We start from the raw sequence: 137287 nt of genomic DNA, 5'->3' as shown, positions 1-137287 counted from the left end.
CTATAAAAAAATCAATAAAATGTATTTTAAAAAAAGAAAAGAAAAAAGAAAATGTCTACCTCTATTTCATACCCAAACACCCTCAAAATCAAGGATCATCGCAGCTTAGATCCCGACACATCCTCTCCTCTAGGTTTGCCCTTCACAACCTTCAAATTATAGTCTCATGAGAGAAGGCGAGTGGTCTGACTTCCTTAACTCGTCATGTACATGGATGAATAGAAGGGATTTCTCCCAGTTCTCACTGAGGATTCAAGTGCAGGGCAGCACCCCTGTTATTTCTGCCCCCACAGCACCACATGCTGGCCACAGCTCACACCAAAGGAGAAGGGACCCACTATTCAGTGCTGGTGCCCCAAGATGGTGTAGCATCTTCAGGGACCAAAGCAGCTTGAAGTGCAGGCCCTGCTCACAGAGGTTAAGGGCTCAGGCCCGTAATCTGTCAGGCCCGGTTCGGAACCCAGCTCCACCACTTGTCCTCTGGGCCAGTGCTTACCCTTGTCAAGCCTCACCTTCCCGGCTCTGAACAGGGGACAGGAAGCGTGCCCAGCTCACCCTGCAGTTAGACTCAAGGAGACGGATTAGGCGGGTCACCTACAGAAAGGCCGCTGAGCCCAGAAAGCACCATCGCGCGGCTGCTGTTACTAACATCAACCACAGACCTGCTCACTCATGGATCCAACCACAGCTGGATCTGTCAAGCAGTTCTTTCTCAGAAAGTGTTGCTAACTCAATTAGGCTGATTATAGCTTACTAATCAACTTAGCCAATCACAGGAGTTGACGTGATACATGTCAAAGAGTTTGAAGGGCCAGTATGAAAACCTGAGGCTACTGAACCCTCTAGTTAAAACAATGTCAATAAGTCAATAAGCTTCATGATCATTTACCTGCACGTGGGCGTTTCACCTGATTCGCCTCCAGAGAGGCTGGGAATGCAAGCACCAGTCCCCAGACAGTGGGTCCGGGAACGAACACTTCATTGCTGCATCTCGAGCCACACGGCAGGACCTGAAGTGGTGACAGCCCCTCAGAACGGCTGGTGCACCAGTCACGCTCACAGGGCGGCTTGTCCCCGGCCCTGGGTCCTGTCGGGTCCTGTAACGCCAGCCCCTGGGAGCGCACGAGTCTCAGGCCTGGCCCCGTCTTCAGAAAGTCCTAGTGTCCTTCAGCAAATTGCACTTTCCCAGGGCGCACGTTTGGCGGGTTTACAGGTGAACTAGAGGCCCGCTGCAGAAAATTCGTGCACAGGGGGCGGGGTGTCCCCCAGCCCAGCCTGCACCCTCTCCAATCTGAAGATGTTCAACTGCCTATCGGGATCAGGCCTAAATGGGCAGTTGGACATCCTTCTCACAATCCAGGATTGCTGGCTCCCAACTGCTTGCCTGCCTTCCTTCCTGATTGCCCCCAACTGCTTCTGCCTGCCAGCCTGATGACCCCCTAACCACTCCCCTGTGAGCCGGATTGATGCCTAACACTCACAACTGCTTTCCCCTGCAGGCTTCGGTCCCCCCCAACTGCCCTTTCCTGCAGGCCCAGTCACCCCCCAACTTCCCTCCTCTGCTGGCCTGGTCACGCCTAACTTCCCTCCCCTACAGTCTTCATTGCCCCCAACTGCCCTCCCTTGCAGACATGGTCGGTCCCTGCTACCGTCCCCTGCTGGCCTGATTGCCCACAACTGCCCTCCCTTGCAGACCTGGTCCCTCCCAACTGCCCTCCCCTGCTGGCCATCTTGTGGTGGCCATCTTGTGTCCACATGGGATCAGTCATCTTTGACTACAATGGGGCAGTCATTTTGAATGTTGGCATGAAGATCAATTTTCATATTATTCATTTATTAGATGAGAGGATTAGACAGGATGGAGGCCTGGTGAATGGGTGGGGGCCGGCTGGTTTTCCCTGAAGGGTGCCTCGGACCAGGGTGGTGGTTCCCTTGAGGTGTGAGGTGGCCTGGGCCAGGGGCCTTTTGTGGTTTGCATGCAGGCCACGACCCCTATCAACCCAAGAAGAGGTCCTAGTATCTGCTATTCATTTATCCTCTATAATGGAAACTTTGTAGCCTTGAGCAGAGCCAAGCCTCCTGCTCACTCTGTGGCTGCAACCATTTTTGCTGGGATTTATGCATCTTCTATAATTGAAACTTTGTAGGCATTAGCAGAAGCCAAGACCATGGCAGGCAGAAAGCTTGGTTTCCTCCATTGCCGGAGAAACCCAAGCCTTCTGCTCTCTCTGTGGCCGCAGCCACCTTGGTTGGGTTAATTTGCATACTCGATCCTGATAGGATGGTGGGCATGGCTTGTTGGTGTGGCAGAGATACAGACAATTTGCATATTACTCTTTAATTAGATAGAACAACCAATAAAATGATATTTCCAAGTGAATTTGAAAACAACCACATTTAATGTGATGGCTCTCTTCAGTAAGATGAACACCCCCCCCTCCACCACACCGCACCTCTATGAAACCAGGATGCAGTCGGGGCACTCTCCCAGTCACTGTCAGCACGTTAACAATGCTGACAAAACCGTCATTGCCACCACCCATTCATTTTCTTTTTATGAGCACGAAATGGGGCAGCTCACAGCTGCCAGCCTCTTAGGTTCCAGGAAACGCAAGCAGCACATGCAGTTAGAAAACCCCTGGCACCTCTGGCTCATGCCCGCCACAGTCCTAAATGCGCGCCCCCTGGTGGGAGGACTCAGGGCTGGGTCGGGGGGAGAGGAGAACCACACCTGCTTTTAGAGGCCCGGGAAGAGCAGAGCCCGAGCCTTGCCAAAGACCAGGCAGATGTCCATGACGTGTTACATGCGTGGGATCTCCCTGCAGAAATGGCTAGTCCAAGGCCTGGCAGAGACCAGGAACCCCACAAACATACTCTCCTGAGCTTGTCTCTGCGGTAACTGTCGGGAAATCCGCTCTGGATACTCGAGGACCCACCACAGTGTCCGTGATGGGGAGGCTTCTTATGCTGAAGGTACTAAATGGCTCTGGGACGAAACCACCACAACAGAGACGGGGGTTCACATTCTCTACCTGGGTGTCCACACACGTAAGGGGCCTGGCGTGGGTGGGTGTGTGCGGAGCACCTCTTTCAGCCTCCAAGCACACGTGTGCACACCCAGCTGGCTTCTCGATGCTTCTGCCCTGCCCACGAGGGAGGCCTGCCATCCTCCCCTTCACTGCCCTCCTGCAGCCAGGCCAGCGCCTCCTACCTTTTGGCAGGGGCTCACTGCCGGTGTCTCTGTCTTCCAGCCGGCCCGAGCCGGCTGGGGTGGCCTCCGGGGACCCGGGAGCGCTCTCTGCGGGTGACGTGGCTTGTCCTCTTGAGCCGTGTCTCTGGCGTTGGAAGAATCTGAGCATGGTTCTTAATCGACTTCTGTGCTTTCTCCTATTAGAAGCAGAGGTTCAGGACATGCCAACCCTCACTGCCCCTCCAGCCGGGAAAGTGGCCGTTAACTGGGGCTTCAGCACCAGGTTCCCACGAATGTGTGTCACCAGCACCATGACCATCGCATGTGGCCACAGGGCATGGGACACATTTGCAGTCATTCGCACAGACCCAGGGAGGGGAGAAGCGTTCCCGGTGGCAGAAACCCACACTAGCCTCTCGGGAACCAGGACTTCACATGCAGCCTCCACTCTGGGTCCCTGGGAGGCACCGGAACAGGTGCCCGGCTCATCTAGCTGTGCTGGCAATTGTGCATCCAAAGGCCATTTCCATAAGAGCAGGACCTCCTCATTTCCAGCTAGAGCTAATGGTACGTGGGACAGGCGGGCAGACTTTGCCCCTTCCCGGCACGGAGGAATTGGGGTGAGGGGGCAGGAGGGCAGGCCCAGTGGGCCATTTGGATGAAAAGGAGTGAACACTGGCCGGCGTGCCTCAGGGGTTAGAGCACTGGCGCGAACACCCAAGGGTCAAGGGTTTGATTCTGGGTCCAGGGCATGGACCTGGGTTACAGATTTATCCCTGGGCCCAGTGGGGGGTGTGGGCTGGCAACCTTCAATGTGTCTCTCTCATATTGAGGTCTCTCTCTCTCTCTTTCCCACCCCCAAGTGATGTTTAAAATAAATTAAAATAGCCCTAGCCAGTTGGGCTCAGTGGATAGAGTGATGGTCTCTGGACTGAAGGGTCCTGGGTTCCATTCTTGTCAAGGGCACATGCCCAGGTTGCAGGCTTAATTCCCCATATGGGATGTACAGGAGGCAGCCAATTAATGATTCTCTCTCACCATTGATGTTTCTCTCTCTCCCTTCCCCTCTGAAAACAATAAAAACGTTTTTCCAAATATATAGACTAGAGGCTCAGTGCACGAATTGGTGCATGGGTGGGTTTGGCCGGCCCAATCCGATACTGGGTCCCATCTGGCCTGGCCTGCCCGGAGGAGGGAATGCAGGCCGTTGGCTGGCTGTCCGCGTTTCCTGGTCAAAGTCCCGGTGAGGGCACAAGTTGCATATTAGCCTTTTATTATAGGGAATAAATAAAATGAAATAAAAATAAATGGAAGCAGTGAACTTAAAGGGTAATCATTGCAGCTAACTGCGAATAGCATTCTCTTGTCACAAGAAGAACCGCATCTGGTTCAATCCCCTGGCTCTGCAGCGGAGCAGCACTGTGCTTCCTCAGCTCCCTCCCTTTCCCCACTGATGCCTTGATGTGCTATCCACTCCAGGGCCGGGCAGAGGCTGAAAAATGCTGAGCTTCTGGGATGTCCACAGGAGGCCTTGCGGGATTCATGGTGATTTGACCTCAAGGCTGGGCTGGGGTAGGGGAAGGCCTGCTGGATTGAGCCTGGCAGTCTCAGGGACCAAGCTGGCCCCCCGCTGGGCTGCTGCTCTGCAGAAGGGTACGTGATGGTGAGCCACCCTGAGGCCCAGAGACTCCAGAGGAATGTAGGGAAGCCCAAGAGGGAAGCCTGAAAACCATGGGTGCTGGCCCGGGTATCCGGGCCACGCTTCCTTCCCCAAACAGAAACATGGCGTTCCAGGTCCTGAAACCTGGAGACACAGCCTGACAGTCCCACTTCACTGGCTCTAAACCACAGACTCCAGGCCCCTCCCACAGGCTCATGGCCAGCTGCATTCCCCATCCCTCCGAGGATGCCCCCGAGGGCGGGACAGAAAGAAACTCCATTCTTTCAGAGCTGGGAGGGACATACGCACAGGGGACCTGCCACAGAAGGGAAGGTGGGGGCCCACCGAACAGGCCCCTGCTCCATTTGGCTTTCCCCACTCCTGACAGAGCAGCTCTGTATTCTGAGTATAAGTTACCGCCACTGAGAACAACTCACATCCCGGCAGCAGGACTCTGAGCCTCTTTTGTTTGTGTCATTAGGTGGTCATCCTCCTCCTCCTCCGCATTTCCTGTAGGCTCAGTCATCAATGAGCCTCTGTAAAGAGCAGAGAAAGAGAAAACGATCTGGTTTTACATAAAATGTGTAAACTGACTTATCGGCCCGGGCTGGGACCTGGCCCACAAGGGCCGGCATTTCCCTGGGACTCAGGCATCACGGAGCTCATGACCGTCATGCTCGCCACGTGAAAATACAGGGATGAAGCAAGTGGCGTGGGCCCACCGAACTGGCCCCTGCTCCAGGTGGCTTTCCCCACTCGTGACAGAGCAGCTCTGTATTCTGAGTATAAGTTACCGCCACTGAGAACAACTCACATCCCGGCAGCAGGACTCTGGGCCTCTTTTGTTTGTGTCATTAGGTGGTCATCCTCCTCCTCCTCCGCATTTCCTGTAGGCTCAGTCATCAATGAGCCTCTGTAAAGAGCAGAGAAAGAGAAAACGATCTGGTTTTACATAAAATGTGTAAACTGACTTATCGGCCTGGGCTGGGACCTGGCCCACAAGGGCCGGCATTTCCCTGGGACTCAGGCATCACGGAGCTCATGACCGTCATGCTCGCCACGTGAAAATACAGGGATGAAGCAAGTGGCGTGGGCCCACCAAACAGGCCCCTGCTCCATTTGGCTTTGCCCACTCGTGACAGAGCAGCTCTGTATTCTGAGTATAAGTTACCGCCACTGAGAACAACTCACATCCCGGCAGCAGGACTCTGGGCCTCTTTTGTTTGTGTCATTAGGTGGTCATCCTCCTCCTCCTCCGCATTTCCTGTAGGTTCTGTCATCAATGAGCCTCTGTAAAGAGCAGAGAAAGAGAAAACGATCTGGTTTTACATAAAATGTGTAAACTGACTTATCGGCCCGGGCTGGGACCTGGCCCACAAGGGCCGGCATTTCCCTGGGACCAGACATCACGGAGCTCATGACCGTCATGCTCGCCACGTGGGAATATGGGGATGGAAGTACATGGTGTGGGCCTGGGAACCTAACACTTGAGGAGACCTGCTAAAGCCCCAAGGATCAGGCTGTACCTCATCTCATGAGAGCAAGGCCCGAACCATGTGAAACTCAGGATCACAAATCCGTGGGCTTTGATAGCTCACACCCCGGTTTCCTTCCTGGAAAATGAGTCCCCGGGTTTGAGGCAGCAGCTAAGGCTCATTTGGCCAAAAGGCTGCTCAGGTCCCTCCTAATTCTGGGCTTTTCTGAGAGCTCACCGTAAAGTATCAGAGTGAAAAGTGATGACTCACAAACCGCTGGGCCTAGGCCCACAGAACCCCTGGGTTCCCAGCGCCCTTGGCTCAGCATCTGCTCTTTCAGTCTGTATTCTTCTCCTCCCACAGTCGTGCTCCTCGGCCTTATGCTAGAGTGCTTCCCTGTCTGCTTTGACCGACCCCTACCATGAGGCGCACAATCTCACGGAGCGCAGGCCCCGCAACCCTCCCTGGGCTGGGAGGACTCCCCTCGGAGAAGCTCAGGAAGCCAGCCAACTCCCTGGCCTCCTGCAGACACTGTCTAATGCAAACCATCACCACATCATCCCCTGGGTACCAAAGCCCGACGCTTCCAGTTGGCACCTGCCCAACCTCCGCTGGTCATTTGTACCCACTGCGTTACAGAGAGCCAACTCAGGCCACAGTCATTTCTACCCCAAACTACAATGTGGCTTTCCAGGTAAGCCATCCTGAGTGGATGGCGAGCCGGCTGGAGCTGAGCTGAAGAATCCGGGAGAACGGTGAAGCAGCACCCTGACCCCGGGGGGCTGGGACAGGACCCCGTGGTCACTGTGACCTTGTCCCTGTCCCTCAGGGCCAGCCATACCCCACCACAAGGAAGGACAGTCCAGCAGCACTAGGACCGAGGGGTGAAGGTCACCCTGGGCCCACCAGATGCCTCTCCGGTTACTTGACTTCCAACCACAAGGTTCCCAGCACCAAGCCTCTCCCTCCTGTCTCATTTCAGGCAGCTCCCTTGGCCTCTAGACCATAAACACTCACTCCTAGTAAATCCCACTCCTTAGCGAGGCATGGACGCCTTCCACATCTCATTGCCCCCTGCTCCAGCCTTCCTTCCTGCCACTGCGTGCGCCTTTCCTGCACCCAGACCACTCCTGCTCCATCTTCACGCCCCGCCCCCCATCCCGCCCCACTGGCTGGCCCTGGCTCTATCTGGGTCAGCAGCAGAACCCCGATGCTCACCACCATGCTTCTTTCTACACCTCCATGGAGCTCCTCACCATCTGTCTGCTGTGCACACACTCTGCTCATATCCCATCACCCCTGCTGGTGCGTGGCCACCGGGTCACAGGTCCTGTGCCCCTCGCAGGGCCTACGCCACAGTCAGGTCCGTGTCATGTCAGCAGAGGGAGGACAATCACGGCGCACCCACAACTCCCTCTCCAGTTCTTTCGGGGGAAGTCAGACACAGAAAGAGCTCATCCCGTGATCCTGGATCTCTCCCCTAGGTGCCTCTCTTCACCTCTCATTTTTTAAATGGAGCTTAACTCAAAAGCAGAGGAAGAAGGAGATGGCAGTGGGCCATGTCTTGGAAGCCAGCAAAATGCAACCACCCCTCCTTGCAGAAATCTAGTCCCATTCCTGGGAAAGGAGAGGCGGGGGCGCTGGGAAGATGGTCTGTCCCCTTGCCCTGCCCTGGGGACGCCAGTACACCAGAGGGCTCTCTGCCTTGAATGTGGAGGCTGTGTGTGGAGCGGGAAGCCAGGAGCCGTGGAGACAGGCGTCGGTCACCCCACCCCCTTACTTATTCTGAGGCCAGGTGCCAGCATGCTCTTCCAGGAGAGTCTTGTTCAGCTGTTTCAGTGTGTTAGTTTGACTCTGGGCTTGACTTCTTTCCTCCTCCAACTCCTTAGTCAAGAGGGTGAGCGACTGAAACAGAGATCAACAATGTGTCCTCCACCAAGGCCCCTGTGGCTCCACTGCTGGGAAACTGCTCCCAGAGAAGAAAGGCCACGTGCACAAGAGGGCCTTTTCGGTAGGAGCCACACCTGTCCTCAGGACCAACACAGCCAGTGACATGGGGAGGACAAGTGCACTGGCCCATCGGGCGGCCACTGCCCACGTGTGGCCGCTCAGCACTGAAACGCAGCCAGTCTGAGGTGAGAGGCGCCTAAGTGCAAAATGTACAGCACGTTCTGGGGACTTCACAGCCAATTTCAAAAGAAATGTAAACGATCTCATTAATAAGCTGCCCGGCAGGTGTGGGTCAGTGGGTGGAGCGGCCTCCCAGGCAGCAGCAGTTCACTGGTGAGATGCCTATTCAAGCAACACGCCCAGGAGGAGCGGTCGATCCCCAGGAGGGGGCGTGCAGGAGGAAGCCATCACAGATTCTCTCTCATCCCTGATGTTTCCATCCCTCTCGCCCTCTCCCTTCCTCTCTCTGACATCAATAAAACAAATGACGGGCTGGATAGGAATTTCAGGCTGAGGTGGTTCAACTCCTGATCCCGAATAACACCCAGTGGGAGGGGCAGGAAAGCCCAAGCTTTGGCTTCAATCAAATGGAGTCCAGACCCACTGCCTCCGAGGTCTGAGGACGGGCCCCCCAGGTCACAAAGGCATCTCGAGAATTCAATGTGATGACACGGGAGCACAGAGCACAGAGCTCAGCCCAGAGGACAGAGAAAACGGCACTTGGCTATTTCCATGCATGGCCCCGACCCTGCAAAAGCAAAGGTCAAGCCCTAACCAGTTTAGTGCAGTGGATAGAGCATCGGACCTCAGACTAAAGGGCCCTGGGTTCCTTTCCGGTTAAGGGCATATGCCAAGGGGGTGGGAGGTATCCCCCACTGGGGTGGTGTAGAAGGCAGCTGAATGATGCTTCCCTGTCATCATTGATGTTTCTATCTCTTTCTCCCTCTCCCTTGTTCTCTCTCAAATCAATAAAAATGTGCTTAAAAAAAGAAAACAGCAAAGGTCCGCTGAAAGGTCTTTTCTGACACATCCCCACCAGCCAAGGTGCTTGTGCACGTTAAATGCCTCTGGCTGCCTCCCGGCCTCTGGGTGACATTCACACACAGTGTTTGGGCACAGACGCCAATGAGGACCCATGCGGACCTGGCTGAGCCCCCGGCTGTCAGCGCAGGGCTCAGGCCTGGTGTCCTGAGGCCCACCAGCCCCGGGTCTCACCTGGCACTGGGCACTGAGCTTTGGTAAATTGATTTCTTTGGATCGTTGCTCCAACATCATCTTGTGGTACAAGTTATGAAAGCTCTGGATACTCTGCTGCTCGTTCTCTATGGAAGCCTGCAGTTCCTGGTTCTTGGTGAGCAGCTCCTCCTGCTCTGCCTGCAGCTGCTCAGTCCAGGAGGTCAGTCTGTGGGTGGAGAGCCACAGGGCCCAGGGCTGAGGAGCACTCCCAGCCTTGGTCCCAGGTGTGCGCCTCCATCACACCCACCGCCTCTCTGGGCCTCAGGGTGTCCCCTGTAAATGAGTGCTGAGCACAGTCAGTGCTTCTCCAACTGTGTCCGCTGGGGTTCTATGTGGCCACCCACTTGCCCCCTGTGGGCTGGGGACACAGGACAGGCAGGCTCGGACACTTCAACAGAGCAGCCTGTGACAGCCCTTCCTATGGAAGGCTCTGCAGAGCCGCCTCCTTAGAAAACGGTTCTTGCACTGAAACACTTTTGGAAAACATGGAATCAGTACATCTTTGCTCTGAAACTGTCTTTGCCCAGGCCAAGTCCCTTTCTGATTTCAACTCCTGACACAAATAAACTGTGAGATTCTGGAGCATTATGTAAAGCCACTGACATTAGCATTATCATCATCATCGTCATAATTACCCGACTAGCTTTCTGGGGCAAAAGGTTATACCTGAAATCTCAATGCCCAGAGGCTCACAGACTCAATGTGAACACAGAGGGCCCCTGTTCAGCCCACACAGCTTTGTTATTTAATTTGAATTAAGTAGTTATTCAATGTATTTTTTTATTTTTTAAATATATTTTATTGAGTTTTCACAGAGAGGAAAGGAGAGGGATAGAGGGTTAGAAACATCGATGAGAGAGAATCATCGATCAGCTGCCTCTTGCACACCTCCTACTGGGGATGTGCCCGCAACCCAGGTACATGCCCTTGACAGGAATCGAACCCGGGACCTTTCAGTCCACAGGGTACGCTCTATCCACTGAGCCAAACCCGTTTTGGCAGTAATTCAACATTTTAAAATGTCAAGTTTCACGTCAACTCTCAGCTATCGCCCTTCTCGGAGGGTGGGAGAAAGCATAAAGCAAAGGCCCCGGCAGGTGTGGCTCCGCAGAGACAGCGTCCGCCTGTGTTCGGAACCGCCTCGGGTTGGATTCCCAGTCAGGGCCATGCACCTGGCGGTGGGATTGCTCTGTGGCATAGAGGGGTGTGTGCAGTAGGCATCCAGGAGAAGTGTCTCTCGCATCGCTGTTTCTCTCTCGCCCGCTCCCGTCCTTCCTTTCACTCTCTCTGAAGGGCAGTGCAAAATTATCCTGAGATGAGGATTAATTTTTTGTTAAAAAGCAGAAACAAAAGGATGACCCGGCAGCGCGGGTCTGCCTCTAGCTGACAGCCTTCAGAGGGTGTGCATTCTCCAGGAGGCCTGCCTCCGGCTGACACTTCTCCCCCACCTGCTGGACCGCCCCCCCCCCCCCCCAGGCACCTGAGTTTGTAGCCCCAACATCTATTCAAACAAGGCTGCGCAAAGGAAGGCTTCCTGTGGTCACGCCTCTGGGTTGAGATAAGACCTGGATTTGAATCCTGACTGGCCACTACCCCCAGGATTGACCCAAACATCTTAGTTACTCTCTCAGAGCCCCTTTCCTTATCTTTATGGGGAAAAAAGGATAATAGAGCAGTCAATTCTCACGATTCACAGGATAATGTCCTATGAAGCCACTGTGAGCACTGAGTCAGTGTAATTGCAACTGTCCCAACTATTCCTGGAGTCTCTGGCCACGTTTTTGTCAACCAATCAAGACCTAACGACGCTTTGGTTACTATGCTCACAGCCAACAGCACCATACCTCGGGCCTGAAGGACACTCAGGTGCCACTCGGATATTTTCCCGAAAGGCCCAGCGCAGCTTGCTCTTGGGGACACTAGACAGCCCTCAGCACTCCATTCGGGGCCATTTCACACGGCGACATCGCCACCGTAAAGCACGAAAATAGAGCACACGGTCCTCAATGGAGCGCGGAAGGGACGCTCGTTTGCAGTGTGAGAGCTGAAACAGGCAGGAGTCAGAGGCCTGTTCAACCGCAGCTGCAAATGTGCACGTCAGGCAACCCCCGTGTCTCCCCCTCTGGACAGGCCCCTGAGAGGCCACGGGGACCGATGTGGGGGCGACAACGCATGTCAGCCAGGAGGTGAATTCACCCACAGGGAACGCGAGAATGACGCGGAGCGAGCACACGTCCTTCCCGGGATCGCAGGTGTGAGAGGATGAAGGTGCCCATGCCCGACACCATCATCACCATCGTCATGTGGGATGGGCGGCCCTCCAACCCTGGACCACGCTCCATCCCAGTTGTCACTAGACCTTCCATCCCAGCCACCAGCTGGAGGCCCTTCCCCCGAGACCATCAGCTGTGACCCTAACGGGGTGGGAAGGGGTGGGGGGGTGCAGGGATAAGAGTGCACCTTAATCAGGGGCCTCACTGGAGCTGGGCTCAGGGGGCGCTCAGAGAGCTGGTGGGAATGAAACCCAGCAGATGCCGCTGCAGGGCAGAGGCAGTTACCTGGCCACCTCCTGCTGCAGCCTCTCATTTTCCAGGGTGACCAGGACATTGTTCTCCTGCTCCCGCAGCAGGGCCTCCTGGACTTCAGTCAGCTGCTTCTGCTCTCCCAGCTCCTCAAGCTGCTTCTCCACGGTCCCCTGCTGGTTCAGGGGGAAAAGGTGAGGATGCCTCCCTGGGTGCAGGCCCCGGGAAGCCACTCACTCCCCATCCCTGCACCCCAACACCCAGTGAGGGGCCAAGAGCAGGGCAAGTGCAGACCCCAAAGGAGCAGGGACCCTCGGGGCAGGCAGCACCCAGCCGTGCTGAGTGCGGTTCTCCCAGCGCTTAAGGAACTCTGCTGGGACGGCCCAGGACATGAAGGGACCATCACATGGGGCTACGTGAGTCCCGTGTGCTCTCCACACATGGGAACTTTAGGGCAAATGGATCAGCTCCTTGGCTGCCCTCTTTGACCACATTTAAAACCCTATTTTTTTAAAGCACATGGAACCTCAGTAAGGATGCAGAATACCTGGACAACACTAACATCTAATTTTCCCTGATATGGACAGAACAACCATCCACCCTGCACAGCCAGCAGCACCTCCTTCTCGGGCCCCCAGTCCTGTCCATCAACAGCAAGATGGCCAGTGTCCCGGGGAGGCAATACCTGCCCCGGGGCCCTGCCGTGGCTGAGAATTGCTGTTCTGAGCTGCAGCTGAGCGAGGAAACTGGTCACTAGGAATCACTGATCAATGACCAGGACACGGTTGTGATCCTGGACCCTCCCTCTGGCAGGCAGGGGCGCCAGGGGCCTGCGCTCTGAGTGCCTACCTGCAGGGACCTGGGCAGCATCTGCTTTTCTACGAGTTTGAACAGCTTTTCTTTGAGGCTGCTCAAGCGATGGTTGGTGGCCTTCTCATTCTGTAGTTGGATCCCCAACTCTGCCACCTATAAGACAAAGACCCAGCCCGTGCCAGTCAGGTCACAAAGTGAACTTGGCTTTAAAGCAAACCGCACACCTGTCACCCCCTGACACACCCGGCCTCCAGCTGGCCCATATGTTCCGGACACACACACACACATACACACTCCGTTACCTGCCCCCGGAGCTGCAAGTTCTCCTTCATCAGCTCCTCATACTTGCTGTTGCTCTCCTGCAGGGCCTGGGTATCGCCCTGCAGCTCCAGGACTGTGTCCTGAGGGGCCTGGGAATTTTGCCCCAGTGCCAGGGTCGCGCTGGAGGCTGAAGAACAAAGTGGAGTGAGAGCCCCGATTCCAGGGCCTCCGCTCCCCTCTTGACTCCGCCTCGAGACGGTCATTCCTCAGAGAGGGCCATCCCCCTGAAGCCTAGGTCTGAAGACCGGAGACGGCCAGCCAGATGCCCTCTGTTGTTCACAGGGTGCTGACGCTGTGGGTTGTGGCCCATCTGCTGGCTCCTCTTGGGTCCATTGGGGAGCCACCCAGAGTTTAAGAAGAAAGCAGGTGACCGTGGACAGGCCAATACAAAAGTTCAAGATGCTGGAAATGCTGGAACCACTTTTTGCCAAGTTCCAACCTGACCGTCAAGTCAGGATTTCAGACACTCACAGAGAAGGCAAACACATGCTTGGTCTCTGCCAACCCTCAGAGTGGGGTGTTGGGTAGCTCAGCTGGGAGTGTGGGGGGCACGAAAATTGACCAGTATGTCTGTGGGAGGTAGAGCCTCTGGGCCATGTGTGCCCAGAACTTACCACCCCTGGGTAAGGCCCTTGAAGAGGAGGGGTCCCTGAGCAGCAAGCCCCTGCCCAGGGAGACAGAGCAGACTGTACCCATCTGCCCGATGAGGAAAGGAACGAAGGAAATCAGCCCAGGCTTCTGTGATAGTGCAGGTTAGTGACCGCTCGGGAAGGTGCCTGCCATCCAGAGCGCTCAGTCCCCCACACACAGCTGTAAGACAGCCGCCGGGGGTCAGCGTGCTGTCCTCTGAAGGTTCCTGGGACTGTCTGCATGGGAGCTGAGAAAACTGGCAGCACTGACTTTATAGTTTATGTCCTGACTTCAAGGCTGCCAGACCCTTCATGTTCTCCTTGGGGAGAAGGCAGTTGACAGTTCCAAACAGCCCTTGAATCAAACCCCATGGACTTGGGCTGAGGATGGGCTGACCCAGGAGGTTCAGAGCCAAGGGCTCAGCTCCCTGGCTGAGGGAGAAGCTGCAACCAGGCCGGCTCCCCAGTGCCAGGGGCTGCTGCCTACCTTCTGACTCCTGGCCCAGGTCCGCGCTCCAGTGGTCGGACTCGTTGATACTTAGGCCCTGCTCCGCCTCCAGGGCCATGTTGTCCCCCAGCAGCTCCTCAAGGAACTGCTGGGGGCTCTGTCCAGGCTCCTAATGCAAGAAGAGGGGTGGGTGAGGATGCGCACCAGGGCACCCTCTGGGCAGGCCCTGCCCCGTGCAGCTGCCCTCCTTCCCGCCGGATGCAGGGCCTCCATGCCCCTGCTCACTTCCTAAAGCACAGCTACACAGAAGTGACTCCAACACAGGGCCCAGCTGGGACACCTACAGCCACTAAGACATGCTGCCCCAGTGGTAGGTGATGAAGACACCCGAGGTCAGTGATGTCTGAACAAAGTAACACACAGCACAGGGCTGTAAAGCAAGGATAGGAGGACGGGCAGCTATGAGGCCCTTAGCCGGTTTAACATGTCTTGGAAAGGCCATGGGGACCGAAAATCACAGCTTAACGCACATCCTAGATGCCAGCAGAGACCCTTTGTGCCACATCAGCCACCTACATCCATCCTTTCAGAAAAGCAACACAGCAGCCAGGCCTTATCCGTGCGTTTTTTTTTGTTGTTGTTGTTTTTTTGTTTGTTTGTTTGTTTTTAATATCTATACTAATAAAAGGGTAATATGCTAAATAGACCAGTAGTATTCTGGACATCCTTCTAGATAGAGCCAAGGTGGTGGGAACTAAAGCACAGGTGTTAGGGGTATCAGGCTGGAAGGGGAGAGAAGGTAGGAGTGATCAAACCGGCAGCAGGGGAGAGGAGTAAGGGAGGGATTAGGCTGGCAGAGGAGCAGTTAAGGGGTAGTCAGGCAGGCAGGCAGGCAGGCAGGGGAGCAGTTAGGAGCCAGCAGTCCTAGATTGAGAGAGGGATGGCTGACTGCCATACTAGGCCTGATCCCTACAGATCAGGGAGCCCCAGATTGGAAAGGTGCAGTCCCAGATTGGACAGGTGCAGGAGGCCAGGTTGAGGGCCCCCAACCCGAAGCATGGATTTCATGCACTTTCATTTCTTTTAAATATATTTTTATTGATCACAGAGAGCAAAGGAAATGGAGAGATAGACATATCAATGATGAGCGAGAATCATTGACTGCCTGTCTCCCACAGGACACCCCTCGTCATGGAGCCACAACCTGGGCATCATCCCTTCAGCAGGCCCTGTCTGCTTTGAGGGCCTCTGTGGTGCCCATTTAAGCCGCTATGCTTAGCCGATGACTCTTGGTTGGCAGCAGGCCCCTGTGTCCGCAGGAGCAGAAAATCAGGGAAGCACACCACATAAACCTAACACTGCCCCATCTCTGGTACCCTGATGCGAGAGTGTCTGACGTGTACAGCCTCGCCTGCTTGGATGAGTGACCTGCTGATAGGTATGGGACTTCACTGAGCCCATTTCCTTAACCAGGAAGGGGTGGGGCTAAGCCTAGGTTTGAGGGCTGAGCCTAGGCCTCTCAATTCCACAGTCATTCCACTCATCTGGGCACTGGAAATAAATGGCTATTCGGGTGAGTTGTTGTTAAATACACAGTTCCCTTCTGAACAGGTCACACATGTCGTCTCGGAAAACCAACAGCTCTGGACAGTGTCCCGGAAATGAGGGCTGAGACACAACAGACAGGACTGTGGGCCTCCAGGGGTCAGGCACATCTGGTGTGGGACGCCAAGGCTGGCCCCTCACAGGCCCCCTCACGGGAGGAGTCCGTGGGGCCTATTCCTGTCCCAGGGCCCAGCACACAGGGGGGAGCTGATCAGCTCTTTCCCTCATCTCTCCTCCCGCCAGATCCCTCCCGGAACCACCGGGTGTCCTTGGGGGCTGAGTCTCCCCAGTCTGCCTTCTCAGTTTGGGAACACGCATACACGGGATGTGTCCGTTGCTCTCGGTGGACAGCTTTCCAAGCCTGGCCCCATGCACAGTTCTAACAACTGGGAGTGGGCAGTAGCTCCTGCTTTTCCATCTCGTGTTCATTTTACCCCCATGATCCAGCACCCAAGTTTCTTGGTGGAAGGGAAGCCGTGGACCTACTGCCAGTAGGCACAGTTCTGATCAATGCCTGGCAGTGGGAAGGGTTAGCTCACAGACTCTGGAGTCACCTGGGCCCCGTCTCTCTGCCCATCCCCAGCCCAGGGCTCGGTGCCCTCGGTCCTTGCTCATTCAATCTTCACAAGAGCCCCGAGTGGGAGACAGGGAGAGTCCCTTCTTACCCAGGAAGAGGCTCTGCACTCACCGACTGTATGTCCACCGGCTCTTCTCACACCGACTTTTCACACCTGCTCTCCACAAACTGACAGTTCACCAAACTACTCCACACGCTCCAACTCCACACAAACCCTCTCCGCTCCCACCAACTCCTCACCTACCGACTCCTAACCCTCCAACTCCACGCCTACCCACTCCTCAACCACCAACTCTGCACCTAACATTCCACTGTCTCCATGCCCACCATGCCAAACGGCTCTAGGCCCCGCATTCTAAACGGCTCTGCCAGCGGCTCAGACCCCTCTCCCTACAAAACTTCAGACTTAGCTGGGCATATAAAACATAAATAAACATAAAGGTTAATTTATACACCCTATATCATTATAAATGGAAACTAACCACTTCATTCTAATATGTCTACCCACGTTTTGAAAAATTTTTTCCCATCAGCCAAATTACAAAGATTTGACCCATTCCTATAAGGGAACATCATTCACTTTATTTTGTCAAGTCTTACCTAGAGAGCTCAGCTCGGGAATTCTCCCCATCCACTGGGAAGAGTTCAGACATAGAACCCTGAAGTCCACCAGTAACTGCCTAAAAAACAAATTGACAGACCACTAACCAATATGTATTTTATAAGAAAAATGACCAAAGTAATGCTGTATATTTGGAAAATACTTTATTTATTTAAAAATATATCTTTAGCTGAATCCGGTTTGGCTCAGGTGATAGAGCATAGGCCTGCGGACTGAAAGGTTCCAGGTTCGATTCAGGTGAAGGGCATGTACCTTGGTTGCAGGCACATCCCCAATAGGTGTGAAAGAGGCAGCTGATCAATTATTCACTCTAATCGATATTTCTAACTCTCCCTCTCTTTTCCTCTCTATAAAAAAATCAATAAAATATATTTTTATCTTTGCCCATAGCTGGGGAAAGAAGTCCCTATGGGCCGGGCCATAAGAACAAGTATTGTAAAATCCAGTGTGGATTGGGGCTGAATGACACACAGGCTGCTGGAGACCCAGCTGCTCCTCTTAAAAGGCCACCACCACAACTGAATTTACAAGCTCCCATTTGTGCCGAGTCCAGTGCCTCACAAGGCTCTGGGGACCCAGACAAATACGGGGAGAAACTGGACTGCGTGGCATCGGGGCAGGAATACGAGGGCAGCTTTCTTTCAGATGGAGATGCTAGTAGTGGTCATTATTCCTGTCCTGGAAGCTCCCTGGTGCAGGGCTGACTGGCAGCCATTTCTGTTTGCTCTACCCTGAATATTCCCTCAGACCTCTCCTCACCCAATTTACAACCCCAACCAAGCTGTGAGCAACGGCTATTATATATAAATGGCCTGTCCTTGTTCAGCCTAAAACTTGTCTACCAAGCTGCAGCTGGAACAGGAAACTGTAAAGCTATCAATAATAATCCCAAGGCTGACACCAGCACCAGCCTGCCTTGCTTCACAGCTGGGCCTCATCTTGGCACCTCCAAAGCCCAAACAAAGAGGAGGAATCTGCAGATATCTCTGTAGTTTCTGCTGTGTGGCCTCAAGCAGTGGCTGACTTGGCACCTCCTTGGAGATCTAAGAGTCAGTGTACCCAGTTGTCAGTGTGAGACCAGACCAGATTACAGCCCTTCACATGCATAATTGACATCTTTAAGGGGCAGACTCAGTGAGCACCAACACCCCACCGAAGTAAGTCCTGCCCCATAAGGATGTCTCCTGCACAGCAGCTCTTCCACTGTAGACGCAGCTAGTCCGCACAGTCAATTGGCCTGGAACGTAGTTCCTCCCATTGATACCAACAGCAATCAAGGCTTAACTACAACAATACTGTGCACATAGCTCACAAAGGAGTACACCAAGAGTGTCCCATCTCAGGTGATTGGGGAAGCCTATAGGAAACCTACCAACCAAGGGCACTCTATCAATTCAAAGAGATTTAGCAGCTACCCAATACAAAGAAACAAACACAGGATAGCAACCAAAATGCAGAGACAAAGAAACATGTCACAAAGGAAAGAAATTGAAGAAAGCCAAATAGTGGATATAGAGTTCAAAACCACACTTATAATGTTATTCAAAAATCTTCTAGAAACGGCTGAGGAACTTATTGAGACCTTCAAAGAACTTAGTGAGAATGAAAAAAAAAAAAAAAAAAAAAGGAAAAGGACCAATCAGAAATTATGTATACATGGACTAAAATAAAGAATATATGGAGATTCGACAGTAGACTAGAGGATCCCAAGAATCAAATCAAAGATCTGAAATACGAGAAAGCAACAAACACCAACCAGAAAAACAAAAAGAAAAAAGAATCCAAAAATATAAAGATAGTGTAAGGAGTGTCTGGGACAACCTCGAGCACACAACTATCCGAATTATGAGGGTGCCAGAAGAAGAGAGAGAGAGCAAGATATTGAAAACATATTTGCAGCAAACCAGCATAAAGCCGGAGAGGCGGGCTGCGGACCCAGCCGGGGATGCCCTCGTCCCGCCAGATCCTAAGAGAGAAACCAAGATGGTGGCGTAGGTGAACAGCTGGTCTGCTGCTCGCACAACAATTTAAAAAAATAAAACTAATACAAAGGACATCTATCATCCAAAACCATGGGAAGGCTGGCTGAAGGAGAGGGGAGTGCAAGCGCTGAAAAGCTGAGGAGCCTAGGAGAGAAGATGGCAGCTGAACAGACGGACTTGTTCTGACCCTGGTCCCAGAACAGATAAAAGCAGCGTCTGAGTCACTCAGAGAATCTTGATTGGCAGCTAAGGGGCAGAAGAACTCTAAAGGAAGGTAAGGAAGGGTCCGCTGGACAGGATTTCCTGACCAAGCAGCCAGCCCTGTGGCAGCGGCGGCGGCAACCTCTCCTGGAGCTACGGGCTCGGAGGGAAGGCTGTGCCATCTTACCAGGAAAGGAGGATCTTCTCTGAGGCCTGGAAAACCCACAGCAGAGGAGACCTTCGAGTAGCTGTGACGCCCCAAGTGGCGCAAATACGTGGATTCAAGGGAGTTCTTCAATCACCCACGGAAAGGAGAAGGAATACCACATAGCCAGACATCCTGAAAAGAGAGACCATGGGGAGACAAATAGCCCGCACATGAAAGAAAAACAGGCATCACCAAAAAAGGAAGTAAATGAGTTAGAGGCAAGCTACCTACCAGAGCAAGAATTCAGAGTGATGATCATAGGATGGCTAAAAAGAATGGAAGAGAAATTTGATGATATGAATAAGAAACAAGAGGAAATGAAGAAGAACCAAGAGGAATTGAAGAAGAACCAAGAGGAAATAAAGATGAACCAAGAAGAAATGAAAAATGATATCGCTACTATGAAGAACTCAATAGAAAGCAACAAGAGTAGACTAGAAGAAGCAGAGGACCGCATCAGTGAGCTAGAAGACAGGATGGAAAAAAATACCCAATTAGAGCAGCTTCTGGGAAAAAAAATTAAAAAGCAGGAGGAGAGCCTAATGGAACTTTGGGACAATACAAAACAAAACAATATTCAAATAATAGGGGTTCCAGAAGAAAAGCAAACTGAGGAAGACATGGAAAACGTATTTCAAGAAATAATGACAGAAAACTTTCCTGAGATAGAGAAGAAAAAACCCACACAAATCCAAGATGCTTGCAGAGTCCCAAGCAAAATGAATCCCAGAAGACCACACCAAGGCACATTATACAATAGTTAAATTGGCAAACACCAACGACAAAGTAAGAATCTTAAAAGCAGCCAGAGAGAGACAGAAAGTTACATATAAAGGAACCCCCATCAGACTAGCAACTGACTTCTCAACAGAAACTCATCAGACCAGAAGGGAAGGGGATGAAATATACAAAGTCATGCAAAGGAAGGGTCTGAATCCAAGAATACTATACCCAGCAAGGCTATCAATCAAAATTGAAGGTGTAATCAGGAGCTTCACAGAAAAAAAAAAATCTAAAGGAATTTATCTCCACCAAACCAGCAATGCAAGAAATGCTAAAGGGTCTACTGTAAAAATAAAGAAATAGGAAGTGAAGAAGGAACACAGGGGTATAGAATAAAAATGGCATCAACTGAGTACCTATCAATAATATCTTTAAATGTAAATGGATTAAATACTCCAATCAAAATACAAAGGGTAACAGATTGGATAAGAAAACAAGACCCATATATCTGTTGTCTACAAGAAACCAACTTCAAAAAAAAGACGCACACAGACTGAGGGTGAAGGGATGGAAAAAGGTTTTCCAGGCGAATGGAAATGAAAAAAAAGCTGGGGTAGCAATTCTTATATCTGACAAATTAGATTTCAGAGTGAAGGACATAACAAGAGATAATGAAGGCCACTTCAAAATATAAAGGGAGCAATCCAACAAGAAGAAATAACCCTGGTAAATATATATGCACCCAATACGGGAGCACCCAAATACATTAAAAAAAAAAAAAAAAAAAAAAAAACTGCTGGAGGACATTAAGGGAGAGATTAATAGCAATACAATCATAGTAGGAGATTTTAATACCCCACTGTCACCCTTGGACAAATCATCTAAACAAAAAATCAGCAAAGAAATATCAATCCTAAATGACTCACTAGACCAGATGGAATTAATCGACATCTTCAGAACATTCCACCCCAAAGAAGATGTCTGACATGATCACAGCATTCCAGCGTAAGCTTCAACTATGGAAGTCCCAACTGGAACAGGACAATCTTGCCCACTTTCCCGTTTGTTTGAGTATCTCAACCACTATTTCTGGTACTTTTCCTTGCAGTCAGCTGGCTACCAAAGTTAGCCGTTTACTAAGTGAATTTGAGCGGCGCTTCTCTGACTTTAGAACACAGCACTCAGGCTTTGACATCTTTGCCAATCCTTTTACAGTTGATGTCAACAATGTGCCCCATCACCTTCAGATGGAGATAATCGAGCTTCAGTCTGACAGTGGCCTGAAATCAAGGTTTCAGGATGTTGAAATTGAGGACTTCTACCCTCTACTGCCCCCTGACTCAATGCCAGAGCTCCGACTTCATGCTGCCCGTATTCTATCCATGTTCGGGAGCACCTATCTTTGTGAACAGATGTTTTCAATAATGAATCTGAACAAAAACAAGCACAGATCACGCATTACCGATGACAACCTCCATGCTGTTTTGCGGGTTGCTACAGCCCAAGAAATAAAACCGAACATTGACTCATTGATCCGGGGAAAACGGTGTCAGACATCTAGCCAGAAAACAAAACAATGAGCATTTTAGGTACATTCCAATATTACTGTTTTGCTTGATACCAATATTACTGTTTTGCTTGATAGCATGTGAGTTGGTTAACAGCACTGTTAAGGAAAAGATTGTTCCACTCATTTTAAATTCACATTTCTGGTTAACATTGTCAGTTTATGACTGTTCAGTAAACCATTCGGCCCGCGATTTAGGCTGGATTTTAGATTTTGGCCCCTTCTCTGATTGAGTTCGACACCCCTACTCTAAGATAACATATCTGTGAGATGTCTGGGTAACTTGTAACTTCCCTTTTTCCGGAGCCCCTGGGGAACAACCAAATGTGGTGGGCACCAGGACAGATGCCTCAAATTCCTTCTTTATCATGTTAATTGTTCCTGCACTCACCTGAGTACACCTCCATCATTTTACTTTTTATCCAATCCCAGGAGTTTCCCACAACTTTGCTTTCTCCCGCCTCCTTACTCCATCACCAATGAATTTCATGTAACCCACCTATGTCCCTCCTTTGATTTCGGTGTATAAATAGAGAAATGTAACTCGCCATTCTTCGGAGCATTATCTCAATCCGTTGAGGTTTTGCTTCCCGGCAATTGTCGACAGTTTTGGCTCAATGGTTTTTTTCGTTAATATATATTCATTTTTTACAGAGAGGAAGGAAGAGGGATAGAAAGCTAGAAACATCGATGAATGAATGAGAAACATCGACCATTCGCCTCCTGCACAACCCTTACCGGGGATGTGCCCAAAACCAAGGTACGTGCCCGAAACCAAGGTACATGCCCTTGACCAGAATCCAACCTGGAACCCTTCAGTCTGCAGACCAATGCTCTATCCACTAAGCCAAACTGGTTTCCGTCAAAATGGCACTTTTTAACAACTAATTTTAGACATTTTAACTCAAACAAGAAAATTGACATTTGTTGTGGGGTGGAACCCTGGGTTCAAAATAAGACCACCGGAGGCTGATTAATTAATTTTAAAAAAAAGAAGGCAAGGATTTATGGAACTGGCCAGGACAGCCGCGAGAGCACCACACAGAGGTGGTCTCACACGACTGCACCATTTCAGGGGTAGGCAATTCCTTTTAAAGGTTTAAACTGCAAGAATTTTCCTGTTGTAATCCTAAAGATTAAATTCTAAAGACTGGGGACAGCCCGCAGGGTAGATTCTCAGTCACATCCTGCTGGGCATTGGAATGTGGCCCTATCTTGCCAGAGCGATAACACAGAAGCAGAGCTCAGTCTCTAAAGGTTATCTACAGTTTCTATCCCTGAAGCTATTGAGTCAGTGGGAATCAATCTCCTGTGGTCCTGGTCCCAGTCAAGGGAAAATTACCTTAGCCTCCAGGTCTTCACCTGGAAGCTGAGGTAAGTACCCCATGTTTTAATCAGATGCAAGAGCCAGACTTAGCAGGGTTAAAATTCAAACAACAGTTTTTACCAAAGTATGGTTGCCACTATATTTCACAAAGGGGAGGTGGGACAAAGCAAAGCACAGAAACTTCTGGGGCGGGTGGGCTAAAAACAAACAAAAATAAAGCACTTAGGTTGCTGCAGAGGACTTAACAGTCACCATTGACAGGATCACAAGAACAATACACCAGTTAGGATCCGAGACAGGGGGCTGGAAACAACAGAACTTCAAAGTGAATAGGACATTTCACAACTAGGTCCTCTCAGATCCAAAAGGACAATAGGCCCGATAAACATGCAAATGGCTCATCCTCAGAGAAAAGATTGCCCGAAGACATGGCTACCCAGTAGCAACTCCTTGGCATTTCAACGTTTGCATTCAAAGGACAGCCTTGGGGGTGACTTTAGGTCTCTTCAGTTGAGGAGGATGCCAAGTAGCACTGCCCTCACTGACTCAGGGAAACGTGCCTGCCTGGAAACAAGACAGGAAACACATCCCCGAGTCACCACACTACACACACCCCATCTGCGTTCTCCTAATGAAAAATGGTCAGCGCACTGCCATGGCATCAGGGACTGAGCAAGAATCAGCACTCAATCCTCGCATTCAAACAACATCCTGTAGGAAGTGCAAAACACATCCCGGAGAAAGTGGGGTGTTGGCGATGGGGGATGCTAGCAAGCCAAATGTGAGCGAGCACTTCATTGTGCAAACCTTACATACACCACACACCCCAGGAGAGGTACTCAACACGGATACTGAAACACCTGCGAATGGGTGGGTTTACAACAGGAAGCCTGAGGGGGGAGGGACACACGGATCCACAGTGAGTGGGTGGGAACAGGAAACATAAGACTCCTCACATGGCTCAAGGACATCACTTCCCAACCCCAACATTCATTCCAGCTTAAGATTAGTCACATGGCAATGCAATGATGTTCTCAAGGAATCGCACACTTGGACTAGGCCTCTTCCGCCTCACAGGTCATCCAATTTCATTTCCAATTAAAATAATAATAATAATAATAAACCTCCACACAAGCGGCTCCTGACATTAGGGATACTCAGCTCGGTTCCAACACACTTGGGAGGGGGCAACCATAACCTACACAAAAAAATGCACAAGGTCATCACGTGAATCAGGGGAGTGACAAATACAAACACACCTTTCCCTTTAGCAGCACCCCACCTTGGGGTACTTCAAAGGATACCCCCTTTCGCACACCCGCTACAAAGGGACACGTCTGCCCTCACTGTTCCGTCAGGATCCTCACATCAGAGATCACACGGAAATGCTTCCAGCAAAAAAAAAAAAAAATTCATATTTATCGTCGACGAGGACTTGGCGCCACCTGCTGGCGAACACGGGCAAGGGCTTTACAACTGGAGTCCTCTCAGAACCATGGACAGAGACATAACGGCTAGCACCAAGATTCCTGGGAGCAAGGTGGCAAGAGTACAGTGTTCTCCTCCTAGATCATTCAATTACAAGAAACGTATTTTCAATACAAATAGATGTTTGCTTTTAAAAAAATACAAAAATCTTATTTTGGTAACAAAATATTCACACACGGAGTGCAACAAAATAAACTGCCATGCAAACCTTTACGTTTCAAAAAACATCACTTTCATCAATTTATTTCACACACGTACTGACTTTGGCCTTTCAATTGCACAGGATTCAGAAAAATCTTCAACGATGACGTTTTCACATTTAACATAAGGAAAATGATTGCAATTTCACATCTTTAACAGTCAACACCACCACTATCCCGCTGGTGATCACTGGTTACAGCATCAACTTACAATTTACACAGCTCAACACTCTCTACTTCACTTTATTTTATTTTTTTAATACATTTTTATTGATTTTGTACAGAGAGGGAGAGAGAGAGTTAGAAACATGAGAGAGAGTCTTCGATCAGCTGCCTCCTGCACACCCCCTACTGGGGATATGCCCGCAACCAAGGTACATGCCCCTGACCGGAATCGAACCCGGGACCTTTCAGTCCCCAAGCCGACGCTCTATCCATTGAGCCAAACCGGTTTCGGCTCTCTACTTCACTTTAAGGGGAGGGGGGGGGGGGGAGCAGACAGAATCTTGGTCAGGATGGAAGTCAGTCACCTCACAGGGAACTTCCATACAACAGTCTCTGGGACATCCCTTTCAGCGATGGGAGGGGAGAGGTGCACAACCCACAGCAGGAACACTGACTTATGGGAATTCTCCCCCATCATGGATTCGATCGCACCAGGAAGATTTCTCCCTCCTCTCTCTTCCTTTAGCAAATAATAAGATACCTTTTTAATAAGAAAAAAATTTAAAATATGTTTCAACAACCTAATCTACAGAATCTTTTGCTCCAGGCAATAGCACCTTCAAATGATAAAAATTGCGTGAGTCTATCAACCACAACCCTCACGAATGACAGGCTCCCCACTACTGACTGCCCCTGCATTGGGGGTCTCCATGGTACAGACGGCCTTATCAGGGACAGCCTTGTGTGAAAGAAAAAAGCCACATGCTAACCTGACAAGCTCAGGGAAGTCTTGCAAACCCAGAGACCTAAGATAACCACAAAAGATGGTTTGAAAATTAAATATAGGTTATAGTAGGTAGTCATGTCCCAGATATTCTCCCAGACAAAGATCAACTTTGATCTTTTTACTGAGCCTTTTTGCCTTTTTGCCTCTAAGATAACATATCTGTGAGATGTCTGGGTAACTTGTAACTTCCCTTTTTCCGGAGCCCCTGGGGAACAACCAAATGTGGTGGGTGCCAGGACAGATGCCTCAAATTCCTTCTTTATCATGTTAATTGTTCCTGCACTCACCTGAGTACACCTCCATCATTTTACTTTTTATCCAATCCCAGGAGTTTCCCACCACTTTGCTTTCTCCTGCCTCCTTACTCCATCACCAATGAATTTCATGTAACCCACCTATGTCCCTCCTTTGATTTCGGTGTATAAATAGAGAAATGTAACCCGCCATTCTTCGGAGCATTATCTCAATCCCTTGAGGTTCTGCTTCCCGGCAATTGTCGACAGTGAGGCTCAAATAAACTCTTTAAAAAATTCTTTACAGGTTTCAATGGTTTTTTCATTAACACTTGCATCCTTGGGACGAAATAACTACATAAATAAATAACTGCATCCACAATAGTGGCCTCCAGCACCATGGATGACTATTTAGGTCAGGACCGCCTACAAGGGACTGGCTGCTTCAATCAATAGGGAAGATACGTTCTTGTGACTTATTAGTTGTGCTTATAAATTACTGGGCCCTGTTAGAGTCTCAGATTTCCCATTCCACCTGCTAAAGACTTTTCCTAGCTTTTTAATATCCTGTCTGCCTCAACTCTATAAACTTGGGGACTCTTATTAGTGTTGAATTCAACACAATGACCATCACTGGGCAGACAGTAGATGCCAGAGACAATCAGGACCCCAGACACACCCTGGACTCCAGATCCTAGACCACATGTGTCAAACACAAGGCCCGCGGGCCAAATCCGTCCCGCCAGGCCTTGCAATGTGGCCCGCACCGCGCTGTCATCACTGCACTCCGCTGCGTTTCCATCACAATGACAGTTTATGACTGTTCAGTAAACCATTCGGCCCGCGATTTAGGCTGGATTTTAGATTTTGGCCCCTTCTCTGATTGAGTTCGACACCCCTATCCTAGACCATACAACAGATCTCAAACCCTAACCTGGACCCACGGCTCTGGGACTCAAACTCAAACCAATTCCCCAGACTCAACCGTACTATGTAACACAAAAAACAGAAACCAGATACCACAGACTGTCAGTGCACACTTAAGACCAGATTCCAGCTGAAACCAGTTTGGCTCAATGGACAGAGCATCGATCCCAGGTTCGATTCCGTTCAAGGGCATGTACCTTGGTTACAGGCACATCCCCAGTAGGGAGTGTGCAAGAGGCAGTTGATCGATGACTCTCTCTCATCGATGTTTCTAACTCTCTATCCCTCTCTCTTCCTCTCTGTAAAATAAATAAATAAATAATAAAAATTCAATAAAATATATTATTAAAAAAAAAAAAAAGACCAGATTCCAGAATCTGAATCTATACCTGAACTCACATCCCACGCAGAAACCAGGACACAAAGCAATGCCCAAAGAGACCCAAACATCAGACACACAACAAATACATTTTTGACGTGAAACATAGACCCTGGACATATAGCAGGGATCAATAATTAAGATGCCACAGCCACAATGTGGAGATGGAGACAGACCAGACCTCAATTGCCAGATGCCAGATGCATGAACTGAACCAGATCCTCACATCGCACACAAACCCGTGATTCAATAAAGAGAACCCACGTCACTCCAAGTCCAAGCAGCTACTTTCACAAACACTGTTTTTCATGCCAATAAAAATGTATAAGAGAAGAAAATAATTACAGAACTTCAAAATTCTACCAAACCCTGCAGTGTCACACACGAAAGGCTAACAGAATAAAATAGCAATAATAACACTTACCTTTTCTGGCAGGTGTCCATGATTTCTCGGCTGCTGCAGCAGTGTGAAAAGTTGGCTGTGTCCCAGCCAATAATTTCACAAGGCTGGCTCTTCAAATCTGTGGGAGGTTTAAAAAGTAATTATTTGACACATACCTTGTAAATTCTAACAGCTGGGATAATAACCAAATAAACATGATCAAATTAACAAGAGATGTACTATATTAAATACATGCACACGGAAAACTCACATATCAATGAATACCAAAGACAAGAAGGAAATGTTAGAAATAGAAACGGGAAATGTTGGAAAATGGGGAACCAGGGAGGGTCTTAGATTGTGGAGGTAAAAAGGGTGATATTTAGGAAAATGAAGGATATATGGAATGTTAAGTTTTATTAGGTAATTTCAAAAATTATAGGATGGGGAGAAGGGGTAAGATGTGAATATCAAGAAACTCCTGCCGGGACCGGTTTGGTTCAGTGGATAGAGCGTTGGCCTGCGGACTGAAAGGTCCCGGGTTCAATTCCGGTCAAGGGCATGTACCTTGGTTGCAGGCACATCCCCTGTGGGGGGTGTGCAAGAGGCGGCTGGTCGATGTTTCTAACTCTCTGTCCCTCTCAATTCCTCTCTGTGTAAAATCAATAAAATATATTTAAAAAAAAAAAAAAAAGAAAAAAAAGAAAGAAAGAAAGAAAGAAACTCCTGGGAGCCTGGACAGTGTGACTCAGTGGTTGAGCATTGACCCATGAGGCAGGAAGACATGTTCGATTTCATCAGGGCACATGCACAGATTGTGGGCTTGATCCCCACAGTAGGGGGCATGCAGGAGGCAGCTGATCCATGATTATCTCTCATCATTGATGTTTCTCTCTCTCTCTCTCTCTCTCTCTCTCTCTCTGTCTCTCTCTCTCCCCCTCCCTCCCTCCCTCCCTCCATCCCTCCCTCCTCCCCTCTCCCTTCCTCTCTAGAAATCAATAAAAATATATTTGAAAAGGGGAGAATCCAAGATGGCGGCATAGGTAGCACCTAACTGCAGCCTCACACAACAATTTCAATAAAATACAACTAAAATAAAAAATGGTCATTACCCAAAACTACAGGAAAGTCGACTGACTGAAAATTCTACAACGAGAAGGAAAAAGAAAACCAGAAGGAAAATCAGAGGAGCTGTAAAAGCCTAAGGTACGAAGACATGTTACACGCATGCGGAGAGGACGGAGCTGGAGAGGAGGGGGAGGCTGAGTGCCTGGCTGGCATTCCCTAGAAGAAAGGAGATAAAAGCTCCAGACTGTGCTGAACCCAAGTTCCGACAGCACTGAACCCCAGTTCTAGGCCAGACCCTGGAGACCCAGGCTCATACAGAGGGAGCCTGGGCTGTGAGGCGGAATCTCAGGGGAGAGGCGGAATCTCAGGGGAGCAGCGAAAGGCAGAGCCCCCGGAGGCACACATATTGCGCTCAGAGAACAGGCGGTTGACTGTGCCACTGGATTGCCCTAGCAGAAGGACACAAAGGCTCCAGACTGCTCTGAATCCCACTTCCAACCACATTTCCAACTGAACTGAACCCCAGTTCCAGGCTCATTGGGGGAGAGCCTAGACTGTTTGGTAGCAGGTGAAACTCGAGGGCACCTTTCTCTCAGAGGTGCTTGCAATGAGTACTGTAGGACCCTGAGGAATACTGAGACTCAGGACCCTCATAGGGTGTGGCTGATGGAAGCGAAGGCTGTAGGCTCCACCCTGAAACTCCGCCCCATCCAAGCTGAACACAGAGACTTTTAAGGCTACCAACTCAGGGAAGCTGCGAAAATGCCGAGGCAAGAAAACAGATCACAAATGAAAGAAATGAAGGACAAAAAGCGTCTGGATATAGAGTGCAAAACCACGCTTATAAGGTTTTTCAAGAATTTCCTAGAAAAGGTCAATAAGACCTATGAGGATATGAAAAGGGATCAACTAGAAATAATACGGGATCAACAAGAAATAATAAGGGATCAACAAGAAACAAAGAATACATTGTCTGAAATAAAAAATATTATACAGAGTCCTAAAAACAGAATGGAAGATCACAAGAATCAAGTCAAAGATTTGGAACATAAAGAGCCAGAAGATACTCCTCCACAGAAGCAAGAAGACAAGAGAATCCAGAAAGTTGAAGATAATGTAAGAAACCTCTGGGACAACTTCAAGCGAACCAACATCAGAATTATGGGGGTCCCAGAAGAAGAGAGAGAGCAAGATACCAAAAACATACTGAAAGAAATAGTGACAGAAAACTTCCCCCACCTGGGGAAAGATTTAGACCTACAAGTCCAGGAAGCGCACAGAACCCCAAACCAAAGAAATCCAAAGAGGACAACACCAAGACACATCATAATTATTGGGTCGGCAACTAAGTAATTGCGGATTTTAAAAAGAAAATCAAAGACAATTTTTTTATGGAACTAAATAACTTTATTCTGTAATGTATTGCCCATTTTGATCAATGACCTTTTGCCATCTTTCAGGCAGCATCATAATCCCACGTTCAAAAAACTTCTGGTTTTTATTAGCAAAAAACTGAATCAGGTACGATTTGACATCATCATCATTATTGAAATTTTTACCATTCAAGGAGTTTTGTAAAGATCGAAACAAAAAGTAATCAGATGGTGCAAGGTCAGGACTATATGGTGGATGTGGCAAAACATCCCAACCAAGCTCCATTAATTTTTGCCGAGTGACCAAAGATGTGTGTGGCCTTGCATTGTCATGATGGAATACAACACCTTTTCGATTTGTCAATTCGGACCACTTTTCTTTAACTGCATTGTTTAATTTCGTTAGTTGTTCAATGTAGACATCAGAATTGATCGTTTGGGTGGGTGGTAAGAGTTCAAAGTAGACAATTCCTTTGTAATTCCACCAAACTGATAACAAAACCTTCTTTTGATGAATATCAGCTTTTGATGTTGTTTGAGTTGGTTCACCTGGCCTGCTCCACGATCTTTTCCGCTTGATATTGTTGTAAACAACCCATTTTTCATCGCCAGTTATCAGTCGTTTTAAAAATGGATCATTTTCATTATGTTTCTTTAGCAAATCGCAGCTGCTAATGAGTTGCGTTAACTGTGATTCTTTCAGTTCGTGAGGAACCCATGTATCGAGTTCTTGAACATAGCCAAGTTGTTTTAAGTGATTTTCAATGCATGTATGTGATACATGAAGCTTCTCTGCAATCTCACGTGTTGTACTGTGACAGTCCGAATTGATTATTGCTTTGATTAGGGTGTCATCAACTTCAACTGGACGACCAGAGCGTTTTTCATCTTTGAGTGAAAAATCACCAGAACGAAATTTGGCAAACCAATTTTGACACTGCCGTTCTTTTAAGGCTTCGTCACCATAAACAGCACATAACTTTTTATGAGCTTGCGATGCGTTTTTCCCTTTGCGGAAATAAAAAAGCAAAATATGACGAAAATGTTCCTTTTGATTTTCCATTTTTCAACGAACGCCAAACAAAAACTACAAAACAGATCAAAAAACTTTTTTTACTGATTAACAGCTGAATAGCCAACTATCAAATAACAAAATGTGTTTTACATTTGTACTACGTCTGCAAACCTAAAAATTCAACTGAAGCCATATATGTGTGAAACCCGCAATTACTTAGCTGCCGACCCAATAAAATTCCAAGAGCAAAAGACAAAGAGAGAATATTAAAAGCAGCTAGACTGAAGGGACCCGGGTTCGATTCCGGTCAAGGGCATGTACCTTGGTTGCGGGCATATCCCCAGTGGGGGGTGTGCAAGAGGAAGCTGATCGATGACTCTCTCTCATCAATGTTTCTAACTCTCTATCTCTCTCCCTTCCTCTCTGTACAAAATCAATAAAATATTAATATATAAAAATAAATAAATAAATAAATAAAAATAAATAAAAAGGAATTACTTGAATTTAAAAAATAAATAAATAAAAAATAAAAAAATAAAAGCAGCTAGAGAGAAACTGGTAGTTACCTATAAAGGAACACCCATACGATTGTCAGCTGATTTCTCAACAGAAACCATGCAGGTCAGACGGGAATAGCAAGAAATATTCATGGTGATGAATAGCAAGAACCTACAGCCAAAAATAATCTACCCAGCAAAGCTATCACTCAGAATCGAAGGCCAGATAAAGAGCTTCACTAATAAAAAAAAGCTAAAAGAGTTCATCACCACCAAACCAGAATTACATGAATTGCTGAAGGGGGTTCTTTTGGAAGAGAAAGAAAATAAAGATAAAAATTATGAACAACAAATACATAACTATCAACAAGTGAATCTAAAAACCAAGGGAATTAGCTGAAACCGGTTTGGTTCAGTGGTAGAGCGTTGGTCTGCAGACTGAAAGGTCCCAGGTTCGATTCCGGTCAAGGGCATGTTCCTTAGTTGCAGGCACATGATCGGTGATTTTCTCTCATCAATGTTTCTAACTCTCTGTCTCTCTCCCTTCCTCTCTGTAAAAAATCAATAAAAATATATTTTAAATAAATAAATAAATAAATAAATAAATAAATAAATACCAAGGGAATTAAAAAACCTGATGAACAATATTAACTATTGAATATAATAGAATCAGAGGTATGGAGAGGAGTGGACTGATGATTCTCAGGGAAAAGAGGAGTGGGGGGTGCGGGAAGAGACTGAACATAAACTGTGCACCTATGGATGAGGACAATGGGAGGTGGGGAAAGGGCAGAGGGTGGGGTGGAGGGGGAAAAAAATGAGGAACTTTTGTAATAATATGAACAATAAAGGTTTATTTTTTAAAAAAATTTATATGCATATATACATAACCCATGGACACAGACAACAGTATGGTGAAGGCCTGGGGGATAGAGGGTGGGAGCTGGGTAGAGAGGATCAAAAAAGGGAACATTTGTAATAGACTCAAAAATAAAGATAAATTAAAATATATATATTTGAAAAGAAAAAAGAAAACGTCTGAAAAAGCAAATGAATGAATAAAGGCTATCCCGATCAGATAGAATAATGTATTGTGTTATAAAGCTATAGTAATCTAAAAATTTAGGTAATAGCTGGCTTGGCTCAGTGGATAGAGCTTCGGCCTGCAGACTGAAGGGTCCCGGGTTCAATTCTAGCCGAAGGCACAGGCCCGGGTTGTGGGTTTGATGCACAAGGCAGCCCATCAATGATTCTCTCTCATCATTGATGTTTCTATCTCTCTATCCCTCTCCATTCCTCTCTGAAATCAATAAAGAAATATATTTTTAAAAATAAATAAATAAATAAATAAATAAATAAATAAATAAAAACTTTGGTAATATCCTGTGAATGGAAAAGTTGGTGGAACGCAATACAAAGTTGAGTAATAGACTAAAATACATATGAAAGTTTCGTATAATAAAAATATCCTCTTAAACCAGTGGGAAAACATGCATTATATAATAAACTAGGGGCCCAGTGCACAAAGTTCATGGATTGGGGAGGGGTCTCTCAGACCAGCCTGCCTCCTCTCACATACTATGAGCCCTCAGGGGATGTCCTATGGATGACTTAGGCCTGTTCTCCATTGGGAGTGGACCTAAGTCACAGTCTGGCTTCCCTTTGCGGAAGGCAAGGCAACAGGGCTGATTAGGGGAAGGTGCCAACACCATCACCCCGATGCTGCAGACACTACACTGCCAGTCACTGCAGCTACCAAGGTATTTTCATCAACACAGACTCCAGTAATTTCACCATGAAAAAAATGACAACTTTCTTTAGGAATTTTCAAGATGTGTCTTTCATAGGATATGGCATTTATCTCTATTTTTTTTTTTTTATCCTCACCTAAGGATATGTTTCCATGGATTTTCCCCCCTTCCATCCAATCGCAGGCTTCGCCCCTCCACCCCCTCACCCCTCAACCCTCACACCTCCAAACACAGGCTTGGCCCATTCCCAAGCCTAATGCCTCCACCCTATGACCGCTGGGAGTGATCTGGGTGTCAAGGAGGTTCCCAGGACCCAGGTATGTATGCAAATTAGCACCCATCTTTGTTGTGGTAATTTGCATGCTTACTCTGATTGGCTGTGGGCATAGCGGAGTTATGGTAAATTTACATGTTTCTCTATTATTAGGTAAGGTGGTGTTGGAAACAACGGAATGGGGAAAAAATATTGAATGGAAAACTATTCATTTCACTCATAACTAGTATATAATCTGGAAGCTAACAAAAATATAAGGATACAGCTGAAACTGGTTTGGCTCAGTAGATAGAGTGTCAGTCTGTGGACCGGGTTCGATTCCGGTCAAGGGCATGTACCTTGGTTGCGGGCACATCCCCAGTGGGGGGTGTGCAAGAGGCAGCTGATTGATGACTCTCTCTCATCGATGTTTCTAACTATCTCTCTCCCTTCCTCTCTGTACAAAATCAATAAAATATATTTTTAAATATACATATAAGGATACAAAGATATAAAAGTGAGTCGAAAAAGATATATTAAGCAAACACAAGCCAAATAAAAATTACATGATAATGCAAAGACTTAAAGGCAAAAAGCATTACTGTAAATAAAGAGCACTTCATATCAATAACTTCATTTTAACAGAAAGAGCCACATTCGCAATCACTTCATTACATGAAATCAAAGTACACAGAACTGACTGAGCTACAAAGGGAAACTAAACAATTTTATCATCATAACTAGGGGCCCAGTGCACAAATCCATGCACCTTAAAAGGAAATGTGGGCTGTGAGGCCCATCCTCCATGCCCGTACCTGGCCACTCCCACCACAGCCCCCCAGTCCCATCTGCCAGCAGCCCCACTTCTGCTACCACCGCTCCCACACACTGACAGCACCGTCCCACTCACACCCGCTGACAGTGTGGAACCATTGAGGCCAGTGCCAGCAGTGGGTGCGAGGGGGGGTCACCATCAGCAGGTGGGAGAGGCGGTTGAAGCCCTGATCGCCCCTCAGGAGCACAGGGAGGTGGAGAAGCCCTCAGGGGTGATCAGGACAGGCAGCTGCCACTCGCTCCTGCTGATGGTGCCAAGTGATCAGGACCAGCACCGGGCACCAGCGGCAGATGAGTGGCAGCTCTTGCACTGGCACTGGGTGTAACCGGCGGCTCCAGCAGCACTGGGCAGGACTGCCGCACGTGGGAGCAAAGAATTTTCAGTAACTTCCAGAGCCTTGCCTCGATGGCAGCAACCAACATCCTGCCTTGGTCTGACACCCTGGCTCACCTGCTCCACCATCCCACAGCAGCCAATGCCCACCCCCCCTGGTGGTCAGCAACACATGTCATAGCAACTAATTGTTTGATTGTTCCCCCACCATTCAATCTATTTGCATATTTGTCTTTTATTATATAGGGTAAATTTATAATCATAATACATTTAACTCACCTCTCTCATTCAGAGACAGAGGATAACTCTTTCAGAGCCAATAGCCTCCCACAAAGAATTCAGTAAAAATATAAAATACTTCAACAACCTGAGCAGCAAACTGCATTCAGTGTTCAGAGAACCCACTGTACCCAACGACCTTTCCTGCCGAAAGGCACAAAGGTGTTATCACCAAGTTGCACACAAGATGGCAGAAGAGGAGCACACTTCAATTATAGTTTATGTGACCACGCAGTACCATGAAGCAAATTTCAACAAAATTCAAAGAACTGAAATTTTATACAGTATGCTTTTTGCTGTCATTGCAGTTAATCTATAAATCAGGAACAGAAGGCACTTAGAAACTCCTTTTATTTAAAAGTTATGAAATACACCTCTAAATAACCCCAAAATACATCACAATTTCAGTTAGAAAATAATTTGACCTGAATGATAATACATACCAAAACTTAAGATTTAAAAAAAAAGTGCACTAACACATGCAAATATTAGGAATAAAAGTGGAAAATTTGCATGTTTTGCTTTTATATCAGGAACCTAGCCTGTTGGGTGTAGCTCAGTGGTTGACCGTTGACCTGTGAACCAGGAGGTCATGGCTGGAATACAGGGCACATGCCAGGGTTGTGGGCTCCCTCCCCAGTCGGGAGTATGAAGGAGGCAGCCAATCTCATCATTGATATTTCAACTCTCTCTCCTCCCTTCCTCTCTGAAATCTATATATACATAAAAGAACCTAAAACACTAACAGAAATTGAGAGAAAACAAAACCAAGGAAATGTGTGTGTATCTGAAGGGGGATATACTTAATACCATAGCAGTTTTTTTTAAGTCTTGGGGTAGAATTTTGAATTAATTTTATTTTTTCTACATTACTGAATTAAACTACAACAAACAAAGCCATTTTCATTTTAGGGGGAAAATATTCTCAAGAAAAACATGGTATAATTTATAAATATTAAGCTCTACTATTGTGGAGACAACACAAGTCTTTCCTTTGATCACCAAGCCTGGTCTCTTAGTATAAAGAAAATACCGTAGAAGCTCTTCCTAATTGTTTAGCCCAATGTGCCTCCTTTCATAATTCGCATTTTCCCCTATGCACTCCCAGCAGTTCTGAGAGGAACTCCTAAGCTTTTGGTCCCTGGAATTTACATGAGCCTAGTTCTAACATTTACGGTCGATGTTCTTTTCAACACAGATCTCTCAGGGTCTTCATTCTTTAAATTATAAAATTCACACACACACACCTTTTTTTTTTTTTTTGTTAATCCTCACACAAGAATATTTTCTTCAGTGATCTTTTAGAGAGGGGGGGGGGAGGAGGAGGGAGAGAGAGAAGAAGAGAGAAACATCCCTGTGAGGGAGACACATCGATTGGTTCCCTCAAGTACCCACAGGAAATCAAACCTGCAACCCAGACGCATACCCTTCACTGGGAATCATCTATCCACTGTCCTATACCTGCCATGCCAAATCCCTGTTTTATAGCTTTAACATTCGTTGCTGACAGTCCGAGTCCTAGCACCTGAGCTCTGCCTCCAGAGAGACTGCAGGATGGGACTGTGCAGCTCAGTAGACTGACAGGGAGGCGGCGCTCCAGAAGCTGGTGTTAGGCTGCAGGCCGTGCCTATGAAAAGTGATCCCACAGGAAAAGACCACTTCTCGAGTCCGGAAAAATCCTGTTGGTCATCTTTTATCTGCGACCCAATGTTTGGTGTCCCAAAACCCGTTATTTTATGAGGCATGCTGACGCAACTGATCTAAGAAGACATCTATATCATACAAAATGTATTCATGGTTTGGGGTTATTGACTAACACTTCTGTGCTGTTCCATTAATTTACATACAGTTGAATGCGAAAAGCAATGAGTAATATTTGGAATACAAAGGTTTTGAGAAACAGTGAAGCAGGATGAACCTGGTACTGCATGGACCCAAACCAATGAGACGTGACGGGTGGGTAGCCAGCAGGCTCCTGTTTGCACCTTAAGCCTTTACGCTAACGTTCCCTCCTGACACCAGGCATCGCCATGGAAACCTCCTAGGAGAAATGGGGGAGAACCACATGTTCTTTCTTACCTACCAGGTTAACATCTACACGCGCCATGCACAACCGTGTCCTCTGGATTTCCACCTTCGGACGGTAAATAAAAGCTTCATATCCAGCAGCTAAACCTCCATGCTTACACTGTCTACGCATTTCCCCTTTAATCTTCCCTGACTTCAGAGGGTGCGGGGGAGAGAGCGCAGTGCTGTCGGCTGCGGGAAACCGAGTCACGGAGCCATGTTGTTGCCGCTGAAACACGTCATCGTCGCTCAGAGAACGTCCCGACAGCTGCGGGCGGTGCACACAGAGGCTCCGCACGGAAGCAGCAGAGCCTGAGGAGCTGTGGCTCCTGAGGAATGAGTCCCAGCGACAGCGGGAGCGGAGCGGCCTCACCGGTCCCGCCGCTCGCCCGACCCCTGCGCCCTGCGCCACCTCACGCCTCCCCCTTCCACCGCCGGACCCCTCACCCGTCACCCACACCCCACACCGGAGGCCCCTCCTCCCGGCCTCCGCCCCCTCACCTCTCACCTCTCACCCGGAGGCCTCACCTCATGGCCTCCGCCCCCTCACCTCTCACCTCTCACCCGAAGCCTCTCCACCCGGCCTCCGCCCCCTCACCTCTCACCTCTCACCCGGAAGCCTCTCCTCCCGGCCTCCGCCCCCTCACCTCTCACCCGGAGGCCTAACCTCACGGCCTCCGCCCTCCTCACCTCTCACCTCTCACCCGGAAGCCTCTCCTCCCGGCCTCCGCCCCCTCACCTCTCACCTCTCACCTGGAAGCCTCTCCTCACGGCCTCCGCCCCCCTCACCTCTCACCTCTCACCCGGAGGCCTAACCTCACGGCCTCCGCCCTCCTCACCTCTCACCTCTCACCCGGAGGCCTCACCTCACGGCCTCCGCCCTCCTCACCTCACACCTCTCACCCGGAGGCCTCACCTCATGGCCTCCGCCCTCCTCACCTCTCACCTCTCACCCGGAAGCCTCACCTCACGGCCTCCGCCCTCCTCACCTCTCACCTCTCACCCGGAAGCCTCTCCTCCCGGCCTCCGCCCCCCTCACCTCTCACCTCTCACCCGGAAGCCTCTCCTCCCGGCCTCCGCCCCCCTCACCTCTCACCTCTCACCTGGAAGCCTCACCTCACGGCCTCCGCCCTCCTCACCTCACACCTCTCACCCGGAAGCCTCTCCTCACGGCCTCCGCCCCCCTCACCTCTCACCTCTCACCCGGAAGCCACTCCTCACGGCCTCCGCCCCCCTCACCCCACACCCGGAGTCCTCACCTCATGGTCTCCACGCGGCTCACCTCTCACCTCTCACCTCTCGCCCGGAGGCCTCTCCTCACGGCCCCCACGCGGCTCACCTCAGCCTCAGCCTCGGCCCGCCGGCCTCTCCCTGAGCCGCTCCGCACACCTCAGGACCCCGCCACGCTGCTCCCAGGCACCACTCCCCTCAGGCCGCCAGCGCCCGCCTCATAGCTGAACCCCGAGTGGCTCCGCCAGGGACACCTTCCTCTCCTCCGGTTCAACGCCTCTGGCCTCAGTTCCCGCGCAGCCCTCACCAGGGCGGTTGATGGCAGCGAGGCCACGCCCCTAAGTCCCAGACCAGCTCCGGCTCCAGTTGGCCCGACCCCATTCCAACCTGGCCCGCCCCTCCAGACCCCTCACCCGTCACCCACACCCCACACCGGAGTGTGTGTGGCATAGCCTTTTTTTAGTTGTTAATCCTGTTTGCATTGATTTAAAATAATAATAGTAATATATATATATTACTGATTTTTTTACAGAGACAAAGGGAGAGGGATAAAGAGCCAGAAAGGAGAGAGAAACATCGACCAGATGACTGCTGCACACCCCCCACGGGGATGTTCCCGAAACCAAGGTACATACCTTTGACTGGAATCGAACCTTGCACCCTTCAGTCCACAGGCCGACGCTCCATCCACTGAGCCAAACCGGTTTCAGCTTGCATTGATTTTTTTAAGAGAGTGGAAGGGAGCTCTAGCCGGTTTGGCTCAATGGATGGAGCATCCACCTGTAGACTGAAGGGTCCCAGGTTCAATTCCTGTGAAGAGCACATACCCATGTTGCAGGCTCCATCCCCAGTGTGGGACGTGCAAAATCAAGAAAATATTTTTTTTAAAAACAAAAAGAGAGAGAAAGTGGAAGGGAAAGGGAGAGACGGAAAGAAACTCATGCATTGGTTGCCTCCCACATCCAGCCCCCAGGCCAGGAAAGGTGCCCTTGACCCAGGGCCAATGCTCTAACCACTAAGCAAACATGCTAGGGCTGAGGCTAGACCTTTTTTTTATTATTGATTTTTACAGAGAGGAAGGGAGAGAGATAGAGAGTTAGAAACATCAATGAGAGGGAAACATTGATCAGCTGCCTCCTGCACACCCCCTATTGGGGATGTGCCTGCAACCAAGTTACATGTCCTTGACCAGAATCGAACCCAGGACCCTTCAGTTCGCAGGCTAACGCTCTACCCACTGAGCCAAACCAGTTTCGGCTGCGGCTAGACTTTTATCTGTAACTTGTTGCTGGCATCATGTCCCAACTCCATTTATTATATAAGAAGCCCAGCGTGCAAAATCGTGCAGCTCCACCCACCCACACCAGTCTTTGATCATTTCTATGTTAGGGCCACTGGGTTTTTATAATATAGATGCACATTTTTCTAATGACCTGAGGAAGCATATTTATCATACAAAATTTATCTTTGGATTTGGGCCTCTTACTACACCTCCCATTCTGTTTCATTAATTATCTGTTTGGCCCAGCTAGCTCAGTGGTTGAGTGTTGACCTATAAACCAGGAGGTCACAGGTCAGGGAACATGCCTGAGTTGCATGCTGGATCACCAGTAGGGGTTGTGCAGGAGGCAGATCAATGACTCTCATTGATGTTTCTGTCTCTCCCTCTCTCTTCTTCTCTCCCTAAAATTTAATAAATACATATATATTTTGAAATGTGTCCATTGGGAAGCAGTGCACTCCTGAATCCTGTCCAGAGGAGGTAATCATAAAAAGGGGTCCAACTGGAATCAGGAGGATACTCCCCAGGAAACTGGTCCTGAGGAAGTGCTGACTTGGAAACAGCTGGAGAAAGTGCTCACAGACTCCAGCTGGCTGCAGTGCACCCCACCCCAGGCATCCCCTCTGGCTCTCAAACACTCGCTGAAACTCGACCCTTATTTCAGGCACCCGCCACACTGCCTGCACCAGGACTGAGACATTGCATCCAGGTCTCTCCTGGCCTGATTTTGCAGATGCCAGATGCCCATTAGATGCTGGGCTGGAGTCGGGACACATAATTCATCTCAAGGTCTATACTGGCCCTCATGTCCCCTGGCCCCTTTCCTTATGTCCTCTTTCCCATCACATCCTGGAGAAAGCAAGGGTAGAAAATTCAGCTACAGAGCTTTCTCCTTTTGCCAGGCAAGTGCTGTAACCACACAGGCTGGCTAGAGCTGTGATACAGAATTCTGCTCAAGGTCTTTCCTGGCCACGTACCCCAACAACAACTGTGCCCTTCACAGTGGGTTGAAGCAGGGAGAGAGAATTTGCCTGCAGGTCTCTCCTTGCCCATTAAGTCATGACCACCTAAAAAGGTGCGTGGAAAGGAGATAAATAATTTGCTCACCTCTTAGACAAATACCTGCTCTGCCCCTCACATACTGCTCTCAAGGCAGAATGGAAATGTTGCTCCAGGTCTATTGTGTTCTTCCCCAGACCCCTCATCTCCTTCATACATGGTTCCAGCCAGGATAGAAAATCTGCCTCCAGTTCTCTCCTCGTCCGTTACCTCAGGACTTCACGTGCGACTCACACTGTAGACAACAGATATGGATGATAAGAATAAAGATCCCTAGTATAAAAGGGCTCCTGATAAATAAATGAGCTCAAATTTAGCGAGCACACACAAACACCCACACACACACACAACAACAACAACAACAAAAACAAACAAACAAAAAAGAGCCTCATATTCATTTCTAAACAGGGGCTTCTCATACAAACCTCAATTCATGGAGTGACCAGCAAATGTCCTACCACATATAACTGACTAATAAGACATCTGAACTGAGCCAAGAAGAGATGACAGGACCAGACCAGAAGACATAGACTGGAGCAGAGTGGAGCTGAAATGTGTAGCCTGAAAGGGAATTCACTTGGGCAGCCTGACTCCAGGGTTTTCTCAAGCCATGACTTAAAGACTCCAGTTGGCATTGAGCTAAAGACAAGGACCATCAATTAACAGACACCAGACAGCAGAGTCAGGCTTGTGACCCCCAAAACAGGCCATGGTCACCACAGCAGACCACAAACCAAAAACTAAACCTCAGATGTAAAGCCAGCCCTTGGGCCATGAATGCCAGACACCAGGTGACAGAGAATGACACAGGACACCTTACATCAGGTCCTAATGTCATAGCTGCACATGGACGCACACAGGAAGGCAGGAAACCAGCCACCCCCAAACAGAACCCAGACAAAGAGCTAAACACAATTCACTCCCAGACCACAGACACTGCAGTCGGAACTCGAATCTGTGTTTAGGAACCCAGGTCCCTATGTAGGCACTGGACACCAGACACCAGTTACCAGATGCTGACACAGGAGCTGAACTACAGACCCCAGGCCTCACACTGTCAGCAGGGCTCCAAAGCAGGGGCCCAAGAGTTAGAAAATAATTAGAATTAAATTATAATAAAAATACTGCATTACAAGATTTACAGAAAAATTTGCAGTCTTAAGTGCACATATTAAGAAGAGACAAGCTGAATATTTACAAGTTTTATACCCTTCTTAGGATCTAGAATAGTAAATTAAGTCCACAGAAAGTAAAAGAAAGCAACTGTGCATGCAGAGGTGTCTGGAAAGGTATGTACTTCTTTTTCTTTTTTAAAATAAATTTCTTTTATTGATTTCAGAGGGAAAGGGAGAGAGAAATAGAAACATCAGTGAAAGGAGAAAATCACTGATTGGCTGCCTCATGCATGCCCCCCAATGAAGATCCAGCCCACAACCTGGGCATATGCCCTTAGCCGGACCCTTCAGTCTGCAGGCTGACATCTATCCACTGAGCCAAACCAGCTAGTGCTGGAAAGCTATGTATTTAAAATGAAACCAGTTTTTACCTCTTGTGGCAGGATTTTGATTTAATTGTATCACTCTGTATAGTTTAAGGAAGCTGCAACAAACAAAACCATTTTAATTTTAAAATATAAGAATTGCCAAAACCGGTTTGGCTCAGTGGATACAGCGTCGACCCGTGGACTGAAAGATCTCGGGTTCGATTCTGGTCAAGGGCATGTACCTTGGTTGTGGGCACATCCCCGGTAGCGGGTGTGCAAGAGGCAGCTGATCGATGATTCTCTCATCGATGTTTCTAACTCTCTTTCCCTCTCTCTTCCTCTCTGTAAAAAAAAAATAAATAAATAAAAATAAAAATAAAAAAATAAAAAATCAATAAAATATATTTTTTTTAAAAATATAAGAACCTGGGTTGCTGTGGTAGCCTTTTCTTTGGGCACCCAGTTTGGTCACTTGACAGTCAGGGGAGGGGAATTATTCCAAACATTTTAGACCAAATTCGCTCCTTTTCTTCGTGTGTCACTGCTACAGTTCTGATAGAGAAAATTATCTAAAACTGATCTTAGCCAGGGTCTGCAATGTTCTTTTGGACAGGGAACAAACCTCTTAGGGTTTTTTTTTATTACAAAGAAATTTATCATTTTTATAGTAACCTTAGTCATTGATGAAAGACCTAAGCTTAAGACTCTGCTCTACTTCTGAGAGCCTATGAGATTGCCCCTCCCAGTGCTCAAGTAAAATGGGACCAAAACTGTACACTCCTAAGTCCCATGTCCAGTCTAAGGATGTGCTCACGGAAAGGTAGTCCCATAGGAATTCCTCACTTAAATTGCCACCTGAGACTTGTAACACAGTCCAGGCATGCACTTGTGGTCCTCACAGGCTGGTTGTATCTGCTCTCCAACCTAGCTCACCTCATGTTTGGTCTCACAACCTGGTACCACCACTTGCATGGATGCACTTCACCTATGTCTCTGCCCTGATGCACTTTTTATACCTGGAGGGGTCTGGAAAAGGGGAAATTACAAGTTACCCTGATGAGCCACAGGTATGTTATCAGATGCAAAAAAGACAATAGGCTCAATTAAGACCCAAGTTGATCTTTGGGAATATACCGGCCTAAGACATAACTTCCCACCATAAACTGTTTTGTTTTGTTTTTTTATATATTTTATTGATTTTTCACAGAGAGGAAGAGAGAGTGATAGAGAGCTAGAAACATCGATGAGAGAGAATCATCGATCAGCTGCCTCCTGCACACCCCCCACTGGAGATGTGCCCGCAACCAAGTAATCGAACCCGGGACCTTTCAATCCGCAGGCCGACGCTCTACCACTGAGCCAAACCGGTCCCGGCCATAAACTGTTTTTTAATATAAAAAGTTTAATTTCAGACCATCCTTGTGGTTACTTTAGGTCTCTGAGTTTGCAAGGTCACCATGCAGACCTTCCCTCACTTAGTCAGGTTTGCATGTGGCCCCTTTTTGTACACAAAATTAAAAAAAGAGAGATCCAAGATGGCTGCGCCCAGGTGAACACCTAGCCGCAGCCGCACACAACAATTTCAATAAAATACAACTAAAATATAAAATGGACATTGCCCAGAACTACAGGAAGGTTGACTGACTGGAAATTCTACAGTGAGAAGCAAGGAGAAAACCAGAAGGAGGTGCGGAGGAGCTGGAAAAGCCAAGGTACCGAGACGCGCCGCGCGGAGAGGACGGAGCCGGAGAGGAGGGAGGCCGAGTGCCTGGCGGGCGTTCCCTAGCGGAAAGGAGATAAAACTCCGACTGTGCTGGGCCCCAGACTGCTCTGATCCCCAGTTTTAAGCCAGACCCCGGGGACTCAGGCTCAGCCATAGGGAGGCGGGCTGTAAGGCGGAACCCCGGGGAAGAGGCGAAAGGAGGTCCCGGCGGTGTGCACACTGAGCACAGAGAAGGGACGGTCGGCTGTGCCGCGGGATTGTCCTGACGGGAAGGAGACTGGGGCTCCAGACTGCTCTGAACGCCACCTCCAACTCCACTTCCAACTGAACTGAACCCCAATACCGGGCTCATTGTGGAAGAGCATAGACTGTTTGGCAGCAGGCGAAAATCGAGGGCACCTTTCTCTCAGAGGCGCCGGCAGCGAGCACTGACGGACCCGCATAGGGCGGGGCTGACGGAAGCCAAAGCTGCAGGCTCCACCCTGAAACCCCGTCCCATCTGTAACTGCGAAATGCGACAACAAAATAGATCACAAACAAAAGAAATGGAGGACAAAAAGCGTCTGGATATAGAATTCAAATCTACGCTTATAAGGTTTTTCAAGAATTTCCTAGAAAAGATGAATAAGGCCTATGAGGATATGAAAAGAGATCAACTAGAATTAATAAGGAGTCAACAAGAAATGATAAGGGATCAACAAGAAATAAAGAATACATTGTCTGGAATAAAAAAATATTTTACAGAGTCCTAAAAACAGAATGGAAGATCACAAGAATCAAGTCAAAGATTTGGAACATAAAGAGCCAGAAGACACTCCTCCACAGAAGCTAGAAGGCAAGAGAATCCATAAAATTGAAGATAATGTAAGAAACCTCTGGGACAACTTCAAGCAAACCAACATCAGAATTATTGGGGTCCCAGAAGATGAGAGAGAGCAAGATATCGAAAGCATACTGAAAGAAATAGTGACAGAAAACTTCCCTCACCTGGTGAAAGAATTAGACTTACAAGTCCAGGAAGTGCACAGAACTCCAAACAAAAGGAATCCAAAGAGGACCACACCGAGACACATCATTATTAAAATTCCAAGAGCAAAAGACAAAGAGAGAATATTAAAAGAAGCAAGAGCAAAGAAGGTAGTAATCTATAAAGGAGCACCTATACGATTGTCAGCTGACTTCTCAACAGAAACCATGCAGGCCAGAAGGGAATGGCAAGAAATATTCAAGGTGATGAATAGCAAGAACCTACAGCCAAAAATAATCTACCCAGCAAAGCTATCACTCAGAATCGAAGGCCAGATAAAGAGCTTCACTAATAAAAAAAAAAGCTAAAGGAGTTCATCACCGCCAAACCAGAATTATATGAATTGCTGAAGGGGGTTCTTTCAGAAGAGAAAGTAAACAAAGATAAAAATTATGAACAACAAATACGTAACTATCAACAAGTGAATCTAAAAACCAAGGAAATTAAAAAAATCTGGTGAACAATATTAACTATTGAATATAATAGAATCAGAGGTATGGAAGGGGAGTGAACTGACGATTCTTGGGGAAAAGGGGAGAGGGGGGTGTGGGAAGAGACTGAACATAAACTGTGCACCTATGGATGAGGACAATGGGGAGAGGGGAAAGGGCAGAGGGTGGGGTGGTAACCTGGTGGAGGAGAGCAATGGTGGGGGGGGGGGGGGAAGGAACATTTGTAATAATATGAACAATAAAAACTTATTTAAAAAAAAAACAAAAAACAAAAAACACCCACAGTGAGAACAACATAGACTGATGAACAAGAACAGACCCAGAGATAAGGAGCCATGGGTCAGACTGTTGGACCTCAAAGGGAGGGTGGGGATAAAAGGGAGAGATCAACCAAAGGACTTGTGTGCATAAAGATGAGCCAAACCAGTGGTCAAAGACAATAGGGGGTGGAGGCATGAGTGGGGAGGGGTGGGGGATTGGAATGGGAGGTTGAGGACAAATATGTGATTCCTTAATAAAGAAAAACAAAAACACCCACAGTGAAAGTAGCAAGGGTTGGCTCCAAATACTTAGGTGTTCTGTGTTTGTTTTTAAATGTGTGTGTGTATTTTTGTATTTTTTTAAAAAATATTTTCTTATTGATTTCAGAGAAGGAGAGGGAGAGAAACATCAATGATGAGAGAGGATCATTGATCGGCTGCCTCCTGCATGCCCCCTATTGGGAATCAAACCCGAAACCTGGGCATGTGCCCTGACCTAGAATCAATTGTGACCTCCTAGTTCATAGGTTGAAGAAAAAAAAAAATTAAAAAAAGAATATACTTTTAGTTTCCATATTTTTGGTGATTCACATTTTACCATTTCTGGAAATTCCATTTATTTTTCAGTTTGGACTTTTTGAAAGATATAATAATGTATACTTTACATTATGTCATGTCAAGAATAATGCAGAGTTTGATTAACGTGATTACATAGCCCCCACTAGATTTGTGCATTATTTAAAAACTAGAGGCCTGGTGCACAAAAAATCATGCACTCGGGGGTGGAGGTGTCCCTCAGCCTGGCCTGCACCCTCTCGCAGTCCAGAAGCCCTCTGAGGATGTTCAACTGACAGCTATTGGTCTTGGTGGGAGGAGGCCTAAGCCACAGTCTGGCCTCCCTCATGTGAGGCAACCAGCAGCTGATCAAGGGGATAGTGCCAGTCGGCAAGCAGCTGGTCCCGCCCCCCCATCACCCCTCAGACACCACCAGTAACTGCTGCACCCCACCCAATCACCATTCCCTGCCTCTGCCCTCTGGCACCTGCCTTGGCTGGCCTATCGCTGCCCACTCGCCAGCCCCATCCCCCACCAACCAGTCGTTATGCTCTTCAGTCGATTTGCATCTTAGGCTTTTATTATATAGGATACTTTGAGCACAGCCAGAGTGCTTCAGTGCTCCACATTGATTCAGGACAATCAATGAGTCCGGGCTGACCCAATCAAGCAGAGACAGAGTTGAATCTATGGACAAAGATTACATGGGAAAGCAGGAATCATGGGCATGGGCAGGGGGGAGGCTGGTGAAGGACTCCCTTGGGCAACAAGGTTGTTAATCTTTCAAAGATAATAGGCAGTTTTTAATGGGGATGGACCGAATTCCAAGGTTGTCTCCCAAGTGTGTAGAGAAGGAATGGGGGTGGGGGGGGGGAGGGGGGGGGAGGAGACATACAACCCCAGCCAGGTTAGAACGTGCTTTCTTTAATCAAAACAAAACAATGACAGTTAGCAGATCGTCATTAATAGTTCTTATTTTACTTCTTATAACTAATAACTAGTCCCCAGTATAAATAGTTCTCTCTTCTCCATGTCCAGCACAGCTAGAGAGTGGTTTGGTTCCTGAGTAGGGGCTAAGGAGGATTGAGAAAATGAAAGAGACAGACACAAATACAGTAGGGAGAGCTGGGACTGGTTGGGACCACTGTCCTCTGATGGAGAGACAAGGACCCAGAGCTAATATAATACAGCACACTTATTTTATACAGCAAAAACCAGGAAGTTTTACTAAAGGTCAAGACAAAGGAGATAATGTGCATTCTTGGGTAGGCTGAGTCATATTCATTCCTGGTGCTTGGCTGATTTAAATAATGAAACCTACCCCTTGGTGCCTGGGCTGAAGGTCAGGCTGACAACACTCTTGCTTCTGGCAGAAGCAGCTGATCAATGATTCTCCCTCATAATGGGTGTTTCTATCTTTCTCCTTCCTTCCTTTCTGAAATCAATAAAATATATATATATTAATTAAATGTATATATTTATAAATACATATATAAATTAAATATATATTTATATATGTAAATCTAAATATATTTATATATTTATATGTGAAAATATTTATACATTAGTAAATTTTATATATTATAAATTTATATATGTATATATAAATATGAATTAAATATACATATTTATCTATATATTAAATCCATTGTAACCAGGTTGTTTTGGTCTTTAAATTTCTCACAGTTGAATAGTAGGAGCTCCTCAATGCCTCCATCAGACTTTATACACTTCCTTGCTTTCTGGTGCATAAACTAACCTAGTACATCCTCTTGCTCAAATATTTATCAATTCTTTCTCCAAAGAGACTAGTTTCTTTTCTTATTTTATTTTAGTTTTTTTTAAATACATTTTATTGGTTTTTTACAGAGAGGGATAGAGAATTAGAAACATCGATGAGAGAATCATTGATCAGTTGCCTCCTGCACACCCCCTACTGGGGATGTGCCCGCAACCAAGGTACATGCCCTTGACCGGAATCGAACCTGGGATCTTTCAGTCCGCAGGCCGACGCTCTATCCACTGAGCCAAACCGGTTTCGGCGAGACTAGTTTCTTTTAATGGGAAATTATATTAGGAACCAAGAATTGTCTAATTCTTTAGCATACTGAAGAAATCATTCTACTTATGTATATTCTTCATTTGTCATTTACTTTCCATCCTCCTTTTCTGATGTTTGGCAATATATAAAGAAAAGCCACTTATTGGGCCTTCTGAATATCATGTGTGTTTTTTAATATATCATAAATCTTTATTGTTCAGATTATTATAGGTGTTCCTCTTTTTTCCCCACATAGCTCCCCTCCACCTGATTCCACACCCCACCACATGTCCTTACTCCCTGCCACTGTCTTCAGATGTAAGATTTTTGTCCAATCTCTTCCTGCACCCCTCAGAACCCCTTCCCCCTGAGGATTGTCAGTCCACTCACTTTCTATGTCCCTGATTCTATTATATTCACCAGTCCATTCTGTTCATCAGATTTTTTATTCACTTGATTTTTAGATTCACTTGTTGGTAGGTATGTAATTGATGTCTTTTTGTTGTTCATAGTTTTTACCTTTACCTTTTTCTTATTCTTTCTCTTTTTAAAAATACCCTTCAGCATTTCATGTAATCCTGGTTTGGTGGTGATGAACTCCTTTAGCTTTTTCTTGTCTGTAAAGCTCTTTATCTGACATTCAATTCTGAATGATAGCTTTGCTGGGTAGAGTAATCTTGGTTGTAGGTTCTTGCTGTTCATCACTTTATAAGGGAGTACCCATACGACTGTCAGCTGATTTCTCAACAGAAACTGTGCAGGCCAGAAGGAAGTGGCAATGAATATCATGTTTATAATGAGGCTGTTAGACTATTTGGGTAGGAAATTAGCTCAAATAGATTGTGGGAGAGGGGATTTCATGTACCTACTTAGGTCTCCTCCTTTGATGGTAATTATACAACTAGTTGACAAACTGCCATTCTCCAAAGCATTATCTCAGAGCATTATCTCAATAAGTAGAGATTCTGCTTCCAGGCACTTGTTGACAAGTTTGCTTCAACAGAAACTCACAAAAATTATTTACAGGTGTTAACGTAAAAAACTATTGAAACCTGTAAAGAATTTTTGTGAATTTATTTGAGCCAAACTGTCAACATATGCCAGGAAGCAGAACTTCAATGAATTGAGATAATGCTCAGGAGAATGGTTGGTTACATCTGTATTTATACATTGCAATCAAAGGAAAGGGATGTAGGTAGGTTACATGAAATCCATTGGTGAGAGATTAAGGAGGTGGGATAAAGCAAAGTGGGGAAACCTCTGGGATAGGATAAAAAGTGAAATGTTGAACATATGCTTCTTTTACATAGATGGATACAGGATAGTTTAACATAATTAACAGTTGATAAAAATAACAATGAGGGAATGTCCTGTTGCCATTTGTTGTGCCCTGAGGGGTCAGGAAAAAAAGGGGAAGTTACAAGTTACCCAGACACCTCCCAGATATGTTATAAGACAAATGGGCTCAGTAAAGATCTAAGTTGATCTTTATCAGGGAAAATACTGGCCTCGGCCATGACTACTCACTATAACCTGTTTGTAGTTAAATATTTAATTTTCAGACCATCTTTTGTGGTTATTTTAGGTCTCTGAGTTTGCAAGACTGCTATACAGGCCTCCCCTGAGCTTGTCAGGTGGGTAGGCCTCTCCTCCCTCAGCAAGTTCTTGGTGGTCACAGCCCAGGGTTCAGCTCTGGGGCTGGAGCTGACTCTGCTGTTACTGGTACAGCTGGAGGTGGGATTCACACCAGAGCTGTGGCCCAGCTGCCTGGCTCAGCGGGGAAGTGGATGGGTGCTGCTCCGGCACCAGCACAGGGCTGAGCTAAGCCTGACCAGGCTCTGGATGCTCAGGATGTGGTTCTGGAGCAGAATGAAGATGAGGCTTATGCACATAACTGATTCACCCTATGTCTTGCCAAAGGCAGAACGACCCCGCTGCCTTAGAGAGAAGCCAGCCCATGATCTTCACCCCAGATAGTCTTTCCAGCCTGAGTCCCTCACTTCCAGCTCTGCTGCAGAAGGACCCAGAGAAGATGGGAAGGGCAACCAGGCCTGAGTCAGGCATGTTGACCTGTGTGGAGGCCAGCTTCAGCGTGAAACAGTGAATTGTAGGGGCTGGTTGACATCTTGCACCTGATCTGGCCAGGCTCCCACTGTAGAGAACTGGTACTGAGGGAAGCAGGTGTGCAGCAGAGTCAGAGTCCTCCTGGTCGTTCTGTCCACACTGCCCTCTCTTGGCACATTGCTTGGATCTAGGCACCTATGCCAGGGCACATCCCACCCTCGACCCGTGTTGTTGTAACACAGAGTCTATGTAGGTCTCTTCTTCCACTGATGTCTCCCAAAGGACCTAGACACAGCCCACCCAGCCCTTGCTGTCCATGGGCCCCTGGACTGAGGGTTGAGACAGCCCTGGGAGCAGGCTGCTCATACACTACCTGTTCTGAACCCAGTGTCGGAGGTCAGGAGGGTGAGTGTGGAGAAAGGCAGGCTAGGAGAGATGGGGATGTGGTGGGGACGGGGGTCCCCGGGACCTTGGACCCCACCCATAGTTCTCTTTGACTCCTCTCCTCCATCCCTGAGTCCCCATGGGAATTAGAAGATGTGTAAGAGCCAGGGTTCTGCCAGGTCCTCTGAACCCATAGTCCTCAAACTCTACTACCACCCTATCCTATAGACACAGGAGGCCCTCCTCTGTACCTAAAGTCCACTCACTTTTGTAGGATTTCCTAGGATTGCACATCCTGGGTGGAACCTGGGAAGATGCCTCCACATGCACAGGACGCATTGAGGGTGTCATATCTGACCTGTGTCTAGTGTCCCTGTCTGGCTCACTAACTAGAACTGAGACCCACGGATTGTTTCTGCTTTGTTCATGGAGTTATGCTGAGTAGCTCCCAACATCCCTGCTTGTAGTAGGTGCTTCATAACACAACCATAACCATCCCGATATCCAAGTGGGCCTCAGTGGGGCCCTCTGTCCCTGGAGACCCCTAATCTGGCAACAACATGGACAAGGACAAAGACCACTAGATGGCATCTCAAGGTCTTTGTCTGGTGACTTTCCAAGCTCAGAAATGCCACAAGGCCGAAACTGGTTTGGCTTAGTGGATAGAGCATCGGCCTTCGGACTGGAGGGGTCCCGGGTTTGATTCCGGTATGTACTATAGTTGCGGGCACATCCCCGGTGGGGGGTGTACAGGAGGCAGCTGATCGATTATTCTCTCTCATCGATGTTTCTAACTCTCTTTCCCTCTCTCTTCCTCTCTGTAAAAAATCAATAAAATATATTTAAAAATAAAAATAAAAGAAATGCAACACGCCAGTGATTGGTGAGGCTGGCAACTCTTCATGAGGAGAGAGACACAGTCTGCCCAGCAGCCTGCCCTTTCTGCAGAGCTTGGATCTGGGCTGGGCATCCTGGGATTCTGCCCAAACTCAGCTCTTGTGAGACAGATGAGGCGTTGAGTTAGGCAGCTGCAGCCTGAGTTCCCTCTGTCACTGCAATGTCACCCCATCAGTGAGACTAACAGCCTGGCAAAGCCACCAGGGCTTGGGGACATGCTGCGGTGGCTACCGGTGCCCTGTGAGCCTGGCCTTTGACCTCTCTGACGTCATCTACTGGGTCAGGTCCTGATTGGGCGCTGGGGAGAGCAGCAGAGCCTGGTCCCCCCTCCCTGAACCCAGACTTCCCTGAGTAGCACTGGAAGGGTCTGGCTTCCTCACGTGCCCTCTGTGGGAGCGATAACAGGGCCTCTGCACAGGTTCGCAGAGTCGCCATTAGGGGGCGCTGCTCCACCGTGAAACAACTCACTGCTGAGAGGTGGTCATAAAATAGAGGCATGGAAATAGGGGTGAGCAAACAGGAAGCTTTTACAGAAAAGACATAGCAATGACCAGATCCCCAATTTCACTTAAAGAGGCTCATATTCTAAGAAGTATCTGCATGTAGAAATTTGGTTTGTTAATTTTGACCAAAGCAGCGCCTCTGGGGACCCACCTAGTTCCGAACAGAAAAGTGTTTTGGAACCGAACAAAAAAAAGTGTTAGTTGCACAACACTATGAATGCTCTAAATGCTAGCTAATTGTTTCATCTCAACACAAGAAACAAGACAGGGAAGTGGGCTTCATGTGCCCAAAACACCAGTAGTGAAGCTGTGCCTGGAGTCATACAAGCCTCGCCACCGTGGATCCCCAGGCCCATCTGCTGCTCTGGGGTCTGACGTGTGGTCCCTCACCCAGGCCCTCCACCTGTACCAGCTTCATCTCTTGCGTTTCAACCAATTCCCTCTGAGACCCCACTTTCAACATGCACACCCCAATTTCAGTGACTGAGGACCAGCATCTGGGCCTGCACTCCTATCAGGCACTCCTGCCCTCAACCTGATGCTGGGAGTCCTTTCTCCCACAAAGGCTGACCCTCCTCCCCTAGGAAACTCCCATTGGGTCTTCACCCCCTGCCCTGCCTCTACAGCAGACCTTTGGCCCTTTATCACCCTCAGTCTCTTCCAACTTCAGTAGGAGGGATCCACTTTCCAGTACTCAACCTCCCCTCTACACTTTGCTCCTCTGTCAGACACTCTTGGTCAAAATCTAGGAAGAGGGGTGGAGAAACCAAGATGGTGGCATAGGTAAACACCTAAATTGCTGCCTTGCACAACTATTTCAAGACTACAACTAAAAGACAAAATGTCTATCACCCAGAACCACGGGAAAGCTGGCTGAGTGGAAATTCTACAACTAGAAGGAAAGAGAAAAGAGCACAGCGCTGAAAAGCTGAGGTACAGAGGCGCATGAATCGTGCTGGCAGCGGGCGACTGCGTGTGCTGCTTTTTCAAGATGAAGGGAGACAATCTCTCAATTACTCTGAACTCCACTTTCTGGGGAGATGCTGGGGATACAAACTCCTATGGGGAGAAGCTGGACTGTCTGCCATCGGGTCAGAAAGTGAGGGTGACTTTCATGCAGAGGTGTGTCCAGCAAACATTGTTTACTGCACTGGGGTGTGGGACTCGGGAACTTGGAAACGCGGAAATGCAGAGACAGCTGATTGGCAGCCATCACTGTTTTCCACACCCTAGTCTAGTGACTCCCTGAGACCCCACCACGCACAATTTACAATCCCACCCAAGCTCCACACAGCGGCTTTTGCATATAGATGGCCTGCCCTATTGCATCTTAACCTAACAAACTGCAGCTCTGGTAAGACAGCTCCAAAACCTCCAAACCCCAAGCAAAAAGGAGAAAACTGTAGTTTTTGCTGTAGCTCCTGCTGGGTGGCCTCAGACAGCAACTGACCTGCACCCCGTTGGAGATCCAGAAGCTAGTGTATCTAGTGGTCAGTGTGAGATTTCAACTGCTCACATCCATAAGTGACACATTCAAGAGGCAGACTCAGTGAGCACCAAAGCCCCACTGAAACGATTCCTGCCCCATAAGTGAGTCTCCAGCGCAGCAGTTCTTCCATTATAGACACAGCAGGTCCACACAGCCAATTGGCCTGGAGGTCAATTCCTCCCTGTGACACCAACAACAATCAAGACTTTACTACAACAAGGCTGTACACACAGTCCACAAAGGGGTGCACCAAGAGTGTCCACCTCAGGTAACTGGAAGGCTGACCCACTGGGCCATATAGGACACCTAGCACACAAAGTCACCCTACCACTCAGGGAAGCAGCGAAAATGCAGAGACAAAGAAACAGATCACAAACAAAAGAAATGGAGGAAAACAAATGACTGGATATAGAGTTCAAAACCACAGTTATAAGGTTTTTCAATAATTTCCTAGAAAAGGCTGATAACTTTAATGAAACCATTGAGGATATGAAAATGGACCAACTAGAAATTAAACATACAATGACTGAAACAAAAAATATTATACATAGATCCAACAAAATACTAGAGGAAAGCAAGAAACAAGTCAAATATTTGATATACAAAGAAGCAAAAAAACACTCAACCAGGAAAGCAAAAGGAAAAAAAAGTCTAAAAAATTTGAAGATAGTGTAAGAAGCCTCTGGGGCAACTTCAAGCATACCAACATCAGAATTATGGGGGTGCCAGAAGAAGAGAGAGAGCAAGATACTGAAAACCTATTTGAAGAAATAATGGCAGAAAACTTCCCCCACTGGTGAAAGAAATAGACTTACACCAGGAAGCACACAAAACCCCAAGCTAAAGGTATCCAAACAGGACCACACCAAGACATATCATCATTAAAATGCCAATGGCAAAAGACAAAGAGAGAATATTCAAAGCATTAAGAGAAAAACAGTTACTTACCTAGAAGGGAGCACCCATATGACTGTCAGCTGATTTATCAACAGAAACTATGCAGGCCAGACGGGAGTGGCAAGAAATATTCAAAGTGATGAATAGCAAGAACCTACAACCAAGATTACTCTACCCAGGAAAGTTATCATTCAGAATTGAAGGGCAGATAAAGAGCTTCACAGATAAGAAAAAGCTAAAGGAGTTCATTACCACCAAACCAGGATTATATGAAATGCTGAAAGGTATTCTCTAAGAAGAGGAAGAAGAAGAAAAGTAAAGATAAAAAATAAGAACAACAAATACATATCTATCAACAAGTGAATCTAAAAATCAAGTGAATTAGAAATCTGAGGAACAGAATAAACTGGTGAATATAATAGAATCAAGGGCATAGAAAGGGAGTAGACTGATAATTCTCAGAGAAAAAGAGGTGTGGGGATGTGGGAAGAGACTGGACAAAAATCGTACATCTATGGATAAGGATAGTGCAGGGGAGGTAAAGCAGAGGGTGGGGTGGGAACCGAGTAGAGGGGATCTCAGGGGGGGGGGGAGAAACAATTGTAATAATATGAACAATAAAAATTTATTAAATTTAAAAATCTAGGAAGAGTAGCTTACAGAGGATCTTTGCTCACTCTGTGCCTCCAGTCACACCCACAGCTCCAAAGCTCGCCAGCCCCACCCATGTCTCCTCAGGGCTCTCAGCCTCTCCAAGACCTTTCTCAGAATTGACAGCTCCCTCCCCATCAGCACACTCCTTTGCCCAAAACCCAGCCCGAATCTTGGGGAGCACAGGTCACATGTGTCTCCATGTGAAGAAGCTAGGCCCACAGAAAAAATTCCAGGAGCCCCACTGTGTGGTGTCTTGCTCTTCTTGTCCTGGGCGCAATTTAAGGTAAGTCCTGAGGTTTTTCTGTCATTTGCCAGCAACTGAAGTCTTCTGTTCTTCGGCCATTTTTTCATGCCTCGTTCCCTCTTGTGTGAGCATACTCACCGGCCCCTTGCAGTGGGCAGAGGAACATGTTCATGCCACACGCCCTTGGCCATGGCAAGGTCAAGGAGGAGTGGCAAGGCCAGGTATCATCTGGTAGTGGCTGTGAGAATCTATATTTTCTGGGCTTAGGAGTAGCCTGCAGGTATATCTCTGCTTACTCTCTGCCCCCCTCACCACCACTAAGGATGTATTGCCTATAGACCCTCTGGGTATAGTTCCCAGAAGCCACCAGGAAGCTGTCTTCCCAGGTGGTGGGTTCTGATCACCAATGAGAGCTCAGCTCCTCCCCAGAGTCACTATCCCCAGCAAGGTTTCGCCTTAGGTCACAGGGGTCTTCAAACTACGGCCCTCGGGCCACATGTGGCCCACAGAGGAGTCTGATCCGGCCCGCCAGGTTTTTTGGGCAGTGAGCGCAGCTGAGGTGTTACAGTAGGAATTAGTAGTTCATATAGTCTGGCCTCCAGCTCTCTGAGGGACCGTGATCTGGCCCCCACTTTAAAAAGTTTGAGGACGCCTGCAGGACTTCCCAGGGCCCCTCCTTCTACCTGAAGGGGCCTCCCTCTGGCCAAGTCTCAGCTCACTATCAACTTTCAAGACAGACACCCTGTCAAAAATAGCCACAGAAGCACCGACCCTGCTACAAGCACAGACTGTCTAGTATTTTTCTCATTTATTGAACAATCTTTTTGTTCATGATCTGCCCCACACCCAAGTAGACTACAAGCTGAGGGCAGCCGGGACCTCCCAGCCCCTAGCACAATGAGCACATCGTAGGAACTCAATAAAAACTGATCATCAGAAATAGATCCAGAGACATATTATAGAAGCATGAAACAGACTGTGGCATCTCAGAGGAAAGGGGAGGGTAAGAGATCAACCAAAGAACTTATATGCATATAAGCATAACCCGTGACACCGACAATAAGGTGGTGAAGGCCTAGGGCAGAGGATGGAGAGGGCCCACAGCCTAGAAAGGGGTCAATGGAGGAAAAAGGGGACATATGTAATACTTTCAATAATAAAGATTTAAATAAAAAAATAATAAAATAAAATGGATAATAAAAAAAAATTTAAAAAAGCCTGGGCATCAGCTTGTGGAGCTGTTAAATCTACAGGTCATAGGGGTAGAACAAGGAGATACAGAGGCGCATAAGGGAGGTAGCAGGAGCCACACTGAGGGTGACCATGCAATTTCTCGGATGGTGAGGGAAGGAGCTGGAATGAGGGTGTAGGAGGGGAAGGAAGGAGCAGGAGGGGGAGGGAAAGGGGGAGGAAGGTATAGGAAGGGGAGGGGGCCGTAGCCTGAAGCAGGAGACAGGATCCTGTTCAGTTGCCAGCGCTGTGCTGGTCCTGTCCTTGGCCTTCCAGTTTCCTCGTCGGTAACCTGGGGCAGTGCTGTGAGTGTTAGTGCCATGATCTATCCACGCAGCACGGTGCCTGGCACACAGCTGCGGCTACTGCCAATAATGGTCGCTGGTTGTGTCCTTATTGTTTTCCCTGTGATGTTGGGAGGAAGGACAGGAGGCAGATGGGCTGCCGAGAGCTGGTAGGTGTGGAGGACCCAGGAAGGAAGGGGTGGCTTCCTCAGTGACCACAAGGGCACACGGCGGGGTCCTGCGCCAGCAGCGTCCTGCGCCAGCAGCGCGCTGGGTCCTCGGGACACCCCAAGATCTGCCCCCTCCTCCCTCCTCGGCGCAAGCATCAGCCTGACCCCCTGGGACCTGCGTGGCAGGACGAGCAGCCCCGCGCTGGGGACAGAGAAGGGGCGGGAAGGGTTAAGCTTCGGGTGGGGGTGCCGGGAGCTGCCGCCGGCGAGTCGCCTCCATCGGCCATTGGCCGGCGCAGGGACCCGGGGGCAGCTGCGGGCGGCCAGCCGCCCAGACTTCCCGGACGCGCCTGGCGCCTGGGCTGTGCGCCGGCGGCCTCCAGGGACGCTGCCCAGCTGCCGGGGACAGCTCCGCTCCCACCAGCCGCCCACCCCACCGGTTCCCCAGGCTCCCGCCCCGCTGGGCGCTGTGCTGCGGGCTCTCTCAGCGCCTGCCAACCCAATGACAGCGCGGCTGTCAGCGCCTCCCACTCTCTCTGCCCGCCAGCGGAGAGGCCCCAGGGTCCAGGACTCCTGTGGGGCTGAGTCTGTCTGTCCAGACGCCCGGTCCGTGAGGCTGGGTGCTCCCAGACCCCAGGAGCCTCACAGACTTTAACAGAAAGGGTGGACCTGCCCCCTGGCCTCCCGAGCTGTGGCCAGGGACCTGAAGAGGGTGGGGCTGGAGGGGGGGGTAACCGACCAGCACACCCTCCACAGCCACAGGCAGCACCTGGAAGAGGCTCCAGAAAGCTCCAGTGTGAGCTCCCATGTGAGGGCAGGAGTGGATGGATCTTAGTATTGTGAAGAGTCCAGGTGATATGGGATTCTGTTGAAAAACGTCTAAATTCGTTCAGAACTCCACTGCAGACTTAAGGTGGGGCAGGGGCTGGCTAAGACTCCTGGTCCACCAAGGTGGCTCAGTGGTTGAGGTCAACCTGGGAACCAGGAGGTCACGGTTTGATTCTGTCAGGGCTCATGCTGGGGTTGCAGGCTCCATCCCTGACTGAGCGAGAGGCAGCCAAGGGACCCACTAGTTCATTAACTCGAGGCCCACTGCAGGAAGGTTCGTGCAATAGCCCTTCCTTTCCTTGGCAGCTGGCACTGGTTTTCCTCCAGCACCCAGAATCCAGGCCTTCACTTGGGCTGCAGCAGAGAAGCCAAGCCTCTTCAGTCTTTAGTCTTCAGTCTTCACTCCACACCTGTGTATGCAAATTAACTCATATTTGTTGGTTTACTTTGCATACCCACTCCTGATTGGCTGGTGGGTGTTGCGGAGGTTCAGCCAAATTGCATATTTCTCTTTTATTAGTGTGAATGTTTATATATCTCTCTCCTTCTCCCTTTCTCTCTGAAATCAATAAAAATAAATATATATATTTTAAAAGACTCCTGGAAAAAAAATACACTGAACACCTGCCTTCCTGCTTCCCCTCCCCACTAGTACCCTGTAAAACTTTAGCCCAATAGGGTTTTGGGGGAGGGCACTTTCGTTTCCATGCTCCAACTGTTGTCTGTCCTTCCTCAAGAGGGGCCTGGACTTGGTCTTTGTCCTCTGTCCCCCACCCCACTCCCACCCTAGCCTTGCCACAGCCTACCTGTGGCTCCTCCTCCTCACCCCATCCTGAGCCCCTGGATCTTTACACAAAGGCAGGAGCCTCCTTCCAGCTGCTTCCCCGGGGAGGGAAGCAGTGAGGCGAGCACCTGCCTGCTCCCTCATCTATCACCCGGAGCTGTGTCACAGTGACATTACTCATCCTTGGCCAGTGATGAATGAGATCAGTCTAGAGAGGACCACACGTGTGGGGGTGGGGGCACCCCATTCAGGACTTCTGGGCCTGGATGCCAGAAGCAAGGTGCACTGTGTGTCTGTGTCTATGCACTGATAGGTACTCTTGTTAGTAGATAGACATGTGTGTGGAATTCTGTGTGAGAGTGACAACAGTGGGGTGGGGGCTGGCTGGAATTTGGAGTTTGGGCATGACAGCCAGGGGAGAGCTGGACAAGGCTGCAGAGGGGAGTCAGAAAAGTGGGGTGAGCCATAGAGAGGGGTAGACAGAAGGAGGGGCTGGGTATCTAGAAGCCTAGCCTGGTGTCTGATGCCAAGGGAAGGGAACAGGCAGCTTGGGGTGTGCAGGCAGGATGACTGACAACTGCATAATCCCAGGTGACCAGCAGAGCCCTGCCCCTCCAGCCTGGAGCCTCCAGACCTTAAATATCCAAAGATCAAGCAACTCTCAGCACCAGCCAGGCAGCAGGATGGCCACAGGCTCCTGTGATCCTACTGATCCTCCCTCCCTTCTGCTGTCAGCCCAGGAACCCTTTAGAAGTCCTTAGCTGACCATGGAAGGGTGAGTTAGTCATCACAGCGAAGAACTGAGGAGGAAGCCTTGGCCCACAGCCGTTGGGTCCAGAGGACCAGGCTTCAGACCTGCTCTGCCACCTGCCAGTTGTCACCTGTAAAAGAAGTAAAGAGAGCACCTAACTCACAGGTTGCTGTAAGACTATGCTAGTGAAATGCTGAGTCACTGTGACACTTATTTCCAAGGCCTACTGAGGACAAGCTGGATCCTGAGGTCCCAGTTCGGGTGGGAATAGTGGGTGCCTGTGTGGACCAGAGTTTTGGAAATGCAGGGATGTGTGCTCAGAAGCTCGAGGGATAATGTGCTGCCCTGATTGGAGAGATCCCGGACGCTTCATGGAGGACGGACATAGCAACTAAAATTATCAGTCAAGGTGAGTCAGGTTAGTGAGGGGCTGCTATCAAAGTCTGTTCTGGAACTTGCTGGGCCCACCCCTCCTGGGGAGCCCTGAGGCTGTGACAGGTGTGTCACCTGCCCCACCTGGGTTGGGGTAACACTGGAGGGTTGGAGGTTCCTGCTCTGACTTCCCCAGCAGGAATGAAAGGCTATGTGAGCGTTCACCTGTCCCTGCAACACAGCACTGGTCACAGAGGCAGACTCAGTGTTGGTTGAACAAATCTGAGAGAAATAATAAATGTGTGCTCACCCTGCAGGCAAGCGGAGCCATGGAGTTAATGAGTCGGGAAATGACAGGCTGAACACTGGGCAGTCCAGGAGAGGCCAGTGAAGACGATAGGAGCCTGGGAAGGCTGCCCCACAAGGCCAGGCTCAGGGATGCTTAAGACTCTAAAAGGGAAGTGGGGAAGTTGGGGGGTGGGGGGACAATACAGCCTGGGCAGAGGGTCTGTGCTGTCTGAGCTATTTGGGCCCCAGCTTCTCAGAGTCACTGCATTTGCGGACAGTGCCTGGTAGGGAAGGGGGCCACCTCCCAGGAGTAACACTGGCCTCCCAAGTGTTATCTTTCTCCCCACTTGGGCCTCCAACTTAGGGTTACCAGAGGATCTACCTTGCTGCTGGATGTGCTGACATTTTGAACTGGGCCCTACTCCCAGCTTCTCTCTGGGAAAGAGTTTTGCCTGCCACTTGAAGAGTTCCTGGCCCATTGGAGCCTTTGGGTCCAATCTGCACCCCTGAAGAAGAAGAAGAAGAAGAAGAAGAAGAAGAAGAAGAAGAAGAAGAAGAAGAAGCAGCAGCAGCAGAAGCAGAAGAGACAGAGTACAGTTCAAGACCAAGACTGGTGGATGGTACCTCACTTCCCCTCCACACTCCCTGGACACCCCACACCTGCTGCATATGCAGAGCTGAAACCAAGGCCCCGGCTGCCTGCAGGCAAGAGGTGCGCTCCTCCAGGGGCTGTGCCCAGGCTGCTCCTCCGCCCAGAGGGCCAGCCCTGAGAGTTGCCCCAAGCTCTGTGTGACTGGCCAAGGTCTGAACCCACCTGTTTTGGAAAATGTCTGCTCCAAGCCAAAGCCAGATGCTGCCAGTCCTGCCCATGTCTCCTTTGTGCAAGCTTGTTAGAAAATCCCGAATACAGTGTTCACTACAGCTGCACCCAGGTGTTCAGAGGAGGTGCTGAGTGGGGACATCTCGGAGCCAAGTGAATGCAGTGAGTTCAGTCGTGGGAAGAGAGCGGAAACTTGGATGTGGACAGAGCTCTGCAAGAGGCTCAGGCTCAGACCCCACCCCCGTGGAGGCACCCAGCACCGGCTAGACAAGTGCCACCTAGAAGGAACCACACCTTCCACACCTCCATTCAGGACGTCTGTGGTCTGGAGCCCTGCACTGCAATTTCCCAATCTTGACTCAGCCCCAGCCTGCCCACTCTGGGGATGGTAACAGGAAGGACAGTGGACAGGGCATACGCAATGGATCTCATTTTTGTCGTTACCATAATTGCTGGGGTCTGTGCCTGTGTTCAGCTCCCACCTCTGCAAACCTCAGCCCCTCCCTCTGGGGGGCAGATGCAAACACAGGGTCACCACCTCCACTATCCCACCCTCTGCCAGGGCCTCGTTGGCACTACACTGGTGTCTGAACTACTTGCTCAATGCCTGTCTGCCAGACCAGAAGCCCAGTACCAGACACAGGAAGACAGGGTAAGCCAAGGAGCAAATGCCACGTCTGCAGGTGCTCAGGTACAGGTGCTGGCTCTGCACCCAGGGAGGCATAGGCCCAGAGGTAGACTTTTCCTCTCCTTTCGTCAGGAGCTGGGATGGGCTGTCTGTGGGCCTCTGCTGTGCTGATGATGAGGATGGCTGCCCTTACTGACCAAGTGAACCCGGACTCCCTGGTTTGGCTTCACTGGAAGAGGGAGGGTCTGAGAGCACACACGGCCAGGAGCTGGGGGTCCTGCCACTGAGGGGGAGGGAGGACTGAGCTCCTCTGAGTCCCCACAGCCAGCAACCGCTGACAGCCAGGCCCAGGCAGGCAGGACCCTGGCAGTGTGAGTGATGGTGGGCTGAACGATAAGAAACTAATAATTTATGTTTCCAGCTCCACGGCCCTGGCGCCGAGGGAAGGCTGGGCCACAGCCGCCTCCTCACTCCAGCAGCCACAATCCTTTATTGCACAAATTATTAACGACCAGAGAATGAACGACTCCATAATCAGATCAGGGCTGCCAGCACTTTTCATTTCACTTATTTGTATAAATTCTGAAGTCAGGGTCTAGCCTGAGTTCAGAAAGCCAGGATCATGCTGGCTGGGTGCCCAGGGCTGGCTCCCTCACCCCTCCCTGCTGGACAGAGCCTGCCCTCTCTCCCCTACCTCAGGATTCCAGGGGTGATGAAGACAGAGGGGATCAGGGAGGTCAGAGAGGGGGTCCGGGAGGTGGGACTGCACTGGAGACCTGAGTTCATGTGGACTCTGTTCTTCTAATGCCCCAGGGCCACCTCCTGCCTGCTCTCAGAGGCAGGGGCTGGTCCAGGGCTGGGGAGTAGGAGAAAGCCTTCCCTGCTGAGTGGAAACCTGTCCAGGCCAGCATCTCTCCAAGGCCTGGGCCTGGACACACCTGCCCCTCCTGTCCTCCCTTCACTGAGCCTCGCAGGTGAGTCTGTCACCTGCCTTCTGCTCCTGTCCTGCAGTGGTTGGGCTGAGTTGCTGGCTCCCTTGAGCCTGGGGGCTTAAGCTGTGAGGTTTTCGGTGGCAGCGCCGAAGAGTGAGCTGCCTGGAGTCCTCCTGAGTCCTCTTTTAATCTCATTGACCTCTCGTTATACTACAGCGCATAAATTCGGATTTGGAGCGCTTATGTTCCATCATAAATTGGGCTGGCAGACTTCTGATCAACAAGATAAAGCTGTCTCCTGTGAGGTGGGTGTTTTATTAGTCTTGGCCTCGGCGCTGCAAGCAGAGGTGGGAGGCGAGGCCTCAGCTCAACATCCCCCCTATGCTGCTCAGAGGGGCCGATGGTGCCTGGGGTCTGAGTCCCTCCTGCTGTCATGGGCACCAGGACCTGGGCCCACATCCCCATAGCACCAGCATAAGCAGCTGCCCAGGCTAGGCACTGAAGGGAGGAGACACAGGCCTGTGCACGCATGTCTTCCTTCAATAGTTCCATCTCTGTCCCCTTGCTGACACTCTGACCAGTTTCTGGAACAGCCTGCCAGCACCCTGTTCCTCACCCACTCTAAGTTCAGTTCAGTACGAGTGTCTCTGAGCAACCTGGTCTCCCACAGCCTTGGCAGCACCTCAGAAAACCTGTGGGACCAGCATGTGTGCCCTAAGAGGAGAGGAGAGCAATCCCGGGAGACTTCTAGGAGGAGGAAATGCTGCTGTGAGTCTGGAAGGTACGCAGGTGGGAGCAGAGCTGAGACGGCCACAGGCACAGTAAGCAGAGCACCTGGACCCTGGTATTTTTAGGGATCACAAATATAATTGAGAAAGAAAAAAGGATATAATGACAAATATCAAATACTGAAGCAGCATGGACTATATGCGTCTTCACCCCAACACAGTTGTAGGATAGAATTTAAACATTTTAATGGAGGGGGCTCACAAAAGCAAAAGGTACTACACTAGTCGTAATGGGGTCCTGAGGGGGTGCAGAATGGTGATGTTGGGGACGGGGGCTCCTGGGCTCAGGTAAGGCCTGGAGAACAGGGAGCCCGGACTGATCCCAGAGGAAGCCCTGGAGAGCAGGATGGCCAATGTGTCCATCGGGCGCTGGTTGAGTTGGACATAGTCTGGGGCTATCATGGAAGTAGTGAGGGGTGAAAGGGGCCTGGGAAGGAGCACAGAGGGGAGTCCAAGTGAGTGCAGTTCTCTGGTGATAGGGGCCAGGTGGTGAGGAGAACTGGTGGAGGGAAAGGGCTATGGGGACTGTGTGGTGGATGCACATGGCAGTCTGTAGACTCAAGTGTCTGAACTGAAGCTAGAGATGCAGACCAACAATGTGAGGAAAACCACAGAACTATGTACAAAAGATAAGAGTGGGCCCTAGCCAATTTGGCTCAGTGGCTAGAGCACTGGCCTGCTGACTAGAGGATCCTGGGTTCGATTTCGGTCAAGGGCGCATGCCTGGGTTTTAGGCTCGACCCCCAGTAGGAGGCGTGTAGGAGGCAGCGGTTCAGTGATTCTCTCACCATTGATATTTCTGTCTCTCTCCCTCTCCCTCCCTCTCTGAAATCAATAAAAATGTTTAAAAAAAAAAAAAAAAAAGATAAGAGTGGAACAAAGGGTAGAACTCACCAATCTGTTTACTTATCCATCCACCAGCTCTCCACCCATCTAGGGTGGAAGGGTGGGGAGGCAGAAAAGCACCTGAAAGAGTGAGAAGTTCGAGAACAGAGGCTGATCTGAGGGGAGGGTCTAGGGGCATGTGTAGCTTATCTAATATACCACGAGGCACAAGCTGGAAGCAGTGTGGGGGCCAGAGTAGGGCAGGAAGAGGAAGCAGCACATTAGCATCAAGCTGAAGCTGACAAGTTTGCTGAGGGCCGTGTTCCTGGCTGGAGGTTGGGATAACCCAGCCCAAGTGTGGCTTTGCCCAGACCAGTGATGAATCAACTCATCCTGCCTCTGCAGCTTCAGGCTCTGGAGCGCCCACATACCTGCTGCACCTCAGACAGTTACTCAATTGCTGGCTTGGGGCAAACTCTTGTATTTTGGTAAGACCGCCCAGTCCAAAAGGATGGTCTGTCTGTCCTCCTGGACGGAGTCTGTAGCACAAAGAGCATGAAAATTGGTGCCTTTGTGGGCCAGGCATGCAGACCCACATTTGAGGATCCCACACCCCGCTCCACACTCTCAGACCAGCCCCAGCCACTAGCTGCCTCTTTCCTTCCTTTTCAGGGGTCTCCAAGAGCCTGCCCGGTGCCCCAGTCTGCAGGTGGGAAGCTCTCCCCACCCAGAGCCAGCCTGGAACTGTGCTCAATGCCCCTGGGACTGTGGTGACCTTAGCTATAGCCCTAACATTGCCGCCCTTCCCCTGCCCATGGTAGGTTCTGGTCTGGCATGTGCATACGGGCTCCCCTCGGGGTCTCAGCCAATACCAGGTGGTGCCCTTCAGCCCACCCACTGACTTTATGTGCATCACAGAGTCGCTGCTGTCATGGCACAACGTGCAGGGCGGCCCCATTGTGACACAGACACAGAAGAGAACATGACCCCTGATGGCTCACCGGCCATAGTAATAAAGAAACCCTCACAGACAGAACCCACAAAGACTTCAGTGCACCCACAAGGAGGTCACAGACTCAACCTGCCTTGGAAGAATAGTTCCTATAGATGGGGGTCCAGAGCTTGGCCGCAGGTGGGGTTGGGCTAAGTACATGAAAGCCAGCCTGGCCAGAGCTGTGCTGGGAAACACAGAGAAACTAATGTTCACCTTTGCACGTCATTTCTGAAAATCTCTGAGAAATTAGTGTGACAAAGTGACTGTTGGTCGTCTGGTGACCCTGGTGGTGGGACTATGTGGGAGGGAGGAGGCCTCTGGTAGTCACCAGCTGTACTGGGGTGTACCTGCTTCTTCATGCAGGAGGGGGCGCCTACCTGGTCAGCATGGACCTTGGGACAGCACCACACCTGTCCTTGGGCCCCACCCTCAGCTCTCGGTCTGGGCAATACCTGCTAAAAATCCAGGGTGCCAACGGGAGAGCCTCCTCTCTGTGAAAGAGGATGCCTATGGCCATGGAAGCTGGGAGGCCCCGCTGGGATGAGAGGGCTATGCCTATGGTTGGCAAACTGCGGCTCGAGAGCCACATGCAGCTCTTTGGCCTTTTGAGTGCGGCTCTTTCACAAAATACTGCAGCCTGGGCGAGTCTATTTTGAAGAAGTGGCATTAGAAGTTTAAGATTAAAAAATTTGGCTCTCAAAATAAATTTCAATCGTTGTACTGTTGATATTTGGCTCTGTTATCTAATGAGTTTGCCGACCACTGGGCTACGCCAACAGTGTGTGTGTAGCCAAATGCTGGCATGTGGGTAAGTCAGTGAACTACTGTGAGCAAGCCCTGCTTGCAGGGCGCTCCTGTACAGCAGGAAGACCACCATATAACCAGTCACTTCTGGACCACACTGGACTCTCTGCACAGCCTGGCCAGAAACTTCTGCACACCTCCCCCATCAGCCCCTTGGATCTAGCCAGCTTCCCTCTAGGCTTCTGCTCTCACTGTCCCCACCTAGGTGTCCCCTCTTCAACTTCCACCTGCAGAAAGCCCAACTGAGTCCACCCCCGCTGTCCCCATGGGGCCTGATTGACGCCCAGTGGCTGAGGATGGCATAGCCTCGTGTCTCTATTGGGACTGTGGTGGGCTCTGAGCCTCACAGGTCTGCCCAGCCCACAACAGGTAAACATGCAGAGCAGGTGCATAACCAGCACAGTCGGGATTGACCCTCCAGGGCATAGCCCCCCACAGTGAGGCGCATGGGTTCCCAAAGTCTTCATGTGGGATCTGTGCTGCATGTGAGCTGATGTGCACAACAGGGCTGAGGTCACAAGAGGTGGGAAGTGCAAATGCAAGAGGACGGAGCCTCTGCTGACCTCGCCTCGGCATGAACACATGAGCACCTGGGCATCCCTCCATCCTCAGGTCTGGATCTCTCCTCCCTCACACTCAGCTGTGCTGGCACATTTTGGGACATGGGGTGTGGGGAGCCCAGCTCTGGTCATCTCCCTGACCTGGCATCTGGAAGAGGGGCCATCGTGGTGCTGCAATGGCTTGTGTCACTAAGGGGTGAGAATTGCACAGGACCTCAGTGTCCACATCCATACCCCAGGGCCGTAGCCACATCAAGGGACCCTCCCTCCCTGCCTCCAAACCCAGGCCAGGTCCAGGCTGCAGGGAGAAGAAGGGTGGAACTAGCCTCAGGCCCTTCATGGGAGACTCTTCTGCTCTTAGCTTCCTGGAGGGCTCTATTCCTTCCTTTTGTTTGGCACCACCCAGGGGAGCCCCCAGCTCCTGCACTCCCAGCCCATTCCTGCAGGAGCATGTAGGGTGTTAAGTTAGTATACTCCCTGGGTGTGTGTGTGCTGAAGCTGTCAGCATCTTCACACCCGTCCTGTACATGCACATGGGTGTGAGCACACATGCAGGTGGCTGTTTGTGCTTTCAGAAGGAACGTGCTGTTACTGACGGGGTGTTGTGTGGGCACAAGTGTGTGTGCAATGAGTGTGCTTCCTCACAGCTTAGTTTCAGCTTCTCCGTTCACACCTGTGGGGCCAGTGCGACTGTTCTTGCATACTTTCTCCTGTGGGGCAGGTCTAGGCCTGCCCTCCGACCCCCATTTCCCTGGATGAGCACAGGCCAGCTTGCCTGCACCTCCTCTCTGGACCTCTCTTCCTAGGATAATACCACATCTGGAGCTCAGTAAACGATTTGCTGATGAAGCATGGATGGAAAGAGGGCACTAAGGGGTGCAGTCCGGAGAGGGGCATTGGCGGGCACTCCAGGATGGGAGCGTCCTGGCAGGAGCACCAGTTGGGGACAGGGTCGGGCAGCGCCAGAGGGGGCGGTCAAGCCTGACTGAACCGGGGTTGGGGGTACTGAGGTCGGCAGCTGCCCCCGAGCTCCCGGGGGAAGTCTCCGGTCGCCGTCTGCGCCGCCAGCCGGGTTATTTATGACCCCCTCCCCTCTCTGGCGGCGGCGGCGGCGGTGGCGGCGGCGGCGGCGGCGGCAGCGGCGGCGGCGGCTCCGGCCTCGGCCCAACAGCGGAGGGCCCCGTCAGGGGGACCGCGACGAGCGACCGCCCGCGCTGCGGAGGCCGGGGCGGGGCCTCAGCCGCTGGAGGTGGAGCTGTGGCCGCCGACCCACCTGCCCCACTTCCTCCGCCCCCCCCCCCCCCCCCACGGTGTGGCCCGGAGGGGGATGATTCTAGCCTCTGGCCCCAATCTGAGAAGTGCAGAGGTAGCTGTGGGTCCGGGTGGACAGGAACTGAACAGATCCTCGCGGGAACGGGATGATGACCAGGGGTGAGAATGCCTGATCCCCGTGGGAAAATGGCTCTGACCCCCGGAAAGCAGAGGGTTTGTTTCCCAGAAAGAGGAGGGAATAGGTGGGAGGGCCTAACCAAGGCCCTCATGGGGAACCAGCAGGGAGCTTTGCACTCAGTCACAATCTTTTCAGGAAAGAACCCTAAAAAGATTGAGCAGCTGTCACCAACCTTTCAGACCTCACAGACCACCAGTAGACCAGCGGTTGGCAACCCCTGCTTTAGAGAGGAGTGGAGCCAGATGGTAGCATGCAGGTTGGGCTGGCGGGCTAGGTTAGCCCCACACCTTGCCAGCTGAACCCCTCCCCTGAAAGCCAGAGTTGGGGCCCCCAGGGCCCTCCTTAGCCACTGCGGGCTGTGATGAAAGTGTGAGAAGCAGCTCTAGAGAAGGAAAGGGAAGTCCTACCCACAGGCTCACTGTTGTGACCAGACAGTGGGCACACTGGCCGTCCACCAAGCCCTGGCATCCTTGCATTGACATGATGGTTCCTCCGGCCATGGCTGTAGACATGGAGGCAGCACATCTAAGAGCAAGACACAGGCTGCAAAGGTGCCATGAAGGGAGCTCCCACCATCAGGCTACGCAAGGACTCAGGCTGCAAAGGTGCCATGAAGGGAGCTCCCACCATCAGGCTTCGCAAGGACTCAGGCTGCAGATGGGGCGGAGGAGCCTCAGGTAGTGAAACAAGGAGTCACTCACTCACTTATACCCACGTTCTCATCAGCAGACAGATGTGCCGGGAGTGGAGGAAGCTGAAGGGGGTGCAGAGGTTTGGGTACCCTGACCAGTTAGTTCCTGGTCTGAGCCCAGACCTCCATCGATGCTGTTCTTGGTGCCTCAGCTGAGGATAAGGTGGGCAGTAGGTCTGTGAGGGAAACCAAAATGGTTGCCAATGGTCAACCTCAGGCCCAGCTGGTAGGAGGTGAGTGGCAGTGGTGTGTCCTCTCACTCTCGACCCCTCCCTTGCAGAAGGTGCTTGTGCAAGCTGTGACCCAGCTCCCCCTGCAGAATCTATTCAGGGATATGCCCACAGATGCCCTGCCGGTTGCATCTCAGAGGGACAGGTATTGGGGTCTGACTGCTGGGTTGGGATCTGAGGTTACTTCCAGCCTGTCCACAATGACACACCAGAGAAAGGAAAGCCTGTCTCATCGGTTATTACCACTGCTTTCCTGCAGCCTCTGAGTTTCTCAGCTTCCCTGCCTAATTCTCCCAGTGCAAGGATGACATTCTGACTGGCACAGCGGTGTGGGCTGGTCATCAGGGGACAAGCCACTCTCATTCCTGCTCCAAAGCCCTGAGATAGACATAAATACAGCAGGTCCTCTCCCCCAGAGCTGCTCCTCACAGGAAACTGGGTGTGCTCAAGGGCAGAGCCCCTTCTCCTCCCCACACCCCATCCCTCACCCAGACTAGGTCCAGCCACCTTCTTGCCCCACACCTTGGCACAGATACTGTCTGAGCTAACGTCAGATGACCTGGATATGAAACAGCTGTATGATATCAGGAGTGTTACTTGACTTTTCTGTGTCTCACCTTCCTCCTCTATAAAATGAGAAAGATAAGGAAATAGTACTGAAATGATCAACTTAACTAAGGCATATAAAGCAGCAATCAATAATCAATAGAAATGTTATTGTTATTCACAGAACACAAACCCTTCCCACCTCAGTTGCCAAGGCCTCACTCCACAAACCTAGGCCTCACACCCTGAGGTGCAGAGGAGCCCCCCCCCCCCCACACACACACTGATGCCCACCACCCACAGGCACTGGGCAAACACTCCTATCCAGAGCTGTAAGCTCACAATACACACCTGACGAGGAAGGGAGGGAGGTGGCAGGTGGGGGGTGGGGGCGGGAGAGCGCAATCCCGGATCCCCTCCTCTGACAGGAGCCCTCTCTGGATCTGGGGCCCACCCCTACCCCACGTGGTGTCACAGACTACAGCAGCGGCCCCAAATAGTAACTCCCTCGACAAAGGCGCTTTTCGTGCGCCTGGTCTGGCTAGCTGCCCCCACGCTAGGTCTGTCTCCCTTCCTCCTACCCGCAACCACTCAGGGGTGCAGCCCGGTCCCGCCGCCTCCTTCTGAGGCCGGTCGGCCTTCACGCACCCCCTGTTGGAGCCCGCGCCCGCCCGCCCGCCGCGCCGGGGCCTTTTAAATGGGCCAAGTTGTGGCGGCGGCGGCGGCGGCGGCGGCGGCGGGGGGAGTCTCCCAAGTCCCCGCCGGGCGGGCGCGCGCCAGTTTACGCGGGTACGCAGCCCGGGCGACTGAGTGGGGCGGGGCGGGGCGGAGCGGGGCGGGCGGGGGCCTGGGACCCCGGGAGGGGTGGGGCGCGGGGCCCGAGACTTCAGGGCTCCTCTCCGCCCCGCTCCGCCCGGAGGCGGACCGGCGAGCGGCGGTGGGGGCGGGGCCGCCCCAGGGGGCGCGGGCGCAGGTGGCCCGGCGCCCCGCCGAGCCCCAGGGCCCTGGAGCTGCGGCGTTCGGCACGTCGATCGGAATCGATAGCAGCTCCGGCAGCACCATGTCTCCGTTAGCCGAGGCCCTGCCAGCCAGCTGGGCAGCTGTCCGAGGTGGCCCGGCAGGAGGCGCGGCGGCGGCGGCGGCTGCCGGCGCCGGGGCGCAGTAGCGGGCAGGGCAGGCGCACGGCCAGGCGCCTCCCGGGCTCCCCTCCCGCCAACGAGACCCTGCGCCAGCCTGGGAACAAGTTTCGCCGGCGGCGGGAGCCAGGCTGCAGGACCACTGGCCCGCCATGCCGGCGGTCAAAAAGGAGCTCGCAGGCCGCGAAGACCTGGCCCTGGCTCTGGCCACCTTCCACCCGACCCTGGCGGCCCTGCCGCTGCCGCCGCTCCCTGGCTACCTCGCGCCACTGCCCGCCGTGGCCGCCCTGCCCCCGGCTGCCTCGCTGCCTGCCACGACCGCCGGCTACGAGAGTCTGTTGGCTCCGCCGCTCCGCGCCCCGCGCGCCTACCTGAGCCTGAATGAGGCCGCCCCGCACCTCCACCTGCCCCGGGACCCTCTGGCCCTCGAGCGCTTCTCCGCCACTGCGGCCGCGGCCCCGGACTTCCAGCCGCTGCTGGATAACGGCGAACCGTGCATCGAGGTGGAGTGCGGCGCCAACCGCGCTCTGCTCTACGTGCGCAAACTCTGCCAGGGCAGCAAGGGGCCATCCATCCGCCACCGCGGCGAGTGGCTCACCCCCAACGAATTCCAGTTCGTCAGCGGCCGTGAGACGGCCAAGGACTGGAAGCGCAGCATCCGCCACAAAGGTGCGCCCGCAGAGGGGCCGCGGGCCGCCCCTGCCCCTGCCCCTGCCCCTGCCCTCCGCTCCCCAGGACCCGTGGTCCGGACCCCACTCGTCCACCATCTGGGAAAACTCCGTCACTGCCCAGAGAGGGCGCTGTGACTCCGGGGCGGCCGCAGGGACACTCTCGTCCCCCGCCCCCCCCCCCCCCCCCCCCCCCCCCGCGCCTTGCACAGTCTCCTCTGTGGACCCGGGCAGAGCTCCTCAGCCTCCACCGTTCGCCCAGCTCCAGCTGCGCACTAGCCGGCTGCTCCTTACGCTCCGAAGGTCTTTGCAGGATTGCTGGGCCTCGGGACGCAGGGGAAGTTACGGAAACTCGGAAGAGAGGGTGGGCTGGGCAGGATACTCCCCTCACCCCGACCCCGGAACCCCGGCCACGGGTTCTGGCGGGAGTGGAGGGCACACGTGTGGCCGAGGTGCGGGTGCGAGCTGCTGGAGAGAAGGGCGAGGCGTAGGGTTGGCACAGGCAGGTGGGGGCGGCGGGGCCGCGCATCGGGTCGCGGGCGCGCGCGGAGCTGGACCGGCAACGAAGCTGGGAGCAGCCAGTTGAGCTCCTGCAGGAGCCTGGCTCTTCGGGCCTGAGCGGGCAGCCAGAGTGCGGTGAGCGGGGGTGGGGGTGGGAGGTTAAAAAGTTGGGGACCCAGTAGCGTTCGACTTTGAGGTTCGCGAGTCCACAGTGGCCCGCCTCGGTCTGGAGAGCGCTCGTCCAGGTCTTCAGTTTCGGAGCTCTGGAAATTCCCGCGGGACCCACGAAGATGGGGTGGGCGGCAGGGCTGGTGGTGGGTTTGGAAGTTGGCCTGAGGTGGGTGTGCATATTCGTGCCGGGAGGGAGCCCCCAGCCCTGCTGCTGACTGCACCCCGGAAGTGCCACCCACTCCCTCACCGGTCCTGCATCGCCTCTCCTCACAGGGAAAAGTCTGAAGACGCTTATGTCCAAGGGGATTCTGCAGGTGCACCCTCCAATCTGCGACTGTCCGGGCTGTCGAATATCCTCCCCGGTGGTGAGATGTGGGAAACAGTTGGGCTTCGGGGCCTTCTTTCTTTCCAGGGGAGCGTGTGCTTATTTTGTAGGACCCAGAATCCTCACCTCAACTCTGCCAGTGTGCAGGAGGGAGCTCCCTGGGCAAACAGGGGCGACATTGCTTTGGGGTGGGAATCCTGGGCACCTGGAGGCCCCACCCCCTTTGGATCCTGCCTGTCCTGAAGCTTTTCTTTGGGAGTCTCAGAGCTGCTTTTCCTGAGTCCTGGGAATGTGAGGTTTCCTCCCTGGAGAGTCTCGTCCAACTGGCTTGGAGACCTGCCCTCAGCAGCCTGGGGGGTCACCATGTCGCCTGGCCAGCTTGGAAGAGGAGCTGGTCCTAAGGAATGCTTGTTCTGGGGTGGGACAGTGTTGTCCGGCCGATGTGTGTCTGGGGGGTGGTTACAGGCTTGGATGTGAATGATGTGCCTTTTTGGGTACCCACAGCTGGAACCCTGCAGGGCAAGACCTAGGGTGTGCAAGACTGTCTGGGGCAGCTCTGTGCTCTGTGGGCCTTTGGTAACCAGAACTGAGGCTAGTATGGGGCCCCCAGCCCAGTGTAGACATGGCCAAGGGGAGCCGGGCAGAAGGTGCTGTGCCTGCCCCGGCACATGTCCTCCAGGCAGCAGCGGGTGGAGGGTTGATCTGGAAAGGAAATTTCATCTCAATAAGGACCGATTTCGAGGCCCTGGGGAGAGCTGTTAGAGACCTGGCTGCGCAGTGGGTGGTTGTGTGCTCTTGCTGGCACCACCCAGCAGTCCCTCTCGCAGGAAGGGGTGGGAGAGGCAGAGGCCTGAGAGGACCCAGGGTCCCTGGCCTTTATCTTAGGGACAGCCCTCAGTTGGGGGAAGGAGATCCCGTCCTGGGTTCCTCTTGGGCCCTGGCGGCAAGGAATCTGGAGGAACTAGGAAGCCACAGACACGTGTGAAGACAGACACCAGGTCAGACGCACGTGCTGGGGAGGGGACTCACTGCGTGCCCACTGCACACAGTGTCTGGCATGAGCTCATCACCCACAGCCATGCCTGCACACGACAGTGTGTGCACAGGTAGCCCACCTCCTGCCACGGCCTCTGTACCTTCCTGGGGCCAGAGACCAAGCTTATGCTCCACTCTGCACCCTCTCAAGCAGCTGGAGCAGAGGAGGGGTCCTCAGTGCCTCCTCGCCGCTGGCCTGGAGCTTCTGCTCGGGTGGAGGAGCTCTGCCTTCCCACAGGAGCAGGGGGCAGGTGGCCTGAGCCCAGGGCCAGTTCCTATGGCTGTGACGTGGATGGCGGTTCAGACAGGGATGGGGGCACAGTTTAGGACTGCCTGCCTGTCCGGGGCTCCCAGGTTCCTGCTTTGCATGAGCGATCGCTCAGACCTGGGCTTGCCCCTCCGAGCCTGGTCCCTCCCAAGCCTGTCATTCTACCCTGTCCTTAAAGAGCCCCATGGAACTCCTGTCTTTCCAGCTCCCACTTTTCCACACAGACGGGCTTCTCACACAGCCAGCTCCATAGGTGTATGTACACCACACAGTCACAGATACTCAAGGGGCAGGATTTGGGTCTGTGGCACAGGTATCATGCAGCCATACAAGCGGCCATCCTTGCTGCCTGAGGAGCCAGTATTTGACTAGGGGTGGAGGTTCGGCACCCAGTTTTCAAATCTGTGCTGCTGAGTGGGGATGAGTGGCTGAGGTTTCCAGTGTACGTGGAAGGCATGCATATCCCCTGTCCTTGGTCGGGGTCAGGGCTGCCCATCCTGTTTCTGTCTCTGAGCCCCCTTCCCACTGGAGTGCCCACAGGAGCCTCCCCAAGCCAGCAGAGCTGGTCTGGCCTCATCGCAAGCAGGAATCTTAACCCGCCATTTCCCTCTCCTCTTCCCTATCCTGTGGATGAGAAGCAAAGAGCACACCTTTCCTTTCCTTCTTAAGTGGGTTTGACTCAGTAGGAACGAAGGTCCTGATGCTTGGCCTACAGCGGGCTAGAGAAGGGCAGAGCTGAGCGGGACGTCCCAGCAGAGTTGCACTCCAGACAGGCGGGGAGCTGTTCCAAACTCCCAAGCCCACTGGTTGGCACGTAGAGGTATGGGGACCAGACAGTGGTCACCTGTGCAGCCTCACCTGCTGATGCTGGTAACGAGCTGGGCCAGGGTTAGAGTCAGAGAGGGGCTACGGATCAGGCCCTGTCTTATAGGCTACTCACATACTAACACCCCTCCCACAACCTGTGCCGGCTCCCGGCTGCCCAGTCTGTCTCACTGAGAGCTGCAGAGGAGACTGGAGGGTGTCCTGGTAGACTCCTGAGGGCAGTGGAGGAGACTGGGGCGCCTGAGGGTGGGGGTGCTGTGTGTCTGGACGTGATGGTGGACTGGGTCTAAAGAGAACCAGTACTCTGAGGACAGGACTGATGGCTGCAGAGCCGTCCTTCAGGTCCAGGTGGCACTGATGCAGGGAGCGGCCAGGTCCTCCTGACACTTTGCTCCTAGAGCTCAGGGGTATGGTGGGAATGCCTTATCCTGGCAACAGAAGGAAGGAAGTCAGAGGAGGCCACTGGGACTGAAAGTATGAGAGAGAATTCGGTAACCCCAGGACCCCTGCCACCTCCCTGAGCCAGTAACTTGTCACTAAATAAGAAAAAGCTCCCTGCCCACCAAAAAACCATCATTGCCTTTTCTTCTTCCCCTGGGTGGTGGGACCTGAGACAGTGGACAGGGCCGTGTGTGTAGGAAGCTCTCCAGCATGTATGTACCAACTCTAAGCATGCACTAGTTTTTGTGGAGTTCCCTGTGCATTTGTGTTCTGGCTCAGGCACCTCGGCTCTGTGCCAAGAGCCCTACCTGGTCACAGTGGGCGGAGGGGTGGGGTTCAGGGGCCTTATGGAAAACTTATCGTCTAGGGCTCCTGGGCTCACAGTACTGGGCTGGCCAAGGGATCAGTGAACCCAGGCCTTCAATTTATCAGGGACTTCAGACCCCCTGGGACCTGGGCTCCGCATGGCTTGGTCTCCATTGGGGGTTCACAGATCTGAGTAGGGTTGCCAGGCAGACACGCATGCACACATGGAGGATACTGCATGTCAAAAGAGTGACAGGACACACAGAGAGGTTGTGGTGCAGACAGAAAACCCCTCTGGGCTCTGAGGAACTGGGAGAGCCAGGTCTGCCTTCAGGTGGCATCTCACACTCAGGCTGATGGCCGGGACGGTTGGGCTGGAGTGTGCAGTCAGGACAAGGCAGTGCCCAGAGCAGCCTGGCCAGGGCCACCCCTGGAAGGGCTCTGCCCGAGGCCTTGTCTCCCTGCTCTTGACCTCTGGTCATTCGTGGCTTATGCCAACCCTAGGGCCCGTACTGGAGGCTGGTGGCCTATTCTTGACTAGGGCAGTGGGGAGCATGGGCTGCTGACTGTGCCTATGTGATCTCAGTGAGGCTTTGTCACCTGGGCCTACCTAGGGGTTGGGCCAGGTTGCAAGCCACCAGGGAGCCAAGGGGCTTACCTTCCTCTGTTCCCTCTCTGCGCAGAACCGGGGGCGATTGGCAGACAAGAGGACAGTTGCTCTGCCCTCAGCTCGGGTTCTGAAGAAAGAACTGACCCCCAGCTTCTTAGCCAGCGATGGCGACAGCGATGGGAGCGGGCCAGCCTGCGGACAGCGGCCTGGCTTAAAGCAGGAGGACGACACCCACGTCCGGATCATGAAGAGAAGGTACTTTCCCAGGGCGAGGACGTGGAGGGCATGTGGGCTCAGATGCCAGAGGGACATCAAGGCAGGTCTGCAGGCAGCTGAGGCAGGTCCAGCCTGGAGGGGAGTCCTTTGCCCTTGGGACTGGGCCCGAGTTTAGCTTGTTGTGCCTCAGCTGAAGCATGCCAGTCCCTCCTTCTCATGGGACCACAGGGACTGGATCAGCATTGTTGGGGGGTGAGCACAGCAATGGGCTGAGGAAGGAAGGAGGACTGCCCAAGGCTCCGGGGGACAGGGAGCCCCAGACAAGGTTTGGGAAGGGGTGCCTGGTCCCACCACAGCCAGGTGAGGGGTGGGGAGTGGGTGGACCCTCCCTCAGGGAAGCCCCTGTACACTTGTGCTCATGTGCCTTGGTGGGTGGTAGCTCTGATGGGTCCTCACTGTCCCATCCCAGGCTGGGCCCACCCTTCCTGACCTCCCACATCTCCTCTCACAGCAGAGGAACCTCTCTCTGGCCATCCATCGTGATGCATCCCCAGAATTTCTAGGCCTCTTCCCACCTAGTCTTTCAGCACTTTCCAATGTCTCCTATGCTACTAACCCTCTCGTCGTGCCTCGGGACCCCATTGCCAAGCCCACACCCACACCTGGTAAGGTGAAGCACCACACAGGCTTCCCCCTGCCTCCTCAGCCATGGTCTTTCCAGGGCACTGCTGTGATGGAGGGCCTGGCCACAGGGCAGAGCTGGGCATGGGGCAGAGCTTCGCATAGAGCAGAGCTGTTTCCTGCCTGATCTCTGGTCCTGGCGTCCCTCCTGCCTCCGTGGTGCAGTGGTCACTTTTGGGAAGACGATTGGCAATAGCTGGTACCCCGGGGCTTATACCTGGGTGGACACCCAGCCATTGGCACTAGTGGCAGTCTCGGGCTCATTCCTGGCATGGTTCCAGTCCAGCTGGCATAGCTCTAGTCACCAGGAGTTTGGGTTTGGTCATATGAGTGACATACAGAGGAAGCTGCAGCCCACACCCCAGCACAACATGGGGCTCCTTGGGGCCCACAGCAGAGACATGCTGCCTCAGCTCTGTGCTTCCCACCTCCTGATGGCAGCCCTCGATGGTTGAACTGGTCCGGATAGCGCTGGAGACGGGGTGCTGGGGGTCGATGAGAGACAGGCCGCACACCCGTCGGCTGTCCAGCAGCCCATCCTGGAGGCCATGCTGACTTTCCTTCTTTCCTACCAGGGTCCACACCCATTGGGATGTGAACATCTCCTTCCGAGAGACGTCCTGCAGGTGAGTTTGGGGCTGGATCAGGCTTCCTCCCAGACAGTGTGCGCTTCTAAATCTCTCCAGGCTCCTCCTTCATCTGCGGTCTGTCTTTTGACTTGTGCCTGGGCCTTGGCAGCACAACCCTGGATCCAGAGTGCCCCCCTCCAATGGGACTGGCCATTTGAGCCCATTTGCCTAAAGATGAGGTCATAGCTGCCCCCTCCCATCCTCCCAAAGACCCACCAGGAGGTGAGAATGGTGATGTGTGAATGGGATCTTGAAGGAAGCATAGGAGTTTCCTAGAGAAAGGGGATGTGTGCAAAGACATGGAGAAATGAGGGGAAGGATATGGGAGGGGAGGAGGTTCCCAGTCAGCAAGTCTAGCTCGATCAGATGTTAAAAAGCCTTGGATTCTAGGCCTCTTGGGCATTGTCCTCCAAGCATTGGGGAGCCACTGAAAGTTCTTGAGCTGGAAGAGTGACCAGGTGTATGTTTTCAGAGGTCCTCTTGAGGTTCTGCCCAGCGGGTGGGGGGTTTGCTGAGTCCACAGTGATTCAGGCTGTGGAGGCAGGATGGAGGGAGATAACAGTGAGGGGACCTGAGAGGAGGTTGGGGGGCATTGGGAGACCCAAGTTTATGGTTCCCGGGGGACAAGGGGTGATCGGTCTGTGGGCAGAGCCAGGATGTACTTTCTGGTCAGTGGGGTCAAGTCTCCTCCTCCTCCGGGGGAGGCCACAGGAAGGGCAGCGGCAGTGAGCATCAGGACTGGCTGAGCTTCCTCGGAAGAGCACAGTGGCGCTGGTCCTGCCCATTCCCAGCCTGGCTCTGAGGTCTAGATCTGGAGCCAAATTACAATGAAAACATCTTCAAACTTATTTCTACCTCGTTTTGAAGTTGCCAGCTGAACTGATCCTTTTTATAAGCCATCGTGAACAGAGATGACATCTTATGAGGCTTGTACTTGGGAAGCTACAGGATAAATTTATTCGCGAAGCTGGTAGGAACCCAGGAGCTGCTGCTCCTCTCCAGGTCAACTCTCCCTGCAGGCCCCCAACAGCGCCCCCACCCACCCGGCCTTGGAAAGTGGGAGAGGTTCCCCCCTGCTCAGACAGGCAGTAGAAGCAGCGAGGATCATTTCCTGGCTTTTAGGAGAGGAGATATGGTGGGGTGGTGAGGAGTGGCTCCCCTCCATGCAGCACCCGGCCCAGCTGCCTCATACTTCCCACCCTCTCTGTCGTTGTTGCCGTGGCCCTTTTTGGCCCTGTCCCTCTGCTCTTTTATCTCTAGTCTCTTGTCTGTCTGTCAGACTCTGTCCATCTGTCCAATCATGCCTGTTTGTCTGACATCTTCGCTCTCTATCCTTCTCTGTCTGTCTGTTCGTCTGACTCCATCATCCATCTTCATCTGCCTCTCCATCCTAACCTTCTATCCATCTGACCCTGAAGTGAATGGGTCTCAGCACTGGGCAGCAGCAGACGTGTCCCTGCCCTGTCGGAACCCCTGAGCTGGCCAAGAGGTGGGAAAGGACTGAGCAGGGTGTTGGTCGCTGAGGAAGCCTTTAAGGCTCCTTTTCCTCCTCTCAGCACACCCTCCTCCACTCAGTCCCCCAGGGAACCTCAGAGTCCCCCTACAAATTGTGAGTAACAAATAACAGGTGAGAGAGAGGGTGTTTTCATGGCTTTGAGAATTCATGCTGGATGCCCGGTGAGGATTCACCTATTATCAGTTAGTGTGTGCAAAGTTTCTTTGTCATGTAATTTGTTCAGTGAGTGACCAGAACAGACTTCCCAGGGCAGGGACTGTCTATCTTGGAGTGAACCCTCAAGGCAAAGAGTGGGGTGTCCTGGTTTCCAATGGGCATCACCCCCAAGGGGCTGCACCTCCGAGTGCCCAAATGACCTGTGCATGAAAGAACTGGTGGCTGAAGTGGAGGCCAGTTCTCACCTAGCAGTCACCTTCTGCAGGAGCCCTGGGAACCTGAGGGAAACATCGGCCCTGCCTCTAAGCTCCACCCCACCCTGGTGCTGAGGCAGCAGCTCATCTCCTAGCCCCCTCAAGTTGGTGAGGATGAGTGAGGGGGTGGATTAGCTTCTAATTAGTCCTCTGCAGTACCTGCTCCCACCCCACCCCCTACGGCGGGGGGCACCTTCTCTCCTGAGGGTGAGGTGGGAGGGAGCCCAGCCCTGGCGTCTTTGGTGCTGAAACTGATCTGCTTAGGGGACAGCCCTGGATTAACTGCTCAGCCGCCCAGGCCAAGTTGCAGGGCTACTTAATGAGGTTTAGGGTCGGTTCCAGGTCACTCCATGGAGGTCCCCCTGCAGTGGCCCAGACAGGAGACTGCTTGGTTACAGGTGGGCCAGGGAGCAAGGGTGCTGGGGGGGAGGGGGCAGTCCCTCCTGCTTCTCCTCTGTCTTTTTTTTATTATTATTATTTTCTTATTTTATTGATTTTAAACAGAGAGGAATTGAGAGGGATAGAGAGTTAGAAACATCGATGAGAGAGAAACATCCACCAGCTGCCTCTTGCACACCCCCCACTGGGGATGTGCCCGCAACCAAGGTTCGTGCCCTTGTCCGGAATCGAACCCAGGACCTTTCAGTCCGCAGATTGACGCTCTATCCAAACCGGTTTTGGCTTCTCCTCTGTCTTGTCCCAACTCTATCTGCAAGGTGGCAGGTGACCCTTCTTCACTTATGGAGTGGGCCGCCATCTCTACAAGTTGCACTGGGGTTTCCTCACTCCCTCTTCTCTCTGGGGTTCTGTAATATAGGGTTGAGCTGATTTAACAGGAACAGAAGCAAGAGAACAGAAGAGTTACTACATGCTTACCCTAAGCCCTCCCCTCCCCCCGCCCCCCAAGGCCTGGCCGAGGTTCTGCTGGGATCCTAGAGGTGAGCAGGCTCCCACCATGCCTGTGTCCCTGTCCGGAGGTCCACAGGGCTGTGGCCCCCATGAGTGCATGTGCCTGTGTGTCATGAATGTGCGTCTCCATTCATGTGCTGGCCTTTGGTCTGACCCTTGGTTTCCTTATTTGAAGAAATTGGGGGTCCCTGGCTGGCTGCAAGTTTTAGTTAAAATAGTGTGGGCAGCGTTCTCTCTGAAGCAGCCAGGGCTTCAGTAAGTGCTGCACACACGTGACAGTGTGTACCCGGGCTCCCCGGGGCAGGTGCCCTGCCTGGTGGGTGCCTGGCTGCCTTCCCAGTAGGGAGCATGGGCACAGTCCTGGTCACTAGAGAGAGCATGGCAAGGCTGTGCCAGCCCAGCTCTGCACAGACCCTCCCCGGACCTGTCGTGGGGTCTGTGTGCAAGTTCCACTGCATAACAGACACTTGGCAGGTACTAGCTGTTCGATGTTGGTCCTGCTACAGGGATGCTCACACATGTGGGGTCACAGGCCACCCCGGAGGTGTGCAGAAGGCATGGTCGCACTCAGATGCTGTCCCCTGATGCTGTACGTGACCACACTCAAGCTTGGTCTGGCACCCTGCCTCATGGGTCCCACCTTCCCCATCTTGCCTTGCTGCAGCCAGGAGAGCGACCTTCCCACACTCCTATCCAGCCTGCATCGCAGCAGCCACCTCGTTATGCCTGAGCATCAGAGCCGCTGTGAATTCCAGAGAAGCGGTGTGGAGATAGGCCTGGGAGGTCCAGGTGAGGATCCGGGAGCACCAGGGGTCAGGAGGGGGCTGCCAGGGCCACAGCAGCTTCGCCTGAGGACAGCCCTTGCCGCGCCCTTCCAGTATCTGTTCAGTGGCCTGGATGCCGGCTCCCCCCCCCCCCCCCCAGCCTTGGCAGGCAGCCAGGGAGGCCAGTGGAGGAGGAGGGAGGTGGCGAGGCCGGCTGTCCCCTGGGGCTGCATGTGATGGTAATTGTGTTAATCCCGGCCAGCAGGGCAGACGGGGGCGGAGGCAGTGGCTCCATGGTGGCTGCTGCTGCGGTGGGCTTGGAGTGGCGAGGCTTCTGTCTGCCGCTGTGAGCAGAGGCAAGGCGGTCAGGGATCTGCGGGTCTCAGAGGCTCAGAAAGGCACACCTGCAAATGGCATGCACTGAGCACCCTCCAGCCCCACAGCACACGGGGTCCCGAGAGGGAAGGGTCCCTCACTGAGAGCAGGAAGACTGGGTAGGAAGGTGCTGGCCCAGGAGCTCTGGGTTCACCTAAGAGGGGTGGCTCTGTGAGGGGCAGCTCAAGAGAGCGGGGCTGTGGGCTGGGAAAGGAGCTGGCAGGGTCCCTGGCTGTCCTAGGAGCCCTGGGCAGCGAAGTTTCCAGCAGCGGCTGCAGTTCTCAGGCAGGCTGGGCAGGGGTGCCAGCATCCTGGGCCCCCGGAGTGTCCCATTAGTGCCCCCCCATGCCTGTGCCTGGGAAGGGCCTGGGGTGGGGGCTGCTTCTAGAGCCACGCTGGAGGCTGCTGAGCAGGCGGCTGATAAAAATCTAATTGCCCCATCGATCGGCAGAGCCTCTGGAGCCCCGTGATGATTGAGATATTCTGAGCCAGGGAGCCCACCCTGGACAGCAGGGCGCCTGCGCCACACGTGTGCCCAGCCCCAGCCAGGCTGTGCTGGGGGCCCTGCATGGCTGGGTCAGGGTGTCCTCACTCTCACTTTGTGCCGAGGTCACCACTGCTCTGCAGGAAGTGCCACCTGTGCACTGGTTCCAGGTTTCACCAAGGTCTCGGCCCCTCCTCGGAGCTGTAGCACCCTTTGCCTGCCTCTGTTCCTGTGGCCCTGGCGTGGGGTCACCTGCCTGTCTTTATCTGCTCTACCCCAGATACCACTGCTAATCCTGTCCCCACAGCCCCAGCCCCTCCCTGGCCCCTGAGTGGGAAGGTCGGGAGGACTGTGGGGGACTCAGGTGAGTGGTGGCAGCACCTTGTGGTTGGCGCCTGCTTCTGGATGTAGGTTGTGTTTCTGCATAAATGTGGCCCTCATTGCAGACTAGTCACCTGGCCCTCTGGCAGGACCTTATGTAGCCACCACGCGGGGGGGCCTCTCCCCCCCTATATAGAAAAGGGTCGGGGATTCCACTGTGGACAATGGGAAGCAGGTCACAGGGAGGTGAGAGCCCTGGGTTATGTGCAGGTTGGGGTGTGGACCCAGCCCGGGCCCAAGCTCAGGCCAGCCATAGTTGGATATGCGGCCCTCCTACCTGAGACGCTGAGGCCACCGGCTGTCCACTGGGCTTCCCTAGGGGTCTCATGCTGGCTGTGCCTCCATCCTGCCAGGCCCCTGAGGTAAGGATGGGGCAGGCCAGTGGCAGCAAGGTGGCCAAGATCAATAAGTTATTAGCACCATTCTGTCAGCTGTAAAGTGGAGATTGATCGCGCCGCACTTCCTGGGCTGATAAAAATGACAGATTAAGGGAATAAGGAAAAGGAATTAGGCTCTGGAGCTGATGGCAGTGTCCCTTCTCCGAGGTGTCCTGGCTGCCCTGGGTCACAGAGGTGGCAGCTCCTGCACCCCATCCCCAGGCCTCCATGAGCAGAAAGTGTGGGGCAGTCCTCATCCCTGTCCTGGGAGTAGCACAGGAGCCTCTTCTCCCTCTGGCAGGTGGTGAGCAGGCCTACACTCGCACTGGACAACCATCTGGCTGGGTGGGGGCAGCAGGATGCCTGTGGGGTCCTGAGTTGCCACCTGAGGCTATTACCAGAAATGTGCCATCACATCACACACATACCCAGAGCCCAGGGCCAGCACTGTCCTCTGGCTTGAGGCCTGGAGCTTGGCTAGTCAGGGCCTTGATGTGGCCAGGACCTACAGACATCCTGAGCAGTGATGGGTGTGGTTCTGGGTTGACCTGGGGCTGGACAGGGCCAGAGGCTGGAATTACTGAGTCTGGGTTGTCCCTCTCCCTCCCTGCTCTTCTCAATCTCCATCCCTCCAAGCCCTGAGATACATAGCGGGGCTCACTCTACCCTCCCCAGGTGACCTGTTGGGCAAGAGGCTAGGCCGCTCCCCCCACATCAGCACTGACTGCCCTTTGGAGAAGAAGGCTCGAAGCAAGTCCCCCCAAGGTGGGAGCCCCATGGGGGTGGAAGTGGAGGGGGCAGGTCACAGGAAGGGGAGGGTATAACGAGACCCTGTACAGGGTGGGGTCAGCCCAGGCTCTCCACTGGGGCGGTACCTGAAGGAGACGCCTCCCCATATGCTCCCCCCACGCAGAGACGCTATTGCTGTCAGAGCTGGGGCCCAGCATGGCCCCCGAGGATCACTACCGCCGGCTCATGTCCGCACTGAGTGAGGCCAGCACCTTTGAGGACCCGCAGCGTCTCTACCACTTGGGCCTCCCCAGCCATGGTATGTGTCCCTTACCAAGTGTCCCCCTACCCGTGCTGGGCTCTCCCTGCCCGTGAAGCTGATACTCGCCCTGAAAAGAAACCCAGGGGTCTCTGGCTGCTAACAAGGCTGCACTGGGTGCAGGGCCTCAGAAGCAAGCTCCCTGGAGGTGGGCAGAGACGTGACTCACCTCCCTCTGCCTGAAGAAGGACCCCACTAACAGGTCCCCTGCGGCCCCACCCCTACCCCCACCTGCATGTCCCCTTCAGCCCCACTCTATCACCTGCAGGGCCACACACACCCTCGCCACATGCAGACACTCATTTCACTGTGAGCCTGAGTGGGAGTGGGGGCTGATGCCCCTGCCATCCATGCGGGCAGTCCTGTCCCTGTCTACACTGCAGGCCTCCACTCCAGCAGAAGGGCGCCACAGTGTCAGGGCCGCCTCCAGGGAGCCCTGGGCCTGCCTGTGGGAAAGGAGGGAGGGGGAGGGGGAGGGGGAGGAGGAAGAGGGAAAGGGGGAGGGGGAAGGGGGACGAGGGGGAGCAGCAGCCTTAGGAACTTCCCTGGTGGATCCAGGAGGACCTCACTGGTACTCAGAAGCCTGGCTGGAGGCGCCTGTCCCTCCCCATGCCCCACCCTGTCCACAGCCCTGACCATCTGTCCGTCTCAGCTCTCAGCTTGGGAGTCCCACCCACCATCGCGAGGTCACACCTCAGCACCCTGCCCAGCTGCATCCTGACCCCAGCCCCCAGTCTGCGGAGCTTGGCTGTTGTGGCTGGAAGATGGGTGGGGGGTGCTAGGAGAGGGGGCAGGACTTCCTCTCCTCACACAGGCACCGTCCCCCAGGGCAGTGAGGCACCGAGAGCCTGAATTATTCACCAAATGTTAATAATTTAAAAATCTCTCTTTTTAATTGCTTTCCCTGCCCTGCCTGGGGCCGGCTCGGCTGGCCTGCGCGGGGGAGGGGCTGCCGGCCGCCGGGGAGCAGTGCCGCGAGCTGGGCTGTCAATCACGGCCCGCGCCGCCGCCCCCGCCGCGGAGCCGACTGTAAATAACCCGGCCGCCAGCGCGCGGGGGCGCGGAGGCCCCGCTGGGATCGATGCAGGCGGCCGCGCCGGCTGGGCTCTGCGGGCTGGCACCCGGCCCGGGCAGGGCCCACCTCCGCTTTTCGGGTAATTAATTTATAAACAGGCGGCGGCGGCGGCGGCGGCGGGAGCCTGCACACACGGGGGGGGCCGCGGGGGGACTCGGAGGCCCGGCCCCGAGCAGGCTGGAGGGAGGCGGATGGGTAGCAGAGCACCAGGCGCTGGGTGGAGTGCACAGCGTGTACCTAGGAGGGGGCCGCCTGCGCAGCCTCAGTCTGGGGTTGGAGACCACACTGCCCTCCAGGAGCAAGTCGGCGCCCTCTACCTTGGGCATCCCCCCCCCCTTCTCGAGGCTCCTGCAGCCTTGGTCTCCATGCTCTCTGAACTCAATATCAGCAACACTCATGCACCCCCAGCCTCCCCTGCCTGCTGGGCCCCCCCCCCTTTCACCCCTCCCACTGCAGTTTGGTTACTAACATCCCCATATCACTTCCAAAAGCTATCCTGGCCCCCTCCCAAGACAGATGGGTGCCTCCCACTCCCACCCCAGCATCCTGTTGCACCGTAATGATCTGTCTCCCTTGCCCTGTGGTCTTTTTGGGTCAGTGTGAGGACGTGCTCTCCGGTCTTGGTGTCCTTGGCCAGTGCCCTGCGCTTGCCCAGGGTAGGGGGGTGAGAGCCCAGGGGGCTCTGGGTCACTGCTGTTGTCGCCCCTTCCCCAGACCTCCTGAGGGTCCGGCAGGAAGTGGCAGCAGCAGCTGTGAGGAGCCCCAGTGGCCTGGAAGTCCACCTGCCCACGCCCACAGGTCAACGTCGGAAGCAGGGCCTGGCTCAACACCGAGAGGGCAGAGCTCCAGCTGGCACCCCATCCTTTTCAGAGAGGTACTGGTGTGTCTGCATCTCAGAGGCCCCCCTAGTCACGGTGCTTGTTGCTGGGGTGGGTAGACATCACCTGGTTTCTGCAGGTCAGGGTGGCAGCCTGCCCTTCATACTTGTCAGCCACCTTGACTCATCCCAGCCACTGGGCTGGCCCTGGGTTCATAGCTTATCGTGCAGAAGGGACCTGAGGCCCTCCTGAGCTTGGCAGAGGCCCGAAGAAAAATATTCTTGGGGTAGAATGCGTGGGGGTGACCCCCGTTCTGGTTGGAGTGCTAAGGACAATTCTCTTTCCATCGATCAACTGTGGGACCTGCTGAATCCAGGTGCCCCGAGACAACTGAGGGCCTGGATCCCCCAACAGATAGGTGAGGGCGCCAGATGCAGATTGGGGGACTTGTGGAGAGGGGGCAGAAGGCAGAACTCGGACGTCGGAGGCCCCTGCCTCCAGCAGCATCGACTCAGACTCGAGCCTTTGGCGACACAGACGCTCGTTGCGGCCCGGAGGCCCCAGGAAGGGGGGAGGGGACGGCAGACCTGAAGAAGAGCGAGCGAGGGATGGGGCGGGAAGAGCTGCAGCGATCTCAGCCTCTGGCCCGCTCCCCGCTCCCCGCAGCCCCCACCAGAGCGCCGTCTGCAGCCGCCTCCCGAGTCGCGGCTAATTGTGCTCCGCCCCTGGCCGCGCGGGTCCGAGGACGGGGAGGCGAGGGCCGGCGCGCCGGGTAATTACCGCCGCAGCCGCCGCCGCCGCCCGCCGGGTCAGCCTCCGCGCCGCCGCCGAGATTAATTGGCGCCGCCGGCGGGGGCAGGGCGGGGGCGGCGCGCGACCCGAGGCCGAAGGGGAGCGGCGCTCCAGCCGCCAGCGGGGCCGCAATTAGCGGCGCGGCCGGCGGCGGGGCGGGGCGGGGCGTTCCGGGAATGGAAGGGGCGCACGGTGTTCACCGCCCTGCCGTCCACAGGGAGCTGTCCCAGCCGGCCCCCCTGCTGTCGCCCCAGAATGCTCCGCACATCGCTCTGGGCCCCCACCTCAGGCCTCCCTTTTTGGGGGTGCCCTCGGCTCTGTGCCAGACCCCAGGTGAGGAGGAGGCGGGTGTTGGAGGCTGTGTCCTGGGGGACCCGTGCGTTCGGGGCCACACGGTTTGCCCGTGCCCCACCAGCGTCCGCGAGTGTTCCGTTAGGACCCAACCCTGCCAGGGACAGCCGGGGGTGGGGGTAGGCGCTTGGGGGGCATGGACCACTCGGCCACCCGCTTCGTGGACTGTCCCCTTCCCCAGGCTTTGGCTTCCTGCCCCCCGCCCAGGCGGAGCTGCTCGCCCGGCAGCAGGAGCTCCTGCGGAAGCAGAACCTGGCGCGGTAGGTGGCGGGGCTGGCTGGGCCGGAGGTGGACCCGTCCCGCTCGCTGGGTCCTGACCCTGCCCCCTCCCTCCCTCCCTCCCTCCGGCCCAGGTTGGAGATGTCGGCGGAGCTGCTGCGGCAAAAGGAGCTGGAGGGCGCACACCGTCCTCAGCTGCTGGCGCCAGAATCTGCGCTGCGCCCGCCGGAAGGCGCAGACGCCCTGCTGGTGCTGAGACCCAGCTCCACACCCAGGCTGGCGCTGCCCCCGCAGGGACCCTCCGGCTCCCCCACCCCGCCGCCTCGGGAGCCCACCCGCCGCACCCCTCGGACAGGGAGCGTTAGCCCGGCCTCAGCCCGGCCCAAGGAGACCACCAGGGCTGGGCTTTGGGTACTGGATGGCTCCGAGGATGAGCCCAAGGACTCGGATGGAGAGGACTCCGAGATGGTGACTGTTGGGGGCGGGGGCCCCCACCCAACTGGAGAGACCAGCTCTGAGGGGAAGGGACTTCTCTCAGGGTCCGTGCTGCCCCCATCTCTGCCCTTGAACGTGCCCTGCGTCAGCCCCTACTTACACACAGGTGGGCACCCCAATGATTTAGAACCTTCAATGGAGGTGGGAGGGGTGGAGGGGGGGGTCGAAGGAGACTATTCCCCCCACTTCCTCTTAGGAAAATCCAAGGGGGGGGGAAAGGCCCTTTTAGTCATGATCTGGACAAGGGCAGAGGTCAGCAGATGGATGGGAATCTGGAAAAGAGGCAGCCACAGTCCTAGTAACACCCCCTCCCAACCAGGAGCCACGGGGGGACTCTTCAGTGATGGGGAGGAGGCCACCGCCCCTGAGGACATCAGCAAGTGGACAGTGGATGATGTCTGCAGCTTTGTGGGGGGCCTGTCTGGCTGTGGAGAATACACACGGGTGAGGGGGCACCTGCCCAAGATGGTTCTGAGCTGCTGTCCCCCGTGCCTCTCCTCACCCCCTCCTCCCCTCCTCAAAGGGTATGGGGGCACCGTGCATGCTCCCATCCCCACCCGCAGTGCTGTGCCTTCCACATAGGCGTATGACCAAGTTTTCTTTCACATGAATATTTTCCCTAAAACTTCACAAACAGCTCCTCTTGGCTCCACTTTCCAAAGCCTCGAGCCCTCCACCACCCCACCCTGACCTGACAGCTTTGGCCTGGCTGAGGGAGTTTGCAGGCAACCAGGCAGTTCCCACTCGGGCTCTGACAGGCTCTCACTCCACCAGGTCTTCAGAGAACAGGGGATAGATGGGGAGACCCTGCCCCTGCTGACCGAGGAGCACCTCCTGACCACGATGGGCCTGAAGCTGGGGCCTGCTCTCAAGATCCGGGCGCAGGTGCGTGCCAGTGGGGCGGTGGTCCCACATCCTGGAGGGACAGCACGAGGCCCTTCCTGGCTGCAGACCCCCAACCCAGGCCTCTCTCCATAGGTGGCCAAGCGCCTGGGCCGAGTCTTCTACATGGCCAGCTTCCCGGTGGCATTGCCACTGCAGCCACCAGCACTGCAGGCCCCCGAGCAGGAGCTCACCTTAGGGGAGCAGCCCCTGTCTCCAGCAATGACCCCCTCACCCTATGGAGGGGGACAGCCCACTGCTGGCCAAGCTTCACCCAAGCAAGAAAATGGGACCGTGGCCCTGCTTCCAGGGCCTTCAGACCCCACCCACCCTCTGTGCTGAGTTGTGGGGGGGCCTGTACAGGCCTCCACTCTTTAGTGCCAGCCACTGCAATACAAATGCTCCTCTGCACAGCTGGTTTTCCTTTGGTTTTGGAAGCAAAAACACAAAGAACTTTTAAAAAGAAAACATGTGACTTAAGAGGAAAAGAATGTGTTTTCAAAGACTTCTGGGGGTGGCGCAGAGCCTGGCGCACACGCCTGGGATCCAACCTGGGTGCTGCTGACAAACCAAAGACGAGCAGTTCGCTGGCCAGGCGGCCCCTGGCTCCCTTGGGAACTGGGACTGCAGTGAGATTTCAGCATCCTGATATCAGGTGAGAGCTCAGCTTCCCTCAGGGGTGCCCAGCACCCTCAGGTGCAGCAGTGGGCATGCTCCACAATGCAGGTGTCAGTCACCAAGGCTGCCACTCCAGTGATCAGCACAGTGCTTGGTACTTCCTGGTCTTTTATGTTGTAAAAATAAAGCCCTGTCCGCCTTCTACTGTCCTTCCTGGGGTATGAGCGCTGACCCCAAGGCCTCATACATAAGGCCAAACTGCTGGTGAGATGGGGGACCGCAGGCAGCCCAGGGCAGTGGCCCTCAGTCCTCCTCAGAGAGTTGTAGGTCTTCCAGTTCATCCTCCGGCCCCTGGGCCAGCAGTTGCCACAGCTCCCGGGGGGCCAGCCCTGACTCTGCATCTGAGCCTCCATCTGCAGGGAGACACGGAGACTACATAAATTCTGCTTTATCAGAAAGAAGCCAACTTGGGGGTTACTCATCACTAATTAATCACAGCACTAATTAATTTATATGTGCCACTGCTGCTGGCTGCCAGGGCCAGCAGGAACAGAGCAACTGGCCCTATATCCCCAGGGAGGAGCCTTGGGCACACAGGCTCAAAGGGCACAGCACCCTGACCCCAGGAAGCACTCACCCTCTGAGTTGCTAACTTCTTGACCGCTACTGCTGCTGTCCTTGTCTTCATCCTGGTCTTCCTCCTCTATCCCCTGCTGAGCTCCAGGAGACCTACGTGTAACTGGGGGCCAAGGGAAAGAGCCCATGGGAGGGGTCCACAAGCAGAGACACAAGGGGAGGGTAGCTGGGCTCAGCCCAGCACCCACCCTCCCCTTGGGCCTCCTTTGTGCAAGTGGGAAACATTCAGAACTGCCCTGGAGAGTAGTGGGGAGAGGGACAAGGCCTAGGAACACATGTTCCAATTCCAGGAGGCCCACCTCAGAGAAAGCAAAGTGGTGGGGAAGGACGGAGTGGCCCCAGCAAACAGGAGCGGAGGTGGGAGTAGGTGGTGCTCCTCCGGGCCTGATGCCCAACCCCTGGGAGTTCCAGCCAAGCCATGCAGGCCCACCTCTCTCTGAGAAGTCCACAGCAGCATCCTCATCACTGTCCAGGTCAAAGAGGTCCTTAAGCTCCGCCCTGTCCTCATCCTTTCTGTCTCCCAGCTTCCGCCGCTTTATTTCAGGTAAGTTCAGATCTTCCAGCTGGAGACCCAAACCGCAGCAGGAGGTGAGGGTGTGCGGGCGCCCTGGGTGCCAGCCCGGTCACAGCCACCAGCAAGAACCCTCGTCCCGACTCCACACCTAGACCCGGTGTCCTGTTTTCTTCCTCCACACAAATACCTGCTGGGCCACTTTTCCTCCCAAAACCTAGTGAGCATCCCTACTGATTCCTGGACAACTACCTGCCAGGTGAGGGAGGAGGCCCCAGCCACCCACTGGCCTTTTAAGTCCCATCCAGGTCACAGCCGCATCCTTCAGGGCAGCCCCAGCCCTTGCAGACAGGGGCTCCACTCCCATCCCGTCTTAAAGTCATAGCCAGGGTGCTAGGTCCTCATCTCAGAACAATCCAGCCAGGCAGGCCCAGGCTCCGACACCCTCTCAGCCCATACCCGCTCTTTGCCACTGATTTCCAGCTGGATCTCTCGGTCCCTCAGTTTCCGCCAGTGGCTGTAGTACTTGATGAGCGGAGTCCCCTCCTCTCGGATCTGCTTCTCCCAGTCATCCTGTGGGAAAAGGTTTGGGTCATGTCCCATCCTGGGCAAAACCCCAAGCCCCAGCCATACTCGGGTGTCCACCCCACTGACCACGGCCTGCCGGTTGGCCACGCCGAAGGAGGCTCTCTGGCGGAGGCTGCAGATGTGGTCTGCATTCTCCTGCACCTTCTCCAGCAGCTGGCGCACCTGCCGGCAGTAGTTGGCCACCTTGCATTCTCGGAGGAAGGACTTCAGCTGCAGAAGGAAGAGGGGCTCGGCCAGCTCCACACAGGGCTGCTCTGCACACATCCAGGGGCCCACCCCCGACGTGTGCCCAAACCCAAACAAGTGGAGCCACGGGGGTGAACCATCTGAGAACCAAGGCCTGGCCCCTCGGATCCCCCGTACATGAAGCTGTTCTGGCACAGCCACTCATTCATTTACACACTTGTGGGGTTTTGTTTGTTTGTTGTTTGAATATATTTTATTGATTCTTTACAGAGAGGAAGAGAGAGGGGTAGAGAGTTAGAAACATTGATGATAAACATTGATCAGCTACCTCCTGCACACCCCCTACTGGGGATGTGCCCGCAACCAAGGTACATGCCCTTGACCAAAATCAAATCCGGGGCCCCTCAGTCCGCAGGCCGACACTCCATCCACTGAGCCAAACCAATTTTGGCCACTTGTGGGTTTTTCCTTCGACAGCAGAATCAAGCAGTTGTGTAAATCACAAAGCCTGGCTCTTTACAAAAAAAAAAAAGTGCTAACCTGTGGAGCTTCAAGCCCAGAAAGAGCCTTGCCCACCCAAACCGTGTCCTGTTGGGCCTCGAAGCCAAGGCACTGGGTGGAGGCAGCCCCACCCAGGGCTATGCAGACAGGCAGCACCGCTCCCGGGAGGCCATCTAGGCTAAAAAGGAAAGGACTCCAAAGAGAGCCATCAGGGGCTTCGGGAGGGTGGACGCACACCTGCTCCCCTATTGCCTGAAGGAAGCTGAGGCAGCCCTACTTTCACACCATACTCAGAACCACAGGGGAGGCATGCAGTCAGGAGACCAGCCCACTCTGTCCCAGGAAAGACTCGGGGCCATCTGTCCCTGGGCTGTGGCAGGCCTGGGATCCTGGTAGTCACCCAGGCCAGCGTCCCACCACTGGCTCTGTGGCTGACACCCAGAAGACTGCCTTCTTCCGCCCCTGTGTATACAGGGAGCTGAGGCCATTAAAACAGTCTAGTCAGCCTCACAGTAGGTCACAGAGAGGTCTGGGCAGGGCAACCGGACAATGGGCACTCACCTGCAGGATGGCGGGCAGCGCAAGTTCGGGGAAGGCAATGCTATGGGCCTGGCTGTGCAGGTACTCGAGGGTGAGGTCATACAGCTGCTCCACCAGCCCATCCTGAGGAGCAACGGGAGAGGAGCTCAGGCACCTCCCTCACAGGCTGAATGCCAGCTCCCTCTCCAAGGCAGGAAGAGGTGGGGAGCCACAGCTTCACTCAGGTTCATGGGGCTGGGCCCACAGGTGTCTGCTCCCTGACCCTGGGAGCCTACGAGTCTATGCATAACCTCCACAGGGCAGCGAGCCCTTCCTGTCCACACTCCTGTTGCCTCCATGGTCACTCAGGATGCTGACCTGCGTCCTCTGACATCCTGCGGTGGCCCCACCTGGGGCACTCCCTCCCTATCCCCTCCCTGGAGGCCAGCCTCACCCGGTAAGCCTTCTCCTGCAGGTTGACCTTGGACAACTTCAGGATCACAGTGAAGTTGATGGGCTTGGAACTCATCCGTCCCGGCTTCCTGTTGAAGTCAACCTGCTGGAAAACCTGCAGGACCGACGGCCTCTTCAGCCAGACTGCAGTGCCCACATCCCACTGCACCCTACCCACACCAGACCTGCAGCCCCACAGAACCCCCTGGCCCAAGAGCTGTTCGCCCCCCAGAGTGGGACCCTGGCCAATGGCGTGCCCAGGCCCCGGCCTCCTCCTACTGCTGCTGCTGACCCTCCCCTACAACCCGGCCTGAGTGCTGCATCCCCAGGAGCTACACACTGAGGGGCACGAGGTCTCAGGCGGGAGCTGGCAACCTTGCCACTCTGCGTCCTCTACAGAGGGCAGGCTGTGCTCTGTGTGGGTCCTGCCTCGGGGAGGAGCCCCCGCCGCCCGTCAGGAGAGTAAGGCAACCCACTGGCCTCCAGCTGGGCACCTCTCCCCAGGATACCAGCGCTAGGGAGGTGGGGGGCAGGGAGGGTTCATTCTATGTGCGCGAATCTTCTGTCCCTGCCTCAGGTGATCAGGATGAGTTCCTGAGGGGCACATGGGCCGAGATTGGAGAGCCCAACTGGGAAAGGCACCCCCATCAAGAGACTCCACAGAGCTGAGCTCAGGTCAGCTCCAGATGAAAAGCAGCCATGATGTGTGGATACCAAAGTGGTCCCGGGAGGGCAGGGTGCTTGCTTCCAGGGTTGGGGCCTAACCACGAGTGATTTCTGGCCTGAGCTTGTGTGAGCATGCAACGCAGATGCACACACTTGTGCACACACATGGGGACGTGCAGAGGGCAGATGCAGCCTTGGAATTAGACCTGGGTTTCTGGCCTGGATCTCCCGCTCGCACTCATCTCGGACAAATGCCCAGATTGACCCAGGTCTGTGCCTTAAAACCAGCACCCTCCGGTCTACCCCACAAGGCAGCTTCCTTTCCCTCACTGCTGCTCTTGCCAATTAACACATGCCACCAGCCCAGGCAGGACAGCGATGCCCTTGCAGCACCTGGCCCTGCCTGCTCACCTCGAGGATGAAGGGCAGCACGGGGATGAAGGTGCCGGTGCCCTCGGAGAGCAGCGTTAGGATGCGCACGCAGTGCATGCGCAGCGGGTAGAAGCGTGCGGTGGGGACCAGCCTAGGAGCAGGAGGATGGGAGTGAGACGAGGCCGGGCCCGCCGGGATCCCACAAGCCCGCCCCACCCTCCTGGCACTGCCCTGACCTTTCCCTTGGAGCCCCAGCTGCAGCAGGGATCCTCCCTATCACCCCTCAGGGTCACTGGCCACACCTGCCCCACCGGATTACTGACAGAACAGGGCAAGACACAGGCCTTCAGGACTTGACTCCTTGCTCAGTTATGGGGCTGAAGGGACACCCAACCAGGTCTAACTTTGTTTCAGTTTAATGTGTTTGTAGGGATCATTCATTCAAGCCTCTCATCCCAGCTTTCAACTCTCCTTCAGGACAGGGCTGCCCCCTCCTGGCCAACAGCCACCAGGCCACGCACAGCTCCTCCATTCTCTGCCGAGACCCATGCCCAATATGACATCCAGGATTCCACACACCAGACCCCACCTGCTCTGTCCAAGAACCCTGTGAGAATAAACCCAATCCCCTTCAAACTGCATGTGGCCCTCTCCAAGAATGCACGCTGCTACATCCTCGGACAGAGATCCAAGGGAGGCACTCACAGTGCAAGCCACCAGGGAGCCGAGCTACCCAGCCTGGGTGTACCCCCACGCAGGGGACAGACCGAAGACAGCTCCAGCCCAGCCCCTCCACGGATGTCACTGAGTAACAGACCGCAGCGCAGACCCTCCCTAGAGACCTGGCCACCTGGGAGAGGACCCCTGCAGGAAGCCTGTGACCTGCCCTCCAGGCCTCAGGGCCCCACACACTCAGACTCACTTGATGCAGCCGAGGACAACCTGGGCGAGGGGGTAGATCAAGGGCTGGAGGGTGTCGCTGGGGCAGATGGTGCTGAGGACACGGCACCACAACTGCAGGCAATGCACGAACTGCCAGTTGTACACGGACTGGTGTGTCTCCTGCAGGGAAGCCCCCAGGTCAACAGGGTCCCAGGGCCCAGGCCCTCCTTTGCGCCACGTGCACAGGCCCCAGCAGGCTGTGCCCCTCCCAACCCCACAGCCAGGACCCTGTCCAGCCCGGCCACACACCTTCTTACGCATGGTCATGGCGTTGCGGAGGTGGATGGCGAGCTGGCGGATGTACAGGAAGGCATGCTGGTAGGCAACGCTGGTGTCCAGCGCCAGCAGCTCGGTCAGTGTCCGCTGCATGAAGCTGATGAGGGGCAGGGTGCTGGGGGAGGTGAACTTGCAGTTCCTCACGTACGTGATGTACATTTGCTGCCGGAAGACCAGTCACAGCTGCCTGAGCTCCCAGGCCCCGAGGCCCCACCACAATACCTGGGTCTGACCCTCAGAGCTCCTGCCTCTCAGAGCCACAGTCCAGCTGTGTCTGCTGCAGACCCTCTCCTTTCCGCAAGGGTGTACCCAAAACCTTGGGCACAGAGTCTGCGGTCAGAGTACCAAGGGAGGGCGAGCTCCAGCAGGAACGAGTCTGAGGACCAGCAAAGGGACCATGAGGGACTGAGAGGAGGAGCCTGCTGCCAGGCCTATGCAAGGGGATCTGGAAGTTCCATGCGAGGCAGGCCACCCTTGGTTTGGAGCCAGGCACCAGGGTCCCTGCCCCTCTCCACACCGATGTCCTTGTGCACTGAGGGAACAGCTGCACACTGTAGTCCACAGAGGCAGGGATAGGGGAGGGATGCCATCATTGTCACCACCCCTTCCCAGGGAGAAAAGGTGACAAAGACCTGGTTCTGCCTTGAGCCAGCCCCAGTGAGGTGCTGACCACGAAGGCAGCCTGCCAGCCCCTCAGGCTGAGCCTTTCAACCCGGGGTGGGGAGGGCTGGCCACACTACCTTCAGGACGGGGCTCAGGAAGGTGTCTTTTTTGTGCCGGCAGACTCTGACGAGGACCAGGAAGGCCAACACTCGGACTGTCTCTTCGCCCGTGCTCCACAGGACCACCATCCTCTGCAACGAGCGAGAAGTCACAGCCGGCCCCGGCCTGCCCAAGTCCGGCCAGAGGCGTCCATGGACATGGCTGGAAAGCAGCCTCGGCTCAGAACCTGTTCCCACACGCCCATCTGTGTTGCCGGTTTGGGGTTATGCTTAAGGGCAGCCACATGCACTTGAGCACGCCAACGGGTATGCCCACCTTGAGTAGCATGCGGCACTGCTTGGGGAAGGTCAGGAAGTAGGGCACGGAGCTGCTGATGTGCTGCAGGAGGGCTGCCGCCACCGTCGCCTCTGCCACACAGGCCACTAGCTGGGGGAGCAGGAGGTCAGCACCACGAAACCCACCACATGGAGATACAGAGAAGGACCAGACCACTGCCCATGGCCAGGCCCTGGTGACCCAGCAGCGTCCCCCCCCCCCCCCCCGCCCCATGGACACCACACCTGTATGACTGAGCTCAGGTAAGCCTTGACGTCCAGCCGGAGCTTCCCCCACAGCGGGCTACTGGACGGCTGCAGCAACCTGCAGAGACCACCCCACCCCACCAAATGAGACCCAAACCTTAGACACCCCCCAGTTTACATTCTGTCCATGTACAGGACACAGGGCCCTGTGGAGAGACCCTCTCGAGAGTGGCCATGACCAATGCCTGAGGGATAGACTGCCACTTCACCAGGGTTCCCAGAGGGCATACACCCAGGTGCTAACCACCACCACTGCAACCAGGTTTTCTGTGGCCCGAACAAGCTTTAAAAAAAAATCAAAGTCGCCCTGGCCAGTTCCCTTAGTGGATAGAGCATCAGCCTGCAGACTTGAGTCCTGGGTTCAATTCCTCTAGTCAAGGGCATGTACCTCAGTTGCAGGCTCAGTTCTCGGCCCCAGTCGGGGTGCAGAGTGAGTGTGGGAAGCAACCAATTGATATGTCTTTCTTTCTCACACCAACGTTTCTCTCTGTCTCTACCCCTCCCTTCCATTCTCTCTAAAAATCAATGGAAAGATGCCCTCTTGTGAGGATTAACAACAACAAAACCCTGAATTGGCTGGTGTGGCTCAGTGGGTTGAGTGACATCCCATGGACCAAGAGGTGCGTTGCAGGCTCAATCCCAGATAGGGGCATGAGGGAGGCAGCTGACAGACGAGTCTCTGTCATCAATGTTTCTCTATCTAAAAACCAATAAAAACATATTTTTTAAAAACCACCTGCTGAAGTACATGAAGGGGCAAAGGCCAGGGGCACCATGGCAGCTCACTCTGCCCAGAAGGCAGTGCTTTCCACTTCCTCCAGCAAGGGCAGCCAGCGGCCTCCTTCCCAGGAGGGCACCACCAGCACTGCCTCTGCTGCCGCACACCCACTGCCAGTCCCCTTCCGCCATACCCTGGACAGACAGGGTGCCTCCACTCGGCCCAACCACCTCAATCCATCAGGCCAGCCTGACCACCACCACCAGGCTCAGGTGATGACAGAGGGCCTCTCTCTGGACACATCTTTCTTCCTTTGAAAGGCATTTGGGCCATGGGGCTGTGTGGCCCTCCCTGCCCCAAGTAACCCCTGTTCTACCAATCTGCTGCCCTCCTCCCTCCTCTGAATACAGCTTCTCTGCTCGATCTACTTCTAACTCTTAATCTGGAAGCTAAGGTTCTCAAAACCACCATCCACCAGGACCCCCAGGAGACACACCCAGCAGCTGCAGGGCAAAAAGAGTGAACAAGACTGTTCATCCAAAGAGGAAGATGAAAAGAATAGAGAAAGAGAAAGAGAGAGAGAAAAGGAGGAGGGGAGGAAGGGAGATAGGGAGAGGGGAGGAGGGAGAGGGAGAAAGAATTCTGACCGGGGAAAATCGGAAAGAAAAGGAAGCAGTTTGTGGTCCCGGAGAAATTCTGGGCCGAGAATGTCCCTTCTCCGGAAGAGAAAAGGAAAGGGCCACTCCTACAGGCCCTGGGAGCCGAGCCTATCTCCAGAGCCCAGAGAGAGCCTGCTGCCCTCAACATCCCTCTGTGCCAGCTGAGCCCAAAGGGAACTGCCAGGTCCCAGATCTCTGCTTTTCCCACACTGCAGGGCCCCGGTACCCCCACCCTATCCCCCCTCACCTGCTGCTGTCCTTTGTAACTTTTCGAAATAGCAGCTTCTGGAGGCATCCAAAGAGGTCTCTGATGCAGAAGGTGACCAGAGCATTGAACACTGCAATGAAGGGACCAGAAATGCTGTTTACAGAACAGCAGATGGAACAGAGAGCCTGTACCCAGGTCCCCTGGCCCCAGCTCACCAGCACTGTCTGTGACCTGGAATTTAATGGCCTCAGCACCCTCTGGGTCTCCTTGGGTGGTAGCCACAGCTGCTCGGAACGCCTGCACAACTTCATGGAACAGCTTTGGAGTTAGGTGGTGCTAAAGGGACAACAGAACCCAGAAGGTTAAGGGAGCCATCGGCTGTGCTGGACAGAGGGAGAGGCAGCCAGCAGCTCCCAAACCTGCCCTAGGAGAGACCGGCACCTGTCGCCCTCATTCTCACACAAGCAGAGGTGGGGTGAGTGTTCCATGTGCCAGGAATAAACAGAGTTCAGAATCCTCCTGGGCGGGCAGGGAGCCCAGCTCAGGGACCACAGGGAAGGGGCTGAGGGTCCCAGATCTGGACAATGGCCAGCTGTGCACAGCTTCTGTAGTTCTCCCCTTCCATCCCTTCCTTTCCCTACAGAAACCACGGCCAGACCCTCAGAAGAAGGGGCCTGACTTGACCAACTACCAAAGGCACAGAGACCATATCCTGCCTGCAAGAGACTTCAGAGAGCAAGGAGCCAAAGAGAGAAACCGAGAGCAAAGGAGCAGGCACAGCCGCTAGGATCTGACGAGGAGACAACACAGCCCTTGAGCCTCCTCGCCTGAGGAAGAGCTATGCGGAGTAGTTGGCTTCTAGGAGGGGACCTCCCATCTGCACAGTACCATGTAACTCAACAGAGTCAGGCCAACTCCTAATGGGACACACACACACACACACACACACACACACGGGGAGCGGGGGGGTGTCCAGCCATTTCTCACTTTCGCTGCCTGCTTCCATCTCTCGACCATGGCCAGGGTCACTGGGGTAGAATCCCTCTTCTTCCCCTTCGATCCTCTGGAGGCCCCATCCTTGTCCTCCTCGCCTTCCTCCTCACTGGCTTCCTGCACCAAACACAGAGGGCCGGGCTAGAGCAGGATGTAGAGGCCAGGAGTGTGCCCCCTGCCCCCATCCAGCTCTGTCCGGGCCCTCACTTCCAGCATGTCGGGCAGGGAGTGCAGCTGCTCCTCTCCATCCTCAGAGCCGTCCGAGTCGCTGAAGTTCAGCAGGCTCTGGTCGTTCTCCTGCAGGAACTTGTAGAACTCGGGGTCTTTGTCCTTCAGCCGAGAAAGCTGGTCCTTGTGCTCAGATGCCCGGCCTTTACGTAGGCTGGGGAGATGGGGGTCAGTCATCCAGTCAGATGGATGGGCAGAGCCAGTAAGGGTGGGAGGTAAGGCTTCCTGGCCTTCCCACTACCAGCTTGCTGACCTCTTCTGGGAAGACAGGGGGCTAACCTGCTCCCTCACAACAGCTACCCACAACTAAGGCAGGGGATTTCTAGGGGTTAGGTTTTAAGATCGCTCTGAGCCCCAAGCTCCAAGCTCACACATCCCACAGCCTCTCTACGTTTCAGCAGGTGCATTTCAAACCCAACATGCACAACACTGAACCTAGGGCTCCCCAAACTTGCTCTACCCACCCCTGCTTTACCTCAGTGGTGGCAACTCTACCTTTCCAAGCACTCAGGTGAAAGGTCAACCTCTGTCTGTCTCTCATTCCCAGCATGCACTCTGTCAGGAGCTCTCACCAGCAATATCTTCAAACACACACCCCCCACCTCTTCTCTAACCAGCACCATCTTTCAGTACCCATCCCTGCGACTACAGCAGCCCACGTGGCTCTTATATGTCACGTGCCATTCCTTCACTCTCACACAAATCCCTGCGACTTCCCTTGTTACTGGGACACCTTATAAGGGCCCCACCATCACCTCTCCAGGTCCACCCCTCTCCTGCCACAGCCACACTCACCCTCGCGGGAGGCCCGCTCCCAACCGGGCCCGGCTGTCCTGCGCCTGCAACACCAGGACACGCTTCCCCTACCGGCGGCGGCGCCTGCTCCCTTAGGTCTTTGGTTATCTATCACCTCTTCCAACGACCTTCTCACTCCACTTAGCACAAGATGCCTGCCACGCTCCAGCTTCCCCTTTCTGTCTATCCCTGCACTTCCTGGCTCCACCCAGCCCAAGGGGGCCTCCCGGGCCGGCCTATGCCCGCCTCCAAACCAGGCTCGGGTAGGCACCGAGCGGCCGCTTGGTAAGCATCCGGTGAAAGAGTACATAAGCACGAGAGTGCGGGGCAGGGGCCATCGATCCCCAGACCTCAATGCTGAGGCCCCAGGAATAGCCAGCACCCCGCGGTTGGGGCTCCGGGACGACGAAAGGGATGCTGCTCACCTGGCGGAGGGGCTTCCGCCTGGCCCGTCCGGGTTCCGGGAGGCTCCACGCGCCGCCCGCGCCTCGGCTTCCTCGACTGCTTCAGGCTCCGACTCGGACTCGGAGTCAAAACCCGAGGCCAGGAACTCATCCACCGTCAGCTCCGCCAGGCGCCTGCGGGCCCGACACCGGAATCACGAGCGCCCGCCAGCCCGGTGCCCGCCCCGCTGCCCGGACACGGAGGGACGCAGAGGGGCCCCTGTGGACTGGCGCGCCGCGGGGAAGCCTCATCGGCCCCAGACTCTCAACTCACCGCTTGCTGCCCCGCGCCGCCATGCGCTCCGGTGGCAACGTGAGCTCCGCTTCCGGCCCCAGAATGCCGCGCGCCAGCCACACTTCCGCCGCAGGCCCCACCCCTTGCCCCGCCCCGCACGCTGGCTCTGCGGTTCTCCAGCCGCGGTCTCTGCGGTCTGCGAGCGGGAGGGCGTGTGCACGTCCTCGGTGCCGCGGGCGCCCAGCTCCTGGGTTGCGCGGAGGCGGCGGCTCCGGCTCAGGCCCGGTTCGGTCCCGGCTCCCGCGCGCCTCCGCTCGGGCACTGGGCGGGACGCGCCGCTCACGCTTCTTCTCCGTAAGAGGCAGTGATAACACTACGGACCTGGCATCAAGGGGCCTGGGGCCCACGGGCGCCCTCGCCCACCGGGTCACAGCCTCCCCAGGGCTCCGTAATCACGTGCCTGTGAGGGTGTCAATGCATGGACAACGGGCAAAATGCACCACTGAGGACCCCACTAGAGAGAGCTCTTACAAATCAGCAATAAAAACCCTAACTCTGGTAGGAAAAATAAAGCAAAATAGAAACGGTGATGCGTAGGTGAGCAGTTCGCCAAAAGATTCAGGACACCCTGTGGCCAGACGGGCCTCGCCCGACCAAGGAGGGTCAGAGCCAGGAGAGCAGTTTCCGCTTCACGGGACGGTCCCTTAGTCTCCGTGGTGGGGAAGGGGGTGGGTGGAAAGCGCTCTTATTCAAGGCAGTTTGCCCGAATCCGCCGCAAGTACTATGCCTGGTACTTCAGTCCAGCGACTCCCCTCTGCTGTGAACGCACTGTGAACACTGTGCTAAGGCCACGGCCGCCGGGGGCGGGGGCGGGGACTGCCCCTTTCCGGTGCTGATGTGCAAAGGCCAGAGGCTGGAAGGCTGGAAGGTTGCCTTAAGGAAGGCTTGTGCCCTCCTTCCCGCCAGACCCCCACCGTGGATCCCACAGCCCCGGGGGGCGGGAGGCTCTGGTCAGACCCCTCGATCTAGCGCCCTGCTCCTCCAACCCCCACCCCGCAGCCCGCGCCCAGCTCGAGGTCTGGGGCTTGTGTGGGTGGTGGGGGCTTCTTGGATGGTTAGCGGGAGCGGCAGGCCGGGAAGCTTCTGGAATAGGAGCGGCAGACGCGGCCGGGGTGGGGCGGGCGCCTCCCGGAGGAGCGGGCGGGCGTGGCGCCGGGACGTGGAGAGGATTCGCGTTCCACGTTGCGCGCCCGCAGCCGCGGGAACGCGGGAGGCTGGGCGGGCGGCGCCGAGAAACAACGGCTGCGGCCGCGGCGGGAGCCGGAGACGCCGAGCAGCCGCCGCCGCCGCCGCGCCGCCCTCAGCGGTCCCGGCCGTTCGTCTGGGCGTCCTCCGCGGATCGCGGGTCCGGTGGCCGAGCCCATGCAGCCGCGCAGCGAGCGCCCGGCCGGCAGAACGCAGAGCCCGGAGCACGGCAGCCCGGGGCCGGGGCCCGAGGCGCCGCCGCCGCCGCCGCCGCCGCCGCAGCCGCCCGCGTGAGTGCGGGACCGGGGACCGCGGGCCTGCGGGCGCCTAGCGGGCCGGGGAGGAGAAGGGAGGGGCGCGCCGACCCGGCGGGCTGCCGTGAGGGGACGGCCCCCGGCGGTGGGTCCAGCTGCCCCTCCGCGTATCCACGCGCACCGCGGGGCCGGGGTCCCGGCGGCGGCTGCTCCCGGAGGCTCAGCCGCCCGCTGCCCTTGAGTCCCGGCCGCGCCGCTGTCTGCAGAAGGGGGGCGGGGGTAGGCTGGCCCGGCCAAGCCTTTGGAGGGTTCAGTGAGGTCACGCCTGGCCGGGGGGCTTAGGGGTCCGCTTCAGCCGCCTGAGCCACTGACCAGTTTCACTCCGGGCACTTCCTGTGCCCGCGGGGCTGCGGGCACCCGACTCCGATGGGGCGGGAAAGGCTCGCCATGGGCAGAGCGAAGCTGGTTCTGAGGAGGCCTGAGCACACGGGGTCTGGTGCCCAAGGAGGGCTGGGCAGAGCGGCTCTGCAGGCCCAACACCCCGACCTCAAGCGGGATGTGGGAGACTCCTGGAAGGGAGGGAGCAGATAGGCGAGCCTGGGCCGCAGGGGAGGTCCTTGCAGGTGCCAGGTATGGCCCTGGGGGAGGAGTGGCCTCCTGGTGCCCCGTCCTGACCTGGCACTGCCCGTCTGCAGCACCGAGGCCGAGCGTGCACGGGCCCGGCAGACCCGGCCCACAGCCCCCATGGAGGGCATGCAGCTGCTGAGCCGGGAGGGCCACACCGTGTCCCACAACTCCAAGCGGCACTACCATGATGCCTTCGTTGCCATGAGCCGCATGCGACAGCGTGGCCTCCTGTGTGACATCGTTTTGCACGTGGCCGCCAAGGAGATCCGAGCTCACAAGGTGGTGCTGGCCTCCTGCAGCCCCTACTTCCACGCCATGTTCACAAGCAAGTACCACCCCACCAGTGGGCACCAGGGGGCTCTTCCAGTCTCCCAGGGGGGACTGGCCTGACCCACCATCCCCACAGATGAGATGAGCGAGAGCCGCCAGACCCACGTGACGTTGCATGACATCGACCCTCAGGCCTTGGACCAACTGGTGCAGTTTGCATACACGGCTGAGATTGTGGTGGGCGAGGGCAACGTGCAGGTGAGGTGCTTTCCCCTCCCGACCTGTGTCCCACCTGGTCTCCTGCCTCAGCTGTCCTCACCTGTTTCTCTGTCGCTGCTCCCCGGCCTTCTGTCCCTCCTCACCCACAGACTCTGCTCCCTGCTGCCAGCCTTCTGCAGCTGAATGGCGTCCGTGACGCCTGCTGCAAGTTCCTGCTGAGTCAGCTTGACCCCTCCAACTGCCTGGGCATCCGGGGCTTTGCCGACACACACTCGTGCAGCGACCTGCTCAAGGCAGCACACAGGTACGTGCTGCAGCACTTCGTGGACGTGGCCAAGACCGAGGAGTTCATGCTGTTGCCACTAAAGCAGGTAACGTGCCAGCTGGGGTGCAGCGTGGGCCATGACCCAGTCCCTGGACCCCTGAAAGCACCCAGCCCTTGGACTCTTTGACCCCCATCATTTGGGCCCTAAAGGCCCAGGCCTCTGCCCCCTGACCCTTATTCCCAGCCCCACCCCCTGCCCCCATCTTCTGACCCCACCCAAGCCTTCTTTGCTCTGGGCCTGGGCACCCAGGAACTGGGTCTGTGGTTCCAGACCCCACTTGGCCCCTCCTCATAGGAACACTGGGCCCCCATTGGACTCTCCTTCCCAGGCATCATCAGGGCTCCGTGGGCCCCCAAGACCCTCCCCAGATTTCAGGTCTGAGGGTCCCTACCCCCAGGTGCTGGAACTGGTCTCTAGTGACAGCCTGAACGTGCCTTCAGAGGAAGACGTCTACCGTGCCGTCCTGAGCTGGGTCAAGCACGACGTGGATGCTCGGAGGCAGCACGTCCCGCGGGTGAGGCCAGCCCCGGGGCCGCTGTGTCAGGAGGGGATGCAGGGTCTGAGGACCTGGGTGCACCTGGGCTCCTCCATGTCCAGGGTGTTGCAGGCACATGTCTGGAGAAGTGTCCGGTGGACAGGTAGACAGGTGTCCGGGGGCTCTCACTGCTAGGAGGAAGTGTGCCCGTGGGTTCTGCCTGCTGCCTGACCATGGTACTCCTGCACCGCAGCTGATGAAGTGTGTGCGTCTGCCCCTGCTGAGCCGGGACTTCCTCCTGGGCCATGTGGATGCTGAGAGCTTGGTGAGGCACCACCCTGACTGCAAGGACCTGCTCATCGAGGCCCTCAAGTTCCACCTGCTGCCAGAGCAGAGAGGTGTCCTGGGCACAAGCCGCACTCGGCCCCGACGCTGTGAGGGTGCCGGCCCTGTGCTCTTCGCTGTGGGTATGCCCACCTGCTTGGTCCCCACATCCCTTCCCTCTCCCTTCACCTCTCTGTCTGGCCTTTTCTATCCGCGAGCCCAACACTAGCCCGTCCCACCTGTGCTGGTCACATCCTGCGCCCACCTACGCGGCTCCTCTGTCCACCTTTGGAGGGCCCCATGTGGTGCGACCCACTCAGATCCCTGTCCACACCCTTGGAGCCCCCATACCCTCCACCTTGAGCTGTGCCAGAGCCCCTCAGCCCATCACCTCCCTGAGCCCCTCATCCTGTCCCCTCCCCTCCCCCTCCCCAGGTGGCGGGAGCCTGTTCGCCATCCATGGCGACTGTGAGGCCTACGACACACGCACAGACCGTTGGCATGTGGTGGCCTCCATGTCCACACGCCGAGCCCGAGTGGGCGTGGCGGCAGTCGGGAACCGGTTGTACGCAGTGGGCGGGTAGGTGTGCAGGCTGCTCGTGGGTGAGGGCCCCTGTGTGTCCACTGGGCCAGCCCTGACCGGAGCGGACCCCTCTCCTAGTTACGACGGGACTTCAGATCTGGCCACCGTAGAGTCGTACGACCCTGTGACCAACACCTGGCAGCCCGAGGTGTCCATGGGCACGAGGCGCAGCTGCCTGGGTGTGGCTACCCTGCACGGGCTCCTGTACGCAGCCGGCGGCTACGATGGGGCCTCGTGCCTCAACAGGTAGTGGCGGGGTCGGGGCAGGGTGCTGGCTCTGCTGCATCGGGACTGCAGAGGTCATACTTCAAGGGGAGCAAAGCGGGATCCCGTCTGCCTCAAGTCCCCTAGGCCTGTTCTCTGTGCCAGCCACCAGTCCCTTCTGCTCCTGTCTGGGGTGGGCCCAGGTGGACACGGGCCCAAAAGCGCCCATGCACACCCAGCAGGCCCGCTTCCTGTTCCAGTGAGACTCTGGGGTCCGTCTCTGACCTCCCGTCCTCTGGGGGAGGGCAGCCCTGGTCTGCTACCGCTCGAGGCCAGCAGCGGTCCTGTTGTCCACAGTGCCGAGCGCTATGACCCCCTGACGGGAACGTGGACGTCCATCGCCGCCATGAGCACCCGCAGACGATATGTCCGTGTTGCTATGCTTGGTGGGTGACAGGGCTCGCTTGCTGTGTCGCCCACCCCTGCCTGCCCCATCCTGGAGACCCCACACACAGCAGGCAGGCCACGGTCATGTTGACTCTCTGCAGATGGCAACCTATATGCAGTGGGCGGTTACGACAGCTCCTCACACCTGGCCACTGTGGAGAAGTATGAGCCCCAGGTGCGAAACACCCCAATCGCAGGTGTTCCCCTCCCCAAGGGCTGTCTGAGGTCAGCACTCTGGCCACCCCCGCCCCCCAGAGCCTCAGACCTTTAGATCCATCCGCCCCCCCCCCCTCGTCCCACAGACACCTGGCCTGGAGGGGGCTGTGTGCTGTGCAGGTGGAGGGAGGCTGGTAGTAGGTATGCCCCAGCGGGTCCCCTCACCGCAGGCGAACACGTGGACGCCGGTGGCCTCCATGCTGAGCCGGCGCAGCTCGGCCGGCGTGGCGGTGCTGGAGGGAGCGCTCTACGTGGCTGGCGGCAACGACGGCACCAGCTGCCTCAACTCTGTGGAGAGATACAGTCCCAAGGCGGGTGCCTGGGAGAGTGTGGCGCCCATGAACATCCGAAGGTGTGCTGTGACACAGCCCGGGGGGGCCCCTGTCCCCCCACAGCCTGTTGGCCCCCTCAGAGACACCCTGTGCGGTATGGTCCCCCTCCCTGCCCAGGCTCAGCCCTAGTAATGCTCCCCACCCCGCACCTCCCAGCTCAAGGAGGCGCCTCCCACAGCCTGCGGCCCCACCCCAGAGGCTTCTGCCTTGGCCTGGGGCCCATCTGCGGTCTCACTCCCGGCTGTTCCGCCCCAGGAGCACCCACGACCTGGTGGCCATGGACGGCTGGCTGTATGCCGTGGGGGGCAACGACGGCAGCTCCAGCCTCAACTCCATCGAGAAGTACAACCCGAGGACCAACAAGTGGGTGTCTGCGTCCTGCATGTTCACGCGGCGCAGCAGCGTGGGCGTGGCCGTGCTGGAGCTGCTCAACTTCCCGCCCCCATCCTCGCCCACACTGTCCGTGTCGTCCACCAGCCTCTGACCCACGCGGGACTCGCAGAGGCTTGCCCACAGCCTCCCACATGCCTTAAGCCCCACAGGGGGCCCAGCGCCTCCCTGCCCTCACCCGTGCATCGGGGTTGGGCTCCCCACCAAGGACGTCCTGTACCGTCTGTCCACGTGTCCGTGTCCATTTATGTATGTGTGTTTATTTATGCGTGCGTTAATTTATTCAGTATTTATTGATGAGAGTAGTGCCACAGCTACCAGTTCATACGATTGCTCTGGAAATTTCTGTGTCTCTGGGACCAGGATGCCATTCGGGTGTCCTCCGGCCTCACTGGGGGTGGACACTCAAGGGATGTGGGTCAGGGCCAACTCGGATTCTGCAGACCTGGGGGGACCCAGGGGTAGATGCAGAACAGTGGGTGGGTGGGGGGGCCTTCTGAGCAGGTGCAGACCCCCAGCCTCCGCTTTGCACAGGCCCTGGCCTCACAGGGCAAGGCGTGCTGCAGGAGGCCTGCGGGGGAGGGGCTTCCTGCCTGTGGGCGTGGTGTCTCCAGGACCCTGCACTGAGCTGGCACCGCGAGTGCCACAGACCCCTCAGCAATATGAGCTGCCTTGGACAATAAACGTGTTCCTTGGGCTCTGGGCCTGTGTCCAGTGTGATCTCTGCCTTTTGGGGTTCTGTCTTGAGTGACCGGGAAGGTCTAGGGGTGGGTATACAGTTGGGCTAAGGAATGGCATTGGCATCTGGGGCCTCGGAGGTGGCACCATCAGGTCTAGCTGGGGCAGCGCTGCCATGTCCTGGACAAGAGGCTGACCCTGGCCCCTCAGCCTGGTCCTGTGTGGCCCCAGGTCCACCATGCCTGTCCCACATGCCTAGGAAGTCCATCCACAGCCTCCTTCCTTCCTGGATTCTGGTTAAGCCTGTGGGACCCTGACCTTGGTGCAGAGTGAGGCCTGAACCAAGGCAAGCGAGGGGGCGGGGGCGGGGGCGGGGTCCTGGCTTTCCCTTCCCTCACTTGGACTTCTCCAGCAAGCACATATCTCCCCCTCCACACCCCCGCTACAGTCACTGGTAACTCAGATTGGCGCTGAGGTGGAAACAGGATGGGTGCCTCGACGGGGTCCCTGTCTCCCAAGCTCTAGCCCCAGACACCCCAGCCAGGTTCAGGCAGGGCATGCGCTTGGAGGCCTGTCCTTTACAAGTGGGAGGCTGAGTTGGGGGCTCTGGGCTGGGCTGGGGAAGCCTCCCGGTACCGCCCAGGACTGCCTTCTTATGCAGAGGACCCAGGGCTGAGGACGGAAAGGCTGGGCCCAGGTAGGAGCGACCTGCCCAGAGAGGCTCCACCCTCACTGTGTCAGCCCCGCCCCAGGAGGTGGGGGCAAGAGGCTCAGGACTGAGGGACCCAGACCTGTCGCTCTGCTCACTAGGCCAGCCGCCACTGCTGCCCATGGGGAACAGCCACTGCGTGCCCCAGGCTTCCAGGAGGCTCAGGGCCTCCTTCTCCAGAAAGCCCTCGCTGAAGGGCAGCAGGTGAGGGGGCGCGGCTTGAGGCTGGGTCTCAGGGTCGCCTCTACTCGCCTGGGGCCAGGCTGTGAGCCCCTCCTTTGTCCGCAGAGAGGATGGCACCAGGAAGCTAGCCGGCCTGTTTGGCTCCGAGGCCAGTCCGGACGACGGGGACACCGCGGCCGACAAGATCTTCTGCTACATCCCGGGGACGGTGAGCAGAGGGCGTGTCCTGCGCTGTGCGGCCACCGGGGTGGGGCGGGGCGGGGGGGGGGGGGGGGGCGCGAGGGATCGTGTCTGCTCTGCCCGGGGGCCCCCAGGGGCAGCCCCGGGGGTGGGGGGGGGCGTCAAATCTAGAACCAGGTGAGGAAGTAGGAGCAGCCCCGCCCTAGAAGCTGGTCTGGCCGAAAGTCTGAGCTGAGAGCGAAACTGGGACCAACTCTGAGTCAGTGGGTGAGCAGTGCCGGCCCCAGCTGGGCGGGGGCGGGGCCTCTGAGAGGTGGCCCGGCTGCGAGCTCGGGGTCTGCAGCTGGGCGGGGACTGGCCAGCGTGTCCAGGCACCAAGCACATGTGTCTCTGAGCTGTTCTGTGTGGGCCTGGATGTTGTGTCCCTCCTGTGGATGTGAGTCCCACCCTGTCGGCTCCTTACTCTGAGTAAGGGGCTTGGGTGGCAGTGAGCCAGCCTCACACTTATTCCAGGACTCAGTTTCTTCCAAGGTGACCCCCAACAGCCAGCACCCACCACTACCCCCTCCCATAGCAATGCCCTGTGGGCCCTCACCCCCACTCCCAGGGCCGTACTGCAACGATTGGCACAGTTGAGCTGAAAATCACCCCGCCCTCTGCCCAGCCCCTGTCAGGGAGAGACACCCAGCGTCCCGATGACTGGCATGCGTCCTAGCTTGTGAGGGAAGTGACCCCCAAGTTGTCATTCCAGGAGAGGGTGTAGGAGAAACAGGTGTAACTGTGCCAGGGGCTTGGGCCAGGGCTCCGCCCTGCATGCCTCGATTGGTCCCTATGCTGGTGTGGGATTCCACCACCACCTTCTCAGTGTGTGCCCAGCAGGCTGGCCCCTCCATTCCCCCTGAGGTCCAGGGCTCCCTGGGGCAAGGACTGGCTTCCGCAACGTGCTCCCTCAGAGGGAGGGGGTCCCGCGTGGCCCCGCCTCGGGCCTTAGCTCCTGCTGTCCAGGCCCACACATTGTAGGGCTGGGTGGACTCCCCCCAGGTGTGACGGTTCTCTTGCCAGGACTGGGGGTGGCTGGACAGGGCACCGGCATGTTGTGTCAGGAGATGGGGCCCCAGAGAAGTCGGCTCTCCGTGGTAGCTTTGAGCTGACTCCTCCCTGGACCCTAAGGCTGAGTCCGGGCCACAGGGCCAGTTTCGCAGCCCTTCCTGCTCTGTGGCCTATTTTTCACAGTCCCATCCCGGCATCATTCCCCGAACTGGGTGTGGGTGCAGGAGGCCCCACCCAGAGGCAGGGAGGCTAGGAAGCTGCGCGTCTGTCTGTGCACATTCCTGGGCTTGTCTAAGTAAGGGGCGGCTTGGCTTGGCCAGGGCATGGCAGCCTGGGAGGCAGCCCCTGCCAGCTCCTGGAGGAAGCATGGCCCTCCACAGAGCCCCCTCCAGCCACAGCCCTGTCTGACTCCCAGTCTGATGATCAAGCTCCCATTTGTGGAGGCCTCTCTGTGCCCCAGAATTGGCTGTGTGTGTGCTGGCAGGCACTGAACCTCCAGCACACCTCAGACCTGTCCTGGCCCGGACGATACGGCAGTGGCCAAAACAGACCAAACCCCTGTTCTCAGGGTGTTCCTATCCCTGTGACACAGAGCCAGATGGCCAGACAAATGAACACAAGGTATTATTATGAGGAAGATGAGGTTAGCACTGAGGGCTGGAGAGCGGTCAGGGGGGTTGGGAAGTTGGAGTGGCAGACAGGGTGTCACCGAAGAGGCGGCGTGAGGAGGTGAGGAGGTGGTCCCAGGCAGAGGGTCAGCAAACTGGAAGGCTCTGCGCTGGGCATGTGCCTGATGTGAGGAGGCGGCAGGGAGGGGCAGGTCCTTGACGACCCCTCAGCCATTGCCAGGCAGGAAGCCCGTCCGGCCCAGGGCTAGGCAGCATGTCTGGGCACATTTGGGCCTCCACTACGTGACGTCAGGAGATCAAGGTCACGGCTCCCTTCCAAGCTCCATGTTCACAGGCGTCACGCTGACTCAACATGGGCTGCAGAGGGGCTGGCAAACACATCAGGCAACCCCTCCCCGCTTTTTTAGAACCAGGTTAAACATTTACCAGTCAATGGAAGACTCAGGAAGACTTTTAAGTATGTATGTTTTTATTGACTTCAGAGAGGAAGAGAGAAACATCAATGATGAAAGAGAATCATTGATCGGCTGCCTCCTGCACATCCCACACTGGGGATGGAGCCCAAAATCCAAGCATGTTCCCAGACCGGAAATCAAACTATGACCTCCTGGTTCATAGGTTGATGCTCAGCCACTAAGCCACATCAGCTGGCCAACCAGACTTAGGGGCTGAATAACCAAAATAAGGGTACACAGCTTGGGAATCTCCTTTGAGTCCAAACATCACTGTCTCCACCACTGGCTGTGTGATTCCACGACTCGAAGTGAGGTGGTGTGTGCGTGTGTGTGTGTGTGTGTGTGTGTGTGTGTGTGTACTGGAGTTCAGCCCCCGCCCCCCCTGAGCGGTGCTCCTTGCAGGACCTCCCAGGCCTGGAGAGCCAGCAAGAACACCTGGACCAGCCGTTCCTGAGCGTTTTCAAGAAGGGACGGCGCAGGGTGCCTGTGAGGAACCTGGGCAAGGTTGTGCACTATGCCAAGGTCCAACTGAGATTCCAGCATAGCCAGGTGGGGGCCGGCTGGGTGGGGGTCGGATCCAGCCTGCAGCCTACCTCCCCGCTCCCCCGGTGCTCAAACAGCAGCCCTGCTCCCCCAGGATGTCAGCGACTGCTACCTGGAGCTGTTTCCTTCCCACCTCTACTTCCAGGCCCACGGTTCCGAGGGCTTCACTTTCCAGGTGAGGGAGCTGGGCACAGGGAGGAGGCTGGGGGGACAGGGAGGGAGCCCCTGAGGGGCCATGGCGCCTGGGGGTGCTCAGCCTCCGATCCTGCCGGGCTCTGGCAGGGGCTGTTACCGCTGGTGGAGCTGAGCATCTGCCCGATGGAGGGCTCCAGAGAGCATGCCTTCCAGATCACAGGTGTGTGGGCATGAGCAGTTCCGCCCAGGAGGGGGAGAGGGCTAAGGGTGCCCCCCAGGGCAGTTGAGGAGCACCTGGCTCCCTCAGAGCTCCCTCTGGCCAGACCCAAGGGCATTGGCAGGACCCTGAGTGTTGAGAGATTCTCTTTTCTTCCAATGGGCACATGGCCATGTGCCTGGCTGGGGGGAGTGCAGCAGGTCCTGGTTAGCAGCCCTGGGGTCTGTGGGAGGGTTCTGGGGAGGGGCATCTCCTGGGGGTGCCGGCCCAGCCCCCCTGCTCTCCGCCCACAGGCCCACTGCCTGCCCCCCTGTTGGTGGTCTGCCCCAGCCAGGCTGAGCTGGGCCGCTGGCTCTACCATCTGGAAAAGCAGATGGCCCTTCTGAGAGGGCTGCAGTGCTGCCACTCAGCACCCCCGCAGGTCAGTTCCGCGTACCCCAACCCCCTTTCCCAGCCCCCCTGCCTGCCTGCCCTGACCCCTGTTTCCCAGGCGCCCCCTGAAGACCAGCTCCCCTGGAGTCTGCAGCACAGGCTGACCCAGCTGCGCACCGCATGGGGTCGCCAAGCGGTGGGCAGTGCCATCTGCGCCTCGAGGGTCAAGCTGCAGCATCTGCCATCACAGGTGGGTGGGGACACGGGCTGAGGGGTGAGGGGTGAGGGAGGGTGGCAGCAGCAGGTGGGGCCAGGCCCTTGCTGCACCCCACTCTGCCCTTGACCCCCGCCAGGAGCGATGGGACCGGATCCTGGTCCTGTATTCGACTTCCCTGGCCATTTTCTCAGAGGAAGCGGACGGGCTTTGCTTTAAGGTAGGCCCTCCCACTGGAACCCGCCCCAGGGAGGCACCTGTGTGTAGGGGTGGGAGGGGGCGGCAGCTCAGGAGGAACCTGTATTTCGGGGCCAGTTGGGACAGAGCATCCTGGCCCCACCTACCAGTCTGCTGCCCTGGTCAGTCTGGTCTCAGCTCTGATGTGAGCAAGAGGGGCCCTGCCCAGGCACCTGTGTCACTGTGGAGGGTCCTTGGCCACATAACCTGGGGGTGACCATGGTCTTCAGTTGCCGAAAAGCACACATGGGGGCTCCAGTCCCCCCAACGTCCCTCCCAGTCAGCAGTGATGGAGGGGACCCATCCCCACGAGCATGTGTCTGTGTCTGTCTGCCATTGGTTGATGAGGTCCCCACCCAGAGGCCGAGAGATGCCCCTGGGGCAGATGGGGAGCCCACATCCCTCAGGGCTGTCGGCCTCGGCCTTGCCTCACCCGGCCCAGTATCCCTATCTCTGGAGGGCGAGGGGAGTGATGGGCCCAGGCAGAGCCCAAGGGTTACCCCCAGGCGAAGGCTCACCTCCCTCACTGCCCCACAGGGGGAGCTTCCACTCAGCGCCATCCACATCAACCTGGAAGAGAAGGAGAAGCAGATCCGCTCCTTCCTGATTGAAGGTGGGCTCTGACTGGGCCTGGGAGGGAGGGTGCCTGCGGCTACCGGCTCTGCCCTGGGCCTGGGGACGCTTACAGTGTCTGTGTGCCAGGCCCCCTCATCAATACCATCCGGGTGCTATGCGCCAGCTACGAGGACTACAGCCACTGGCTGCTCTGCCTGCAGACCATCTCCCACCGGGAGGGAGCGCCCCTGCTGCCCGGCCCAGAGGGCTTCCCGGGGCTGCGGGCGTCCCCCCAGGTGAGGGTCAGCAGGTCCTGGGGGGCAGTGATGAAACAGAAGGGCAGAGGGTGTGACTGGATGTGGGTCAGTGGGGAGAAGGATCCTGCCACTGGGCTTACTATCCCCTACCCACTGCCAGGTCCTGGGCAGTGGCCGAGGCTCACTCTCCTCAGATGGACAGACCAGCTGGGACTCGGGGTACCCAGCACCCCACTCTAACCGCACCAGCCGTTCCCTCCCCGAGTGCTCAGTTCCGTCCAGAGCTGGCTGCCCTGCCCAGCCTGTATCTGTGAGTGTCTGGGGGTAGGGGCAGGGGCCATGAGGTGAGCTTGTGATGGGGAGCCAGGTAGCTGCATGCACCCTCCCTCCCAGGAAGCCAACTCCTGGGGAAGGGGACTCAGAGGTTTGTGTGGGAGAGGGCCCCGGGAACCTTCTGGAAGGTCCTGTTTCCCGCAGGACCAGGCCAACCCTGGCTGGACCAGCGTCAGTGGGCAGAAGGCAGAGCTAAGACGGGGCGGCAGCAGTCGGTCACCCAGGAGCAAGGCCCGGGGTGAGCGGCCTGGCCCAGCCACTCCGCTGCACCTGGACCTGACCAAGGTGGGCCCAGACACTGACCCAGCCCTGAGCCTGGCTCTCCTCTGCCTGCACCTTCCTGGCCTCTATCTCCTGGGCCCGGAAGGTCCTGGAACCACCTAGGATCCTCTCTTGAGGAGGGAGGCCATGGAGTGGTCCGCTACTGGAACCCTGTCTCTTCTCCCTCTTGCCTGCAGCTGACCAGGCCGAGCCTGGAGGGTGGCCCGGAGACCTCAGACCACTCCCTGGAGACACCTCATTCCCCCCTCTACGCCGACCCCTACACACCACCTGCCACCTCCCACCACAAAGTCAGAGACGTCCGGGGCCTGGGTGAGGTCAGTGCCCTGCTGGGGACAGAAGGGCCAGCTGTGCCCTAGCCTGCTGCTGGGAGGCTAGACCAGTGGTCGCCAACCTTTCGGGCCTCCACGGGCCACTGGTTGGCGACAGCTGGTCTAGACTATGCCCCTCCCCCTGGGTCTGAGGTTGCCACCGCCTGAGGTTTAGAGGCAGCCTGAGGTCTGCTCAGGCGACGGGGTTGCGGGCAGGGGGCCCAGCCCAGGGCCTCAGTCACCCACCGACACTTCCCTGGCAGTTCCTCGCTGCAGTGAAGAGCTCGCTTGGACCCGAACCCTCGAGCCCGTTCCCCTCCGTGCCCGTGTCTGTGCCTCTCTCCGGCCCCAGCTCTGGAGTCGCCGGCCCCCACTTGCTCTCCAGGAAGGGAGTGCTGCAGCCCCGGGCCTCTCAGCGGCACCGGGGCTCCATCGGGGGCCGTGGGGCCCGGCCCCCAGACTCTCCTCAGCTCGTGAGTAGCCGCCCGCACCTGGGCACGGGTTCTGGGGGCCCTGGGGGCCCCCCAGGAGTAGGAGATGCAGAGCAGGATACTGGGGCAGCTCATGGGCTGGTCTCCAAGCCCTTCCCCAGGGCATGGCTCTCACACTTGTGTTTGGGTTCCCAGGTCTCTCCTCCCAGGGAAGTTTCGCCCGACCCCCCATTGCCTCCCCCAGGTGAGTGAGAGGCCCTGTCTCCTGGGGGGAGCTCGGGTGGCACTTCCTGAAGACACACACACCTCTGCTCTCCCACCAGATGGCGGACCCCCCAGGAGCTTTGACAAAATCTGGGACCAGGCTCCATCTCCCTCCCGCCAGCGGAGGCCCCGAGAAGCACCTGAGGCTGAGGGGGGACTCACGCAGTGGATCTGAGCCGCTTCTCAGGCCCACCTGCCAATGTCGACTCGGGGGGGGTTCTCCAGCAAGGCCTGGGCTTTCTTTGTGGGGCCTCCAGCCAACCACCTCCACCCGATAGCCAGTCAGGGTCTGACCCCAAGGGGCGGAGGGGCATCTCCAGAACCCTGAGCTTTGTAGGATCTGGAGGGGCTAGGGGGACAGCTTCTCCCCAGGATGCCCTGACTAGTGCCCTGAGCCACAGACGAGGGCACGATGCCCAGAGGGGCTGAGCCTTGGCCCCCAGGGAAAGAGTGAGGGAGAGGCTTGAGGGGCTTCACCTGGGAGTGGGAGAATGGAGCAGGGATGAAGGTGAAGGTCAGAGGGCTGAGGAAGTTGGGTTATGGAGAGTCAGAGTATGTGAGGTCAGAGGTCATGAGGAACCGATGTCAGCAAGGTCAGAGGTAGGAGGTTGCCCATGTGGGTGGGTGGCATTGCTCAGGAGAAAGGGACAAACGACTAAAGAAGAAAGAAGAGAAGGAGATTTTATTTGTCTGTGTCCACACGTTCTTTACTCACAGCCAGGAGGCCCTGTGGCCCCAGGACCTATGCTCACTATCTGTCTGGATCCCTTCCAGCACCCAGCTGCCCCTGCCCGCCCTTTTGCCCTCCCTTTGGCTCCTCTCAGCCCCGGGACAAGCTCAGTGTTCCATTTCTCAGCCTGACTCCATGAAACTCTGCTTGGAACCTCGTCCAGGACTCTCCCAAGGAGGGGCTCCAGGCTCTGCCCTACAGACCCCCACCCACAGGGGCCACTGGGCTCACCTTCCTGAAGCCCCTCCAAGTACCTGCTCCTTGTCTCGGGCAGCAGCCAGGAGGCCTTGGCACAGGCCCTTGGGTTCAGGTTCAAACAGGCCAAAAAGGCCCTCCAGCCCCGCCCCGCGCCTGCCCCGTCTCCAGGTGCTTGGACACCCGCTGATTTCCTGCTCCATCCTGCCTCTCACCATCTAACTGATAATCAGACCCAATACAAAGGCCCGGTTCCATGTGATTTTGGAGAAACCACAAGTAATTTCTTAGTATAAGCTCTCTCAGACTGCCTGTCTGAACTTCCAGCTTTACTGGACACTGCTTATTTGCTAATCTGGCCACCTTCCTAACCAGTTCCCTGCTGCACCCCAGCCACCCAACCTTCCCAGTCTCCCCTCCCAGGTGCGGGCACAGCCTGGGCTTCGGCCACTGGCCTGAGCCTCGGGTGGAGTCCAAAACAGCCAGGACCAAGGACGCTGGCTCCTTCTAGATGCTGCCGCGTAACACAAAGGTCAAAGGGCAAGGCCAGAGGGCAGCACCTTGGCCTGAGCACGTGTGGCCATTTCCTGGTCCTGCGACTTCCTGGGCTGAGTCTGGCTCCTAGGGGCTGGGGCTTCGGCGTCCCTGCCTCACCTGCCGGCGGAAGTAGCGGATGGCAGAGATGGTGCCGATGTTGGCCAGCAGAACTGCAAGGGAAGCAAGAGCTGCCTGGGTGCCGGCTCCTGGCCTGGTCACCACTTACACCTGCGGGGCTGGCCTCGAAGGGTGAGAGGAAGCCAGTGGGGTGAGCCGTGGGTCAGCAACGAGAGGAGCAAGGTCAGGGAAGACATTTCTGTCTCCCAAGCACCCTGACCCCTGCTGGCCCCTCCACTTGACTTCTGGGCACCACCCCCACTCCGCCCAGGGCCCTCAAACCTGTTTTCCAGGCGTCTGGGGTGTGCAGATCTGAGGTTCTCACAGCCCACGTGGCAAAGGCTACAAACACCAGGCACATGTCCTTCTGGCTGAAGGTAAACGAGGCGAGGGGACCCCAGGACTCCCCTAGGAAAGAAAAGCAGTCTGAGCTCCAGCTGCTCCCTTAGATTCGTCTATCCTGGGACATGTCCGTCTGGAGACACGTCTGTCCTGCACATGTCTGTCTGGAGACACGTCTTTCCTGCACATGTCTGTCTGGAGACATGACTAGCCTGGACATGTCTGAGTCACATTTTCCCCGTGATGCCTCTGTTCCAAGACACAGGCAGCGTGTGGCACAGCTGAGTCAGGCCAACTTGGGCCAGTTGCCTCTGGGCACCACTTCCTGTTCCTAAACTACCTTCATGAAGGAATGTGAGACCAAGTCCACCGAGTGCCCAGTGCCCTGCTGGAGGCCGGGGGCAAGGATGTCAAGTCATCTGGGCCTGAACTCAGGGTGACGGTCGTTGCACAGCCAAACCCTTGAGTGACCTGGGCTTCCCCACCTGGACTGTGTCCTGGGATGGCTAGGAACTGCTCCTTCCTTCTAAGATCCTCCTTGAGGCCTCCCCCTGGCCTAGACCAACCTCCTGGCCTGCCTCTCCCACCCCCGATATGGCTTCCTGGCTGACATCCCTGGACAGTGTGTTCCCAGGACCTGGACAGGCCATGGGGCCCACGAGACACGCACCTGCTTGCCTGAGCACCAGGTCGAGCTGCTCTATGGCCGCTGGGCTGGGCTCCAGTGCAGGGCCAGGCTGCACCTCCTGGGGCCCCGTTGTGGGGGCCTCCTGGGCCTGCAGCTGGAGGAGGGCAGCGGGCCCCAGCACGTCTTCCAGCTTGTCCTCTCCAAGGAAGTGTTCATAGGCCTCCGGGAAGGAGATGGGCTCGGGGTCTCCGGGCAGAGGGGCTGGCACAGGCTTGGCCTCTGGGGCTGGGGCCGGGGAGTGGCCCCCCCGGGGCCCAGACCTCTTGGCTCGGCTGTCCCGGAAGAAGAACTCACACACTTCTGGCCACTGCATTTGGCCCTCGCCAGCCTCTGCCTCCTCCTCAGCCTCTTCATCCACCTCCTCAATGGTGTCACAAAAAAAGAACTCGTAGGCCTCAGGGACAGTCACAGCAAAACAGCTTTTATACCCAGGCCCCCCCGAGCCAAAGGCGGCAGGGGGGGGCAGGTGCTTCAGGATCCGAGGCTGGGGAAGCCTGGGCCCAACCGCCACTGCATCCCAAGCTCCAGGCCCCCCACGGCCCCCTGCGGCCATCCTGGGGGCCGAGGGCCCAGCTGTGGCTGGTGAGAGGGGGCGCGTGGCCTCCTCTGACCCTGGCTCCTGGGGGCTGGGCTCAGACACAGAGAACCGCACTTTCTTCTTCCTGCCTGGGACAGGCCCTGGGGGGGGCGCCCCCGAGGGGTGTCCAGGGGCACCTTCGGAGGGCCCCCCTCTGGGCTTTTCTTGGCGCCCTCCTGAAGATCCCACTGAGCCCAAATCCAACTTGGCCTGTGGGGCGCCCTTGGCCTCCATTGTGTCAGGCCTGTTCTGGGGGATGGGGGCCAGGGTGGAAGCACCCACATCAGACTCTGCCTTGGAGGCAGGTGCAGATGAGTCCACCTGCGGCTTGACCTTTCTGCCCGGTGGGGTCAGGGCCACATCCAGTCTAGACTCACAGGTGGGTATAGATGGAGCCGTGTCAGGATGAGGCTCGCAGGCAGGTGCAGACAGAGCCTTGTCAGGATGAGGCTTGGAAAGGGGTGTAGACAGAGCCATGTTAGAATGAGGCTCGCAGGCAGGTGCAGACAGAGCCGTGTTAGAATGAGGCTTGGAGGTGGGTGTAGACAGAGCCATATCAGGATGAGGCTTGGAGGCGGGTGTAGATGGAGCCATGTTAGAATGAGGCTCGCAGGCAGGTGTAGACGGAGCCATATCAGGATGAGGCTTGGAGGCGGGTGTAGAAGGAACCGTGTCAGGATGAGGCTCACAGGAGGGTATAGACGGAGCCTTGTCAGGATGAGGCTTGGAGGCAGGTGTAGACAGAGCCGTGGTAGAATGAGGCTTGGAGGTGGGTGTAGACAGAGCCGTGTTAGAATGAGGCTCGCAGGCAGGTGTAGACGGAGCCTTGTCAGGATGAGGCTTGGAGGTGGGTGCAGACGGAGCCTTGTCAGGATGAGGCTTGGAGGCAGGTGTAGACAGAGCCGTGTTAGAATGAGGCTCGCAGGCGGGTGTAGACGGAGCTGTGTCAGGATGAGGCTTGGAGGTGGGTGTAGACGGAGCCATATCAGGATGAGGTTTGGAGATGGGTGCAGACGGAGCCATATCAGGATGAGGCTTGGAGATGGGTGCAGACGGAGCCATATCAGGATGAGGCTTGGAGGCAGGTGTAGACAGAGCCGTGGTAGAATGAGTTTTGGAGTTGGGTGTAGACAGAACTGGGTCTGACTTAGCCATTAAGAAATCTGGACCAGGTTCTGGGGCAGGTGTGGCCACGGCGAGTGGCCCAGCTCCAGGGGTCATGCTGAGTGGGTCCGTACCTTGCTCAGTCGTGAGGACAGGTGTAGACAAATCCAGTCCCGGCCAGGCCACCTGCTCGGAGGCCCCTGCAGACTCCAGGCCCCGCTCGTCCTGCCCGGCTCCTGCTGTCGGCTCGGCCGACCCAGCTGAAGGGCCCTGCCCCCCGGACCCAGCTGGGCCTCGGCCCTCCTTGGGCCTGGCCTCAGGGAGCAGCGGGGAGCCCAGCGGGGAGGTGGGAGCAGAGCCCGCGGCACTCAAGCGCCCACCCCCCTTGGCACCAGCAGCGCGCCTCTTCTTTCTGCTGGGGCTTCGGGCTAGGGCTCCAGGGCTGCTGGGGGGCCTCTGGGGCAGAGGGCTGCGGCCTGGGGACTCAGGGCTTGGAGGAGGCTCACCAGGGGGTCGAGGGGCAGGGTCCCGGGGGGCTGGCCCCTGCAGAAGCCTCTGCATCTCGTCTTTGGAAGGCACTAGCCCTTGGAGGGACACGCTCTGGCTGGGAGAGGCGGCGCCCAAGCTGAGGGACGGCCGGGGTTCTGACTGTGCTGACGTGCTGGGCATCTGCTGACCGGCCCCCAGGGCCAGGGTGGGCTCCTGCCAAGACCTGCTGACCAGCTGCTTCGTGGCCGCCCGGTCCTCCTCCTCGAAGCCAGGCCAGCCACTCCCCCCGAGCAGGGGCCGAGGCCCAGGGGGACTGCTTCCGCTGCTGTCCCCTTGGTCAATGTCACTGGACAGCAGCTCATCCCCAGAGGCCAGGCTAGCCTGCAGGAGGCCACACTCCTCGGCGGTGGCTGAGAACTCAGCCCAGTCCTGGTCACTCAGCTGGACACTGTACTGGAAGTTCTCCATCTCGGGCAGCAGGGCCGGGGTCTTCACCCCCTGCCTGTCTGCCAGCACCTCTCTGCCCTGGCTCAGCACTGGGCTGGCATCTCCAACCTGCAGGCCAGCAGAGCAGGATGCAGACGGCAGCTGGCTGCTTCCTCCAGGTCCAAACAGCTACAGCCCCACCGTCTCTGCTTCCAAACTGACCCCCTGTGGCAACTCTCCGACACGTGGTCACATTCCTTCCACCAAACGCGCTCTGGATCAGTGAGGGGCACGAAGAAGTAGGATCCTCGTGTGTAGATTTTTCAACCCCAGAAGTGGCTTTCCTTCACGTCTCCAAGCATCTCCTGCTCAGCTGGGTCGGCCTTACCCTCCAACTTTCCTCTGGACAGGCCGGCGTGGCTGTGGGGAGTCCTGGACTGTCCCAGCATGCCCCAGGTGGCACTTGGCCATGGGGGCGGGGCCACAATATCCAGCAGGTGACCAGCCTTGGGTGATGACCTTCCCCTAGCCTTGGCTGGGACAGGCTGCTGGGCTTCCTCTGAGCGCACGCTGGTCACGCCGATGCTGGCCAGAGTGCTCGTGGGTCCCCAGCAAGAGCCTAGGGAGGAGGCCCCAGAACAGAAAGGAGCTCCTGCCCCCTCGGTCATCCTTAGGGTCTGTGTCCCCGACAAGGATGCGCCCCTCCCCCTGCCCGTCTCCGTGACCCAAGGTGACCCTGGCTGGAGCGTCTCCAACCCCTCAACCCCTGAGGACTGCCCTTCTGTCTCTGCGGTGGAGACGCTGGACCCCAGGCACTGAGGTGGCTGCCTGACCCTGAACCTCACCCTCCTCTCTAGCTCTAGGGAAGGTCCCTGGGGGCTGTCTGCCTCGGGGACCCCTCAGGGCGGGAACGAGGGGCTGCTGTTGCCGTACCTGAGACCCCGCAGCAGCCAAGCAGCAGCGCTGGGCGTCTAAGCTGCCTGTCCCTGGCCTGGTGCTGGCTCGCCATGCAGCCCCACCCCCACAGCCAAAAATACCCATCCCAGGGTCACATGTCTCCAGCCTGCCAGCAGGGCCCAGGCCACAAATAGATGGCATTTGAGGGGCCTCCAGCTACGTGAGGGACACCTTCCTGGTCAGGTCGGACTCTGGCCAGAGAATGCTGACCAGCAATCAGCACGTGGCTTTTCTTTGCCTGGCTGAAAGCTGCTCCTTCTTCTTAAAGGGACCCCACTGCTGGGGGACTTTTTCCGCCTCCCATTCCCCCACCCTCTGTCCCCCCCCAGGCCAGTCCAGAACCTCTGAGTCTTAGGGCTTTGTCCTAATGCATGTGGGGAATGGAGGGATTAGAGTGACACGGTGGGAAATGATGGATTCCAGAATGTTCCTCCAGGTCCTCTGGAGGTGATTGGTGCAGACACCTCCCCCGCAGCACTACCCATCCTGTGGGGAATGTGGGGGACGTGTGGAGTTGTTGAAGGCTTCCAGTTGGAGGGCACCCCAAATGGGCATGGCCCCTGGGCCCCTGGAGAGGTCAGGAAGGAAAAGGGGGTCACTACTACCAGCATCTTCCCACATAGGCTCCTGGGGATGGGACCCCAGACAGGGGTGCAGGAAAGGTCATCAGATGCCACCACCCCAGGTGAGCCAGTCCCCAGGAGCGGGGCGGGGTGACATGCCTCTGACACAGCTGGTGAGCAGCAGGTCCTGCCAGGACCCCCCTGAGCACTTTGCCAATCACTGTCCACCCTGAGGGACACCTTCCTGGTGGGTCGGGGGTGCCAGGAGGACCCTCTTTCACAGGAGAGTTGGGTATGGCACAGAGAGGGTAAGCCACACAGCCAGCGAGTGGCAGAGTTGGGTCCCAAAGCCCCTGCTGTGGGCCGGGCTCCTGACCTTCTGGGCTTGGGGCTGTGCTGCCTTCCCCTGGGCAGGTCACTGAGAGCACAGGAGGGAGCAGCAGGCAGACAGCATGTGGGCACCCAGGGAAGACCATTCCCAACAGCCCACGTCATGGGACGGAAACCCTGTGAGGCCGAGGGACAGGCCTGGGGGAGCGGACAGGGGGGACAGCGGGGACAGCAGGACTGAGCTGCGAGGGCAACAGTGGAGACATTGCAAGGATGCGCCAGAATGGGCATTGAGTGTCGGCAAACGATTCCATGTGACAGGTGTTCAGGAAGCACTCCAGGGAACAAATGGCGTGGCCACTGCCAGACGCCTCACGGGAAGGCTCTGTGCTCCTGGGCAGGTGAGCCTGGCCCGGGAAGGTCACCCTCCGAGCCCGTCCACACCTGTGTCTCCTTGGGGCTCCTTCCTGGTCACACAGAGCTCTGCACCAGGTCCAGGCGTGGGGATTTCGCACACCAATTTCAGTGCATCCTGGCGCTGCCTGCCTGCCATAGAGACTCAGATCCCAGCTTAAGGGCTTTGTCCCACAAGGCTGCCCCTTGGACTCCAGGCCCCGGACATCTGTCTGACTTGGCACAAATCAGAGGTTCCCATGGCTGCTGCCCCTTGGATTGGGCTCCGTAGCTGGAGTGGCTCATAGAACTCAGGGAAACACCCACATTTGCCAGCTGATTATAAATAGATGTGACAATGGACACAGATGATCACGGATGGAAGTGATGCGTTGGGCGTGGCAAGTGGAAGGGGCAGGGCTTCCGTGTCCTGAGTGCCACCAACCAGCAGCTGCCCTTCCCACTCACTCCAGCCCCCCGGGTAGACAGCAGACTACCCGGGGCCGGTCGGTCATTCACTCTGGGTTCAGCCTGTCCCCGCTCTCGGGAATGCAGGGCTCACCAGAGCTGCTCACGGGACCAGATTCTGCTGGTGCTCCTGCCATCCAGGACATGACAGGGTTTCCAGAGCTCGGGGCCAGAAACTGGGGCAGAGACCAGTCTGTACAAAGTGTGTTATCTCACGGTCATTTCTTTCCCTATCCCTGGAGCTGGGGACTGGGGGCTGGGCCGTCAGGGCCTGCCAGGCGCTCACCAAAAAGCGTATCCTGGGCTGAGGCTTGGGTTGCTTTCCATTTGCAGCTAATAATCAACAGCAATGTGGTGACTAGCCAGGAATATCCTTTTGGCAAACGTGTGTCCATGGTTTTGTAGAGTGCATGGTCAGAGGCGGTGGGCCTGCTAGCGGTCCTCCTGGGGGGGTCCTGCATTCACCAGGGACTAGACAGTCTGGGACGGTGTGCCCACACCTGCCTCCTCTGGGCACACACCTCCTCGATAGCAGTAAGGCTCTGGCCATCCAAAGCGTCTCCTCAGGGCTTTCGCCACTCTCTAGGCCTTTTCCTTACTCATTTGTGGGAGCTTTCACACACTTTGGATATGCATCTTATTAAATGTTTGCACTTTGATTATCTCTCTGTCTCACTTTTTCAGTTTCTTCACGATGCCTTTGGATGAACAGAAATTTATTTTACTTTATTTTGGATGAACAGCAACTTAAAGGGATAAAATTCAAATTTTAGCACAGTCCAAATTGTCCACAGTTTCCTTGGTGGTGATCACTTTTCTGTCCCCTTGAGTTCCCTGCCTACCCCAAAGCCTTGCAGGTGTGGAGAAGGTGGCTTGTTCCCTTTTAAAGCATCACTACCTTACCTCTCCCATCGGACCTGCGACCCAGCGGGTGCTGAAGCCCCCCAGGATGGTGGGTGATGGAGTGTCCTGTCCCTTTGTTTCTTGTGGACACCCAGGGCCGGGTCTCACTCTGTGCACACACATATGTGGACTGCATGTCCAGGCAAACATGGGCTCCCACCAGGGGAGCGCTCTCTGACAACTGCTGGCGGCCCTGGAAGGAGAGAATACAGGATCACAGGAGGCAGGGAGGCTGGCTCCGAGCTCTGAGGAGTGCGGTGGGCAAGGTTGGAGGCCATGCAAGGAGAAGGCCTTTTGAAAACCAGCTGTTCGGAGACCTGCTTGGCCCCGGGGAGGTCTGGCCGCAAGGAAAACAGGAGAGCTACCGCAGGTCATTGGGACACTGACACAGCTCCTCCATGGAGGCTTTCTCTGCGGAGACCAGCACCTGGGCGGGAGGGAGCGATTCTGTGGATGGAACACAAAGCCACAGTGGGAAGCAGTATCAGAAAGAGGCAGTGAACGGCAGCCTGCGCTACCCCTGGCGGCCACCAGAGGACACAAGACTCCCACGGGAAGCCCGCAGAGCACTGTGGGGTAGGGGGTGGGAGAGGGCTGTACACTTCTGGGGTGCCACGCCCCCCTTTTGAAGGTTTGTAGCCCCTGTGAGACTGTAAATACCCCAAAACAAGAGCCAGCTTTCAATGAGCAGCTATTCCATGCCGGACACTCTTAAATGCTTTCCACAGATTACGGGCTTTTTACTTTAAAAATGGTAATCATTTTAATGAGGTATAATATATACACGACAAACTTCACATATTTAAAGTGTAAAATCCGCTGCGATTCGGCAGGTATACACCCAGGAAGCCCTCACCTCGATCCACAGAGTGAAGGGCCCATCATCCCTGAAGGTTCCTCTGCCTGGAACCGCCTCCCCTGGGAATTTTATGCAAATGGGTCAGGCGTTTGTTCCCTCCCATGACAAGAAGACTCGTCTGGTGTCTGTCACTCGGCATAATTATTTTGCGATCCGTACACACCAGTGTGCACATCCATAGGTGTACTTATTTTTTTTATTTATTTATTTTTTTAAATATATTTTACTGATTTTGTACAGAGAGGAAGGGAGATAGAGAGTTAGAAACATTGATGAGAGAGAGTCATCGATCAGCTGCCTCTTGCACACCCCCCACTGGGGATATGCCCGCAACCAAGGTACATGCCCTTGACCGGAATCGAACCCGGGACCCTTCAGTCCCCAAGCCGACGCTCTATCCATTGAGCCAAACCGGTCTCGGCCATAGGTGTACTTTTTAATGTGGAGTGTCCCGTTGTTGGCTACACTGTTGGTATTTCCGTTCACCCGCTGATGGACCTCTGAGTTATCTCTGGTCTGGGAATAGTCTATATAAAGCTGTGTCTGGGTCTTGGGTAGAGGTGGGCTTCCATTTCTCTTGGGTAAAAACGTAAGATGGGGTCACAGGGCAAGAATACCCTTCACTTTCTAAGAAAGTGCTAGACTGTCTTCCAATAGGATTAGCTGTCACTCCCAGCAACAGTGTGTGAGGCACATCCTCGATGGCAGGCGTGGCCAGTCTTCTGTCATCAGTACACGTCCAGGTGCCTCACTGGCTGGGACCTGAACTTCCTTGCTGACTAGTGATGCGGAGTACGCCTTCATGTTTAGTTTTGCTTCTGCCATAAGTTTCTTCTGTACGATGACTCAGATCTCTTGCCCATTTTCTTAACTGGGTGAGTTCTTTTCTTCTTGCTGACTCCTGAGAGATCTTTGAATCTTCTTCATCAGATGTGTGATTTGCAAATGTTTCCTGCTACTCTATGGCTTATCTTTTCTTTTTCTTTTTTTTTTAATATATTTTATTGATTTTTTACAGAGAGGAAGGGAGAGAGATAGAGAGCTAGAAATGTCGACGAGAGAGAAACATCAACCAGCTGCCTCTTGCACACCCCCTACTGGGGATGTGCCCACAACCAATGCACATGCCCTTGAATGGAATCGAACCTGGGACCTTTCAGTCCGCAGACCAATGCTCTATCCACTGAGCCAGACCGGTTTCGGCTCTTTTTCTTTTTAATTGATTTAATTGATTTTTTTACAGAGAGGAAGGGAGAGGGATAGCTAGAAACATCTATGAGATAGAGACATCGATCAGCTGCCTCCAGCACACCCCCTATTGGGGATGTGCCTGCAGCCAAAGTACATGCCCTTGACTGGAATTGAACCTGGGACCCTTCAGTCTGCAGGCCGACGCTCTATCCACTGAGCCAATCTGGCTTCGGCATCTTTTCATTTTCTTAACAATGTCCCTTGAGGAGCAGAAGTTAAAAATTTATCGGTGCCCCAGCCAGCATGGCTCAATGGTTGAGTGTCAGCCTATCAACCTGGGTCGACCCAGGTTGCGGGCTTGACCCCCAGTGTGCTGTGTGCAGGAGACAGCTGATTGATGATTCTCTCTCATCATTGATGTTTCTAACTCTCTCTCCCTTCCTCTATGAAATCAATAAAAATATATATTTTTAAATTTATCCATTTTTCTTCCGTGGATTTTTTTTTTCTTTATCAGATCTAGGAAATCATTGCCTAACCAACGGTCACAAAAATGTTTTAAGTTTTCTCAAGAAAGTTTTATAGTTTCGGGTTTTGCATTCAGAACTATGATTTGTTTTGAGTTCATCTGTGCCTATAGTGTGAGGCATGGTGATTTTATTTGCATATAGATGACTACTTGGTCCAATGATTGAAAACACTCTTAGTTCTCCAGGGAATTACCTTTGCACCTTTGTTGATGATTAACCAACTGCATAGGGAGGGGTGGGTCTACTTACAGAGTTCTAAGGGATAGTTTTCATTTTTAGTACTTTAAAGATGTTCCACCGTCTCCTCACATGCATTTTTCCAACAAGAAATCTGCCGTCGCCAAAACCGGTTTGGCTCAACGGATAGAGCATCGGCTTGGGGACTGAAGGACCCTGGTTCGATTCCGGTCAAGGGCATGTACCTTGGTTGTGGGCATATTCCCAGTGGGGGGTGTGCGAGAGGCAGCTGATCGATGACTCTCTCTCATCGATGTTTCTAACTCTCTATCTCTCCCCTTTCCTCTCTGTACAAAATCAATAAAATATATTAAAAATAAATAAATAAAATAGAAATCTGCCGTCATTTTATCTTTGTCCCTCTGTGTATAACGCTTCTTTTTTCTCTAGCAGCTCTTAGAACTTTCTCTCTATGGCTATTTCTGTAGGGAGGAGGTCAGCAGGTTTATCAATACATGGTTCGCACATCATACAACCCATCTATTTAAAGTAAATGATAAATGGTATTTAGTTGTGCAGCCATTATTGTAATCAAATTTAGAACATTTCCATCACTCCCCATTCCCCTCAACCTCCCCCCAGCTCCAGGAAATCACTGATCTAGTTTCTGTCAATTCACATATTCTAAACATGTCAGATAAAAGGGATCATACAATATGTGGTCTTATGTGACCGGTTTCTTTCACTGAGCATAGTATTCTCCAGGTTCATCCATGTTGTATGTAGCATGTTTCAGTACTTCATACCTTTTTATTGTCAAATAACATTCATTTGCATGGCTATACACACTTATTTATCCATTCAGTTTGTCAGATGACAGACATTTGGATTATGTTGACTTCTTGGCTATTGTGAATAACTAGTGGCCCAGTGCATGAATTCATGCACATTGACAAAATTAATTAGAAGAAATATTTTAATATTGCTATTCATCCTTTCTCTATAATAGCAGTATCAAGAGATGAAATTAGTAAAATGTACATGAAAATAAATATAAATTGATTAATAAAAAACAATAACATGATATAACAACAAATATTTTCCATTAAAATTTTACTGTCAGAATCTTCATTTATCATTAATTTTTTAAAATATATCAGGTATTCTGGAAAATTTATGTCATTTGGACAAACTTTGCCTTTGCTACAACATTGAGTAAATTTTTCATCTGGATGGTTTTTCACTGGAGAAATTTAGGGATAGGCAACATTGACGTGTGACAGTCATTCCACCAGAATGTGTTTGATAATTGCACCCTCATTTACCTCATTTTCGCTATGAAGGCACTTCCTACCAGTATTGGTAGTACTTGTCGAGGACTGTTCTTCAGACATATTCTGTCTACGATGTCGCTTTCTTTCTGCTTCAGAGGTATGTTGTGCCAATAGTTGGTCTTCAGATACATTCTGTCAATGTCACTGGCTTCAGCTTCACAGCTACGTTGTAGCAATAGTTGACCTTTTTAATAATCTTGCACCATGGCGTTGGATGCTATTTGGTGGATAGTTACTCTGGGGTGGTGGTGGGGCCTGTGTCCCACTTGGGGGAAGCTGAGTGTTGCTTTGTCAGCTCCTGCATTGAGTGTCTGCCTCCTGGTGGTCAGTGCATGTCATAGTGACCAGTCATTCCGGTCCATCAGCACATTAAGCTTTTATTATATAAAATACTGCACATGCTTTTCTGTGCACATTTGTTTTCATTTACTGTGGGTCCAGGCCCAGGAATGGAATTTCTGGGGCACATGGTAACCCTACAGTTAATCTTTTAGGAACTTCCAGACTTTTTCTAAAGTGGCTGCACCTAACCCATGGACACAGACAATAGGGTGGTGAAGGCCTGGGGTGGGTGGGGGCAGGCTGGAGGAGGTGGGGGAAGGGACATATATAATTCTTTCAACAATATTTATTTTAAAAAATTAAGTGGCTGCACCATTATACTTAAAAAAAATTTTTTTTAATGATATTCAGAAAGGAAGGGAGAGGGAGAGAAACATCAATGATGAGAATCACCTAGCATGCCCCACACTGGGGGCCAAGCCCACAACCCAAGCATGTGCCCAGACCAGGAATCAAACCATGACCTCCTGGTTCATAGCTGATGTTCAACCACTGAGCCACACTGGTCAGTCCCATTCTACATTCTTCCCAAAAACATGTTTCAATTTCTCCACAAGCTCCTAACATTTATTACTGTCTCTTTAATTATAGCAATCTTAGTGTGAAGCGGCATCTCTTTGTGGTTTTAAATTTCCCTGATGGACAATGATGCTGAGCACCTTTTCATGTGCTTACTGTCTGTTCAGATTCTTCATGCATCTTTAAGTGGTTTTTAAAATCTTGTTTATTATTGTTGAGTTGAGTTGGTAACCCTGGCTACCAGGCTGCAGACGGGTCTTTGTGTCGTGGACATGTTTGTGGCTGTGCTGTCTTCATTTGACGCCTGAGGCCTGTGCACCCTCAACCCGTTCCAATTGAGGGTGCTCCACCAGTTACTGCCATAGAAACGCCCCCAGCCCTTCTTGGACGCACAGGGGTGGCATGAGCTGTTGCTGCTCAGCACCCAGGTGGCAGGGGCTGCATCCACCATCGAGGCTCACTTCGAACCCGCTTCCAGATCGAAGTCAGGCCAAGCCCCCCTGTGTCTGACTGTCTGTCTGCAGGGCTGTGTCTCTTCCCACTCGCACTCAGTCCTCCCCCACAGTCCCATCCTTGCAAGAGCTCAGCAGGGGTCATCCTGGCTGGCCATGGGCATGTGTTTATTGCTATCATTATTTACATTTATCTTAGATTTTATATAAAATTTCTTGTTACCAATTTAGCATAACAGATTAACCTAAATTATTAATGACCAGCATTCATTCTCCATTCAGTGTCTGAAGGCCAGGGGCTCCGGGATTCTGGCTCAGGGACTCCCAGGAGCAGCCCTGACTGTCGCTGCAACTGGGGCTTGTCTGAGGGCTGGCTGGTGCCAGAGGACCTGCCACTGAGCCGACTGTCGTGGCAGTGACTGCAGGTCTCGAGGCCACTCTGGGTTGCCTTCTTCACAGCAAAGCACAGCAGTTCTCCCCAGAGTGAACGCTGTCAGTCAGACAGACAGACAGAGCGCAGGCAGCACCTGCAACCTTATCCTGAAGAGACAGTCCGTCATTTCTGCAGGAGCTGAATACCAGGAGGAGGTCACTGGGGGCCTCGGGGAGACTGCAAGCCCAGGACGGATTCTTTGCCCAACAAGAGTGCACCCCAGGAGGGTGAACCCCCCGGGGCTCCAGGGGGCAGAGATGGACAGGACAGCCCAGCCCAGCTTTGGGGAGCAAATGTCCCCTCGGAAGGGAGGAAGTTGGTGGTGCCTGAAGAGAATCGGCACCACAGTGGGGGTTGCTCCAGCCTGTCCCCCATCGAAAATCTCCTGGGCTTGCTGAAACCGGTTTGGCCCAGTGGATAGAGCTTCGGCCTGCGGACTGAAGGGTCCCAGGTTTGATTCCAGCTAAAGGGCATGTACCTTGGTTGTGGGGTGTGTGGAAGAGGCAGCTGATCGATGATTCTCTCATCAATGTTTCTAACTCTCTATCCCTCTCTCTTTCCCTCTGTAAAAAAATCAATAAAAAAAAAATATTTTTTTTTTTAAAAGAAAATCTCCTGGGCTGGTTCTTTCTCCTGAGCTCACACCTATGAGTTGCTGTCACTGTCTGGTCTCCAAGCCCTGGCCCTACAGGCAGACAGACATACGGAAAGGGACTGACAGGCTCCAGCACCCAGAGCAGGCAGATCGGCTGACAGTGCACATTAACTCAGCAAACATTTATTGACCCACAGCCCTTGCAGGAACCAGCTGGAAGGAGGCCAAAGACACTGGAGAACAAGACGCTGCCTGCCATGGAGGGGAGTGACTAAGAGCACATAGCAGCTCCCCAGAAGGAGTTCTGGTCCCTCCCTGGCCCTCCACATGCCAGGCCTGAAAAGGTGTTTCATCACTACTTAGCAGGAAGTGTCTGCAAGACAAAAACCAAGATAAAAATAGCCGGTGGGAGACAGACCCTGGTAGGGACAGCACTCCATGGTTCAGGCTCCAGCTCCCACCACAGGTTGGCCGCAGCTCCCCACTGGCCTAGGCAGGTGTCCAGGCTGGCGGGGTTGAGGGGAGGGCTTCCTTCCACAGCTGGAGTCCAGGGTGCTGTTTCAGAGAGCCAGCTGCCCTCAGTTGTCAGAAAGGGACAGCCTGAGGCAGGCCTGGGACAGCCTTGGTGCTGCCCTCTCCCCAGGCCCTCACCATGGGGCCGCCTCAGCTCAGTCTGCTTCTCAGACCTTCCTAACCAAACTAGGATGACTACCTTCCCCAAACTTCCTAACTTCAGCTTTCATGCAAATTAACCGATTAAGTCAGTGTGGACTGAGTGGTTCCAAGTGATGAGCTCAGCTCTGAGCAGGCCCTGACTTTCCCCTACCCACTGAGGCTGCACACCCCAAACTCCCTGAGCTCCCCTCCCCCAGTACAGACCCTCTGCAACCCTCCTACTCAGGAGGGCCTCCCAGGCCTACTGAGTGTGTGTGTGTGTGTGTGTGTGTGTGTGTGTGTGTGTCCACACCACTGCCACCATCCTAAGCCACTGACCCAGGCCCTGACTCTCAGGGACACGAGTGCAGAGCAGTCAGAGAGCAGGGAGGACTGGCCTGGTGGGGACTAGAAGATTCCCCGCCAGGGGGCACCGATGTGGGAGCCTTGAAGGAGGGGCAGGCCAGCCTCAGACAGTGACTCACGCTCCTCCTGGATAGGCCCCGGCCAGCCGGGCGGGCAGGCAGGCAGGCAACCATCTGAAATGAATCTTGGCTCCGCCCCAGGCACTTCCAGTCTCGGCTAAGTACCTGGGACCACCCCCTCATTGCACATGGAGCTCAGGCCCCAGCAGACTCCTGGCCCAGTGTCCAACGCCACCTAGCGTCGCAATCTTGTATTGCAGCGCTGACGCACGCAGTTGGACACTTACTCAGGATGAACCCCCCAGTCCTTTCTCACTGTGTGTGTGTGTGTGTGTGTGTGTGTGTGGTGGGGTGGTCCCAGGGCAAGGCCAGGCACACAGCAGGATTGGACTTTGGTGGGAGCGCACTCCCTGAGCCCCGGACTAAGTGCTTGTGCCAGCCTCACTGCAGTTGCCTGCCCCGGACACTCAGATGCCCTCTCCAGCTGGTCCCCACTGCTGGGGAGACTGGCCTGGGGCGCGGTTCACGGAGGGGACAGAAGGTAAACGTGAGAACAAAGCAGGAGGTGGACCAGGCGCCTTAAAAATATTGCCCAGTGACTGGACTGGCGCTTCCCAACACTGGGGTGTGTTCTGGAAAACGTGATGACTGTCGCCTTCAGCCTGAGCCTCCTGCAGACTTCACACCCCCCTCCCACCCCAAGACGGACCGCTGACTCCCACACAAGTGCGGGCCCAGGAGGCCCCGGGGCGCACCAGTCAGGAGGGCGGGGCCTGGGAAAGGGCGGGGCCTGCGAAGGGGGCGGGACCCGCACGGAGCTTGGCCGCTGAGCGCTGGTGCCACACGCGCTGCCCGACTAGATCCTCCCCAGAAAAGACAGAACAAACACAAAACTCTCACTGCAGCCGCTGGAGATAAATATCCCCGTTACAGCCTCAGCAAAGCCGCGGCTCGAGACGGGACGCTCACCGCAGCCACGGCCTCCAGGGCGCACTGCGGCCCTGCAGCCCCGCCGAGGGGGCGGCGCGGGGCGCACGGGTCAGGCCCGGCAGGAGCGGCGGCGCCAAGGCCGGTTCGGGGCGCAGCGGGGGGAAGGGGCCATCGAAGCCCGGCAGCGGCGGGTGGCCCACGTAGACCTCTGGCGTGGGGCCCTCCGAAGCGGGGGCCGGGGGCGCGGAGCGGCTCGGCGGCCCCATGTGGCCCAGGCAGGCCGCCAGGTGGCCGAGCAGGCGGGAGCGCACGTCGGCCGGGATGTCCTCGCAGGCGGCCAGGAAGCGGTGCACCTCGGCCAGGCACTCGCTGAAGCCGGCGCGGTACTTGCTCAGGACGGCGGCGTCGGCGCGCGGCGCGGCTGGAGGCAGCGGGACAGGCGGTGGTTCGCCGGGCGGCCCCGCGCACCGCCCCTCCCGCTCCCACCGCGGCTCACCTGCCGCCGGCCCGCGCCGCAGGCTCCGCAGGTGCCTCACGGTCATCTCCAGGATGTCCGCCTTCTCCAGCTTCGAGTGGCGGGCGCTCTGGGGGCGGAGCCGGTGTGAACGGCTGCACCCGCAGTGCCCCGACGCAGGTCCGCGCCCCGGACCCCATCTCGCTCCTCCCGACTCACCTCCTTCCTCAGCGCGTCCAGGAGCAGGGCCTTGAGCTGGGCGAGGCTCTCGTTTATTCGCGCTCGGCGCCGCTTCTCCATGACCGGCTTGGAGGACTGCAGGTCGGGCCGTGGGCCGTGGCTGAGTCCCGTGTCCATCCGTCCCCCCAGGCGCCTCCCGCCCAGGCCCGACCCGGTCCCACCTTCCGGTGCGCGGCCGCATCCCGGAGCCGGCTTGGGGTTCGGCTGGCGCTGGCGAGCGCGGCTGCCCGCGGCGAGGTCCCCGGCCTCCCCGGCGTGTCCGCCGGCATGGCGAGCCGTGCGCCCCGGGGCCGGCGGGCGCGGCGCCCCGTCCTGTCCTGCAGCTCCAGGCCCGGCGGCCGCTTCCAGCTATTTCAGGAAGCGCCCCCCGCGGCGTGTGAACCCCGCTCCGCGCTCTTTCCCACACTCGCGCCGCCAATGAGCGGCCGCCCCGCCCCCGCCGGGCCCCGCCCCCGCCGCCCGCGGCAACCGTCAGTCACCCTGGGCCCCGGCCCCGCCGGCCCCGGCAACTGTCAGTCACCGTGGGCCCCGCCCCGCCGCCCGCGGCAACCGTCAGTCACCCTGGGCCCCGCCCCCGCCAGCCCCGGCAACTGTCAGGCCCCGCCCCCGCCGCCCGCGGCAACCGTCAGTCACCGTGGGCCCCGCCCCGCCACCCGCGGCAACCGTCAGTCACCGTGGGCCCCGCCCCCGCCGCCCGCGGCAACCGTCAGTCACCGTGGGCCCCGCCCCGCCGCGGGGACCAAGGGGCGGGAGCTGGGCCTCTCCCGCCCGCCTCCGGCCCCGCCGCGGGCCGAGCGGGAAACCGCGCTGCCGCCCCTCGAGCGGCGCTCGGGCGGGAGGCCCCCCGGGCGCCCGGCTGGGGACCCGGGCGGGGTCGCGAGGCCCACCTTCCCCCGAGCGGGAAGTCCGAAAGGGAAATCCTCGAGGGGAACCGAGTCCGGGGGACGGACGCAACTCGACCAGCACCCCCCTTCCTGCTCCGCCATCCCGGTCCCGCCGGGCCTGGGGCCTCCGCACAGCCGGGCATCGCCCTGAATGCCGCCGCCTGCAGCGCCCACGAATGGCCCGTGACCCGTGGGCGTGGGACCCAGCCCCTGGGCAAGAGGGAGGGCGATGGCAAAGGTCATAGCAGTCAGGGTGGGTCCCAGCACAATAAATGACGGCACCAGCCCAGTGAGGGTGAGGCCGGCAGGTAGGATGACGTCATCAGACAGACGTAAACCTGGCCCGGTGAGGCTGCGAGGTCCCAGATAATCAGAGATGATTGTCTCAGGGTGAAGGTAGGGGTGACGCGAGCCAATGGGGTGACTCATGGGGCTGGTGATGTCAGGGTCAGCCCCACCAGCAACGTGGAGGGACAATAGCTAAGGTTTTGTTTATTTTAAAGAGGCAAAGTGAGGAAAGCAGGGCTATGATTCCTTTCTTTTCTAAAAATACTGATTTCAGAGAGGAAGAGAGACACAGAAGTATCAATGATGAGAGAGAATCGTGCATCTACTGCCTCCTGCAGGTTCCATACCTGGGATCCAGCCTGCAACCCAGGGCACGACCGGAACCGAACCTCCGGACCCTTCAGTCTGCAGGCCGTCGCTCTATCTATCCACTGAGCCCAACTGGCCAGGGCTGGGCTAGGCCTGATTTCGTGTCTGACGTTGTTTTCATTTTGAACTGTGTGGCAGGAGCGCTCTAGTCTTGAATCCTCGGGGTCTCCGGCCTGTTTCCCATGTTTTCCAAGTCCACAGCCGGCCTGGCCTTGGGACTTCTAACCGGTGGGAGGCAGGCGGCCGGCCAGAATCGTGCTCCCTGTAAGAGACAGACAGACATGGGGGCCCGGGCTGCTGGGAGAGCCGAAGCCCTTCTGCTGGGTGGTCCGGGGTCTTTGGGGAAGTAGGCGGCATGCAAGACTGCTAGGCTGGCCGAAACCGGTTTGGCTCAGACGGAAAGGTCCCGGGTTCGATTCCGGTCAAGGGCATGTACCTTGGTTGTGGGCACATCCCCAGCAGGAGGTGTGCAAGAGGCAGCTGATTGATGATACTCTCTCATCGATATTTCTAACTCTCTATCCCTCTCTCTTCTTCTCTGTAAAGAATCAATAAAATATGTTTAAAAAAAAAAAAAAAGACTGCTAGGCTGTGTGGAGGGGTTTGGGGGGGGGGGGGGGCTCAAGGGGCTTTTCTGATCCAGAGAGAGCTGACTATCTACGCCGAAGGGTCCCTCGCCTGCTGGGAGCCTACCTAGTGGTGGTGCCCACGGAGGTCCTGCCCCAGCACCTGCCAGGGATCCATCAGGCCTGCAAAGCAAAGTCCCGCTCGCCTCCGCCTCCAGAAGCCTTCTAGAATCCCGGAGCCAAGCCGGCCCCTTGGAGGTCAGTCTGGGGCGCCAGGTGTGGGGGGAGGCGCTCAGATCCTCCTTGCGACACACGTGTCTACACGGGGTGCGGGCCTCCGGACTGGCCTCAGGCCCAGCTGCTGCTCACCAAGGTGAGGCTGTCCCCACCCCCACCTTCTGCTGCCCCAGAGGAGCCAGTGGAGCTAGGTAGGGCTCTCGGAAGACGCGGGGGACAGACATATCCGCAGAGGGGACTCTGCCCACCAAGAACCTCCTGGCAGCGCCGATGGGCCCAGGGCCTGCTCAGATAGTCCTCCTGGCAAGGAGGTCTCCCAGACCTGGGGCCTCCACTCCACCTCCAGGGGCCACCTGGACCTTCTCCTTCGAGGCGTCTTGGGGAGAAGCTGGGGACCCGCACTTCCTGGAGGTGGGGGCGCTGGGACCAGGCGAGGGGGTTCTGGAATACCCCAGCCGCCCACAGAGACAAGATAGGCAGATGTTCAGACAGAAGAGACTGGCCTGAGAGCCCTGTTCCTGAGCTTTCTTTCCCTTAGAGTTGTCAGCTGGGCTCATGCGCCTACCCCGAACCCGAACCCGAACCCGAACCTGTTTCCTCTCCTGTGCAATAGGTTATCTTTCTATTTTTCCGGGGGTCATTAGGAAGATGACTGAGATCCTACTTTGATAGCACCCAGAACATAGAACTGGACATATGTCAGCGATAGCTGTTAGTGCCCAGGAGGCAGACAAGAGAATGGGACAGGGGGGAGACTGAGGCAGGGAGGTGCTGCCTAGCCCCTTTCCAGAGAGGAAGGGAGGCCTCCCACCCAGGGTCTCCTCAGGCCTGTGACTTGAAGGAGGTGCAGGAAGTGAGCCATCTGCATCTTGGGGGTGGGGTGAGGTGCAGGGGACATTCCAGACAGAGGGATAGGCAGTGCCAGGAACTGGGGCAAGAGTGAGCCAAGTGCCAGAGGAAAGGAAATGAGAAGGAGCCCGAATGGCCAGTGTTCCTGTATGCGGCCAACTTATCACTCTGGAGGGATAGAAGCAGGACCACTGTACCTACAGTAGTCCAGGTGAGAGGAGATGGTGCCCTGGGCCAAGTGTGCAGGGGTCAGTGGCGAGGACTGAGAAGTACTTGGGAAGGTGTTTGGTCCCTGCTGTTGTTATATATGTGCAAGTCTTCAACATACTATATATATAATATATATATATAAAAGCCTAAGGGACTGAACTACCAAAGGACTGGTCAACCAGTTGCTGTGAGGCATACTGACCACCAGGGGGCAGATGCTCAATGCAGGAGCTAACCCTGGTGGTCAGTGCACTCCCATAGCCAACCTCCCAAGGCCCACCACCCTCCCACAGTCCCCTCCCTTCCCCTGCTGGCCTGATCCAGGCCGAGGGACTCCTCCTGTGCACAAATTCATGTACCAGGCCTCTAGTCAAGTATATGAAAAGTTACCAAAACCGGTTTGGCTCAGTGGATAGAGCATCGGCCTGCAGACTGAAAGGTCCCGGGTTCAATTCTGGTCAAAGGCATGTACCTTGGTTGTGGGCACATCCCCAGTAGGGGGTGTGCAAGAGGCAGCTGATAGAAGATTCTCTCTCATTGATGTTTCTAACTCTCTATCTCTCTCTCTTCCTCTCTGTAAAAAATCAATAATATATATATATATATATATATATATATATATATATATATATATAAAAATATGAAAAGTTATGAAAAATATGCTGTTTTAAAGGGGGGGCAATGAGGTGATAAGGACACATATGTAATACCTTATTCAATAAAGAAAAAAAAGAGCCGAAACCAGTGTGGCTCAGTGGATAGAGCATTGGCCTGTAGACTCAAGGGTCCCAGGTACGATTCCTGTCAAGGGCATGTACGTTGGTTGCGGGCACATCCCCGGTGGGGGTGTGCAGGAGGCAGCTGATCTATGTTTCTCTCTCATCGATGTTTCTAAATCTCTCCCTCTCTGTAAAAAATCAATAAAAAATTTTTTTTTAAAGAAAGAAATCGTCAGACATATAAAGCATGTTTAATTAAGCATGGCCATCGGGGGAGGTTGGGGCGTTTTAACTCTCTGTGTATTCTTTTATTGTTTCAAAAAATGTTTGCGGTTTACTTTTAAGTTTGCTTTCCTCTTTGTGTGTGTGTGTGTGTTTAATAACAGAAATATTATTTATGCAAGGAATGGATCAAGATATAAACTTAAAATAATTTTTAAAAAGTTTTCATTTTTGTTCTTGTTAACAATTTTGGTGCCTATCACAGTTTTGGGGGGTGTAGGGGAGGAATGATCAAGATTTATATTCAGCCGAAACCGGTTTGGCTCAGTGGTAGAGCGTCGGTCTGCGGACTGAAAGGTCCCGGGTTCGATTCCGGTCAGAGGCATGTACGTTGGTTGTGGGCACATCCCTGGTAGGTAGGGGGTGTGCAAGAGGCAGCTGGTCGATGTTTCTCTCTCATCGACGTTTCTAGCTCTCTATCTCTCTCCCTTCCTCTCTGTAAAAAAAAAAAAAAAAAAAAAAAAAAAATCAATAAAATATATTAAAAAAAAAAAAGATTTATATTCAGCCCAGCCAGTGTGGCTCAGCGGTTGAATGTCGACCCAGGAACCAAGTCACTAGTTGATTTTCATTAGGTTGCGGACTTGATCCCCAGTAGGGGGTGTGCCGGAGGCCACCCATCAATGATGTTTCTCTCTGTTTCTCTATCCCTCTCCCTTGCTCTCTCTCTAAAAAATCAATATTCAAAACATTTTCTTTTTGCTACTCTTTGACTTTTTGTTGTTGTAACCCTCACTAGAGGGTATATTTTTCGTTGATTCAAGAGAGAGAGAAATGGAGAGGGAAAGGGGGAGAGAGAGAGAAAGGAACATGGATCGGTTGCCGCCAGTACTCACCCTGACCCAGGATCAAACCCAAAACCAAACCTGGGTAAGTGCCCTGTCTGGGAGTTGAACCAGACCCTTTGGTGCACAGGATGCCCCTCTGACCAACGCAGACACCAGTCAGGGCTGTTTAACTCTTTGAGGAACGTCTGTTTTTCCATAGTGGCTGCGCCATTTCATCAGCAATGTGTGAAAGTTCCAGTTTCTCTACATCCTCATTAACACTTGTTCTATTATTACTAGAGGCCCAGTGCACAAAATTTGTGCAAGAGTAGGCCTTCCTTCCCCTGGC

The 137287-nt window shown here is 54.9% G+C and overlaps 6 protein-coding genes and 1 long non-coding RNA gene across 28 annotated transcripts in view; 3 read left to right on the top strand and 4 right to left on the bottom strand.

Moving 5' to 3' along the window:
• Nucleotides 1–8990, bottom strand: part of LOC123652278 — a 10742-nt gene extending 1752 nt beyond the window's left edge. The window contains exons 1-5 of one of the 2 annotated variants that reach the window (XM_045581221.1): nucleotides 8106–8990; nucleotides 6042–6140; nucleotides 5665–5763; nucleotides 5288–5386; nucleotides 3212–3387 (exon numbers count right to left, since the gene is read on the bottom strand). In XM_045581221.1, the coding sequence (XP_045437177.1) occupies nucleotides 3212–3387; nucleotides 5288–5386; nucleotides 5665–5763; nucleotides 6042–6130 (463 nt within the window). In that variant the 5' untranslated portion in view covers nucleotides 6131–6140; nucleotides 8106–8990. Of the gene's footprint in view, nucleotides 1–2696; nucleotides 3388–5287; nucleotides 5387–5664; nucleotides 5764–6041; nucleotides 6141–8105 lie in introns of those variants that run through there. The other variant, XM_045581220.1, reaches the window with a different exon arrangement.
• A 59449-nt stretch (nucleotides 8991–68439) lies between these two features.
• On the bottom strand, nucleotides 68440–71342 carry LOC123652277. 3 transcript variants are annotated; one of them, XR_006741522.1, is made up of 3 exons: nucleotides 71042–71314; nucleotides 69284–69387; nucleotides 68440–68707 (listed from the first exon to the last, which is right to left on the bottom strand). It is a non-coding gene; the product is annotated as an uncharacterized LOC123652277 (long non-coding RNA). The 3 variants fall into 3 exon arrangements; XR_006741521.1 differs by lacking the exon at nucleotides 68440–68707 and adding an exon at nucleotides 68720–69182 and having other exon boundaries at nucleotides 71042–71342; XR_006741520.1 differs by lacking the exon at nucleotides 68440–68707 and adding an exon at nucleotides 68720–69126 and having other exon boundaries at nucleotides 71042–71316.
• On the top strand, nucleotides 70203–88832 carry SAMD11 (sterile alpha motif domain containing 11). 2 transcript variants are annotated; one of them, XM_045581200.1, is made up of 14 exons: nucleotides 70203–71112; nucleotides 72057–72148; nucleotides 75667–75848; nucleotides 77066–77116; nucleotides 80619–80743; nucleotides 83011–83100; nucleotides 83249–83383; nucleotides 85173–85332; nucleotides 86286–86401; nucleotides 86601–86679; nucleotides 86773–87239; nucleotides 87453–87577; nucleotides 87908–88018; nucleotides 88098–88358. In XM_045581200.1, exons 1-14 carry the CDS (start codon nucleotides 70596–70598, stop codon nucleotides 88212–88214), a joined length of 2367 nt encoding a protein of 788 aa, XP_045437156.1. In that variant the 5' UTR covers nucleotides 70203–70595; the 3' UTR covers nucleotides 88215–88358. The 2 variants fall into 2 exon arrangements, with proteins under 2 accessions (XP_045437156.1, XP_036292327.1); XM_036436434.2 differs by having other exon boundaries at nucleotides 70204–71112; nucleotides 88112–88832.
• Nucleotides 88492–100598, bottom strand: NOC2L (NOC2 like nucleolar associated transcriptional repressor). Of its 3 annotated transcripts, none has more exons than XM_036436438.2 (19): nucleotides 99906–100589; nucleotides 99614–99766; nucleotides 98373–98547; nucleotides 98160–98282; nucleotides 97388–97505; nucleotides 97212–97302; nucleotides 95567–95645; nucleotides 95322–95432; nucleotides 95024–95137; nucleotides 94257–94445; nucleotides 93988–94127; nucleotides 93105–93216; nucleotides 92029–92142; nucleotides 91617–91718; nucleotides 90435–90578; nucleotides 90240–90353; nucleotides 89700–89832; nucleotides 89271–89372; nucleotides 88492–89046 (listed from the first exon to the last, which is right to left on the bottom strand). In XM_036436438.2, exons 1-19 carry the CDS (start codon nucleotides 99926–99928, stop codon nucleotides 88937–88939), a joined length of 2247 nt encoding a protein of 748 aa, XP_036292331.1. In that variant the 5' UTR covers nucleotides 99929–100589; the 3' UTR covers nucleotides 88492–88936. The 3 variants fall into 3 exon arrangements, 2 of the variants coding, with proteins under 2 accessions (XP_036292331.1, XP_036292330.1); XM_036436437.2 differs by having other exon boundaries at nucleotides 97388–97508; nucleotides 99906–100587; XR_004987673.2 differs by having other exon boundaries at nucleotides 89009–89046; nucleotides 89271–89409; nucleotides 97388–97508; nucleotides 99906–100598.
• A 537-nt stretch (nucleotides 100599–101135) lies between these two features.
• Nucleotides 101136–106480, top strand: KLHL17 (kelch like family member 17). Of its 7 annotated transcripts, none has more exons than XM_045581202.1 (12): nucleotides 101136–101401; nucleotides 102061–102317; nucleotides 102399–102520; nucleotides 102631–102852; nucleotides 103136–103321; nucleotides 103536–103749; nucleotides 104042–104186; nucleotides 104268–104435; nucleotides 104733–104839; nucleotides 104942–105015; nucleotides 105227–105482; nucleotides 105644–106480. In XM_045581202.1, the coding sequence occupies exons 1-12, from the start codon at nucleotides 101289–101291 to the stop codon at nucleotides 105919–105921; spliced, it is 2142 nt and encodes a 713-aa protein (XP_045437158.1). In that variant the 5' UTR covers nucleotides 101136–101288; the 3' UTR covers nucleotides 105922–106480. The 7 variants fall into 7 exon arrangements, with proteins under 7 accessions (XP_045437158.1, XP_045437160.1, XP_045437159.1 ...); XM_045581204.1 differs by having other exon boundaries at nucleotides 101139–101401; nucleotides 103205–103321; XM_045581203.1 differs by having other exon boundaries at nucleotides 101140–101401; nucleotides 104751–104839.
• Nucleotides 101178–114489, top strand: PLEKHN1 (pleckstrin homology domain containing N1). Of its 9 annotated transcripts, none has more exons than XM_045581210.1 (16): nucleotides 107201–107369; nucleotides 107454–107556; nucleotides 110065–110211; nucleotides 110300–110380; nucleotides 110488–110560; nucleotides 110851–110978; nucleotides 111048–111179; nucleotides 111283–111363; nucleotides 111918–111993; nucleotides 112083–112231; nucleotides 112353–112502; nucleotides 112655–112810; nucleotides 112984–113124; nucleotides 113382–113591; nucleotides 113745–113793; nucleotides 113873–114489. In XM_045581210.1, exons 1-16 carry the CDS (start codon nucleotides 107287–107289, stop codon nucleotides 113986–113988), a joined length of 1875 nt encoding a protein of 624 aa, XP_045437166.1. In that variant the 5' UTR covers nucleotides 107201–107286; the 3' UTR covers nucleotides 113989–114489. The 9 variants fall into 9 exon arrangements, with proteins under 9 accessions (XP_045437163.1, XP_045437166.1, XP_045437164.1 ...); XM_036436448.2 differs by having other exon boundaries at nucleotides 107203–107369; nucleotides 112670–112810; XM_045581207.1 differs by lacking the exon at nucleotides 113745–113793 and adding an exon at nucleotides 101178–101219 and having other exon boundaries at nucleotides 107272–107369; nucleotides 110851–111179; nucleotides 112670–112810.
• On the bottom strand, nucleotides 114474–132144 carry LOC118718075 (transcription factor HES-4). 2 transcript variants are annotated; one of them, XM_045581199.1, is made up of 4 exons: nucleotides 131747–131859; nucleotides 116405–122825; nucleotides 115675–115800; nucleotides 114474–115445 (listed from the first exon to the last, which is right to left on the bottom strand). In XM_045581199.1, the coding sequence occupies exons 2-4, from the start codon at nucleotides 119058–119060 to the stop codon at nucleotides 115360–115362; spliced, it is 2868 nt and encodes a 955-aa protein (XP_045437155.1). In that variant the 5' UTR covers nucleotides 119061–122825; nucleotides 131747–131859; the 3' UTR covers nucleotides 114474–115359. The 2 variants fall into 2 exon arrangements, with proteins under 2 accessions (XP_045437155.1, XP_036292371.1); XM_036436478.2 differs by lacking the exons at nucleotides 114474–115445; nucleotides 115675–115800; nucleotides 116405–122825 and adding exons at nucleotides 129125–131494; nucleotides 131570–131657; nucleotides 131929–132144 and having other exon boundaries at nucleotides 131747–131842.
• Nucleotides 132145–137287: the final 5143 nt, after the last annotated feature.

The sequence above is a fragment of the Pipistrellus kuhlii genome, unplaced genomic scaffold, assembly GCF_014108245.1.
Source record: "Pipistrellus kuhlii isolate mPipKuh1 unplaced genomic scaffold, mPipKuh1.p scaffold_m20_p_137, whole genome shotgun sequence".
Taxonomy (NCBI): domain Eukaryota; kingdom Metazoa; phylum Chordata; class Mammalia; order Chiroptera; family Vespertilionidae; genus Pipistrellus; species Pipistrellus kuhlii.
The sequence above is the reverse complement of the archived record's forward strand: the minus strand, read 5'-3'. Positions and strand labels throughout refer to the sequence as shown.

Excerpts from the sequence above, each read along its gene's own strand:
- NOC2L (XM_036436437.2), bottom strand. The coding sequence starts at position 99,928 with ATGGCGGCGCGGGGCAGCAAGCG. Across the intron at positions 92,143-93,104 it reads TGCTGCCCTTCATCCTCGAG|GTTTTCCAGCAGGTTGACTT; the intron begins GTGAGCAGGCAG and ends TCGGTCCTGCAG. Across the intron at positions 90,579-91,616 it reads CGCTGCCCGCCATCCTGCAG|CTGAAGTCCTTCCTCCGAGA; the intron begins GTGAGTGCCCAT and ends TTCCTTCTGCAG.
- PLEKHN1 (XM_045581207.1), top strand. The coding sequence starts at position 107,287 with ATGGGGAACAGCCACTGCGTGCCCCAGGCTTCCAGGAGGCTCAGGGCC. Across the intron at positions 107,557-110,064 it reads TCTGCTACATCCCGGGGACG|GACCTCCCAGGCCTGGAGAG; the intron begins GTGAGCAGAGGG and ends TGCTCCTTGCAG. Across the intron at positions 113,592-113,872 it reads CCCCAGACTCTCCTCAGCTC|ATGGCGGACCCCCCAGGAGC; the intron begins GTGAGTAGCCGC and ends CTCTCCCACCAG.
- SAMD11 (XM_036436434.2), top strand. The coding sequence starts at position 70,596 with ATGCCGGCGGTCAAAAAGGAGCTCGCAGGCCGCGAAGACCTGGCCCTG. Across the intron at positions 86,402-86,600 it reads GGCTCTGTGCCAGACCCCAG|GCTTTGGCTTCCTGCCCCCC; the intron begins GTGAGGAGGAGG and ends CCCCTTCCCCAG. Across the intron at positions 87,578-87,907 it reads GCTGTGGAGAATACACACGG|GTCTTCAGAGAACAGGGGAT; the intron begins GTGAGGGGGCAC and ends TCACTCCACCAG.
- LOC118718075 (XM_045581199.1), bottom strand. The coding sequence starts at position 119,060 with ATGGAGAACTTCCAGTACAGTGTCCAGCTGAGTGACCAGGACTGGGCT. Across the intron at positions 115,801-116,404 it reads CCTGGTGCTCAGGCAAGCAG|GGGAGTCCTGGGGTCCCCTC; the intron begins GTGCGTGTCTCG and ends TTTCTTTCCTAG. Across the intron at positions 115,446-115,674 it reads CCCAGACGCCTGGAAAACAG|TTCTGCTGGCCAACATCGGC; the intron begins GTTTGAGGGCCC and ends CTTCCCTTGCAG.
- KLHL17 (XM_045581202.1), top strand. The coding sequence starts at position 101,289 with ATGCAGCCGCGCAGCGAGCGCCCGGCCGGCAGAACGCAGAGCCCGGAG. Across the intron at positions 102,853-103,135 it reads TGCTGTTGCCACTAAAGCAG|GCATCATCAGGGCTCCGTGG; the intron begins GTAACGTGCCAG and ends TCTCCTTCCCAG. Across the intron at positions 104,187-104,267 it reads CGGTTGTACGCAGTGGGCGG|TTACGACGGGACTTCAGATC; the intron begins GTAGGTGTGCAG and ends CCCCTCTCCTAG.